The 144179-nt window shown below is 41.6% G+C and overlaps 2 protein-coding genes across 16 annotated transcripts; both read right to left on the bottom strand.

The window, feature by feature from the left end:
- Nucleotides 1-40531: 40531 nt before the first annotated feature.
- Nucleotides 40532-48119, bottom strand: KCNJ8 (potassium inwardly rectifying channel subfamily J member 8). Of its 3 annotated transcripts, none has more exons than XM_084205357.1 (3): nucleotides 48004-48119; nucleotides 46806-47252; nucleotides 40532-43307 (listed from the first exon to the last, which is right to left on the bottom strand). In XM_084205357.1, exons 2-3 carry the CDS (start codon nucleotides 47168-47170, stop codon nucleotides 42407-42409), a joined length of 1266 nt encoding a protein of 421 aa, XP_084061483.1. In that variant the 5' UTR covers nucleotides 47171-47252; nucleotides 48004-48119; the 3' UTR covers nucleotides 40532-42406. The 3 variants fall into 3 exon arrangements, with proteins under 3 accessions (XP_084061483.1, XP_084061481.1, XP_084061482.1); XM_084205355.1 differs by lacking the exon at nucleotides 48004-48119 and adding an exon at nucleotides 47491-47981; XM_084205356.1 differs by lacking the exon at nucleotides 48004-48119 and adding an exon at nucleotides 47596-47981.
- Nucleotides 48120-56061: 7942 nt separating this feature from the next.
- ABCC9 (ATP binding cassette subfamily C member 9) lies at nucleotides 56062-127090 on the bottom strand. 13 transcript variants are annotated; one of them, XM_084206804.1, is made up of 43 exons: nucleotides 126964-127067; nucleotides 125573-125616; nucleotides 120257-120324; nucleotides 118586-118751; nucleotides 115654-115795; nucleotides 115172-115293; nucleotides 114114-114280; nucleotides 113206-113448; nucleotides 108942-109136; nucleotides 106293-106457; nucleotides 104633-104788; nucleotides 102679-102813; nucleotides 101206-101368; nucleotides 100531-100571; nucleotides 99373-99515; nucleotides 95729-95837; nucleotides 94516-94626; nucleotides 93916-93988; nucleotides 91940-92045; nucleotides 90341-90379; nucleotides 86923-86961; nucleotides 85032-85133; nucleotides 83567-83651; nucleotides 83007-83087; nucleotides 81951-82088; nucleotides 80864-80989; nucleotides 80145-80241; nucleotides 78971-79218; nucleotides 77926-78074; nucleotides 77076-77145; nucleotides 76068-76225; nucleotides 73894-73986; nucleotides 71166-71268; nucleotides 68829-68930; nucleotides 65980-66100; nucleotides 64972-65102; nucleotides 64311-64389; nucleotides 61845-61953; nucleotides 61523-61626; nucleotides 60663-60796; nucleotides 60334-60396; nucleotides 58533-58712; nucleotides 57614-57753 (listed from the first exon to the last, which is right to left on the bottom strand). In XM_084206804.1, the coding sequence occupies exons 4-42, from the start codon at nucleotides 118728-118730 to the stop codon at nucleotides 58575-58577; spliced, it is 4725 nt and encodes a 1574-aa protein (XP_084062930.1). In that variant the 5' UTR covers nucleotides 118731-118751; nucleotides 120257-120324; nucleotides 125573-125616; nucleotides 126964-127067; the 3' UTR covers nucleotides 57614-57753; nucleotides 58533-58574. The 13 variants fall into 13 exon arrangements, with proteins under 13 accessions (XP_084062933.1, XP_084062924.1, XP_084062926.1 ...); XM_084206802.1 differs by having other exon boundaries at nucleotides 120257-120360; nucleotides 126964-127066; XM_084206803.1 differs by lacking the exon at nucleotides 125573-125616 and having other exon boundaries at nucleotides 126964-127090.
- Nucleotides 127091-144179: the final 17089 nt, after the last annotated feature.

The raw sequence follows: 144179 nt of genomic DNA, 5'->3' as shown, positions 1-144179 counted from the left end.
AGGCATATAAACCAACAGCAAATAAATGGCTCCAGATAGGCTTGGCCATCTGTGAGACAGCAGGACCAAGGATCAATATAAAAGGGGCTGTAAAGGTTGTGTCAAGGTTTAGGGGTTGATAATTTATATGTAATTGGATTTGCTGCCAAATGAGGAAGAAAGCAAGATTGTTTTCATGAAGCAAAAACCCCTCAGGACCTCTGAAGCATTTAATGCATAATTCTCATTGTGCATGACAGCCTCTGTTACTATTTATTTCAATGCATTTCATGGTCTAGCAAGAGCGATAAGTAAGAGAGATAAGTAAGAGAGGGGTGGTGATCATAGAATGAGAGCACAGATAAGCCTCCAGCAGTCAGTAGCTTAGGGATGGAGTTTGCTGCTAAATCTGTCATTTGCTGGAATTCACAGGGCTGAATTCCTAAAGATTCTCTGACAAGGAGTCCCCAAAGCAGCACCAGCTGTAGGATGGGACAGTGGTTAAACCTTGGGAAGATCTGACTACAGTTGTTTCAGAAGGAGCTCCAGATCTAAGCCAGACACATTTGGGTCACTTCAGTTCTGGCATCCCAGCATGGAAAGTGCCTGGAACATTCAATTAATCTTACTCCTCAGAAGGAAAATCTCATCTCAGGTCCACGTCTGATTTGTAGTAATTTTACATTACAGGTAAAGAGAGGTGTATCAAACAACTTGTTTTAAATTTTCTTGACAAGGCATCTCCACTAACACACCTTTGGAAGTAACCATTAGGCAAACCCAAAAGTCCTGCTGTAGTACAGTAACTGAAGGGATGTGATCACCACAGGCATTTGGAACTGCTCACTGACACAAACAAGCAATTCCAGTGCCTGCATAGCTTCCAGCCCTTCTGGAAGGTAAATCCGTGTTCCTTGGTTCACATGACCCCTCACAAAGACAAAGATCCCGTTTCTGCAACCTTCTTTACTCAGGGGCTTGTAAACTTCTTTACCTTGGGTGGCACTTATCCTTATTTAGGTCATTTACTTCAGTGGGGATCCTTACTGTAGTCTTTGCCTGCAATAAATACAAGAAATTCCTTTAGCAGATGAAAAGCATTTCATAGCTAGTCACTCTTGTATTTACTTCCTTAAAGCAGTTATAGTGCTGTTTAGACAAATATCTGCTAGTTTTCACAATTAAAGTAACTTGGCCCCTAATGTGTCAGGTGTTTACATTTTGCCAGGAGCTATTCATTTAGATATTCTGCCCATCAGGTAGAAATATGCTCCAAGGAATTTAAACCAGGAAATTCAAGAGGAAAAAGTAACTGCAGAAAGCAGTGCACTTCCTCTTCAGAGCCAGGATTTGATGAATCCAGAAAAGGATTTCAAAGCAGTATCTCAAAAAGGAATAGAAATTATCAACAGTGCTTAGAAGACAGCACTGTCTATCCATGTATTTTGTTAGTAAAATAGAGTATCCAAAAGTATTAGTAATCCAGAAATATGTAAATCTAATTATTAAGTGCTTACAACTGACTTCTCCTTTCAATAGGTGGTTCCACATGGGAACTGTGAGTAGATTCAGTCTTTTGCCACTGAATCTTCTACAGGGCAGAATGAGAGCCCAAAGTACACATGAAATACAGCAGAGAAAATAAAATAAAATGGCATGTCATCATATTTTAATTTCTCCAGTCACTCAAGTCATCCCCCTGGTGTTGACCTGGTGGAGTTGGATCTGTTTCTTCCCATGTAGAAAGTGAAACTTGGGTAAAAAAAAAAAAAGTATTTTATATAAATTTTAAAATATATAAATTTTATATATATGTATTTTAAATTTTCTCCTTGAGATTTCTTCACATAGATATACATAGGGTTTTCTATGAAAGCAAAGATCTGGAGAAAGGTTAGGTTAACATTTTCCCAGGAGCCTTATCTCAGCACATAAACTCTGAAGAGCCTTTGTGTTTCCAAAAGTCCACAGGGAGTTTGCTTAGCTACTCCTCTCTGTGAACAAGGGCTACCCAGAAATATCAGCATTCTTTTTACTGGAGATAACCTTCATCTCCCACACTTCAGAGGATGGCTGTAATTGCTCTGCTTGTTGGAGTCAACAGAAAACCAGCCTGAAGTTTGCTCCAAACCCTGTTTCCTCCAGCAAACAGAGCAGGATACCAACCTCCTCCTTCAGCACTCTGGACTAGAGCTGGGAGGGAAAAAAGCTCCAGTTCTTGTATCCCCCTCTCCAAGGGTGCTTGTTTTATTTCCTACCCTGCCTCCTAAAAGTTATCACAGCTCCAAATATGACCATTTTTACAGGTCCTGCCTGTGAGTGACTGTCACTCTGTTACCTCTGGAGAACTACCAGTAACTCCTGGGCAGTTCAGTGGCAGATGAGGGAAGAGCTGGGTTCTCAAAACGACTGACTGTTTACACACTCAGTGAAAAAGCACCAGAAGAGATGGGAATTTTTCATGTTTTCCTCCTGTGTGTAAAGTTATGAGTTTGCTTTCTTCATAGCTACCAAAGAGTCCATATGATGTAGATATTTCATAAAACAGACTCCATTCCTTCTTCAGCATTTCTCAGCATGCATGGTCCTCAGAGTAAGCTGGAATGAAAGAATAGGCAGAATTTGTCACTCCTGTCATCACAGGAGACATTGCAGGGATGGAGCAGGGAAGGTTTGGGCTGGCACACACATACACAGGCAGAAGCATGGGTATAAACTGAGTGTCTGGTAAGTACAAAGGAGGGAAAAAAACATAGGGAAAAAAAGTTTACTAGTCTGTTGATTAGTAAAAAAGCCAGACACAGCTTGTCTGTTTGTTCTTCAGCCGGGGCAGGGCTCTGTGACACAGGGACAGGCGGATGTGTAGTGTCAGGGAGGTGGGCTAGGGGTGAAACCCAGAGGATGAGAGCAGGAGGTGTGTGAGGATCTGTAGCCGATTAGCGCACCCCCAGCGGGGCACGGAGACCGAGGGAGCCCGAGAGAGGAGCAGAGCGCCCTGTGCCGAGTGAGGCCCGAAGAGCCGGGCACAGGGGCTGTGCTCTGCTGCTGGCACACGTGCCAGGACAGCCCATGTGCCAGGACAGCCCACTGCTCCCTGGCATTGGTCCCCGCTGAACTCAGCGCCCCCTCCAAGGCACATTCCTCTGGGCTGCTCCCTCTGCCAGCACACGCTCCCCATGGGTTGGATCAGCACCTCTCTTTTTCAGACCAAGCCAAATCTTTAGTTTCTGCCTACCAAACCCATTCCAGTTTTTTCCCTCATGTACTGGGTATGATGAACCCACTCAAGGACAGCCTGGCAAAGCTAAAAAAGCTTCTAAGGATGGCAGAATGGTTGTCTGTGAAGCAGCTCTGCAGTCTGATGGTTTTGTATGCCAGAGGTTCACCCACCAAGGAGCACAGGCAGCTGAAGAGATGAATGACTCCAGCTAAGAGGGAACATGGGGTGATGGTAACTTAATGTGCTTGGGTCGTGTTGGGATCACATTGAGGGATTTCTGTTTGCATCATTTCTGCTCTCATTAAGATTTGATAGACTTTTTCTTCCCCTGTGCATTTAAATTTTTCTCCTCACATGTATTTCAAGAGAGCAGTGATGAAAAAAGTGGAAAATGCTGTGCAGTGGAAAACACGGGGGATGAGTTAACTCGCGGTTTCTCGGGACCAGTTTAGAATAGGTTTTGCTACCAGTTACTCTCCTGCTGCCTTAACAAAATTATCACCCCGAGGGGGGTTTTTACTCTTCCTGAGAAAGAAAATTTCCTCTCTGCATTTCAATGAAAGGCATTCAGCCCTTTCTCCACCCTCAGGCTGTTTCCTGTACAAACCCCCAGAATTTCATTTTCTTTTTGAACCAGCTACATTTGCATTTCACTGAGCCTCTGAGGCACCTTTTTTGTCAGGGTGTGAGAGAGGGCTGAGCCGAAGATGTGCTGGGGTGCACATCTGGAGCTGTCTGACGGAGCCAGGACCAAGTCCCTTGCAGCACAAGCACGGTGACACCAGCAACGTCAGCCTTTCTCCCAGCCCGTGGCTCCTGTGGCAGCTGTTTTTTCCATGCAGGCCATTTAGTTTTTTCCAGGCAGATGTTTTTTCCATGAAGGCCATTTTCCATTTAGTGCATGTGCAGGTATGGATGCAGAAGTGATCACACAGGGCTGTTACCCTGGGCACAGGTATGGAGAACTCAAGCTTGCAGTAGCCTGCAGTTTCTGCATGGACAAGAAAACACTTGGAGCACTCTAATGTTGAAAACCCCCAATCCTGTTTAGGAGGTCAGGATGCCAGAGCAACTAGAATGCCTGATGGACCTGAGCCTGAGTGTCATGGCTCCAGCATGAGCACGTATTTAGCAAGGTGAATTCTGACCAGCATCCTTGACTCAGGTTTTCACTCTGCTGTGCCATCTGTCTGTGTGCACTGGATAAGCAGATTTTCTATCCCTCATGCAGCTCTAAGATAGATTGGCTTTCAGAAGTAAATTGAAAAAAAATAGCTGCCTTTGGGCATGGAGGTGAAATCATATCCATGATTGCCGGTGGTGGAGGAAATCCCTAAGTGGCATAGGGGAGGAAGGAACTGAAGCAACCTGAGCTTTTTCTTTAATATGTCTGGCTGGCACATGCTGGCATTGCGAAAAGCTTGTTAGTAATTTATATTTGCCTCTAGAGGCTTTATCTTTACTCCATTAGATTTTGATGTTGCTGTGCCAGTTGCAGGTGGATGGTGAGGCCTGCCAAGTGTACAAAAATAATTGGGAGGATCAGCGCCATAGCAACCTGGTTTGCATCACAGCAGCCACAGGTGTGCATTCCATTTAACACCATCAGGAATCATCCTGCCACGAGGGGAGGTGATTTTAGACGCTGACCTGGAAGCAGCACCTGTGCCAGGGGAATGAGGGAGAGCCTGTTTCAGAGGCAGATGTGGGCTGAGATAAGTGGCAAAACTGCAGGTTCAGATGTGGCAGTGCCAAGTGAGGAGCTGGGATTCCAGCTGTAGGATTCTGGTGTGGCCACCCAGAGGCAGATTTGGTCTGTGGACTGAGGACACATGTGAGGTATGGGTCATGCTGATGTCCTCCCTCAGTTCCCTCTCCACAGCCTCTGAAGCTGGCTGTCCCTGATAACTGGGCTTGTTCTGGTAGCAGGTGCTGTGTAAGGCAGGGCTCTACACCTGACAGAGTCTGGGCTGAATGGAGATGAACTCAGCAAAGCCCTTGTGCCCACGTGGCTCTGCAAACCTCCTGAGCTGCCCCGGGCACAGCCACACCTCTGCTCTGACCCACATGCACAGCAGCTCACGAGCCAGGGCCAGAAAACTTCCCAGGAGGAAAAATCCTGGCATCATCTGTGTGAAACCCACCTTTAACACAGGAGGAGTATTGGGTTGGGAGCCAGCTTGTCCAAAGAAGGGGATCCTAAACAAGATGATGCAAGACAAGCCCCAGAGATGCAACTGTACCTGGGGATGGATGAAAAGTTCCCTAATCAGGGGGTGATTATTGATAACCTGTTGCTGTGGCTTGAATGTACCTTTGTATTGTCTGTGAGGTCTCCCCTTCTTCGCAGCATCTCTGTTTCCACGTGGGCTCCATGTGCTCATGCAAAAGTGCAGGAATCCTCCTTCTCTTCTGCAGAAGGATATGACTTTAAATGGTGTTATTCCAGCCGGGCTCTTGTCCAGCCTCCCATAGCAGAAAATGTTTGATATTAGAAAGTGGGATAAAAAAAATCAGGAAAGAAACCACCCAGTATTACTGAGGCCAGACATTTTGGAGAGGAATATTTTTTTCTAGTCCCTGGCAGGCAGTGGATTGGCCTGAAGTCACAGCTGGGCTGGGAACAGCGTGGGGTTGGAATGCCAGATGGAGCAATGCAAGTATTGCCCAAACCTCGTTTGCATTTGGCCACTAAGCCTGACTTAGCTCTTTTCAAAACATTTGTTAGACACACTGCAAGTAATGTCCTTTGATTTCACATCAGGCATGAAGGATTTCATATTCACTCATTTTAACTCAACCAAACTTAAAACTCCAGCTTCTCCAGCATCACTGGTGAGGAGCTGCCTGAGCTGAGCAGTGTGAAACTCAGGATGCAAGGCTCCTTATCCCTGCAGAGGTGGCTGCTTTCTCTTGCAGATGCTAATAGCAGCTTCTCCTCTTACAGAGATCCTCTCCCAGGAGGGAATTAGGGTTTCCACAGCATGCAAAACAAAGCCAAACTACTTAATAGTCTCATTGTCCTGTCCAATTTGGCCCAAGGACTACTCCAGCCAAGCAAAGCTGGGGTAGAAATACCAGAGGAAAGGTTAACCTTTGGCAGCTTCCCCTTCAGCTTTATTGCTGCATGAGGCATGGTTATTTCGAACTACAGAGCTAACTCCAGGCCCAGCCTTGGGAAATGAACCTCAAATTTTAATTCTGCTTTGCAGGGATGTGCAATGGCACAGCAGAAGCTGGGATGACAGCAGCTCCACGAGTTCTATTCGTGGCTTTGAAAAAAATGTTCCACTGAACAGCCATGGACGCTCATTCCACCACCTGTTTTTGTGCTCTGATGCTGTGCAAAGAGCAGCACTATGGTAGGATGTCTGAGGGTTTATTTTCTCACCTGCTGGTATCAAGTATCTTAGCTAAAAAGATGTGCTGTTATTCGGGAGCAAAAGAGGCTGAGAGGCAAAAGCAGTGCTTGTGTTTTGCAAACTTTGTCAAGAAATGTAACATTTCCATACCAAGACACACATCAGGTGAGTAAACTGAATAAAAACCCCAGTCATCTTTTGTGATTGAAGTGTGTAATTTTCACAATTGAGATCTATGATATTTAGAAATCTGTAACTTTTCAGAGGGAACTTTTTCCAACTTTTCCAGTTGGAAAGCACCCATGTGAGTTTCCTGTGCAATTATTATATGCTTTTTCCTGTCAATAACCTGAATTGTTATTGCACATGTAATTAACAGAGTGAAAGTCCTATTCTACAAATAATTGTGATGGATATGGTTAATAGGAGAAGAGTCTTGTTTCAGCTAGTATGCTTCTTTTTTCTCTCTCTGGACAGAATTAGTTTAGCACTTCCATTGCCTATTCATGCAAGAAAAAGGATGGAATCATAGATGTACTAAAAGGAAGTAAACAGTTAAGGCAGTCCTTGCCTACAGCACAAACATGTCTGGGCTGCCTCTTGATGAGGTTTCCTAGAGATCATTTCTGTTCCTAGGGTTTTATTTTTGTTCCTATTGCTGCAGCTCTCTAATTTCTATCATCAAGAAATAGTTTTTAATACATCTCAGAAAATCATCCTGAAGATTCTCCTTGTGACTGTAATTATTTGACAGAGGCTGCAGCTTGCTTTGATCACAGACTACACAGAAACCTTTGTTCCAGTGCAGGCAAGGAAATGTGGACCAAGTCATTGTTCTGGTGGCTTTAGTACTTGACATTTGTTGGGTGGTAGTTAAAGAAACTCTGAGTTGGGAGAAAATCCATGGGACATCCTGATCTCTAAGAACTGTGTGGATAAAGAACTCCAGGAGTTCTTTACTCTCTTGGACAATGTTTTATGTTTTGTTTCTAGTTTAAGAAGGGTTTTGTATGTTACTTATAAACTGGAATTTAAATCTTATCTTATGCACATATGAAATAATGTGGATTTTAAAGAAAATAGAATTCTATCTCATATTAACTGTCTGATGCCACACAAACAAAGCAGTTCAGTGTTGGTCATGGCCTGCATTAATGGCTGTAACCCCAGGTCTTTTGTGAAACACTGATAGGGAAGCTCCCTTTCCTGCCTTTGGAATCTGAAAGGGGATTAGCAAAGCAACAGGGAGCACATGAGGGAATGAAGCCTTGGCAAAACCATCCTGTTTTCCTAGCAATGCCCCAAACACAGTCCTGCCATCACTCTGCATGTCCTCCTGTGAAGGTTAGAGGAAAGGGGAATGGGCTGTTTATCAAAGCCTCTCCTATCTGCTTGTGGTAGATTGCTTTGCCCTTCAGAAACTGATAATTAAGGCACTGCTAACCTGGGGGCTGTTTAGTGCCCTGGACCAGCCAAGTGGTGGGTGTGGGAGGCATTTTGTTAAGGAAGATGCACAAATGCACCCATCTCACAATCCTAAAGCAGCTTTACAGGTAAGAGAGGCCTTGGAAAGACAGACACTTGCTAATGATTCTCTCAGCAAATAAAAACCTCCCAGTCGCATGGCTTTGTTTGTGCAGCTGTTGAATATTATCTAAATTACAGATAGGAGAGGGTGACTGGCTAGAGCAGCAATCTTTTGTCCAAATTCTTGTCTCCCTTGAGCCCTCCCTCTGCCCCAGGCAGTCAGGAAAATCCTGGCGACAATTTCACCCACCATCACTTTGAGTAGTATCAGGGGAGGAAACCACGTCTGAGGTTTGAGGTTTGTCACCTGCAGCCGCTCCAAAGTGGGAAGTCTGCTGGGGACACACGGGGAAAGGGGACACCTGGTACATTCAGGGGCCTGTTCATGCAGAGCAAAGTGACTGCATTTGACAGCACGTGTTGTAAGACTTCAGATCCCAGGGTCAGCAGTATGGCACGGGGTGCAGAACAGTTGTCTCTTGCCTCACCAGGTTTATTTTCCATTTACATGTAGGGTTGTGCCTTACCTTGCCTCTTCCTTTACCTCCAGTTTCTTAGTAGAGGACATAGCAATCAATCAATCAATCAATCAATCAATCAATTTAATTTTAATTATGTGAAGGAGGGGTAGAAGTAGAGGACTGAACACTCCAGATCACAGAGAACATTTTTTCCTCAAATTACTATTTGTTGGTAATTACTAACCCTTTACATTGAAGGGCTTTCCACTCACCTGAATGATTTGCATTCATTAAAACAGTGTAACATTTCCATTCTCCATGAGTGGGTGCCTTTCTGCTATTTTCTGCACTAATATGAACAATCTCTGAAGTATTCCAGGTGACCTAAGGGGGAAAAAAAAACCACCAAAAATCTGAGAAACCATGAAAAGTCTTCTTCTGATTTCCTCATATGCCTTAAATTGCACTGCTGCCATGTCACTGGGAGCTGAGTTAGAAACAAAGGAGTCAGAGGGGCTCACTAGGGACACACAGCTGGTCCCTTTAACTTCAAAGGCATTTGCACCAGCATTTGACCTCCTCCTGAGGGCAAGGGAGGACAGAGGTGCCCCTTTCACAGCCTCTTGGCTCTGCTGCTTTTATTTACTGCAGATTTACTGCTGCTGGGTGGCTTATTTCAGTTGTGTTCACAGCTGTGCACACACAAATCACTCTCAACTTTCACTTCACACTGCTCAGAGTGTTTGGGGCTCTGAAATGGATGGGGTAGAGCAGAAAACCTTCATTCAGAGCCCCTCAAGTCTCTCCAGAGGCCTGGGATCTCCTGCTGAGCTGTGGAGCCATAAAAGTGACTGGTTCTCACTGCAGCCTGTCACTTCCCCTGCCTGAAATGAGCACCACGGGAGTCATTCATCTAAGATTTCCCTTCTTGCAGATTTTTCTTTCTCATTGATGCTGGACTCAGAGGTGTGATCAGTTCTACCCAGGCTCCTGTTTCACTTGTGGTTAAACTTGTAATTTGCCTCTAATTTTCTGGAAACTTTGTTCCATATCATCTCCACTTTATATTCCAGTAGTTGCTGTCTTTTAATCATCATAATTTTTTTTTTCCCAGCAGTGTCCTAATGACACTTATAAAATACAATTGATCAGAATAATTATGCTATTGGGACTGAAGGGAATGTTGCTCTTATTTCTGCCTTTGCTACTGGCAGATATGGTGACCTTGTCCTTGGAAGCTTCTCTGTGCATTTCCTCCTCTGTGATGTGTTGGTCTTGATAAGATAAATTGCAAAGAAGTAATTCCAGTGGCCTGTCACAGTTAGCCCAGCCCAGGCTTCCTGCCAGGGTGTTGTGTATTTCCTTATGTCGTGTTTTAACCCCAGATGGCAGCTCAGCAACATGCAGCAGCTCCCTCATTCCTCCCCAACACTAGATGAGGAGGAGAATTGGGGAAAAAAAGAAGTAAAATGTGTTGATGTAAGAGCAGTTTAGTAATGGAAATAAATTAAAATGTAATAATAATATTAATAGTAATGAAAAGAGAGGTAGTAAAAAGAGAGGGAGGGATCAAAGGTAAGAAAAACAAGGGATGCTCAATGCAGTTGCTCAACCTGCTCCTGAGCAGGGACTGGCAGCTCCCCCCAGTTTTATACTGAGCATGATGTTCCATGGTATGGAATACCCCTTTGGCCAGCTTTGGTCAGCTGTTCTGGCTGTTTTCCCCCCCAGCTTTTTGTCCACCTGATGGCTGACAGAGCCTGGGAAACTGAAATTCCTTGATTTGCAGTAAGCACTGCTCAGCAGCAACTAAAACATCAGAATGTTATCAGCACTATTCTCATCCTAAATCCAAAACACAGCACTGTACCTGCTGCTAACAAGAAAATTAATTCCTGCCCAGACAAAACTAGGCCTCCTTGTCAGTGCTTTCCAAGCAGATTCAGGAGGTGTGTTAGCTGTGGGCTGCCCCTGGCTGCTGGGAGAATTCCTCCCTCTCTTCCTGACAGCTGCTGGAGCAGGGGAGGTGCAAGCTTGGCCTTTCTGGCTCAGTGAGAACAATTTTGGATGTGACCATCAGTTCTGCAGGAGTTTTAACAGCACTCAGCCAAGCACCTTTCCTTCCAGAAGGTGCTTTAGCTCCAGACATGAAATCAGCTCCTGCTATGAAATCAGCTCCAGAAGAGATTTGCGTCAGGAGTCATCATCAAAATATCAGCACAGTGTTACCCACACCAGCAAAAGTAAAATGGGACAAGTGGAAAGAACTATAAAGGTTGAAAAGAGGAGCAGTTATTTTAACCAGTCAGTTAACACTACTTTTGTCTCCCTCTATCACCATCTAATACATCAGACATTGCTCTGGCAGAATTTCCTTATGGAGACACACCCTTCCAAATAACTCTAAATGGAGAGCTGAGGCTGCTGAGTAGCTGTCTGTAAAGTGCATGGAAGGCTGAATACAGGTGTGACTCTATACAGGTGTGACTGCAAGGACTTTACCTGAGTTCATCCCATCTGAGTTGTCATTTGTTCCATAGATGAGCTTCTCTCTCCTTTGCCTGTGCTCCTAATTCACGTCTTAGTTATGTGGGCACAGCTCTTTTTGCCCTCAATAACTACCTGTCTTCTATCTTTGATGTGCCTTGATACTCTGCCACCAACAAGGAACTTTTTGATTCTCCTAAGGCAACAGTATTCACTTCTAGCTCTTAATCAAGTGGTTTTCTGGGTAACTCTCATAGGCTTTTCTCTATAGCTGTTTTGTGATTCATGTAGGCTATAGCTATGTCATTTGTTATCACAGGCTCTGTTCTGATGCTCCTAATGGCATTTGTGATGGAAAATGCATACTGCTATCCCAAGGATGATGAGATCTGACAGCTGGTATCCAGATATAACCAGAGCAGAGGTCTCCAGACTTTCCAATTCTTTTTCCCATGGCATAGACTGTATTTAAGCTGTTGGTGAACTGATTGTAAGAGGCAAGATCTCATTTGTGAACAAACTCTGCCCTGAAAATGAAAATAAAGGACATGCTGAACTCTGTGAAGCTGTAGTTATTCAGTTCTGTGACTAACAAAGGAGGAATTGTGTTTGGAGTGAAATGAAAGATGAAACCCATAAAGTTTTGTTCTCACATGAAAAGTAGTCCAGGTTCTCTAAATGGCAATGATGCCAGCACAATTTTCAGGATATACACAGAGATAGATAGATAGATAGATAGATAGATAGATAGATAGATAGATAGATGATAGAATTTTTATTAAAGCCCATGGCATCTCAGATTGTGTGACTGTATGGGAAAATAATCTCCCTTAAAGTTTAGGGAAAGCAAATGTTCCTACTGTGCTCTAAAAAAGACAAGGTAGAAGGCAGACAAGGGCTCAGCAGTTAAAACTAAGAGACAGACTTACGGATTTTTTTTCATGTCAGAGAATGGAGAAACCCACCTGGGTCACAGTGCTGGGAATGGCTGCTGTTCCTGTAAGGAGTCATTGATTTTGGTATTGCTATTTGCTGTAGCCCTGGGTACATCCCAGGCTGGCATCTTGCACCTTGCAGTGGTTCTTTCCTACTTGTTGAGCTGGGACCTGCATTCTCCTCATGTGCAGAGAAGACAGAAGAAATGTTTCAGAAATTTGTTCTTGGTCCTCAAGGAGTTCAGTGTACATAGGAGGTGATTTCCAGCAGTGCCCCCAGGCATTATGAATATCTTCAGTCTGTGGAGTGGATTCAGCTCTGCCTGGTTCTTTTCCCTCTCTCCTCCCTCTTTTCCTCTGAAATACTGGGGGACACAGCAGGACACAAATTTTATTTAAAGTTGTGTAATGTAACACATGTACTCACTACTTTAACTATTTTGGCAAATATGTAGCTGGCATTTTCACCAAACATAAAGCAGAGCTTAGATATTTTCCTTTCTGAGGCATGGGAAGCTTCAAATTAAACTGGAATGTTGATTTACTTACATACTGTCTGTGGCAGAATAGTTCAGACCTTCCAAGTCACAAAGTTTTCATGGTAATTAGTCAATTTATGAAGCAGAATTATGGTGTTTTGTCTTCTTAATTGGCATGTTCTAACCCACCACAGATGAACTGGTCTGTTACAAAACCCACCCAACTCAAAAAGACTACTTTGGGACATGGCAAATTTGCTTCCCCATCCACCCATACATAGATATATATGTATATATGTGTGTCTGTGTGAAGTGTTTGCACACATACAACAAGTTTAAAGAGCACAGAAACAGTGGATGCACAGAAATGCAGCACATTGTCTCCTATCTGTTGTGTTTTAGTCTGATGCAGAATCTCAGTCCCACCGGGTTTTATCATATGAAGAAAGACTGATTCTGATCTATATGCAGCAAGGCCAGGGGCAGTGAGTTTGGTTTCTTGGAGGAGTCTTGATGTCAGTTTGGATGGGCTTTGCTCCTGTTCAGATATCTCCTTTGTGGAGGGGAAAAAATCAGAAGGAGGAAGCACAAAGTGGTGGGATAAACTGAAGAGCTCTTTCTGAAGAGTTATTCTGGCACAAGATGTGTGGTACTTTTCAAAAGATGCTGCTGCTCTCAGGGGTTGTGCTCAGCAGGACACGAAGATACGACACATGCTGGGCAGAGAGGGGAACCCTGAGAAGTAATAAATGACTCCTGGCATATCATCATGCAGAAACTACTTCTACCAGAGCCAGGCTGCTGGGGAGATCCTAACCCTGCTGGTAGCCAGGTGTGACACTTTCCTACCTGCTTTCAGTCCAAGTGCCTTGGAGTACTTTACAAACACACATTATTTGTGCCTCACAGCACCTCCTGAGCCACTTCATATCACCTATTGCAAGATAAGCAGTGCCACAAACAGGAAGGAAAATAAATAGGTGTTGCTGTCAGCAGAATTACCTTCCCAACACAGAGCAGGAGAAGCCTGGTTTTCAGTGCTGTGCTGCATTTGTTTGGGTTGGACATCTGCTGTGTCCCCAGACAGAGGCACCACAAATGAGCAGCTGTATCTGCAAGAGCTGGGGTTCTTGCCTCACTACCTGAAGTCAAATACCTGCCAAAAAAAAAAAAAAGCCCCAAACACTTGCTCAGCTCCCAGCCTCCACAAAGCCTCTGAAGTGGGCCTGGATGTGATGTTCACATAGCTCCATGTGCGTGCTGAGACATCTGTTACAATTTATTTTTGTGGCAACAAAGCTTGGGCAATCTTCAGCAAACAAGAAAAAGGGGGAAAAAACCCAACCAAACAAAAAAAAAGCATCTCTTTGTAAAGCTTTTAAGATGACTGTCAAAAGAGAGCAAGATGCATATAATTTACATTCTTTTACAGGATTTCTTTTGTTAAGGTTTCAGGTGACAGCAACAGATAAGGAAGGGCTTAGATGATAAAGGCTGAAAGCTCATCTGGAAATTGGAATGGACAATGGACTGAGTGAATACCAGATATTTCTATAGTTACATGAAAAATTATGGCTAAAGTAAAGCTGGACAACCTTCCTCTCATACTTAGAGCAGGATCTGATGTTTCCATCGGCCTGGACTCCAGGAAGGCCATTTTACCTTGATGCCATTTCATGTTTGGGTTGGCATCTGGATGAGCCTTGTTTAGAGCAGATTTTGTGGGCTGGGATGGAGCAGGACAACTTTCCCAAGGAAGGGAACCTCACCTGTGGTCATGCCAGAGGCTCCTGTCCTTTCAGCATCCTCCTTTCCCTGTGGGAGATTGGAGTGTGGAGAGCTGTATTGGATTAGCACAACTCCAGCTGTTGGCAACACAATCTCCTTTGTAGGGAAATCTTCTCTAGAGCCAGCAGTGGGCACTGGCTGCTACTGACTCTGACTTCAGAGGAGGGAGTTTTGGAAAGTGGCATAAGGCTCTGCAAGACAATACTCAGATGAGAATCTGGCAAAGTTTCATTTTCCTCCCTTTTACAATCTAGCCATCCCCAGATGGCAAGATAAACCTACTAAGAAAAGAGAAAACCTGCAGATTTATTTTCTTGCTGCTTGTTGTTTTTTACTTTTTATTTTCTTTTTTTTTTTTCTTTTTTGGTGGCAAAAACAAAGCAAAGCAAAACAATGCCACAGAAGAAACATAATATTTCTAAACTGCTTTCAATTGGCCTCTGCTCAGACCATCAGTCCTTCACACAACCTGATACTGGTTCCTGTGAACATGGGGCTGGCTCTGCTTGGTGGGAACACCATAACTACAAATGGAGTGGGGAACACACAGAAAATTTAGCTGCTCAGGCCTAAGGAGTGCACATGTTATATCACAATTCAGTTTTCCATGTGCAGAAAGAAAAAATTCTTATCCACATGGCTGATTGCCCAGCATAAATAGAAAAGGGCAAATACTGTAAAGACATAAAAATTCTGAAATATATAGACCATTGATATGGTAATATCAGCATATAAATGCTTACCAAGTTGGTTAGCTGACAGAGTTAAAGATAAAAGATTTTTATTAATTGCTCTGTAATTAGCTGCAGCAGGCAAATGTATCATTATCATCAAGATAAAGCACTGCAAGAGTCAAATAATTTTGGGGAAAAATAAAAGCTGTACCTTTCAACTTGATGGATCTATTGTACCTAGAAGCAATGGTCCTGATTCCTTATGGATCTTCTGTTTGTCACTGTACAATTGATCTGGAACATCTGCAAAAGATACTCAAGAGAGGTAGAAAATATATAGTAATAGAATTAGTGCTACAATAACCTGTGAGGACTAAGCAGGAATAGAAACCCACAAAGAATCACAGACTCCCAGAAAGTTTGGGTTGGAAAGGACCTTTAAAATAATCTCCTTCCACTCCCTTCCATGGGCAGGGACACTTTCCACTAGCCCAGGTTGCTCTGAGCCCCATCCAACCTGGCCTTGGACCAGGGATGGGGCAGCCACAGCTTCTCTGGGCAACCTGTGCCAGGGGCTCACCACCCTCACAGTAAAAGCCTGACATGAGAGTCAGTTTGCTGTCCTGGAGTTATAAAATTACAGAGAGGGAAGAGAAAAGGGAAATCTGCTCCAGATGGAGCCATTCCCAGTCCAGTTAAGGATTTTTACAAAACATCCCCCTGCCTGCATTTTTTTTTTAATTAACCAACTACATAAGACAGCCACAGCTTTATTTTGAAGAGGTAGTTTCTAGCCTCAGAGTCCCTCCCTCCTTCAAGGGAAAGGAATCAAAACAGCTAAATGCCCAGATAATTTTTATCAATTGTCAAACTAAGGGCAACAACTGAAAACAGTCTTAATAAAATTGCACTATTTCTAGAGCTGTGGACTGCTTAATGACTTGAAACACCAGGAGCTGATGATCAAGATTGAAAATAAAAAGTCCTGCTGGGATGTTTTACCCTGACTTATAGCATCTTCCATGCTCAGATACCACTTGTTCTATAACCCTACTGGAAGCACTCCACATCCCCATTTTCCCTAAAAACCATCCCTTCTTTTTATATGGTCTTGGAGTGATTTATTATGATAGTGTCATATCCCAAGCCTGAGCATTCTCCAGGGTGATTTATCTGGCTGCAGTTCTGCTCCTGTGTAAATGTAGCTGCCACAAGAAGAAATCCTGTTAAAAAGGAAAAATTCGTACTAAACAATGAGTTAGGAAAAAAGGCAAGGGTATAAAACTCTGACTCATAAGACCTTATTGGTCTGTGCTATAGTTAGAAAGGAGGTTTTAGAGAGGCTGGTTTTAAAAATAGGCAGGAGAGTGGGCTGAACACTGACAGCACAGCTCTGCGGAGAGCTTGCAGCAGGAGCCTTCCAAATTCACTTCCTTATTCCTCAGCCCTGTATACTCCTCTCTCAGTTTAACAGGTTTGTCCTCCAGGAAGAATTCCCAAGGTGTTCTCAAATTAAGTGCACAAATGAAAAAGGACACAAATGAAAACTCACAGTGAGTTCTCCTGTTGGGCCTGTGCTCAGTCAGCCTGTGAAGTGCTGCTTTTTGTTACTACAATGTCTAAAAACAAGGCCAGGATGCAAGAGAGGGCTGAAAAAAAGAAAAAGACTTGGAATACCTGACTAATATCTACATTTACTCTAACTGATAAAGACATATGAGAAATATATATTCTTATTTGTAAGAATGAGTCATTTTCTAATTGCCTCAGATTAGTAAGAAACACATAAGGATATGTGTCATCAAAGTGACCTTTTTTTTCTTTTTTTTTAATACTTCTGAAATGTTTGGCAACCACTGCCTTCAGAAAAAGCCTTCAGGAAAATCTGTTTTCAAACTGGGGTCTCTGGCACTACAACTGGATGTGCAAATACGTATGTGGGTGTACCAAGAACTAAGAAAAGCGAGCATGGGAAGGTTGTTTTGTTGTCTAATTCATGGAAAATTCAATACTTTCACTGATTCTTTATGCTGGTTTGCATATTGAAAAAAGTTTGGAAGTTATAAGGGCTCTAAGCCAATGTGAGCTTCTTTTAGTGTTCCCAGGTGGGCCAGGATTTTAGAAAAAATAATTGGCAAGGCAAATAATTTGTGGAATGGTCCCCAAGGGATAAATCCAGGGCAGCATTAGCTAATGGAGATGTACACAGACAGCTGCCTGTCCTGTGTGGTTTCATGTTCTGCCTGTCAGAGGTTCAGTGCTGAACTCCAGGGCTTTAAAGTACCTTTTGTCCCAAGCCAGGCATCCCAGACCTGCACAGTGTAAAACCATAATCATGTTTTCCCTCTGATGCCAATTTCTCCAATAGTCCCAATCCATAAGCACACTCACTTCCTCTGAGGGGAACTCAGACTGTTGAGGAATTTTGGGAAGAGAGTAAAGCATGCATAAAAGATGAAACACAAAACAAGTATGGCATTTACACAGCAAGTTTGCATCAATGTTTTGTTTTTGGTTAGAGTATTGAGAGTTTGGAAGTATTCAGTGCAAAGGAATCACTAGTGATGCCCTCCATATCATGGAAAGCCTGGTGTATATTTTAATGCTGATACCAGAAATACTCTGGGAGGCACCACTTTGCACACTAGACTCGCAGGGAGTGCTGCTCTCTTACTAAGTTACTTGGGGAAAAAAATAGGAAATTTTCAGGCCTCAGGGTTTCAATAACAGTTGCTGGGTTAAATGAATGTTAGGAACACTCTCCTTGGGGTTTGTGTTCCTTAGATAATTAAAAGACAGAGTTACCTGAAATACAGGCAGCCAAGGCAGTCATGCAGTAAAGATGTAAACCAATTCCTAAAGCGAATGCATCAATGATCATGATAAAAAACTCACTTAGAATTGACTGAGATGAGGGGTAGCTGGTATTGGCAGGAGCATTTTCCCTCTTCAGCTTAGCCTCTTTGCCCAAGGGGCTATGAGGAACAAAAGCGGGTGAGAAATAATAAGCAAGCAATTCTAAATCCCCCTCATTTATTCACCTGTACTCGTATGTGAATCTTGGTGGGTTTAGGAAAAAAAGCGGTCATCCCCCAAATATTTGTGAAAGGAATGCAAATAGGGCCCAGGTCTGGATCATTTAGAGCAGGTATGTGAAGTTTTGTAGTCAGGAGAGAATTAAAGTGCCTGCAAATGTTTCAAGTGCCCTCATTGAGGTGTTACAGGTGCTGGACTCAGCTGGACACATTCAGACAGCCCTGCTAAACCTGTATGGCCGCAGCAGAGCATTCACAGGATCTAAACTGCTTTTAATCCATGTCTCTGCTGTGAACATTGCATGAGGAAATGGTGGTTAGAGGTGGAGGATTCATGTACCCAACTAAGCTTGGGATGGGACCTAGAACTGAATTTTAGGTCAAAGATAGTTTAAATAGTGATTGTCTGACAAACTTCCTATGCATTGACCAAATCAGAAAACCCCAACAGCCTCTAGTGTAGCCGCATTTCTCTTCACAGAGAGAAGCAAGGCACAACTTCCCAAGGATATTTCTGGCATTCACATTCTCTGAACCTCAGAGAAAGAAAAAACAATTCTTAGCTCATTTACTGTTCCTGTGTTTTGGAACAAGCAGAATGCATTGAGAAAGATGATTTACTTGAAGAAATTTGCTTGATTAGATTCTGGTGTGAGTGTTTTGATTCATTGACCAATTGACGTGTGTGTGTCGTGGCTGTTAACTGACAGTCAGGAGATTCTGTGCAGTTGAGTTGAGTTGGGTGCTTGTGCAGATTCAGTTTAGATGTTGTGTAATAGAGTATAATAAAGTAATTAGTTAGCCTTTTGATATCAATGGAGTCAGATGCATCATTTTCTTCCCCTGCTCGGGGTTGCCTTGATATACTATACTCTAGTAATTCCCTTTTCGATCTACATGCATTAATATTTTATTCCTAATACACAAGATGCCCTTTATTGTCTTCATTACTGGAAACCTTTTGACCAGTCTTGAAGCTGGCTCCCTCCCAAGCACCGAAGGAACATCAAGTCTTGATTAGCCCAAGACTTTCTGGGCTGGCATACTGGTTTTTGGAAAGACTAGCAGCTCTTTGTAGCAATTCAGCAAGCTGTGAAGCTGTGGAGGTTCTGGAGGCTTAAAAAGCCACATTGAATTTATTCTTGAATGAGATGTTCAGTTTTGCCTGTCTGGATTTACTATGCTGCAAAATAAACCACACTATTAATAAACTCTACTCTAAACTGGGCTGAAATGTAATGAGTCAGTCCTTAATTTGTTTTCAATAGAGAAGGATTTAGGATTAGTGCATCAATTTAAACATTCTATACTTTTTAACTGTGTACCTGTGTAGAGGGCACTAGTCTGGAAAGGGAAGGTGAGAATGCATGTTTTCCTCAAAGAATGAATGAAAGTTTTCCAAAAATCAGACTGAAATTATATATGTCGGTCCTGAATCTATCACTACCCAATTGTGCTGTTTCATCGTATGTAGCACACAGGAATCTCCAAAATTTCTCAAGAACATTTTCCCTCTACAATACATTCATTCTCTCCCCTTTTCCACTAGCTGCGTCTTGACACCAAGGTGAAAAAAAGAGTGCTGCCTTTTTTTCTGAGGCATTCTGGTTTCAGGACCTGTCCGTGTGCGGTTTTCTGGGTGTAGCACTGACATCTACTGACCGAGCTAAAAACCACAGCCTTAGTACGTGGGAAGCGCTTCAGCTCCGCCTCTATTTTAATGGTCTTAGCAAAATTTGGAGCTTCCTCTTGTTCAGCGACCCCGAATCCAGACCCATAGTGTGACATTAGGGCAGTTTTCCCAAGAAAGCCAAGCAGGAACTCCACTGGCAGCATCATTCAGGCATTACTGCCCAGTTCACTGTGCTCATCCCTGTACATCTGGACTTTATTATCCAGACCTTTGGGACTGTAGATCACTTTAGATGAGCTGTGCTCTCAGCAGGGGTTATTTCATGTCAAGCACAACATGGAAATCCACATTTTATGAAATTCTGTCCCGAGGTTGCACTGGAAAACCTGGCATAAGCAAAATTAACCTGAGCTGATACCAGCAGATTAAGGATCTGATTCAATTTTAGCAAATATTTGTCTCATTGTTGTGCTTGCAAATAAATATGTGGAAGGAAATAAACGAAGGAAGTGGGGAATGCAGATAGCAGAACTCTGTCAGGTTTTCTGGTTAAAGATTCATAAGAAGAATTAAGAGAACATGTGGTGAAAATGGGGACCTGTAATGTGTCTGTCAGTTATGAGTCTCACCTGTTCCAAAGCACAGATGTAGAACTTTTTTACATTCAAAGCCCCTCTGGAAGTTGTGAATGTTCTAACAGGTGTCTCATATCTTGTTTAATTATCTACTGAGCCCATAATAATTAAACAAGATATGAGACACCTGTAGGCACATTTTAAAAAAATAAAGTGCCTTTTCACTTTATTGCTTTATAAGAAATAAGAAAAATGAGCACCCAACCCACCTTTGCTATATTCTATTACTTTGTACAGCCTGAATCTATTTTGAAATGAGCAAGGAACATACCAGTTACTCCTATGATACTTTGTTTTGACTCCTTTTAATATTTAGAGAGATCACCAGACCAAAAATATCTGAAAAGATGAGGAAAAGGTTTATGAAACTATTTATGACAGTGGTCATATTTAAAAAACTATTCCAATCCTCACTCAGTATAATTTAGTTTGCATTTGACAGCTTTTAGTGCCCAGTGCTTTGAGGTTGGGTTGGGATTTTCTCGGGAAAGAGAACATTTGGGCAGTGCTCATGGGGTGGGATTCCTGGGTGTCCTGCACAGGGCCAGGAGTTGGACTTGATGATCTGGATATGTCCCCAAGTGCTCCCTGAAAGCCTACTAAGGCCACCAGTAGATGGTGGTAACAACACAGTTTCTTGGTTGATTGGGTTTTTGTCGTTTTTGTTTGGTTGTTTGTTGTTTATTTGGTGTTTTTCTTTTGGGGGCTGTGGGGTAGGTTTTTGGTTTGTTTTGGTTTTTGTTGTTGTTTTTGCGATTTTTTGCGGGGCTTTGGGTTTTTTTTTGGGGTTTATTTTTGCTGTCGTTGAGGAAAGGATTGACAATTTTGTGTGCTCCCCAACAGGCTCCAGATGTGATAGAGCCACGGTTTCATTGCCCAGCAGTGGGAAAGAACACGGCTCCACCTGAAGCAGGCACAAAGCGCTGGTTTACAAACCCTGTAGATGTAGTTCTAATTCCAGAGCAGCTAGCTGCAAAGGAAAGGGGCTGTTTTCCTTGCTTGCTACAGATTTTCTTTGTTTTTCTTCTGTATTTAAAGGCTGGAGGGTTTAGATTAGTGGTCCAATTCCCACTTTAGCAGTAGTGCCCACGTATTGCAAGGGTGATGCTGCAGCAGCTTTGGTTGCTATAAGTTTTAAAACCTGAAGGCCCAACCAAATTCCTTTTTGAAATGAAATGAAATTTTAGAATATAATATAGAGGACAAGGTAAAGATCTTTATTCTTTCTTTCTTCTGTTGCTCAAGCATTTCTTTGTCTGCAGCATTGGATTGGTTCCAGTGGAACAAAATTTAAGCTAATGAATGTTTAAATGTATTTTGACACTTCCCTCTTCTTGCATACCCCAAACAATCATTTCAAACAGAAAACTCACCAAACCAAATAACTGAACCTGTGTCTATTGGACCAATGTCCAAACATTGTTATGCATATGTATTTTCTTCACCTTTGCAGCCAATTCCTTGTGCAGGCAGCACACTACCAATCAAGGTTTACCCCCCCCACCCCCACCCCAAAATCATACTGGAATGTAAAGTTTGAATTCCCTCTGTGTCTAAATTAGCATATATATTTGCTGGTAAAAGCATTTCAGCTACTTGAGGTGTTAATTCCACTTAATAATAAATTTGATGGTTTTGTAGCTAAAAATGTAAGAATATGAAGGAAGTGACACTGATGTATGATTATTTGCAATCTGAGATGAAGACTTACTGGATTATTGCACTCACTTTGATTAAAGAACTATATTCTACAATATTCACTACTAGTTTGAACATTTATGAAGCCTTCTGAGATTCAGCTGGTAAAGCAAGTGCGTTTCTTCCAGAACATAAAATGTTCCGGGAGAATATTTATATGAAATATTAAATTCTATCTTATGACATACAGTTGTGAAAAGTAGAAGGCTTTTACTCCTAGTTTGAGTCAAATTGTTCAGTGCATTTCATATTTTTGGAATTGCAGGATGCGCTACATTAGCATTCAGTTGTTTTATTATCATGAATCTTACACCACTCTGTGTGCAATGATTGGGCAATGTTGTGATTTATTGGAGCCAGGTGGCCTGCCACCACAACTAATTACCACCTAGGGAGAAGTTATACACTAGGAAAACAGCTCTCTTCTCAGGTGTTCCCTTCGTGCCCTTTTCCTCCTTTTTGCCCAGCCTGATTCCAGAGCTTCCAAAAAATGAGCATAAATCAGGGCTGAGTTTAAGACCCAGAAAACCCGAGCTACTGGACAAGAACTGAGTTGAGAGAGCAATGAGTCAGGCCCCTTTTTGTGTGCTTCACAGCACAGCCTGAGCAGCCTCACTGCTCAGAAACATGACTGAGAGCAGCTGTGCACATTGGTCACTGCGCTGTGCTGAGGCTCCAGGATATTCCCTTTAATCCTCCCCATTAGTAAAAAAATCCAGCCAGAAGAGGTCAAGAAGCTGTAAAAGACGCAAAGCCTCTTGTCTCCAATGCATTCTTTGTGGTCTATTTTTACAGAAATCTCTCTTGGTTCAAGCTGTCCCAACATTAATGGTTCAGGGAGGGTTAGTCAGCCTTCCCGGCCATGGAAAAGTAATCACGCCGCTCAGGCAGCACAACAAATTGCTGGGGTGCTGTGGGAAGTGCTCTTTTATATTCTGGCAGCCTGGGCCCCCAGCCTGTGTCAAGTGCGCTCAGAAGATGCCACAGCCACTCGGCCTAGTGTAAATATCTGCCACAAAACCTCTCCCAATAACGTCAAAGCAAACTCACTCGAGGGAAATGAGCCCTTCCTGTAAATAGCTGTGAAAGAGGCGCTTTGTTGGCTGATGGGGGTATTAAACACTGTCTTCCTGGAACATTTACACCATGGCTAATAACAAATAAGCCAGAGTACACTGAAGCTTTATCATTTGTCATTGCGTTTGGCAGGTAAATTAGGATTTTGCTCAACAACAGCAGCTCTACAAGGTGAGAGAGACTTTGCAGGTTCAACAACCAGCGAGGACCATCTTGATGCTGCAAGTCCGTGGGAGATGAGGCTGTGGGGGGACAGCCCCTGGGTATGACCCTTTAGCAGAGTCCCTGCACTCCTTTGGGGGTGAAGTCAGGTGTCACAGCTGGGCTGGTGCCTGATTGCTGGCACTCACCCTGCTCTGCAGTGCTTATCCCAGAGCTGCTCAGGGTTACAAACTGGGTGATAAACCTCTCCTGTTCTTTTAGAGAAAGTCCTCTTTCTCTTTTAGCTCACCTGGCTGTTGGAGGAGCTGATGCAAAAGCAATTTATTCAGCTCAAACCACCGTGTGGCAGTTTGCCCTGACTCCAAGTAGGATGGCAAGTGGAAATCGTGGGTTTTATTACCTTGTTCCTTTGATTTTATTCAATCAGATCCAGGATTTAACTCTTTGAGTACCTAAGGATGCTGGTTGGCAAGTAGTGATGGTTTGAAAACCTCTAAATCTGTCTTGCTGCTTTACAAGGGAACCAGAACCTGAACTCATGGTTACAAACTCTGTCAGGCCTGGTGCTGTGATCCCTTCCCTGGGGAGGCTGTTCTGGTGCCCAGCCATGCTGTGGGTGAACAACTTCTTCCTGATGTCCAGGGTAAACCTTCCCTGACACAGCTTCATACCATTCCCTCAGGTCCTGTCACTGGTCATCAGGGAGAAGAATGGCCCAGTTGAAGCATACCACAAAAACTCTTTGTGTCAAGTTGAGTGATCGATTTTTGCATGAGTCTCTCTCCTACCCTGTGCTGCTCCACAGCAGACTGCTCACCAATATCTGCTCAGGAAGGTTTTAATCTGGTGGTTTATGCCCTCCAAACCCTGTTTTGCTGGTGTTACATACAAGAACTGGACCCTCAGAGGTGGTGAGGACAGCTCCAGAGAGCCCCATACCTCGGCCTTATCCATCACACTGAGCCCATTTATAGAGGGAGTCCTCTGGTGTGGTACATCCTTGGAAGAAAGTATTTGTGTGGATATTATGAATTAGTTACAATTGGCACAGAAATTGCTTTTGGAATATTAGCTCTGATTATCTTTGATTTTAAGATTTCCTTCCTTCCTTCCTTCCTTCCTTCCTGCCTTCCTGCCTTCCTGCCTTCCTTCCTCCCTCCCTCCCTCTCCTTGTTTGGAAATAATTCTGCCTCCATCCTCAAAAGATGTAAAGCCATAGTTTATGTTTTCCCTGTGTCCACTGCTCTTTGAACAATCTTAAGCCAAGTGATCATGCTAGTGAAGTGTTTGATATCAAGAGCCTTTCATTCCTTTGTCAAGCACTGGAAAGGGCTGCCCAGGAAGGCAGTGGAGTCCCCATCCCTGGAAATGTTCAGGAAATGACTGGATGTGGCACTCAGTGCCCTGGGCTGGTGACAAGGTGGTCAAAGGTTGTACTCTGTGATCTTGGAGGTCCTTTCCATCCTAAAGGATTCTGTAATTTTTTTCACACACTGTTGCCTATTTCTTGGGCAACCTGTGAGAAATCTGCTTCTTTTATTTCTTTTGATTGAGCCTCTATTACCAACTGACTTCACACCTCCAGTACCAGGAATATGAGTAGCCAGAAAAAATAACACAGATTTTTCTGGTTAGTTTTAGTGTAGGTATTTAAGCAGCTATGAAGCTGCTTAATTTTCAGACATATTTTTCCCTTTTCTATCTATTTTTTTAATGTTCACTGGTTTCCATCTAGAAACAAATGACCATCAGATCTGGTTAGCCAGACAAGTCATCCAAAAAATAGACTTTAGCTATGATGCAATTAATCTGCCCCTATTAAGGCAAAGCTCTGCATTATTTCCAAAAGGAGGATGAAAATAAACCGAATGTTTATTTGATTGATGTTTTGATAACAGTGGCTTTAGAGTGCAGACAATAATTTTCATTCACAGATCAAAAAAACCCATGAAGCTTTAGCAGTGCAACAGAAAGGGAGATGTGGCAAGAAGCTGAAGTTATAGGGTTCATCTCTAAATATTCTTAAATATAGGGAGGCTCTATTGTTGTGGAATTTCTGTACCTTGATTTAAAAGCCTCAGTCTGACCATGAACTAACATGAGTATGAGCTTTGGGACTCAGACCCAAAATTATAAGTGGCTGCTTGTGATCAATGGCTCCAGCTGTAATTTTCTGAACCAAGGACAACTGGGGCCTTTATCTCTGTTTCCTTGCCCTTCCTCTTCCCATTTCCTTCTGCTTCCTCTTCCCATTTCCTTTTGCTTTTTACCTTTCCTTTTTTTCTCCTATCCATCCCATTCTCCTCCTGTCTCCTTTGCTTTCTGCTTTCTCCTTTTTCTCTTTCTTCTCGAGGCAAATTTTATATTATTATTTTTTAAAAAACAGATTAACACATTTGGATTGGAAGGGATTTTACAAATCAGCTTATTCCAACCCCCTGACATGGGCAGGGACACCTTCCACTGTCCCAGGTTGCTTGGAGCTCCATCCAGCCTGGCCTTGAACACTCCCAGGGATGTCAAATCCACAACTTTTCTGTACAGATACACTTGGTGTTGTCATGGTGTGCTTTGTGAAATTTTTGCAAATGAACTTACCTCTCCACACTATGAAAAAAACAAGCTTCAGCACCTGTTGTGATTTATGGTTTTTCTTTCTCCCAGTCCTATTTTCCTGCTGATGGGTTAGCCTACTCCTAAACAAGTTTTAAAACTCTCAGGGATGCAGCTGTTGAAATGCATGTTAGCTTAATCAAAAAACAAATAAACAGCCAAGATGTGTGGGAAAGGAACCGACCATACTCACTGTGAACACAGCAGTGTGCAGGATGGACGTCTTTTCCCTTTAGTTCCTCTTGTGATTCAAAGTTGGGGTTTTTTTCACCCGTGAACCAGAGAGTAACATTTGATCTCAGTTTGACTTCTGAAATAGGTCACTGCGGTTGGGGAGCAGAGATACGCAGAGATGATGTGTCTGCTTGGAGATCAGTTTCTTGTGGCTAAGGCAGAGCAGATAGGAAAGCATAAATCAAAATAAATATCTTTGTCCCTACTGTGGTTGAAATGGGCTCCTGTGGTATCCAGGGACAGCAGAGGATTTGGAAAGAAAGGTTGCAGTGTGATAGTATTTTTCCCTTTGTGGTTTACTCAGAGTCTTGCATGGGAAGACGAGGAACGGCTCTGAGCACAGATAATTGGGATGAATCAGTGTTTCTAATTCCACCCAGGATAGCCTCTGTGAGAACTGGAGAGGTTAGCCCCAAAACACAGCACTAGTTTGGAAACACTGCTGCTTGTTTCAAGGGGAGCCAGAGTAAATAATGCGCACAAACGGGCTTCTGGACTCTCATTACAGAGAACAAAATTAAAATTATTTAATCTCCTTTTTGTTTTATAAACTAGATTACCTTGAGGGATGAATCAGATGGTAAGGACTGCAGTGTGGGAGAAGTCTCTAACTTCTGACTCTGTTAAGGGGATGGTGCATGGACTTAAAATTCACAGACTGTGAGATGACAAGTTCAGTACCACTGTATCCAGAACTATAGAAATGAGTCCAAAAATTATTAAAACAAATGAGTAAATGTCAAAACAAACAAACTGGACGTATACAGCCCATAGGTCCTGATGGCTTGCTCCCACAAGGATTGACTAATGTCATTGTGAGGCCACTCTCAATTATTTTTGAAAAGTTGCGACAATCAGCAAATTCCTGCTGATTGGAAGAAGCAAATGTCACCTTTATCTTCAAGAAGGGCAAGAAGGCCCTTCTGGTGAACTACAGACTAGCCAGCCTCACCTTAATCTCTGAGAAGGTGATGGAGCAACTGATCCTGAAAATTATTTCCAAACATATAAAGGACAAGAAGGTGACTAGGAATAGTCAGGCACAGATGAACAAATCATGCCTGACCAAGCTCATGACCTCACAGACAAACTGGCAAAGTGGAGTTTAGCTAGGTGGGCAGTGAGGTGACCTGAAAACTGGCTGACCTGCAGCATCAAACACTTGTCATCTATGACATGAAGTCCACTCACCAGTGGTATGCACCAGAAATTCATACTGGGGCCAACACTGCTTAAAATTCTGTTAATGATGTATAAAAATGATGCTGGTTTGATTTCTTTCTCTTATTGCAAAGAAAAATGATCATGGATCCTGTTTTACTTCCAGTTGCAAAAGTCCCCACGAAGTTTCACTGGATCATAGACTGAACTGAAGATATCCAACTAAATCCATATTGCAGTAATTATCACACTCCAGATGAAAATTTTCACCTCAGCATTGAAAAGTAGTGGGAAATTTTTGCATTTTCATAATCCAGAGAGGATTATGTGTGCTTCAACTGTTTTGTTCCTTCTTACTACTGCAAAAAACACACCCCTAGGAAAGTTGAAACAAAACAAATGTAAGGAAAATTACTCTGTAAAACAACACAGTGAGATTTTTTTTTCTCTCAGTGTAAACTATACCAAGCTCACAGGAAAAGAAAAAAAAATCTTCAGTAATTGTAAACATAGCCTGCAGTAATCAGACTGACATATTATATCTATCCTACCATGGGAAACAATACTATATAATGTTGAATTGCAGTATGGTTTGTTTGGGGTTTTAGCAGTAATTTAAAATGTTTATTAGGTGCTCCAATTCTGGGGTACTCATAGTCCCCTGCTCCTCCAGCCTCACCAGCTGCAGGGTGACTGCCCCAGCTCAGGAATTCCACTTGCTGGAAAGGTCCAAGCTGGTGAGTCCTGGGAGTATAGGACTACATCAGCCAGGACCCAGAGGATATTCTGCCTTCTCCATGCCTGGAAGAAAGCTGGGTAGCTCTGGAATAGAGTGAGCTGAAAGGTCATCTGTGAAATCAGGGGCTTAAGGAAGAATAGAAAGTGAGGCAAACCGAGAGCGGAGGTGAAGCCATATTTTTGTGCTTGTGTGAATGTCTGCCTGGCCTTCTGTCCTGGTTCAGGGCAATTTTGCGAGAAAAACAGGTCAGGAACAGTTGGACACCTGCTTCAGCACCCTCAGGGTTTACAAGAACTTAGACTTCACTGATGGTGGTCAGTCAGTCCCTCACACACCTGTGGTGCTCTGGCAGCTGTAGCATTTTCATTGGGAAACTCTGAAAGGAAAGGGATCTCATCCCCAGGCAGTGTTCTGTGGCCTCACTCCTCTTCCTAAGCCATTAAGGAGACTTCTTTCAGGAAGAAGAAGAAGAATCAGGGATTTTTTTTTCCTAGTTCCTGCTGTGTCGGTGAGTGTCCTGGCATACCTGTACATGAGACATCCATTTAAAGGGTTGGAAGAATCAGTACTCCCTGCTGGATGTCTCTCAGAAGGCTCTGAGGGAAGGCATCCCCCTGGCAGATGGAGGGACCCAAGGAGCTGGTGCATGACAGGAAAGCTCCTGGCCATGAAGATGGCTGAGGGGATGCTGCTGTGATGCTCCATCCGTGTCTGCTGGAGGGAGCAGCAGCTGAGGTGCAGGCAGAGGCTGTGAGCCAGGCTGCAGGTGCTCAGTGAGCCACAGCTGTGCAAACATCACCCATGCTCCCACAGCTCCCACAGAGAGAGCAGGTACACAAAGCCTTGGATTCAAGGCTTCAGGCCAGCCAGGATGGGGAACTGTTTGCATTTGGCTGGGGGCACAGTCAGAGCTGCTGAGAGCAGAGAGGATCCAGGGGCTTAGACAGCCCAGCTGTTAAGTTAGCTCAGCTGGTCAGAACCTGGTGCTCATAACACCAAAGAGGGTTGATCCCAGATGTATGCACCATGCACTGAAGAGTTGGACTCAATGATCCCTGTGGGTCTCTTCCAACTCTGAATAGTCTTCAGTTCTGTAATCTGAAATAAAAACTGAATCTGGTCTTGTGATGCTTCTTTGTAATTTTTCTGGCTTTCCATCTCAAAATAGGCTACAAATTCTGTGCTAAGAAGGTCTATGATTTAGGTTATACAGCTGAAACTGTATACAAGTCCTTACAAGTTCATCTGATAGGGACAGAGATTTTTACATACCTGCATCAGAAAGTGGACTGTACTTTTGAAGTACAGTCCTTCCCTGAGCCTTTCCTGGCACTAATTGCATGAATCCCATTGCCACAGGATTGTTTGCCTGCGTGACAGATCAGCCATCTGCTCAGCTCTGGTGGTGCAAATCCAGAATTTTCGGTAAGTTCAGCAGAGCTGCTCAGAAGAGACACACGCAGCCGAGGTCAGGATCTGTTCCGCTTAATTAAATAAATAAAGGTTAAGTATCCTGGAAGATCCATTTTCCAGTGTCCTTAACCTTCTCTTTGCTGGTGACCTCCTTATTTATTTATTTACTTATTTTCCAACTGAGCTTTTCATGGCCATTTCATGGACATAAATTTTCCAGCTTTTTTAATACAGAACATCTGTGGTCCCTATGCAGTGTCCTCTATAGGTCATGGGAAAGCTTTATCTTACTAATAAGCTCCATTCCTCTATATATTCAAGCCCAATTGATGGGGCCAAGTGTGTTTATAAATAAATATTGTCTTGTAATGACTGTTTCCATACGTCCCAGAGGAATAGAGATCTTGTCCTTTTGAGCTGGCCAGCTGCCTCTTTTGTTACAGTGAGAACAGTTTTTCCCTGTCTGGTTAACATTTGATTTATGTGGAAATGAACTCCCCAAGGTGACAGGCCAGTGATACTGAAGAATGCAATGCTCCCAACTACGCTTTAACAGTCAGGGAATGCTGTTCCTCCACCCACCCTTCATTTTTCTCTTCATCAAACTAAATTATGGTTGTATTTATTGAATCTCTCTATTTGTCCCTGACCAGCTCTGTCTGCCTCAGCCAAACAGGGACAAAAGCATGAGGAAGGCAAGCAAGTTCCACTGGAGCTCTGTCACATATCTGTCACTAAGAAAAATGACCACTGACATAGGACATGGTTAAATTATGGAAGAATGTATTTGCTGGGAAATGCAGAGCATGGATTGCCAAAATATATGGTGAATCATTGGCTCTTCTTTACTGATGAGAGCAGCAAGAAATATGCTGCCATATGGCTTCTCCTCTGCACAAAGTGTGATCCAATAGCTGCTTATCACTGAAGGATGATACTGTACCCAGGGCTTATCACTTAACACTGTCCCACCAGAGAGAATATGTGCTTCTTACACAAGCCTTGATCTGCTCTGCATCCTCTTCCAGCTAGGCAGCAGTGCAGAAGAGGTCAGGATCCATCTTTTAAAGGCTTTCAGAAGAAATCCATTGGAGACTTCAGAAGAACAACACACTAGACTTATGTAGGATATCTGTTAATCTTCGCTTCTGAAATTGTTCCTTGAGCTACATATACATGTGTTAATGTGGAGATATACACACACAGTAAAGAATGTTTGCTCTGATTTTCCACTCTCTCAAAAGATTGTACTGTGTGGAAGGGAATGAATGCCTGGGGATTTCTAGGCTTTGGTTTCTGGTAACGCCATTCTGATAAATTGTCTGATCAAGCTCCAGACTTGATCAATAATGAGAATAGATTCCTACAGCTGTAATTTCATCCTACCCTGTAGGCTATCAGAAAGGTAATGAGGAAAGAAAGGTAATTTTTAAAAACTTCATTTTATTATGCAGAAAAATAATCCAAGTATTATCCTTCTCCCTTAGCATGCTGGGGTTTAGCACTTAGTAAAGAAAGGTTATGTCAAAGTAGGGCATGTATTTTGGGCATTTAGGTACTTCTTCATTTTTGTGAGAAATCCAGTTTTGACTGATGCATGAGGGACTAGACAGAGCCTCTCTTTCCTGTACTCTGGGACATGTTCCATGGGAGAATTCAGCAGAAAACCAATCCCTGTAAATTAAGTTATGACATCCTTATCATGTTTTCCAACTCCTCTCATATAGCACAGCAATGTACGTCAGAAGGGGATGTGTGCACTGTGGTCTGGTTTTGATACCAGTGAGATTTTGTATTGCAGTCCTGGCTCTTCTGTTTCAAATGGCAAAGGAAAGCTTATAAATATATAAAGATATAAAATACTGTTTGTGGATATTTAATTTCAGGTTTATGAAGTAGGAAAAAACAATCCAAACAATCACACGCCAAACCAGCACAATTGATCTGTTACTGCTGGGATCTGTTCTTTTTTTGTTGTTGTTATGTAAACTGCATGACGGCCTGGCTTTCCAACGGTGGGAAAATCTCCTGAGAAGAAACGTGTCCCTCGCTTCCTCTGGGAATGCTCAGTACCCTGGAGATTCTTCTTGCTTGACATTTGTTTCTCAAGTGACTACTGGACCTTTGCTCAGATGAGATAAGTCATTTTTCTTTCCCTGGCTACAAGAAGTACATGTAATTATGTAGTTGTAAGGCTTAAGGCTAAACTGGTTTATGACGGTGGACGTGCAGAGGGTTGTCCTCCCAGACTTTTCTGAGCCAGACTGAGCTGGACTGTGCTACTTTGGCCATGTTTTGGTGGCAGGTAGCACAGCAAGCTCAGGAAATCCCTGTTCAGTGGTGGGCCATTGCCCCTCCCTGCTCTCATACATTTTCCCACAGCAAATTTGGGGACCAACATACTTGAATACAAACTAGGGTGTACTTCTTATGTTTTTGAGCCAAAAACAAACCCTGTTTATAAAATTAAAACAGACATTTGTTCTATATTCTGGAAATTCAGCAGAGTTAGTGTGAATAAAGGTTATAAAATATGATGAGGTTGCATGTGGAAAACTTGAAATCCTCCACAAAACACCAGATTCAGATTATGCTGAGATTTTGTCAAACAAATTGTAGCTAACCTGAAAATCTTTGCACCTGATAGTTTTCAGATAGGAGCTGCTCACATTCACAGCATTTGGAAGGCACTTTGCAGGCTCATGGGCAGGACAGATCTAATAAATGAACACAAGTAATCCAAACAGTCTACTTAAATTTATTTTAATTGTACAGTTCGGATCTGGCATTTCAAACAGCACCAGTCTATCCTGCAGTGTCTGGAGGTCTGTCTCCAAAAGGAGACAATTCTCTCAAAACCAGTACTGAACTGTGAGATATTATGTTAGGGAACACCAAATCTTGTTTTCTTATCCAATTACTGATGAATCTTTTTTCCTTTATTGAGGTTCCATTGCTACATAATCTTCTTTTCTTTTTAACAGAAAATCTATGGAACAAAAGCAGCCTGCTGCCATATGGAAAGGGCAACTAGGACCTTACTGCTGTTTCCTTTTCCATCAGAGGTTGCACTGAAATGTCTAAACAAAGATATTTGTGTTTGTATGGAAGTTTGGGATTAAAGCTCTCCCTGGGGCTGGAAGGCACACACCCACACTGCCTGGGAAGAGCTGCTTCAGGATTAGGAAAACTCCCCTGCTAGACAGATTTATGCTCTGCAGATCCTGCCACTTTTCCCTTTGAATGCTCTTCCTGCCTGGACTCTTTAAGTAGATATTTAACTGTAGGATCCTTAAGAATTCTCCTGATTTGGAGGGGGCTTCTCACAAGTGTATAGGGATTGCTGAACTGTTTAGGATTTCAGAGCTGCTCAGGTGTTTTACAGAATCACAGAATGCTTTGGGTTAGAAGGGACCTCAAAGCTCATCCAGTTCCATCCCTGTGCCATGGGCAGGGACACCTTCCACTAGACCAGGTTGCTGAGATTCCCATCCAGCCTGGCCTTGGACACTTTTTATGTCAGTAGGCAACAGCATCCCCAGAGTTTTAATTTTGTTCTATTTATTCATATTAGCAGGCAGAACTCTACAATTCACAATTTATTAGGTACCTATGTCTTAGCAAGTGATTCCCAAAACAACACCTGGAATCCAGCACTTGAAGATCTCCCCTTCAGAAGCCTTTGATCTGAAATAAACCAAAACTACATTTACCTCACCAGAAAGAACAGCACATCTACTAAGAAATGTTTTTAAAACTGTAACCAGCTGACATTCACTTCTCCTTTCCTTAAAAACTGTCCATCCCTTGGCTTCTTCAGAGCATTCCCACATTAGCCTGTTTCCCTAGAGGAGCTGTCTTCTCCTCCCTTGGACGACAAATTTCTTCGAGCCTGCTGTCTCTGTTATCTCTGTTTTCCATCTTGCCTGGTCACTGTCTCTTATAATACTCCATGTGTGCTGGAGATGGCTTGTCCTACCGTTCCTGGGTTTTATTCTTCCTTTTGCCAAGCAGCCCTTTGTTGAGCTGGTTTACTGGAGTGGCCCAGCCAAACTGTTTCAGCACTCATGCTCCTCTGTTTACCACAGAGAATCCATGTTGTCAGTACTCAGAGAGTAAGCAAGACCCTCACATGCCATAATCAGTGGCTTAGTAGGAGGAAAAGCAAAAGCCAAGGAATGGAAGCAGGAATCTGGTTTGCCTCTGACAGCCCCTTGAACTGTGCTCTGGCAGCTCCCAGCGAGCCTTCCCTGGGGGCACATCAGGCACATGTGCTTTGGAGAGCAACAGGATCCAGGGCTGCTCCTTGCTGCTGCTGCTGGGAGTTCGTGTGGTCACAGCTGTGACCCAGCTGGGAGCGAGTCCCTGCCTGGCTGAAGGGGCTGCACGTAGCTCTGTGCTGGCTGCTGATTTCCATGACCAAATTTCATATCCTGCACGGCATGTGCAGCTCCCCCGCAGCATGATCTATGGCTGGGGAGCTCCCCAGGGACACAAATGGGCACTGAGAGTAAGTGCTGCCCTTTAAAAGCTCACATCTCTGAGGGAAACCATTTGGCAATCTCTCTGTGTCTTTGCTAATGAACATTTCACCCCTTGAAAGGTATTTTTGCCCTCTTCCGTGTGCATGGTGCCGATGGGTCGGTATTTGCGGCAATTTCACCAAGCTGAAATGTCACAGCCTCTTGATGATTTCAGGTACCAAATTATTGTGGGCAGGTTTTTCAAAGGGAGGTCTGGAATCTGTTGCTACTAAGCAAACCTCTCCCCTTTTCACAGCAGGAACAAAACATCAACAAACTTTGGATGTGTATTTGCACACACATTTGTACATGCACACGTTTTTCCTCTGCAGTTTATTTCCCCAGGGTCATATCCCAAATGTCATTCCTAAAGTGCCCATATGAAATTCTTGGAGATCCTAATAGAGGTAAGAGCTGCCAGCCTTTCTCCACCGCTGCATGCAAATGTAAGTCAAGTTGAAAATTGCCAAGAGGAAAGTGACCATGAGAAACTCACTGAGACACTTGACAGAAATCTAAACCAACACATTGGAAAGAGTTACAAACAAAAACCGGTCTCAAAACCAGCGCTCCTCCTGTGACATCATGTCACATTAATCACTGCTAGGTTGACCTAATAAGGATGAAAATTCCCACTTCAGAGCCTGCTCTCCCAAACAAAAAAAATGCATTTTCTGCTGTGTTGGACCTTCCTTAATGTCTGCCAGATGAGATGGAGCTGGAAGTTTTGCTCAGATGTCAGTGTAGTTAGCTGAGGCCCAGAGTGGGAGAGAAGTCCATCTTTGTGAGGGTCTTTTCTCTCTAAAGCACAATGGAGTCTCTGAGAATGAGGATTCATTCTATATATAGAGAGAGAGAATGGAATCTTTTGGTTGGAAAACCAAAGTAAAAATAACTTGGAGAATCCCTACTGTCAAATCTGGCAGTGCTTCTTTAAATATATAAATGTGTGTGTGTGTAAATATATATATACATCTATCTCAAGGTAAACAAGCTTTTCTCCTTTGATTTGATAATGTGCCCAAGAAGAACTTAAGTTGAAGGATTTTACTGGTGAATTAATAGTTCTGTGCTTGAAGTGGAATAGGAAAGAATGTGTTGATATACACAGATGCATGGTTTTGGAAAGACTAAGGAGTTATCTCCACTTGCTGGCAGTAGATTGCAAACACTGTGCAAGGTGTGACTACCTACTTAAAATGATATTTCTGTTTTGTAGGCACCACTAAGAGCCTCTCAGTGAGCGAGTGCTCAGATGTTGGCATCTGAAATGACAAAGATATGATTGATTGCATGTTTCCATACTAAATTATTGTGCTTGTATGTGTCTTGTGCATGATTTCAGATTAAACATTGCCACCTGTAAAGTCTCTGGCATCTCTGCTTTGAAGACTGTTCCACCTACCATTCAGTACGTGATCAAGAAATTTTTATTTCAGTTTTCTGAACTTCTTATTTCTCTGGTTTTGTGCCCTTCCTCTCTTAATTGATATGGCTGAATTAGGACTCATTGCCTGCTGCTTTTTATCTTTAACCAGAGTATTGAATTAATATTTGAACAGATTATTGTCCCTTAAGGAAAACACCCATGACTGGTAACACCATACTTGCTGCTAATATAAACTGAAGGATATTCACATCTTTAAAAATCAGTTAAATTTAATATTTTATGGAGCACATTCAATCTTGTAATCCATTTTTCATGTGGATGTTGACAGCATAAAGGAGCTGACTATAAGGAAAGCTTCACTCCAGAAATTTTATTACTCTCTTAATTTAACACAAAATATTTAAAGAATGCAGTGAGATTTTGTATATGGAAAAAATAGCACATGCCAAACAATTTAATCTGATCAGCCAAGAATAGTATCTGTTTATAACATGATTTAAAACACCAGCTAAGGCCGAGCAGGCAACATTTATTAGTACTTGATATATTTTTGAAAAGCTGTGAGACAAAAAGCTGACCACCCAAGGGGGAAACAATTGTCACTTGCTCTTGCTCAGACTCAGCAGAGTTTCCTTCAGTGTGTGTCACAACCCTTCAGTTTTGCTTCTTGTCCTGCCCTTGACTGAATTTGGAAACCGTCACAGTCAGCAGAAGCAGCCCCTTTCTGACAGACCAACCCAGATGACCCAGAATGAAAGACCTAACATCAAAAAATACACCCTGAAGGATAACAAGGCTGGGCCATGGGAGGATGCAATCAATTTTCATGGCTATTGTGGTTACAAAAGAAAAAAAAAGCACTTGAGGAAAGCAGTGATGTTCCCTGGATGAGGAAGATGCTGAGCCCCAAACCACAATACCCTTTTGCAGTCACTCTAGTGCCATTCCTCAGTTTTATGGTCTTTGTAATAGACCTCAGACCATAAAATCAAGCAATATAATTTCACTTTGGCCCACACAGAAGCTGGCTTTCTCATCCTTGCTACTAAGCCAAAATTTATCAACAACAGGAATCCAAGTAAACTCCTGTAAGAATGAGATACCCTAATTTTTAAAATTGTCCGCAGGGACATTTGTCAATGCTGTTTGAAGAATCCATAATTAGTACTGAAATGGATTTGTCAAATTAAATCAACCATTTGGGGATGCCTAACTCTGCTGGGGTTTCTGTTCCCCCATGTTTGTTTGTTTCCTCTGTGGGAGATTAATTTAAGACTCAGAGGAAAGCTTTCTCTTGACCAAAATTCATTAAACTCTCCCTATCCATAAATTTGGAGTGCAGCAGGGACCATTAGATCATCCCATCTGACATACTGAGCAATACAGGCCATGACATCATGCACAGCTACTCCTGCATTGGGCCCATAAAAGTGTGTAGAGATAAACAAGTATCCATGTTTGTGCTGGGAGTGATGTCTTCAGATAGATAACTCTTCCTCAGGGTACAAAAAAAAGGTGTTGAACTTTTGTTAAAGGTGAAGAGGGAATCCAACATGGGTTTTTTGCCTCTTTGAATTTTTAATACCCTAAATGTTAAAATAATTGGTGGCAATAACTAAAGTATGGACTATATTTTCCTTGAATGGACGTTTTTTATCTTCCTCGCATCGAAGTGTGTCTTGATGATCCTAGAACATTCCTTTCACTGCTAGCTAATAGCTCATCAGTGTTCTGAGAGTCCTTAGCCAGAAACCCCCAAATACTTACTATTTTTAAATATTTCTTTTAATCCATGTCCTTGGTAGTGTGTCCTGACTGTGAGTGCCTCAATCCCAGTGGCTGTTTCTCTTGGACAGCACTGATCTTGTCTCTGCAGGCTAAATTTTTCTTCAGCATCCAATAAGGGAATATGGGAACATATTTTATCTTTACTGTCCAGTTATCACATGAGAAATCTCTTTTTTTTTTTTTTAATGTTCAAAGAATTCTTAAGGGAAAATAGAAAACACAATTCAGGGAGATAGGGCCGAGATACATTATTAATATGCTAAGGGTATTAGAAAATTCCAGTCTATCATATTAGATTAGTCTAGATGTCATGTAAACACAAATATAGGGAAAAATATTTTAATATAAGCATGTGGGGGAGAAAAAGTTAACTCTCACCTGGCTATTCAAGGAACCCTCCCCAGTGTTTTGAAAACACCAGGCCCAGCAGAGATTATATTTTGTGAAAATAATGAAAGCTTTGTTCCTTTTATCATATAATATCTAATGGTTTTTCTCCTGTCAAAGCTCCTTTCTGGTCTTGGACTAACTACTTTTGCAGCTTGCTTTTGCAAAAAACATTTGCTAATAATAACCACTGGAGTGCTTGGAAACTGGTTTCACAAAATGTCCTCGATGTCTAGTTTGTGATGAAAAAAAGGATGTGGAGAGTTAACCATCTTTTTTATTTTCAATCAGAAAAAATAGTGTGCCCATGCTGTTATCCAGATTGCAAAGTAAAAGCATGATTCCTGAACTGTATAAAGTGTAGATAAAGGCTCAGAGTTCTATGAAATTCATTGACAATGGCTGTGAGGGAAAACCTTTGAAATAACCCTTTGGCCTGAAGTGACACATGGCTTTAGGGCAAAGGGCTATGGCACACATGAGATGTTAACTAAGTCTGAATGTTCCTCTGGCTCTCACTTTGCAGTGTCCTGAGTACCCCAGAAAGCCCAGAAGGAAGGGTAGCCCTTCTGTGGAAAGAGCCAGGCAGTTGTACAGGCCAGGGCAGATCGCTATGGCACAACATGCTCATGAAGACATGCTCAAGGGGCAGAACTGTTTTACAAAGCCAGAATTGTTTTACAAGGCCAGAGGGATGCCAGGGGTGGCAGAGAGGTTCGAGGTGTGCCTTGCAGCAGGGCCTTGCCAGTGCCGAGCTCCAGCTTCTATCCCTGCCTCGCGCCAGATTTTGCAAAGGAGAGAGCAAGAAGTCCTGAAGGTGACAGCCATAGAATCAGCTGCCAACAGGGAAAGTTTCCTCCAAATCCTATTACTCAGATCTTGGCCTCAACCCTGGAGCATTAATCTTTATATCCCCTGTAAGCACTGTCTGTGTTTGTTTTCTCTGTGTCCCCACCACGGTAACTCTGAATCTTCTGGGTGTCCCAAACAAGGACAAAGGCTCTCACTGCCATTTTTCTGTTTAAAACAGAGAAGCTCTTTAGGTGAAAGCTGGGAAGAAAAAGTAAAATGTAATCCTAGACATTATGCCTGTCCTGGAAGGACTTTATAATTACTTTTCTAAGCTTAGAAAACAGTTTTGCTCTTCTGAGAGGCTGCACAAAGAGCCAAAGCATATTAGATCCACAGAATAAGTGATGTCAAGTATGCAGTTCTAGTCACACCATGTTGCAGAGGGATGGGAATGGTAGGGACAAAAATAAGAGTGAAGGGATGATGTTGATACCTTATTGAACCTAATTTACTAAGTTATTATGAATGAGATGGATGGTTAACTGCTAACATGAACTGTCAGCACTGTTTGGTAGAAATCTCACCATCATCCTTAATTTGTCAGGCTGTATTACAAACAGAAGGCTTCAAATTTAAAATAAAACCCCTTTCTGATAAAGTTGCAAGGAAGAATAAATAATTAAACGTGTTGAGCTGTGGCGCTGCCAGCTGATCCCTTCTCAGCAGGCAAAGCTGGGTCTGAAATCTGTCCTTTCAGTCAGGGAGGCAGATCCTAGGCCAAAGACCTCTCTCCTGCTCTCCACCACTGGCTGCCTCTGTCCCTGACCTCTTCCAGGACTACAAATCTTGCTCAAGAAAGGGGCTTTGAGCAAAAGGATTTTCTGCACAGAGCAGGAGCACAGCACATATGAACATAATATTCATGGCACAAAGCTCTGCCTTCTGTATCTCTTCAGCATCCTGGCATATGACTGGGGTGTCTTAGTGTTACCTCAAAATACCAATATCCCTACAGGAGTGTTCCAAGAAACAGAGTGTATTAGGTGTGAAGCAGAGAGAGCCATGAAGATGAAATAAAATTTGGAAGGAGAAAATGGTTGGGGGCAAAAAAAAAAAAAGCTCATTTGAAATACTGAGAGAATAATGAGGTAATACAATAAAATTATTATTCAAAAGGACCATGGAAAAGGCTGGGATACAGGAAGGACCAAGAGTATAGAAGAATGAATGAAGAATACAAAGAGACAAGAAGGAAATGAATAGGGAAAAATCAGACACGGAAGAAATGTTTATTTGTTGGGGATTAGGATTTTTCCTTTTCTTTCTCTCATGGAATTTTATCCCATCTGTGGCTGAGATAATAATGACCAGTACTTAAGAGAGGCAAAAAAGGTGGGGGAAGCATGCAGCTGGCGACTCTCTTACCTGGGAGGTTTTCTCTTTGGAAGGGCAAAGATACCATGAGACTTTGGCTGGGTGGTGAGGGGCTGGGCTGGGCTCCTCTCGCTCTTGGCATCGGAGTAGGCAGAGCCGGCCTGCAGACGCTGCCCAGAGGATTCGCTGCCACGATGGAGCTTTTGTCCTTCCACTGCGTCTCCTGCCGTGGGTGAGCCTTTGCTCGTGAGAGCATTTGTTGGACTGGGACATTATTAACACCCAATCTGACTGGAAGGGACCCTTACCATCTATTTGGGTGCCTCAGGGGAGAAACCCAGGCCCTCAGCCCTCTTCCCTTTCCCGGCTGCATGCAGCCGCTGTGACGGGAGAAGCCTGGCTGCCGCTGCCCAGTCCCACTGCTTTCTCCACTACACTCTAACCCAGCACCCTCTGCCTGCCATGACACCTGCTACAGCTGTGGCGTTTCTGATACATTTCCTTGGCTGCTCTGGTGTCTGCTCACCCCTGCTGTCCCAGCCGCTGCCCCGCGGTTCAGCTGCGGCCCATTTTCAGCACGCAGCCCGCCCGCCATTGTCGCCTGAGGGAGACGCGGCCGAGCTCGCGCCACAGCGCCCCCTGCAGGAATCCCTGCCCTGCCCCGCCCGGCCGGGAGCCAGCAGCGCCCCTGCTGGCCGCGACAGGAACTGCGCGGCAGGGGAGAGCCGCCCGCGGGTGCGCTCCTGGCTCTGCTCGCGCTGCTGTGGGTGTTGTTTGCCTTGCCATACAGACTAGCAAAGAACTGTCACTCCTTTTCACATATCTTTGCCTGAAAGCCCCTTAATTTCAAAGTTGTAATAATTCAGAGGGATGGGGGTCATATTTTTTTCTGTTCCAAGGGAGGTTCCCACCTTCCATGGCAGACACCTGTCTTTCAAACCAAGACATTATTGTAACTTTTTTATTATTATTTTGTATAAAACCTGCTTTTGCACAGCATCTGACTTAACCATGTATCCAACAGAGAGCCTTGGAGAAGTTCACAGTTCTGGAAATGGAGGACAGAGACAAATTGTATGTGCTTCACTCTGACTCTTCTTGGAAGCTGCAGCTGATCATTGTTTGGACACTCAAGGGACAGATTAATTTCTCCAGATGTTCACCATCCACCATTCCAGAAAATTAATGGGCAGGCCAGGGAATGAATGCTTTCAGCAGAAGCTTCAATTTCCTCTGCTGCTTCAGATGAAGTATTTTGTCAGAGTTTTTGTTCTGAAGAGCATCTGTTCCAAATGCAGAGAGTCCACACCTCAGAGCAATGCCCCTCCATGCCACCATCCAACACCTCGTGAAGCCTGAAACCATCCATCCAACAAGTGTTGATGAGGTCCTTCAAGAGAATGAGAATCCAGCTTTGACTGTTTCACCACAGAGGAAAAAGCAAACATTTAAATGCTTGAGTGGCTTGGAGGGTCATAACAAGGACACTACTTCTCTCGACCCACAGACATAAGAGAATTTCTGCAAGACATTTGAACAGGAACTTGTCCAGAGTTATGCTTACTTACACGTGTATCAATTTAGGCTACCAAATGTGACAGAATTAGTTGTCTTACTTTTACGTATTCCTGTAGAAAAACTTGTGATGACATTTTTGGGAAGGCTCCAGGTAACAAATGCCCATTTTGATTTGAAGAAAGAGGAAAGATTCTTCCCACCAATTCTCAATGCCAGATTGTAAAAAAACACAGGTCAGGCACCGCAAAAAAACCCAGGAATTCAGCAGCAGCATCCAAATCCTCCTGAAAAGCATTCAGGTAGTTTTGAAAATACTATCTCTAATATTATTGGCAGGCTTCCCTCTCATTCTCCTTCATGAGTTCCCACTGGCAAAAAATAACCTTCTTCTGGAGGATGCAGACTTAATCCTATGAAAAGTAAGTGAAATAAATACACGTGTGTCCTTCTATGTATGAATCTATCAGAGAGAGCAAAACAGGATTTGGTCATCTGTCATGATGAGAATGATAAAGAGGCATCTGCTTTTTCCAGCTTGAATAATTTCAGTGAAACAGATGCCCAGGTGGCAGCCAGGAGGACTGGAATTTCTCAGCTTGGCCTGCAGCTAATCTAAGATGTGTGTTGTCCTGCAGCCACGTATTTCACCCTGAGAAGAAGAGCAGCACTCTGTCATTTTGCTGGTTTTCCTGCCTGGAGTGACACCAGTTTTCCCGTGGGATGGACAGTTCATTCCACCTGACCTGAATTTGCTCTCAAAACTCCCTTGCCACAAACCAACAAAAAAGAAAAAGCCTGGGAAACCAAAGGTGAAATGGTCATTCTTCTCCAGTGAAATCCTTGAGGAATTTAGTTACTCCCTTTAAGAGAACAAGGAATTCACGCAAAAAGATTAATACCCAAATGTCATGCACAAAATCCGTGGGAGCTGTTGAATACAGAAGTTTTGTGAAGCACTCACTTGCATAGGAAAGCCCCACATTTTGTGACAGCCAGCAGAAGATAGGAAAGAGACCCTTGATAGGAAAAATACGATTTAAAAAATCAGCATGCCATTAAAACAAGTATAAATACACATTATATTACATGAGTGAAGTGTGTTTTCTTTAGTGTACGTGCCATTTTTTATTAATTCATACACTAAGTGCTAAGGTGTTTTCTAAAGCCATAAGGTGGTGCTTTCAGTAAGTAATGGAATAAATAGTTCTTGCACGGTTCTCTTCTGCATTGTGCTCTTGTTTTCTTAAGTAAAAGGAAATTGAAGCAAACACCACAGGTGCCTCCTCCTTCTGAAGCCCAGTGCCCTAGCACAAAGCTGTGCATCACGTTTCTGAGGCACTCTGGCTCCCCTCGGGTGTGATAAACTGCACTTTGGGCACGATGAGCGAGGAGTTGGTTCTCCGCATGGAGTTGCTCCTCCGAATGGAGTTGTTTCTCCTCATGGAGTTGCGCTTCCTCAGGGAGTTTTGGTGGGACAGCTCGCTCTTCTGCAGGGTCTGGATGAGGATGGAGGGCTTCTCATCGAGCTCCCGGGCGCTGCAGCGCGGCGCAGCCACTTTGACGGTGTTGCCGAACTTGGAGTAGTCGACAGCGTACACGCCTTCCTCCTCGGTGACGATGGGCACGAAGCGGTGACCCCACAGGATCTCCTCTGCCACGTAGGAGGTTCTCGCCTGTGTTGTGATGCCCGTGGTTTCTACGACCCCTTCCAGTATCACAATGAGCTCCAGATCCTGGAGCGCCAGGTCGGAAGCAGAGATATCATAAAGAGGACTCCGCTTGTCAATGACATGACAAATGATCAAGGGAGCCACCAGGAAAATGTTGTTGCTTTCTATGGGGTTATCCACAGGGATATCCACCTGGTGAATGGGTATGACTTCTCCTTCAGGGGTCATGGTCTTCCTCACGACCTGGATTCTCACTGAGGCGCTGATGATCATGCTCTTCCTCAGGTCCCCCACGCGGAACATGAAGCAGAGCTTGCCATTGCGGACGGCGATGACCGCCTGCCGGCTGAAGATGAGCGTCTCGGCCCGCCGGTGAGCCTGAGCCGTCTTCATGAAGATGCAGCCCAGCATGACGGCGTTGATGATCAGCCCCACAATGTTCTGCAGGATCAGGACCGTGATGGCCAGGGGACACTCCTCGGTCATCATCCTGCCCCCAAAGCCAATGGTCACCTGGACTTCGATGGAGAAGAGGAAAGCGGAGGTGAAAGACCTGTAGGGGAAGATTGCACCCAGGTTAACTCTCAGGACACGGAGCACACACCGAGAAGCTGTTAGCATGTACTTCCAGAAACAAACTTAAGGACCTGTTTGTATGGCTCCAGTACACATAAGCCTTCTGTTAACACCAGCCAAAGCATTGCATGCTTGGTGGCTCAGATTTGTGTGGTTTGTGTAGTGTCTAATGGTTTCAGGGAAGGCCTCAGAGCCTGAGCTCCTCAAAGACCATCTTGGTGACCCTGAGCAGCTCAGGGAATCTCTGTCCAGGAGCACAGGCTGCCCACTGGCTTAGTGAACAGATCTGGAACAGCTGAGCTTTCCACCTTCTCCATCCCATGAAGCCCTTGGTAGTTTTGGCAAGCATGGGCAATCAGCTGGCACACTGAGATCCTTCCACCAGCCTGTGCAGGGAAAGGAAAGAGGGAAAACTGCAGCACTTCACTCATGCTACCTGAATCATGACCCAGAATTTCGTGGTGGGGGAAAAGGGGCTTTCCCAGATTTGTGACACTTCCCAAACCCTTGCTAGCCTTGTGAGTGAGCTGCAGAGCGAGGCCAGTGGCCCCTGGGTGCCCCCTGCACACCCTGGCAGCAGGACAGTGCTGAGACCCAGGGCTTGGCTTCAGCTCACTGCCAGGGCAAGACCAGCTGGAAAATTTCAACACAGAAGTGGGATGTAGAAGTGTGGGTTAAGTTAAATACCCTAAAATGCTATGGTGCTGGACATCAGCAAATGCTGTCCACACACTTCCCAAAATACAATATTTATAGTAGCCACAAAGTCATATCCCCTGTATATATCAGGGTTCTTAACTTCCTTTTATATTTATTCCTTTATTCCTTCCAGATACATCCTTCCAGTGCAATCCAATAAATCTGAAGCATCCCAATGCTTAACAGGGCCATACCAGTGGAAAATATATCCCACCCATGAAGATGGGTCTAAATAATTCATTGGCTTTGCTTTGCTTTTCAATGAATCTGCTTTAAATTTTTTTTCTTTTCTAGCCATATTTTCACTGGGGTATCGAAAACACATTTAAATAGCATAGGCAATATCAAGGATAATTTTCTGTGCAATGAGAAAGTCCATCTTTGAGAAAACTAGTCAGTCTCTGCACAGGTATCTTTAAAATAACTTTCTTATTTTGCCTTTTCTACTCTTAATCATTAACAAATTCCTTTGTTTTGAGGGGATTTCTTTTGTATTTCACTCTGAAGAAATCAGGGATGAAGCAGTTACTTAATAGAATCCAAGGAATGATTTCTTATAATCATGAATATTCAGTTATATGCAGAATGCAGCTTCTGGATTCAATTTCAGTCAGCTTAATTCAACTTAAAACCCTGTTCAGTAAGTAGTCTGACTTTCCTTAGCAACACCTTTCTTTAAAAAAAACCTTTTTAACAGTGGAAATAAGTGAAAGAGCAAGTTTGGAAAGCATTTTAACCACATGAAATGGGAGAGAGAAAGTGCAAATTGCACTGTTCCCAGGTCCTTCCCCACAGAGCTGTCTAGCAGCTTTCCTTTTTGGATAATGTTTGTTTTCTGTGGCAAAGAGATGTGAGGCTTAGAAATTTCTGCAGTACTTCATAAAATGAAAGGGCTGCACAAGCTCTAGGCACTGGTTAAAATTTCCAAAGCCAGGTTTTCCTGTAAATAGGTAATGGTACCCACCCAAGAAGCTCTCCTGAAATATCTGTGGGCCTAAACCTCAGGGAAGTAAGCTAAAATTTTTTTGTCATGATTTTGGCATTCCAATACTCAAAGTATTTTACACCCAAAACCTTGTCATTCTTAAAGATGTCAGCAATCACATCATTGCTTCATGACTTTGACCAAAGTGGTTGCCAGATTTCCCTAGGAAAAGAAAAGATTTCTCATGGCTTGGGCATGGGCACTGGAGCAGCTGTTGCCTGGACTCCCCATGAGGGAGGGGTGAATGTCCTTTGGCATGTGCTGAACCTGAAATTATATTGATTCATTCATTTTGCTTCCTAGCAGACATCCTGGAAGAGCCACAGGCAGCTAAGGGGAGGGAACAGGGGCAGAGTCCTGGCTGTGGATGTGCCTGGCCCCAGTGGCATGAAGCCCTTGGTCCCCAGCTCAGGGTCTGCGGGGTGACACATCAGCCACGCCGAGGGAGCCACCAGCCACGTGCAGGGATGTCCCCTCAGCTGACCCTGGAGAGCTGCAGAGTTGTAGCTGTTCACTAATTCCGGTTGGACAGATCCCACAAATCCCAGAAATGCCGGGGGTAACGCTCCTGCGGGTGCAAGCTGGGTCATGACATCTCATTTCAGAGGACACTGCTTGTGGCCAGACATCAGAAAATAAACAAGACAGCAACCCCTGCTCCAATTCCCCCTAACCTGGTGAAGGGTAGCTTGGGAAAATCCCCTCTTCTTTTACCTTGGAAAATCCCCATTTAGCAAAAAAACTGTCAAAACAAAGGGAGGATTAATTCTCTGCTATTTCATGAGCCAGATACAAAGGCCCTTCAGACTTGGTGAGGTACTTCAAAACTTTGTGGGAGAAAGGAGAAAAGGGAAGTGGATTCACTGATATCTCAGAGCACCCTGCAGCACCCAGACCCTCACAGCACTGCAATGTGTAGAGGCAGATGATCTGGGGCAGCCTGGTGCTACAGAACCAGGACTTTTCTATCTAAAAAACAAGTGCTATAAAAGCATTTAATTGATGAGATTAAATTTATGAGATCCTTAAGTTATTTTATGGCTTACCCCACCTCTAATTCACAGTCTTCTCTTCCATGTATGTTTGTGTCAGCTTATCAGTGCCCTGACAATTGTCATGGCTTTGGGGACAGAGAGTAAAATTCTTCAACAGGTGATATTTAATCCAGTCATCCCTTAAGCTTTCACTGTCTGACACAAAGGCACAGTGTGGAAAGTGTTCCTCTGTCCAACTGCTGGCCTATGGCTTCACCAAGGTGTTTTGAAGCCCTGCCTATTTAACACTCAGGAGAGACATCACAAAACACACTTAGTTTTGTCCTAAGTGACACATTTCCTGGCACCTGTGACTGGTGCCCTGCCTGACACCCAGGGCTGGTTCCCTGCCTCTCAGGCACTGCTCTGGAGGGAGCGCCTCTGGCCGACGTGGCGCTGGGGATGCTCCCGCTGCCGTAGACAACGTTACAATACATATAACACATACCCACTCTTGCAGCAGGCTCTTATCTCGACAGGCAATCGAGTTACCCACAGAGTGTGGAGACACATGAAAAGCAGCAGGTCTCCCTCTCTTTCAGATCCTGTAAGGAATCAAAGACATCTACAGTACAGTATTTTCCAAGCCCGGGAGGCTTGCTGAATTTACGCAATCTAGAGGAAAAACACTGCACTTTTCAACTGTCTCAACCAAACCCAACGGTTCACGTAAACCAAAAGCTGCACTTCAGACAACGCCAGGACAGCTGGCAGCTCTGTCCCCGCCCTTCCTTCATCCCACCAAACTCCACTTTACCTGACACACGTCACGCACGGCGTCCACTTCGTGCTGTTCAAAGGGTTTTCTGTGCTCGGGTCCATGTCGCCATGGGCAAAGGCCACCAGCCACCACATCATGGCAAAGAGCAGCCAGCTGCACAGGAAGGACATGGTAAAGATGACCAGCGTGTGACGCCACTTCAGGTCCACCAGGGTGGTGAAGATGTCCTGCAGGAATCGCCCCTGCTCGCGGATGTTCTTGTGGGCCAGGTTGCAGGCGCCGTTCTTGGCGATGAAGCGGGCTTTGCGCGGGCGGTCCCGGATGCGCGGCTTGCGCAGGTTCTCGGCAGCGATCCGTGCCAGCACATACTCTTCAGGGATGATACTCTTGCGTGCCAACATCTTCCTGCCACCATAGTCCACTCAGCAAGATGCAAAATGGGGGGTGGTCCGTCCAGCAAGTATCTGCAGGGCTTGCTTTACCCTGCAAAAAAAGAGTGAACCTGGTAAGAGTTGTCACCTGTGCAAGAAACCCTGATTAGGTACCCTCTGCCAAACCCCACTACATTAAATGCTGGTTCTGCAGTGCCCTCTCTCTCTCAGACCATCATTTTTATATGAGCAGTCGGTATCAGCTCGTAGCAGAAATGAAAGATGCTATTTGGAGACTCCTTGCAGGAAGGGAGGCTGCACAGCAGTCTCACAAAGTCGGTGTAAAGTACCGTGACAGACACCAGCTCCGTTCCTCAGGCTGTTTCTCCGGGAGACAGCAGTGCTCAGATGGGGACCGGAACACGAAACACTAAGTTATTCGCATCCTTCAGGACCTGAAGAATCAGACGTCTGTGGTTTGAGCCGAAGTTAGTCTGCGGAGACGCGAGGAGATTCCCTCCTTACGGCTGCAGCCCCGCAGCTCATGCAGCAGCCTGTGGGGAGCCCCTGCCTCGTCCACTTAGAGCATCACAAGAAGGAGCTGAGCTGGATGTGCGGCAGGCAGGGAACGGGACTCCTCGGAGCAAGCGGTCTCATTTTCCCTCGCAGCTCTCCTTCCCTTCCGGGATCAGGCGGGGAAACCCTCCCTTTATTCCCAAACTTTGTCCCCAAACGGGTGACAGAACAAACCCACGGAAAGCCCGGCTCCCCGGTGGCTGGCCCGTCCCACCGGGGGAGGGCAGGGCTGCCTGACCCCCCAGCGCCTCGCAGGGTCCCCCCTCCCCGGGGCCACCGCCACTCACCGCAGAACGGGGCGGGACGCGGCCGGGCCGGGCGGAGCGGGCCGGGCGGAGCCGAGGGGCCGGGCGGAGCGGGCTCGGGCTGGGGGCGATGCGCGGAGGGGCCGGGCGGGGCTCGGGCCGGGGATGCGGGGATCGGGCTGGGGATGGGGCCGGGGCGGAGCTCGGGCTGGGGATGTGGGGCCGGGGCTCGGAGCGGCGGTCGGGATGCGGAGCACGGGCGCACACACTCCCTGCGCTGCGCAGTGCCTGTGGACGATGGGTTGAGAGGGTTTTAGGCAGGTTCCAGCCCATTTAACAGCGGGACGAGGTGCTAACGTTGCTGGTCTGTGCTAGCTACACAAAGCTGCGCGCCCTCCTGCTTCCCGTGGCAAGCCAAGAGTTGTGCCTTCCTAACTTTATCTTCCCCCGAATCTGGCTGAGACAGAGGAAGCGAGGCTTGTGCGTAAGTGCTTGGGGGACCAAAGCCAGGATCTCATGACCTTTGCAGCTTTGGATAAACTTAATTACCTGTCTCTGCAAGAAAGGAAGGAAAGACATTTCTTTTTGCGGGTCACAGCTCTTGCTGAGCAGCGTCAGGCCCGTTGTAGTGTTCTAGTGTTCAGCTGAGAAATGGGCACTGGCAGATGAGGATTTATGTTTGGGATGGGTGTAGGAAGAATTATGTACAATGACAACCTCCCCTCCACCTCCCCAGTGCAATCCGTGAAGTTCTTTCTCTTTCCCACTGGTTGAGGTTAAATTGGCCCTTTCGTTTAATGGAAACTTGCATTCTTGGAAATAGCAGCTTTTTTTTTTTTTTTTTTTTTTTTTTGTCCTGAAGTGTTAGGGTTTGTGATGGGGAGAATAAACAGTGTATCAACTTTATGAAAATATCTGAAGTCAGATTTTAATGAAGAAAAGTGCAGAGATTTTGTCAGATTAACTTCCTTGTATTCAAGAGATGTAAGAGAGAGTGTGTGCATGTGTGTGTGTGTGTGGTAGGGAGGTTCCAAACTTTTCTGTGTATCACTCCAGTGAATCACCTCTAGGGTGTAAAATTTCTACACAACAAAATACCTCACTCCTCTCTGTAAACTAGGGAAAAGCTTGACAGGCCTGGTGCAATCAGGAAAGTTTTAAGCATACTCAGGCTTGGAAAAACTGAGAAGGCACATTTGACAGGCAGTATAATCCTCAGCTTGAAGATATCCACCCTGCTGAACACATGCACGTGCTCAGCTTTAAATAGATGAGTGGTTCCTGGAAACTTCTCCAGCACTGGCCTTTGCTAATACCACATACCCGGTAGCCAGAGGAGAGACAGACACAAAGCCCCAGTCATATTAGGCAATTAGCTAAATATTTATGTGTGAAATTAACTTTAGGCAGATGGGAAGCTGAAAAATCAGGGTCTAAGCCAAATGCCTTTAGATTTTAACCAGACTCTGAGTACAAACACATAAAATCACTTGGGTGGGTATCTGCAGGGTCAGCATTATTGGTGTGTGGCACTTCATGGGCTGGGCTTGGAGAATTTGGGAGATTATCCTTCTACAAATGAGGTGGCAGAGACAGCTTTGGAGGGGCTGACTCATTTGTTTCATGCAGCCCCAAAAGTGCATCTCACTTGGATGTAACTATTGGAAATAACTGGTTTAGTACAAGTTCCCTTTCCCTATTTCCCTTTCCCCCTTTTCCTTATTCTCTTCCTCTGCCCTTCTCCCATTTAGCTCCTGTGAAGTATTTGTTCTTTTCTAGGGCTAGAAACAAGACAGGTGTTCCCCAGGACAGCTGCTAGGTGCAACTCAAAAAAAACCCAACAAAACAACTGTCTGGGAACTGCATGGAACACTTCCTACCCCTCACTTCTTCATGAGATCCTTGAATTGTATGACTTTGCTTCAGACACAAATTAGCTCATGCCACATGCCCATTTGTACAGTTTCCTCTGAAGTTCTTGAAATCCACAGCTTTATAATCGGGGACACAGAAACAGCAAGAAATGTTGTTTTATTTACTTGCCATTTCAGAGCATAAACCCACGTGTGTGGCTGTTTTCAGCCTCATCCCTTCTCACCCAGCCCCTCAAGCTGCTGCTGTGCTCTCCACCCCATCTCTGCTGGTAGTGAGTGCAACGTAGTGAGTGTGTGATTAGCAGCTTTTTTGGAAAAATGGATTAAGCCCATCTTTGAGGGCAGGTGGGAGCAACAAGAGACATTCCTTGAGCTATTCAAGTGAGACAGAAACTGCTGCCACTGGCACTGTCAGGAGTTCCCTGTGAGCTCTCAGGCCCACGTGTTCCCCATTAACCTGCTGGAGGTTTCCTCCCCCTCTGCATGGGCACCATGCAGAGGCTGAAATTCTTGTAGCTGAGATAGGAAAGGATCCATCAAACACACACAAATAGTTCTGGCGCAGCCTCAGTGGGGCTGAACAAAAGTTACTGATCCTTTCACCCATCATCACACATTGCAGGAAAAGCACTCACAAAATTCCATCTTTTCCTCTCTGGCTGTTCAATACTGGAAGAGATGCCTCCCTCCTCACTTCTACTGGAGATGAGTTTTGAGGAAGCCTTCTGGGCCCTGACCTCAGGGATGTGAGGGTCAGGAGCTCCAGCCATGATTATGAGCACAGCATCCATTTCTCCAAGTTCCAGTCTATGAATGTGCTCTGGAGAGTGACAGCTACTAAAACCCTTCCCCTCTGACCTTTTAAATACTTGCTCGGTTGCAACATATACACTTCAGTCTGAGATTTAAGTAATAGCTGGGAAAATCTCCTAAAACATCTCCTAACCCATTTGGTAAGGAACAGAGTGTCTGAGTGTTGTGAACACAGCCTTTTCAGGGAAAAAAATGATCAGAATTGATGGCAGTTTTAGGTCCAGTTTTCTTATGGCCCTTCATGTGTCTCCTTCTTGCTGTTTCATTCCCCTCCACCCACAAGCATTACTGATATTATGGTATCACTTCACAATTATGCCTATCTAAAAATCAGGATTAAATAATGCACTTAGACATGAATCTGAAATTTCCACATTATAGCCTGGTCCAGCCCTTTCAGAAAATCCTGCTTTGTAATAAGTTTTGTTTGAAATTCTAATCTTAGCTTAGAGATAGGATGACTTTGCAGGCGTCCAAGATGTCATGCACTTAGAGCAAGGCTTCCACAGAGACACAAAGCTGATAAGCCATATTCGGACAGCATGGGTGAACTCTTCCCTACATGAGCTGGCAGGACATCCATCAAACATGAAAGAGCAGAAACTGCAAACTAAGGGCATCTGTTACCCTGAACTAGCTCTTTCTCCCCCCGTTTCAGGCAGAGGAGCAGGACAAAAATCGTTTTTGTCATCAGAATACGTGTAACTAGTGCCCCTTGCCCAGTGTAAGTTGCACGGTGAAGTTTGTTGTTCATTACATGTCTTTTCCTGGAGTTTATCCTAAGGCTCTAGGAAGAGCAACCCCAGTTTGGGACTGTTTCCTTGCCTCCCCATGTCATAATTTATGGGAAGGCTGTAAATCAGTTTCTAAGTGGGTTGAACATGGTTACAGTGCGTCTCTAGCTGTGTTCCTAGAGTGTGGTGTCCCTTAGGTGCTTCCCCTCCCTGGCTCACTGGCTTTTCCAGGGTTAAATTAAGATTATGCCAGTGACAGAAGAGAGATGCCGTGTCTCACCGTCAGATCTTATCACACAATATCTTACAACTCAAAGCCCTTAAATCTCAGATACTCTGGTGGGACCTGAAGAAATAGATGGCCCCAAATCTGAATGATTCAGCCATGAAAAGCTGCAGTACTCAGAGATTCTTAGGCTCCCACCTTCCTGCCTCTGATGGAGAAGTCATATTGCTGAAAGAGTAAGGGTCTAATGTGGCTGGTAGAATAATAACACATATAACCATGAAATATGGAAGAATATGCTGCCTTGGGGCGTCTGTAGCTGTGCTCTTGAACAGTAGAGGTTCTGGACCATGTCATTTACACGAAGCTGCATTAGTTCCTTAGTTACATGGTTAAATATTTTACTGCACATTGAAGTGATATTTATGGATCTAGCCCGAAAATCCTGAAATAAATTAAAGGGAGAGTTAAGAAATGTCATGGTAATAGCTATGAGGAACTCTTCTGGGCAGTCCTAGCTGGGACTGTTCATTACTTACTTATACCTTTAATCCAAAGGTTGTATAACCATGTAATGTATTTATGTATAAAGCAGACTAATATACATACATGGGAATGAATTGCAGTGGCCACTGAAATGTGCAGTGTGCTGGATGCTCTATTATTATATAACAGATCATGGGATGAAAATCCCCGTGTTCCATGAAAAGGAGGCATCTTGCCCGTGATGAATGACAATTACACCTAATAGAAACCAATTAAAATTGTATTTTAAATAACTGCTTGTTTATAGTGTTCAGATTGTGGTATATTATATTAGAGAAATGAGCAGCGCCTGCCAGGAGTGTCTGTTCTCTTTCCATGGGTAATATCTAGCAGCAGACAAATGCTATCAATAGTGAATAATTAATAGTAACTGTAGTAAATAGATTTTCTATAAATCTCTCTTCTCTTGACAGATTACACTTGGAAGTTTCTTGGCTTCATTCAAGCCAATACTTCTAAGCTGTGCTGCCAAAACAAAAGAGCATCAGCAAGTTGCTACTTTGTACGAGTCAGCCAACTTCTGCCTCACAACAATTTTTTCATCATTTGAATACCTGATAGTCTTTCCCTACAGTTCTGCACAGAAGTCAATTCTAGTGGAGAAAAAACAGAGCAGTAAAAAACCAATGTGGAAATGACTGGGTTGTTTGCATGGCAACAAATAATTTGATTTACAGTTTTGTTTTCAGACTTTTCTTACTAGTCTCTTAGTTTTGCCTCTGAACGGATTTAGTTTCCAAAGAAACTGAGGAGTTCTTCACATGCCACAATGGAATTCATATCAGAGAATTTACATAACATATTTTGATTTTAAATAAGGCTTTCAAAAGATGCTACTTGAGGATGGAAATATGCAGAGTTAATTGTTGCTTTTGATCACACTTAGTGTGAGAATATTTGCTCCAGAAAGGTTTTTGCAAGTGGCACTGTGGTTTCAGTGGATATTTTAGAGTTAATTTTGACTGGCAGTATCACACTGAGGACACGGGGTTATAGTGCTTCCAAGGGGAACATACTCCAAGTTCTGACACTGGATAATGGAAACATGATAATGAAGGATAATGAAGACATGGCCCCTGTCAACAGCTTTTTTTTTTATAAAGGTAGCTGTTGACTCAAGTGTGTTATATCTCCATTTATTTTTTTGATAAAATATCTACAAGCATTTGTGTAAAATGCTCATGTGAGATTTCCTTCAGCTTTTCATGATGCGTTAACAAAATTGCCTGTGAATGTATTGACATCTTTACACAATAAAGCACAGCAGTCCATTGCTTTGGGAAGCAAAAAGAACACACTCAATTAAATGAAACAACTTATTGTACAAGGAGTTTTTACTACTTGACCACATTTGAAATTGTATTTCTATTTTAAGAAAACACAATTCAATATTATTGCTCTTTGCAGAGGTTTTATATATAATGAGATGCAAACTTCTTTGGGCTATGTTCCTGTTGGTACTAATTGAGTTTCATGGAGGTGTAGGAATTTATAGCAGAGGTGTTCTGCTATAACAAACCTAAGAGGGGCTTGTCCAAGTACTTGAGAAGTGTTGGAGAATATATTTTTTCAGCTAAATGATACAGTTGGGAAAAGCAGGCACACTCCTGAAAATAAAGAACTTTTTCAGGTCTTCAGTGAGACTGGAACTTATAAACACTTGAGATACTTCTTGTATGCATCACTTGGCCTAACAAAGCAGAGATCTCTCCCTGCAGACATTGCCTGGCTTATGCCCCTGGCTTAACAGAGTTATCCCAAATTGCTCAGGGGAAGTTCTAGTGTTTCCTAGCATGATTTAGTTTGTGCTCAGTAGAGGTTGTATGGGATATTTCTAGTTTGGGAGAAGCATGAGCTGTCATGAGCTGTGATGAGTTTGATGAAAGGCCACATACAGGAAGGGAGCAGTTTGATCCATGCCAGCCCTTAGACCTGGCTCAAGGAGTGCGAAAGATACCCATGGGTTGTAGGCCAAAGGTTAAGAAACGTTGTTGCTCCACAAACAGTTGCACAACCAATTTCTGTACTTAAAGGGGACCTGCAGGAAAGATGGGAAGGAACTCAGGGAGTGCAGTGGTAGGAGGAGAGGGACTGGCTTCAAATTGGAAGAGTGTGGGTTTAGATTGGATATTGGAAAGAAATCCTTCCCTGTGAGGATGGTGAGGCCCTGGCGCAGGTTGCCCAGATAAGCTGGGGCTGCCTCATCCCTGGCAGTGTCCAAGGCCAGGCTGGATGGGGCTCAGAGCAACTTGGGATAGTGGAAGGTGTCCCTGCCCATGGCAGGGGGTGGAACAAGAGAAGCTTTAAGGCCATGGTAGGGGGTGGAACAAGAGAAGCTTTAAGGTCCTCCCAATCCAAACCATTCTGTGATTCTGTGATCAGCAACAACTTTTCTGTTTCTTTCCCAGGAGCAGTTTACAGAAAAATAATGCGGACGGAATGAGAAATAGTATTTAGAATCTATCACAGAGATGTCTTTCCTCTGTCCATAGTTAAATTTACACATAGCCAGTGTTCACATTCAAAGCTCCTTTGGAGAAGGAAGAACTTCATAGCTCTGAAGCACAGTATCACAATAAAGAAAGCTTGCTTGGTTTAATGCTTAGAAAGACATACCAACCCCAAAACATGACGTCACTAGAGTAAGTGTCCTCCTGAAGAGCAGGGGTGTTATGAAAGAAAGACAGGAAAGGGGAAAGGAGTGTGAGTGCAGAGCTGTGTGAAAGAAGAAATGGGGCAAAGGGCATGGAGCTCACCTGGGAAGGACTGGGAGGGCATGGGCAGAATAAGGAGTGTCCAGAGATACAAGCAGGAGCCTCAAAGGTCTATGACACAAGGAGATGGTGAAGAAAAAAGAGCAAGGAGGCTGTGGAAGAGAAGAAAGGCCTACCAGCAGAAGAGGCAGTGTGACAAGAATCAAAGAAACAGCCTCCAGGCTGATATTTCCTTTACTGTGCACGTGACAGCCTTAGGAAACTGCTCCCAAACAGGACACACTTCAGACCTTTACGTGAAATCAAAAGAAATTTGTTTCAAAGATTTCGTCCCTTCTGCACCCTTTCAGTAACAAAACAGCTGTGCAACCATTGGCAACACAGTGCTCCTTTAGAGGAAAACACAAAAAATGTTCAGCCTAAGCCCTTGGGGAGTCTGTACCATCATGTGGACAGCAGCTGTAACAGGAGGAGATCTCCTGTGTCTGCAGCAGGTGGTTTATGTTTGTTATCTTGTAAGATTTGTGTATGTTGAATAGGATTAATGCTTTAGAAATGGGATTGTGCTTTAAAACCTGCTGGGCAGCAGTGGGACACGCTGCAGCAGTCACCCAATGCTTCAGCCATGGTGAATCTAACACAGGCCAATATTCCTGCAGTCCTCCCTCCAAACAAATGGAGCATGATGAGGTTCTCTCACCCCATCACACGTTCCTTTCCTCACATATCTATTTTCTTTTCCACCTATTTAATAAGCAGAGTTCACTTCTAAAGCCGGGGGTGAGCAAAGAAGGTGCTTCTCACACCTGTAATGGCTCTGGGACAAAGCTAAGAGAAAAGAGGTGCTAATATTGGCCCCTCTTAAGTATTACAAGACACTGTCCCAGGCCCATGGCAACCTTTTAATGCAGTGGGAACAGGGATCTCATTGATCTGGCTGGCACCACTTAAAATAAATCAGGATTACATTGTTATCAAAGACACACAGATCAACCAAACTTTTTGTTCTTCATCTTTATATCCAGTCTGACACCAGGGAATCCAATTATCTTTTCACTGAAGACAATTAAATTAAATCAAGAATAATTTTGGCCTTTTGGCCATGAAATTTGGATAACAATATGTGCTTCTGCTGCAGGCATCTGCTTTTTTAAAATGTATTTTATTTGAATGACAAAGGTCAGCATGGGGAATTAATCCATAAAAGAACAAAAATGCTTTCACAGCGGTAGACAGGGAAATCACAGAAGTACTTCCCCTCATAAAATGTTCAAGACTGAACTCTTTTGTTTAGTTGTGTCACACAGCTTTTATTTTCAATAATTCAGAGAAAATAAAAACTTCCAAAAATCAATTTAAAAAGATAAACCACTGTATCATTTTTTACACTGTGAGACTAAATGGAAGCCCAATTTCAAGTCCTACAACCTCTCCAAAATTGCTGTGCTTTTTTTTTGCGAGGGGGCAAATGCTGCACCTTATGTTATTTTAACGCACTATAAAGAGGCTTAAGTGCACTTAGTGGTCCTCCTGAATGTTGTAGCAGCAGGTGAATAAGAATCACCTTGAATATTACCAGTGAAGCTGATCTCTCAAGCGTACCTTTGAAACTATGCCTGTGAAACTCCTTCTGGGTGTTTACTGCCCATGGGTCAGGATCAAACTATGTATGAAAGTCAGGTGCAGACAACCTTTGCAAAGCTGCCTGATGTAAATATGTGTCTAACTTCATCTATATTCTTGGGGATATAGCAATTATTTGAAAATCACACCTCCTTGCACTAGATCTGATTTAGAGGTAGGCCACAAATACATAAAGGAAAATAAAAGTTGTCCCCAACATGAAGGACTAAAGACCTATAAAATAATTAGTGGTTGGCTAATTACATGCCATTTTAAGCAGAATATTTTAGTAGAGGATTAAAGGATGGGCTAATATCAAGTTTATAAATTCAGATCAATTTTAATACAAAGTCTTGAGATACTGTACAAAATTCCTCTATAAGCCTATCAAAGCATGCATAATCACAGGATGATTTGAATCTTTAGTGAAAGTTGGAAGAATTAATATGGATTTAGGAACTGACTGTACGAATAAACCATTGTTGCACTGAAAATAGTTCTGTCACGACTGAAGTGTGCTTACCAAAGCGAAGGACAGGAAGAATGTCCTTATTCCTGATGAAATTCTTTTCCCTCATTCACTGCCCCTCTGCTTCAACTTGGAGAGCAAAGTTTATGCCTTTGGAATGCAGCAGATTGCCCCAAGTGTTATGGGCTTGGATGTTTTTCCTAATTTTTCCCTCTGGGGACAGAATGCATCTGGGGAACCTCTTGCTTCCTTGACAAACTGCACGATTTGATTGCTGGTTCCAGCATAACATATGCAGTTTATAAGATCAGTGCATTCTTTTTTTCTCTTTAAGCAAAAATAAAGTTAATAAAAAGTCTAAGGAAAATGCCAAATTCTCAGGAAGTAAAAACTTCTCCCTCCATGTGTGCAAGTATGTGTGTGTGTGTGTGCACGTGTGTGTGAAGTTTAATAGCTTTGAATAAAGTGACATTTTTATTGCTTCAAGGCATACATATATACATAGGCTTTATTATTTTGGAAGATGGAAGTGTGAAGAAAGAAGCTCTAAAAAACAAAACAAAACAGAAAAGGTAAAAGTGATGTTACACTGAGTAGAAAATATTTGCATTTCATCTGTTTAAAAATAAGCTGTTAAAATGCATTGTGTGGCTGTTCACATATCAGCCCGGACAAAGGAAGCGAAGATGCCATCTTCCTGGGAAAGCAGGTTCTCAGGAGTATCATATTCCAGAATGTTCCCTCGCTTCATGACGATGACCAGGTCTGCAGTGAGGATGGTGTGAACCCGGTGCTGCCATGAAGGAAAGCAAACAGGTTTTCATTTGGATAATTTTCTCTAATGGGCCTCATGCAAGGCAAACCCACCAGGGAAAGGCTCTCCTTGTTTACAGTGATATTTGGAATAGATCCTTTTACTTTAACCTAAAGAGACCTTCAATTACATTACAGCCTCTGCCACCAAGCCTGAAAATACTTAAACATGAACTTCACTTTTTGCTATTATGGACAACACAGCTGTTGGAGTAAATCCTATGGCACCACTGAAATACATCTTCCCCTGTGGGAAATAGGGATGAGAAGCATCCTGCATTGTCAGGTGGCTTAGCATACTGCTCTGCTCCCTGTTCTCTGCACCCCAGCAGTCTGCTCTCCATCTACCTCAGGGCATTCCTGGGCTATTGCCTTCTGTAAATCCCTCTAAGATTTAATTTGAGTGTACTCCAGGCAACAGTTTAATACCATAGGCTATAGGTTTGAAACCAATTTGAGCTTAATTTCAATGCCATATGAATACAGCCAGTCAGGTATAGATTGGATGAACTCTTAAAAGTGTGAAATTTCACTAAAAAGGCTGAAAGTCAGAAATCACTTCATGGGTTGGATTCCCTTGACATGGTAGTTTCAGTGTCAGCTGCATGTCTAAGATTTACATATGATCCACATAAATAATCATGAAATTAAACAAACCCAGGAACCACACAAGAAACACCTTTTTGCACTGTCCTCTCAGAAGCTGTGCAGTAGAAAGGAAGCAGCGTGAAAGGAAACTAAAGAGGTAAAAATAACTACCAAAGAGCCAGAAGTCCTGTGGACAGTGTGGACTGAGAGAGTCTACTTGTGAGTCTTCACCAAAGTGGTGAACAGGCCGTCCTCTTTGAGGAGTAAGTTTGAGGCAGTGTCACATTCAACTAGAAAGCCCTCAGAAAGGACTAGGACAATATTGGCGTCCAAGATGTGGGACACGCGATGCTGGAAAAAAGAACAGAAAAACAGGTGGGTGAAGGAAGGATCAGCTGTGAATGAGGAAAGGAAGGAATGAAGCCAGCTCCATGAGGAAAGCTAAATATTAATGAGTGCTGTTTCACTTGAGACACTGACTTTGGAAAGGCAAAGCCAAAGAAAAGTGAGATTCCAGCCAGAAGGACAACAAGCATGGAACTGAAGGACAACAATCTCACCACCAGAATCTTCAGCATTTACACAGCCAAGAACCTTGGAGCACATTGTAAATGAGCTGGGTTAAGTGGCTTGCCTGACACAAACTACTCGATGACAGGCTTGAAATCAGAGTCCAGGAAGCCTGACTGTAATCTTTAACCACAGGACTCCAGATTCCAGACAAGGATTCCAGACAAGGCAAATGAAACAGCTGTTGAAACATGTATTTATCTCGTGTAAAAAACCTCTGTTTGTTGACTAATGCTGCTGTCACAGGTGGAAATATTCTTAATGGTGTCCACCACATGTCTATGCATGTGTATGTATGAACATGTATGGATATAGGGAACTTTTGGGCACTAGAAATGGCAGGAAAATGGGAAAGAACATCACAAACCCCTAGCTGAAAAGGTATTATTCTGGGGGTTAATTCCCATTGATTCTGTAGCCTTAAGTTTTAGCTTTCATATATTCCAGATTCTATACTGCCTTGGTGTGTAACTCTGAACTTCATATAAAGTGTTAGCAAGTTCTCTTCACAGTTTAGTCAGATGAAACAATCCATTTCCAGCCTGAAAAGTGAGGATGAGGACACCGTTGCAGCTTCAGGCCCCAAAAGTACAAACAGCGGCGAATTGAGGAGAGCAATCTGGGAGGATGGACTGCATAACCTGAAGCCGTTACTGGACAATTAACCCAAATATGTAAATAGACCGAAACTTATAAAAGTGTGAAAACTCGTGACATGATGTCCATCTTGGGTGGAGCCATGGCCAGGCTCTTGTACTGCTCAAAGTGTATCCTTTGAAGGCCTTTTTAATAAATATCTGTCTTATTCTTTAACAGGCTTTTTTAATAAATATCTGTCTTATTCTTTAACACTGTCTAGCCTCTGGTAGCCTCTTTAGGCATCAATTCCAGTTTTTAAAACTTTTATTGTAATCCCCGCTTTTTATTCCAAAAGGGAGAAAAGATAACCCAGCTTGAGAAACCACATCAAGAATATTATGAAATCTCAACTCATAAATTTGTGCTGTGTTTGTAGGCACTACACACATAGCCTTCAGAGGCAAAATTCAAACTAGATTTTGATGCAACTTTCAATAATGGTTCAAACCATGCATTTGCTTTCAATTTTTTAGTGAGAATGACTTCAGATTTTATTGGAGACAGTGCAGATGCTGAAGTTCCCTGTAAAGTCTTTGTTCAGATCCAAGTGTTTTAGTTTGATAGCAAGACAGCATTTACTGCAAAATTTCAGGTTGGTAGTAGGTGTCTGGCTTGTTCTGGTATCATGGGAATATTCTGGCCTCAGAGTTTAGTTCTATTTTGTGATGCTTTTAGTTTTATACAGTGGTGTTTGACTGGTGAAGGGCAAGGTTGACAGCCTGAGGAATGAGAACAAAAGAGCTTTTTCTGGCTTAATACTTACCGCTATTGTTACAACAGTGCGGTCGGCAAAGGCAGTCATCACAACCTTCTGCAAGATGTTTTCCTGTCAGAGGAAAAGGCTCACTCCAGTTACTTCATCCTGTTACATTCTAATTCACATGTTTTTAAGCATATTCCACACTATCTCTTTCCCAGCAGGAGAATGTCACTCCTGTGAAAGCAGGGTTCCTCTAAAGCATTTCATTTTATCCTGAGAAACAAAAACACTGCCAGCTTTTTCTGCTACAGAGATCTCACACTTCATGGCTGACACTTGGGGAAGATGCCTTTCTCCTGGTAGATCCTTAATTAGCTAATTGCTGTACTCACTGTGGCCATGTCAATAGATGCTGTGGCTTCATCCATGATGAGGATGCTGCTCTTGCGGACAAAGGCTCGGGCCAGACAGAAGAGCTGCCTTTGCCCCACACTGAAGTTTTCCCCTCCTTCTGTGACCATGGCATCTGTAACAAAACCAGTTCCTGTGAACATTGCACCTCTGAAATGCTGCCCCTGAGAGCTCTGCTTGTGCGCTATTCCAGGGCCAAGCAAAATCCCCATAAAAGCCAATAACCATAACCTTGACTGACCAGTGGGATGGAGGGATACCAAGAAAAATGAGCACAGCCTCTTGGGAAAGGAGAAATATATCACTAAACAAACAGTTGGCACAAATTGTTAGAAAATATGGTAGGCTGCAGGGTAATATCTTAGTAATATGAAATATACTTAATATGGAAATAAATATGTGAATTTCCTTCATCAAATGGATCTGAAATGGTAAGAAAAATGCTCTGCTAGAGTTTACAATACTGCTTGTAGAGCCAGGTTCTGCTAAAGGAGGTAAAATTGTTCTTTTTTCTCCTTACAAATTATCACACCATGATTATAGAATCATAGAATATCCTAAGCTGGAAGGAGCCCACAAGATCACCAAAATCCAACTCCTGGCCCTACCCAGGACAGCCCCAAGAATCACACCATGATGCTGAGGCATTGTGAGATTTTTCCACAGTGCATGGGAAACCAAACTATTCTTCAGCTTTTCAATAAAAATATTCTCTCTACTATGAAGAGTGTCTGGCACTTCTATAAGATGATCCAGAGTGTCAGATGGGATGGATCAGTTTATCTGTGTGCATGCATGATTCCATTATTGGCACATGATCCAGAGATTGGTTCAGACATACCAAGGCCTCCTGGCAATGACTTGACCATATTCTTCAACTGAGCAATCTCCAGAGCTTCCCAGAGTCTGTCATCAGTGCACTTGCATTCGGGATCCAAATTAAAGCTGAAAAGAAAACCATAACAGGAGTCTCGTTACTGCAATTACTTGCAGGTTTTCTGCAAATTAATACCCTGGCATTGTGTGTCGCTTGGCAGGCTGTGCAGATGGATTGGACTGAGCTAGAAAGGTTCCTTGGCTGTTCCATCTTCTCCTGTCCCCCAGCTCCCATGACAGGCAGGCTGTGCAATGCTGCCTGCCACCCCCTGATGGCATACACCTACCGGATGGAGCCACTGAACAGGATTGGGTCCTGGAGGATGATGGAGAGCCGGGACCGGAGCGTGTGCAGAGGCAGTTTGCTGATGTCTATCCCATCAATCACTATCCTCCCTGTGTCAAAGAACACACAGAACACCTGAGGGAATTGCACAAAGCACGTGATCCGCAGGTAGCAGGTGGAAGGGTGGAACAGCCCCTCTGGGCTGGTCTCTAGATCATGGGACACTGTGAGCTCTCAGCACAGTCAGACACACGGGGAAGGTGAATGTATCTAATTACACAAGCCAGGATGTCCCAGTTTATTAGTGACACTGCCACCTTGCTCTTTTTCTTCCCTCCACCCTCCTGTAAAGGAAATTACATGTCTTCCCTTCTGTGTGACTAATGATAGCATCAGAAGGATAATTTATTATGGGTCAATTACAGCCAAACAGAGCAAGAACAAGAGCAACTTTGTTGCTGTGCCTTTCTTTGTTCCCCTTGAATTCAACAGTTGCTGAAGATATTTCCTTTGAGAAGGAGCACAATTTCTTTTGCATAATACATGCATGTATACTGGGGGTTGGAGATGACAGGGAAGGGATGGGCCAAGGCAAACTGGATAAGGATATGGTAAAGGCTATTTCCATCAGGCACTTCTGCAGTTTTCATGTGGATTGCTTCACTGGGCAGCTGCACTCCTTACTGGGATGTAACATTCATTTCATCAGTTCTCTCTCCCAGCAGTGAGAACTTAACCGTGAAGTAGCAGGCACATGGATATTCAGAGCTTTGTACATGTGTCCCTTCTGTCATTCCCATTGTCACGATACTGCATTTTGTAGGTTGTTCTCTGGGACCCTGTTCCAGTGGAAGATTTCATTGCCCCCCTAGCTGGACTACTTCTATTATTGTGGTTTTATGCTTTTACTATATGGCCAGAAGTATCAAGATTTTATCTGTAAGGTGCAAAGTCCATTTATTTTCACTCTTCAAGAAAATCCAAATCAGGTTATAGGACTTCTGCTTAAGACACTGGTGGTTGCAAAAACTTAAGCAATTCCTTTCCTTCACAAACAAGAATATTAGAGTGGGTTAGCAGAAGATGAGGTAGAATAAGGAGGGAAAAATTAATATGGCATGCCTGGGGAATAGGGAAGTGCATATTTGATAGAAGCCAGGGTGCTCAAGGAAAAGAGAAGATGAGAGAACCTAAGGGAAAAATTAAATTTGAGGGGAGTTGGGAAACTGGGAAAGGATTGAGGGGTGGTCAAGCAAGACACAAGAGAAATGAGAGGTTGTTTGAACATCGGGCAAGAGAAGGGAAACACTTAAGAACAAAGCAAAAGTAGGAAAATAAAATAGAACAGATAAAAATTTAGGAGGATAATGAAAACCTAAGGAACAGCATGAATGAAATTTTGCTGAATGAATGAAATTCTAGTAAAGTTATTAGAAATCTTATTATGTAACTTTTATTAGAGTCAGGACCCCACCCAGAAGTGGATCAGCATGGAGGCCAAATATGGGTCCAGCTGGGACAGGGATGTGCACAAAGGATAAACAGAGCTTGATTAGAAAAGGCTTAGATGTTCCCATTGGGAAAAATCAGGGATATGGGAGAAGCAGACAAAGAAAATATACAGAAAGAAGACTTAAGTAGAAGGAAACTTCAAGCTGGCCATAAGCATGCTTATTATTTCTTTGCAATATTTATATATCTAGGAATCATGGTCATGAATCAGAAGCCCGTGACCATAGACACGTATAGGCACAGAACCACAACAAAAGCAAGTATTAGCTGCATCAGATTCACTTATCCTCCCACATCCTACTGGACTTTCCCTGGCAAACATTCCGTGCACAATGGCTAAGTTAGAAACATGGAAATCTTTGAAACAAAAAAATGTCTTTCTAGTGGTTTTCTATATTCCCTCAAAAGCACACATGTATCTGTGTTATAAATGCTGAAAAGCAGTCCATGCCAATTAACTGGGACAGGTAAATGCTGCAGGAGTGAAAACATAGTGATATATTTGCACCCCTTGAGTCAGATTCTGCTGCAGATGTGGGAAAGCACAATAAAATAAAAAAAAATCAAGGGAATGGACTTGTTGAGTTCTAGTTTCTACTCTGCTAATATTTTGACAGCTATAATGAGTTAATGTAGTTATTCTTTAGGAAACATTAAGACACTCCAGAGAGTTACATATTTTTTGCCCTGTCTCAAAAATTGCATATTGTTTTCTCAGATCATATGCATTTTTTAAAATTAGAAATATAATCTGTGTACAACATTTCCTGGAAGAACCAAGTGCTATTCACAATAGGGCACTTTGTACTTTGAAGGATCAGGCATAACACTTCTAATCAAATATCTTCTGAGCCAGAGAACCAGGTTATAAACTACCAAAAAGGCTTCTTGCTTCTTCTGAGGAAATAAGGGGGGAGCAGTTGAGGAATGACAACATATTCCAGGGAAAACTGACCATCAAAAATATCCACCATTCTGAAGAACGCCAAGGACAGGGAGGACTTGCCGCTACCAGTGCGACCACAGATCCCAACCTGCAAAAAATGGAGGATGTCACTTACTCACAGAGTACTTACTCACTTACTCCTTGCTCATTACTTACACCTGCAGTTCTTTTGGGAAAGCTGCACTGGATTCTGCTACTGGTGAGAAGAAAGGTCCTTCCCAAAGGCAGGTGGCACACCAGGGAAAACACAAAACAGCACAGTGAGCATACTCCCCTCTTCTGCCCCTCATCACAAGGACTTGTCCTGGGAGCATTTCAGCATTTTGACATGGATGTCAATGACACTCTATGCTGAAATGTGAGATACTCTTGTGTTTTTACACAGTTCAGTCTGATGTCCTTTTAATTTATCTGCCATTTAGACTTATTTTTATGCAAGGAAAATGGACTTGGAAAGACATGGGATAGCCAGAAGAAAAATTGCTCCCAGCCAAGAATAAGCTTTTATCAGTGAAAGTTTTTTATCTGTGCCCAGGGACCTCAGAGAGGACTGTATATATCTGACAATGCAAGTTGTTAATCTTGTTCTTCTGGAACTTCAGAAAGGAAAGCTCAGTAATGAAGGATCTGCACCAGAATGAGTATGATGGGCAATTGCTGGACATAGTACCTTTTGTCCTGGTTTGATATAGGCCTTCACATGCTTCAGAACAGGCTTCAGGTTGTTTTCATAGCGAACACACAAATTTTCAATCTTGATTTCCCCCTCCTGGGGCCAGTCTTTGGGGACTTGAGAGGGATCTGAAATAGTTACAGAAAAACAAACTGAAATGACTGCTGCCAGAGGGTCACCCTTTACAACAGTCACCTTTCCCCCTCTCTCCTGCCTGGGCACCTTCCTTTAAGCCACTGGAGATATAGAGTTCCAGTTCCCTGCCAAGGGGAGGCTGAGCTGGGAATTGCCTGGCAGGCATTTGCCTTCCAGATCTCCACATGCAGGGAGAGAGGGCAGATCCTGAAGTGTCTCTTGGCACTGCAAGAGGGAGAAGCCAAAGGAGCGGAGAACACAGTGTCAGGGCAGTGTTAGCGTGGCCTTGGGACAGTGACCGGCACAGGAAGGGCAGCCTGAGGAAGGAAGTTGTTACGGCCACACAGCGTGAGCTGTTGACATTATCACAGCTCTTGTTTCATCCTGATTTGTGAATACACAGCAGGTTTTGTCTCTGGACTAAGGAGCTTGGCTTTCCAGGGAAGTTTCTTGACCTATGAGCCATTTCTTGCCCTTCAACCACTTCTGAAATAGCAATCAAGGCCAATTTGAAGTGTGTGGAGCACAAATTTCAATGTGCAGCTCAGAGAAGAGTTGCTGAGGTCTGCTTGCCAACGTGGCCCTATCTTTAGTCCCCATCTGCTAGAAAGATCAGAGATTTTGAAGCATGTGACGTTTCACTTTTTTATCCTTGTTTTTGTTTTCTAAATACCTTACATGGATGTTTTGCTCATCTCATTTATAAACATGGTATTATTGATTGTACTACAGAGTTCTGCTCTGTCTCCCTGGCATTTGATAGGATTTTTTTTCATGTTGACTGCGAGAACAGATTTTAGCCAGAGAGGTATGTACATTTTGCATAACTGAGTCTACCATGTAAAGCCCCAAAAAGATTAAGAGCAATACCCAGGTAGCCTTCGTAGTTCTCCGACTCCATGTTCAGGAAGCTGTGTACTTTTTTCACTGCACCCATCTGCACTTCCAGATCAGCCAGATTCCTCACTACCCAGTTCAGGTAGTTGGTTATCTGCATCACAAAATGAAAACAAGGAGAGGGTTCAGCCTTCTTTCTGTTCATCTACCCATCTGGAAATAAAGGTTGGATTTGTGAAACTCCTTGTCCTGACTCAACACAGTGGGTCTCTTTAACATGACAGCAGTTCAAGACTTAGTGCAACAGCATCAAATCCATAAGAAGCCAGTCATACTCCAACACAATTAGCCCTAAAACAGCATATTCATGCTTGGTATTCTCATCCTTGTTTTTTGAAGAAGTATGGAAAAGTTGTACCTAAACTTTGACTGATTGAGGGAATCTCTTGTTTTCAAGATCTAATAATCAGCACTGAAATGTGTCTTCTTTAAGCACACAAACACAGAAAAAAAATCAAAATTGAAAGTGCTGTTTTGAAATATTTTCTATTATGTATATTCTAATCTTTCAAAAACTGCAACTAAAGATTAAGAAAGTTCACTATTTGCAAATATATTGAAAAGATTTTATTATAATTTAATTTCTATATATTTAGATAATCCATTTCTCTCTGTGGAAAATATGAGAAGTTTTTAGCATAGAAATATATGAGAGGAAAAAAGTGTTATCTGTTCATCAATATTTCCTTCCTGGTTTTTATTCTCATTTGTAATGAAAAAGATTTTATCAATAGTTAAATCAGTACTAAAGGTATTACTTTTAGTAGATAATAGTTGATTATTAGTTCTCTAACAATACTCAGTGGCTTAGAAAAACGCTTTTCTAGGCAGGATTTACTGTTTAAGGCTGAAAATTGTAAATCTGTTTCCTAAGTCTGTATTTAGGTGCTTCTGTAAAAAAGAAGAACTGATCTTATTAGGGAGAGTTGACTGCCAAGAATCTTTAAAACTTGAGATATTTTATGTACGTGAATGAAGTTTTAGAAACTTACAAATAAAACCCCCCTATACGCAAACATATTCAGAGAAAGGCTTTGCCTTTTTTTCTGGTGAATGCCAAACAACGACTTTATTAAGAATAAATCCCCCAGTCTCACTTCTTTACCACTAACCTAATATTGATGCAGTAATCAAACAGTAAATAATTTTCAATGAGGTTCAGCAAAAATTGTGGTTAATTTAGAGGACTTGGCTGCTTGCTTTATCCTTAAGCTGGAGTTCTTGATGGGGTATTCTCTCCTTTATGTTCGATACCTGCTTATTTGGTGTCCAGCTTTTAAGTTAGGAAGTTACAGAAATGGGAAAATTTGCAGATAAGCAAAACACTGTTGCTTGCAATGGCGGGCTGCTATCCTAGATCTGGCAGATTTGATAACACAACCTGGCACCCAAAACTCTGCCCATTACCTCAGGCTTCATCACAGTTGTGCAAAGGAGTTGTAAGTGTTTATAAAAGAGGAGAGAATAAATTCAGGATGTCCACTGTAAACACAACCTCAGTACAAACAGTTTGCTCTCATCTAGGTCCAAATATCAGCTCTCTCTCAGCTGCAAAGAGTAATTATTAAAAAAAAACAAACTATGCCAGCTGCCTTCAAAAGTTCATCAGGGTTATTGTGGTGCCTGAAGCTGTTCTTCACCTCTTGTGCCAGACTTCAGCACATGCCTATTTCACACCAATGAACTGTGTGCAAACACAGGCTAAAAACAAAGCCGAGGATGATGCAGACATCCTGGCGCTTCCAGATCCCTGCTAACGAAGCAGCATTACCAGGAATGTTTTCAGAGTGAAGCTGAAGCCCTGGGACTGATTTTCAGTTGTTGACAGATTCTCACACTGTTGCAACAGCAGCACAGAGGGGATCTAAGGTCTCCCTAAGGCAGCTGCTGAGCACTTTCTGTTGTAGCCATGGGCTCACCAGCATTTACGTGCAAAGCCAGATCTCAGGGTTAGACCCACACCTTTATCCCTTCCTCACAGCAGTGCTTCAAAGCAGACAGATTTTTGCTATGCCAAAAGGTCAAAGTTCTTCCTGCCATTATCATCATCCTGCCTTTGTCCCCACTCTCATGGTTCATTCATGGTAATATTTTGTCCCAACTCTCATGCTTAATTCATGAACACTTTACTCTCTGTGGTGATTGTCATTCACTCTGTGGTCATGATGAACACTCAGCCTCTCTTGCAGCCAGGTGCACCAAAATACTGTTCCTTCTCCTCACTGCCAATGGCAGTGGCAGATTGAACCAGCTACTGGACCACTGCAACCTTGTCATCCCTAAGTCCATCTCCTTTGCATGCCTGCTGCTACCTGGCATGATGAACCATGCCCACAAATGTCCCAATTCCCAAATCCATTCATAATTGCATGGACAATCTTGGGCATCTCAGTAATTTCCCTCCAAGGGCAAAACCGATAATTCTGTTTCTTCAGCAATTGTTTTACTTGGTCTTTGGTTAAAGATTACCCAGATGATGACAATCTGTATTTCCTGGCAGGTTTTGCCATGTAGAGGTGGAAACAGCACTGTGTTGTACAAAACAGAGTGCACAGCAGGTCCTCTTACGCATTTTTAATTTTCCTGCTCCACTTGGGAGCACACAGGGCCTGGGAATGGTTGTGTTTTTTTAATTGGCTCATAAAACCTGAAGCAAGTCCAAGTTGCCCTGAACTCTCTCAACTTTGGCTTGAGTCCATTATTTGCAGGATTCTTTTTTTTTTTCAAGATTAAGAAGGCTGGGAGATGACAGTGTACACATAAAAATATTATAAAATTAATGTGTTGGTCTGGAAATTCTTACACTTGGCCTTGGCACGTACCGTCAGAGCATACAGGAGACCCAGCCCCACGAACCCCGAGTGTGGCCCTTCGGTGATGGAAGTGACAGCAGCAGTCAGGACAATACAAGCCCCCAGATAATCCTGGAAGGAGAGACAGGGGGACAAAAAGGAAAAAATGCAGCAACCAGAACACTTCTTTACCTGTGGAGCAGTTCTGCTTTACCAAGAATTATTTATATAATGACACCTAGCCCTTAATTATGGTTTCTTTTTTTCCCTGGAAGAGGTCATGGTTGTGATGCCCAAACTGAAATACTCAAAGCAACTTGCTTTGAACACTAATGAAATAGGCCAGTAATTGCTGCAAATTCATTTGGGCTAAGGCATCCCATGGTGCCAACCCCAAAAAGAGCAGGGATCAAAAATTCTAATAAGCATATTAAAAAAAAAATCATGAGAAGGACATAATAGTGTCACCCCTAATTCCCACAACTAAAACAAATCAATTCCACTCTCTCCACTCTCCTTCAGGTCTTCTCAACTATGGGTCTGCCTCCTCAAAAAAGGAAGTATCACTGATTCACAAAGTCCAGGAAGGCTTTTGGTAGAATCTATACAGGTCATGCAAATGTTTTATTGGCAGAAGCTTTGCAGGAGCTGGAACCCATTTTCTTGATGTTTGCCTCAGGTTTGAAGTATATGCCATATGTCATCTTGTGGAGTCAAGGTGTTGATTAATGGGATATAGTTGGTATTCCCATTCTCTCACTGCTGCATGCATTACATTTACTTTGGATCCCATTTTCCATTCATTTTTCTCCTCCTGTCTGATAATACCATATCAGGAATCTTTCTGTCTGAGATTTGAAATGAGGACTGCCTAGTTCATCTGTCTAAAAAATGATGAGCAGAATACAGACTCAAATTTTAGGGAAGAATGGATTCAAACTGACTGAGGGGGGAGTTAGATTTTCTGAGGAAGAAATTCTTCCCTGTGATGGTGGTGAGGGCCTGGCACAGGTTGACCAGAGAGGCTGTGGCTGCCTCATCTCTAGAAGGCCAGGCTGGACAAGGAACTGAATAACCTGGGATAGTGGAAGTGTCCCTGCCCATAGCAGGGGTTGGAACTGCATGGGCTTTAGGGTCCCTCCCAGCCCAAATCATTCTGTGATTCTGGGGTTCTCTGACTCACACCTATGGAGCATAATGGTCTTGAGTCTCCATCATCTGCTAGGACAGGACTTAACATCTGCTATTAAATCCCACAAACTTTTTGGTGGTCGTAGTACCACTGTGCCATTAGGCAGAGCTAGATGAACTATTCCTTGGCAAGACCACATTATTTCTAATGCTCTGATGAGGCAAAGTGTATTCTTGGACCAAATTCATTCTTCATGTACGCAAGTCTAAAACTGTGAGACATTAACAGGCTTCTTCCAGGATTGGCTGTTGCTCTGTTATTTATCTGTCTTAGATTTGGAAGCAATTTCAGCTGATCTTGGATGCTGTAAGGAGCTGAAAGCTTTGAGCACAACAGAAAACTTTGCCACCATAAAAAATGGAGAATAACTTCATTGCTCCAACAGGAAAAGAAGGTGAGTATACAGCCTTTGATGTGAGGGTTAACCATGCCTGTTGCTATTTATGTCCAGCAGAATCAGGCCACTGCTCTGTTTATTCACTGCTCTTTCTGTTTCAGATGAATAAGGGAATCACAGTTACTTTGCTTGCCTTTTATTGCCTTGTAGATCAGCAAAGTCCCTCACAGAGAGCCCCCACAAAACCCAGGAGCCTATGTCACTGTCACTGGCTGCATTGTGCCCTGCTGTAATTTTCTTTCTGGAGTCTAGTTAGGCTATCTTTCATGATATCAAACCACAATAAAACCACAAACAGTATGGCCCTGCAAGGGTTTAGCTTACAGCTGTGGGATTAACCAAGCTGCTGGAGAGATACTTCAAGACCTGGGAGATCAGTGTGCCTAAAACACCCCTGGCAGAAGGATGGCACAGTTCATAAAGCCACTGAAAAGCCACATTCTGCCTTGAAAGCATTTCCTGCTGTGGCAGGTCTGTGGATGCTGCACAGTAGTAGAGAAAGTCTTGTTTGAAGTTATGTAAATGTTTGTTCTTGCACTCCCTTCAGACGCTAGACAGCACAGCAGCAGAAGATGAGGCAGACTTGTATTTTCTTACTCCTGGCCAAGAAAGCTGAAAAAACCTCCGGGTTTAACATAACAATCCTGATCTATTTTAAGGAACTGTGTGTATAATCTCCTCGCGAGATTAATACTCGTTATTATCTTCTCTGCATCAGGCAAAGTCTCTGTTTGCTTCCAAGGTTTCAAAACCATGGCTGGGACAAAACTGAACGTACCGTCCTGACCTCCAGCCATCTGTTGGCAGCTGACAGAAATAAGTAGGCAATGTTGTTCGTGTCCGTCAGCTCCAGCATACGTTGTTTAAATCTGGCTTCGTGCCTGCCGAGACCAAAGTTGTTACATTACAACACATTACGCACTCACACGCAAAAGGGTGAAACATTAATGCTGCTCTGCCTTCCCTCCCCCCAGCCCAAAACTTTTTGCCCATCTGTTTTTGCTGAAGTTTGGGTTAAAAGCTCTTCCCTAAGAACACACATCTGCTGCCACAGCTCCCCATAGCCAGAGTGACACGTGGAGTTGGGATTTGTTTGACAAGCAATTCTGTTGGGCTAGGGTTTGGACCAGAGACTGTCCAGTCAAAGAAATTGCAATGCCAGGGTGCTGGGACAGGTTTTGTTTCCCAGAGCTGATCCACCTTTCATAGCTGTGGATCGTAGTCTGTTCCTCTCACAGGTGAGTGCTGCTGTGGTTCCTCAGCTCCTCCTCACAGGCCACTAGCAAGGGCAGGGGGCCTCACCTGTCAGCTTAAGTCTGATTTCAGAAGTCACTTGGCCAGCTGCAGGGCTCTTCGACAGGGGTGACATCCCTAAAGTTTCAGCTAATATGGACATATAGTCTGATCTGTAAATCAAACCTTTCAGCTACTCTGCTCAGCTGTTGTCTTAGCCAGTCACACTTTGCCTGAACAACTGGGAAAGTACAATAAGGAAAGCTATAGATCACCTCTAAATTAGAAAAATGAGTGGTGTTACCTCCACTGCCACTTGTTCCTCTCTCCCCCACACAATGCCCATCACATTTAAAAACCAGTGCAAGGATGCCAGAGCACTGAAGAGCTGAGGTACATTTGGGAGGGCAGGGGGAAACTCTATTGGTGCTAGTGTATTAAATTCATGGTGCCTTGCACAGTCAGATGGAAACCATTTTGTCTGAAATCATAGTCCATTGTCTGGTGAATATCCTCACTTGATTAAACCAGCTGAACTTCAGTCAGCAGCTCAGTGTCTGTTTTATCTTCCATTTCAAAGTCTCGGGGCTCTGCTATGAAAATATCTCTAATATCTGTTCTTCCAGAAGTTTTCTTTTTTTCCCCTGCTATTTCCTGCTGATATTTTATTTCCCTCTGCACAGCTTGTAAACATGACAAGCAACCTCCCCAGAACAACTGGTAACAGTAATGCTGCAATGTGGGGAGGAATAAGGATGCACTGACTACCCTGCTCATCTGCTTTCCTGGCAGCAAATCTCCTGCTCTCCTAATGGAAAATCTGACACACTCAATCTGTGTTTTCATCCATGTTCAGCTCATCTTCTGGGCACTTTCAGACTTTTATCCTGTCAGATGATGAACAGCAAAGGTCACTGAGATTGCTCTCTGATCCAACTGTACTGCTTTGCGGTAAGTTATGTGAGGAGCTGCTCAGTTTTATCCTGGAACATACTGAACCCAAACTGCAGAGAATGACTAACAGCACCAGCAGTAAATAGAAACTTGCAGACAATAAATGCAGGAGACTTCAGGTTTGGTGGGCAGTGGAGCACAGGCAGAGAAATCAAATGGCTTAGATTAGCACCAGAAATCCTGAAAAACTCAATTGTTGTGGTGCCCTCGAGTGCCTTCTGCTCTCTTCCATCCAAGCCCACATTACCTTTTTGTGAAGCAAAAAAGAGTTGAACCACTCAGAAAATGCTAAGCTCCTTCATCTTCCTCAGGAGATAACCTCATGTTCATAATGTTCCTCAGGTGATGAAAAGCCACTCTGAACCTCTTGAGAAGTACTCAGCATGCATCAGCATCAGGCCCTAATGGTGACTTCTGTTTCAACACATCATTCTCTTGATAAAGCTAGTTAAAGCATTTCCTATTGACCACTGGCTCACCCCTACAACACAACAGTGTTTTTGCTTGTTCTTCCACAGGCCTTATTGCAACACAGCTGTCCTACCTTGATGTGAGGAAACAGCCTTAAGCTGATCAAATAGGTGTGGAAATGTCATTTTAGTGGGATCTGCTCTTTTTTGGAATTCTGCATAGTGGAGAATGGGTGCAAGGTGCACTTACTGGGAAAAACCCTCAAGCTGGCACTTTGACAATCATCACCATAATGGAGTGAACATAGGAGAGTTTGGCCTATACTTCAGGTAGTAAAGAGAAAATGTATGTATGGAAAGCGGACAAAAATCTTTGGATCTTACAGAATTGATTTCTCAGTTTTGATTAACAAAGGGAGGTTTTACAACATTAAAATCAAGTTCTGTTCTGCTGCAGTTTTCTTGGAAACTCTCTCAAGTTGCACACAGCCTTTCACTTGGAGAGTGCCATAATGATGTCTCCTTGCTTGGGTAGTGGGTTAAACACAGAACTGATTCAGGGACACTTGGATATAGCAGGGGGTTTGAAGGGACAGTGCCTCTGCTGTTCAAGGAACAGCTCCCTGCTGTTCAAGTTAAAGGCATGGTTAAAATAGACTCATTAAAAATTTAAATATCATATCCTAAAAATGTAATCATCTCTAATTCAGTGGAACACCAATACATGTGTTACTGAAAAGATGCAAAATGTTTAAGAGGCAAAGCAATAGGAAAAAATATCTATTCCCTTTTTTCTAAATAGCTTAATAAAGTTCTTCAACAGTTTGTCCTCAGACATGCTTCAAGGAAGCTGAACAGGCTGGCCTGACCCTCAAGCCTTCCTCTAATAATTTGTTTTACAAATTTTACCCGAATGCTCTGATGGTGGTAAGGCCTTCAGCTGTCTCAGAGAAGTGACACAGCAGAGGGAGCTGGGTGCTGTCATCAAGTTCCTGGAGGTCCCTGAGAGTACAAAAAACAACAGATGCCCATTACAATGCAAACATTTCTGTCTGTAGAAATTTTGCTGCTCAGCAGACAAGAACAGACATTTTATGTACTGCACATATTCTTTTCAGGATCACACAAAATTTCCATAGTACAGAAAGACACTGGCATGGGAATATAACATTCCTTTTTTTTGCCACAGAAGCCTTTCAATCATATCCCTGCTGCCCTCTCCATCTGCTTTTGGTCACTTTAAGCTTCTATTTGCCCCCAGGGATAATGACATTATCATGTCTCTCCTGGATAAAAACCTGCTATCCATTTTAGACAGATCCTCATTCTGTTTTATTCTCACAGATTCTGATATATTAATAAAATTAAATTAAATTCAAACCCATAAATTTTAAACTTTATAGCATGTTATTTGTTACTCTTAGGTCAGGTATATAATAGGGTCTGTGTATCAGGAAGTTTAGATATTTTATGACAACAGCTGGCCTAATAAAAAAAAGCCGTATTCCACATAAACTTGGTCTCATTTTCCATATCTGCAAGTACCACAGCATGCTGAAAGTAAAATATTTCAAATGATAGCAGATCTTCCTTTTGTGCTGTAAACATTAGTTGTAGCAGAGACAGCACTGACAGAGAAATAATATGAGTGACAAATTTCCCTAATTACTCAGCAATGGCACTTCCAAGATCCGCATGGAGCAACAATATTTAAGTCCAAAAAGTTCCAGTCTTTTAAAAGAGAAACATTTTCCAAACCATAGAAAAAAAATAATGTCTTTTTCTAACACTCTGCCATTGGCATAGCAGCCAGTTGTACAAACAGAAGAAAGTCCAGCTCATTACAGATTAAAACTTGCTATCAAAATCCTATAAATTTTGCTCACTGTATTAGATAGGTTAAGAGAAACAACTGCTCGATGTTGCTGAATGCTGCAGTGTGCAGAACTGAATTTGCTGCTGATGTTTTGATGATAAATATCTTTCAAATTTATGATGGAAAATATACAGAAGTTTTTGAAAGATGTAATGGAAAATACAACAAAGAGTCTAAGTGCTGCAAGAAATACTGTAAATATTTGCATTTCTAAAAATTAGTGAGGCTTATATGCCTGCAAAGGACTGCATGCAAGTGAGTTACAAATACTGTTCCTTCATCCTACATTTCCAAAGACTAATTTTTAGGGAAATAAATTGGATGTTTTCATTTCTATTGTCCATCAAAAGAATACAAGTCACATTTCAAGTGATTTAAAAGAGTTTAATTTAACAGAATAATTTGAGAGTGAAAACCAGGTCTCCTGATTTGTCAGCCACCTTGAGATCTGGTGTACTGCCACACACAGCTTCATTTTGGAGATTTGGTGGGGCAAGAACAAGGTTTCTGAAAAATCTCAGAGAAGATAAGCAACTTATTTCAGATAAGCAAATTATTTCAGATTTAAACACTTCTGCTTTGTGAATTCTGATTACAGACTTTTCTTCTACATAAATCTTGGAAGATTCTGGTTGATAACAAAAGACTAAGGGATTGAATTTGAGAAAAAACTTCAAATGACTTCCTGAAGATGTTTTATGAAATTATAGAATAAATTTAGCACCAGAAGCATGACTGTCATTTTGCTGAAAAAACTGTACTCTTTACACCCAGCCAAGCCACCCTGAATAAGGAACACTCTACAGTGGAAACGACTTTCTATGGAGCTTTTTTCCCCAATATGAAGGAAAAGCCATGATTGTTGTTTATCCAGGGAATTATATTCTGTTCTCTACTAATGCTCAAATATCAAGGAGGAGTTTTGACCAGATGCAAGCCTCAGCTGATTAACAAACTTCATGTTCATCTCACTCTAGAGCAGCCAAAAAAATGCATTCGGTTGGTGTTACTTCCCCAAATACCCCATTTATAGCCAGGTCCGTTGGAAACATTCCCCAGTGCATGTCTCAAACTCATGCCTCAGGATCAAAAGCAGGATGCCATGGCCATTTCCCCCTTTTTTAGCTCCTACAACCTCACATTCCACCACAGTTCTTATGTACAATTTTCATGGAGGAAACTTTCAGGATGGTTGGTTAATACGTACTTGGAAGCAACCCTGAAGTATTTCTGGATGAAATAAAATGCTATGCCCAGGGGCACAAGGGCCACAAGGAACCATGGAGTGGCATAGGAGATCATGCCAATGGCTGACAGGCACAGCAAGGTGGATCTGGTCAGAGACTCCAGTGTGGGAGGGATGTGCTAGAGGGAAATGAAAAACATCCATGAAGAAAAAATTCCTGGTAGCACCACTATACACCCTTTCCTATCAGAAAAGTGAAATAATACCCCTAGGTACTAACTGATATTCTCCTAGTATCAGGAGTCTTTCTGTTTCTGTGGGTCTCATAGAGAAATGTACAGGAGTTAAAAAATTAGTCAGTAGGTTTTTGTTTTCTAAATCTGGATCAGAGTTTCAAAGATCAGAGGGGAAAGGTCAGAGTTTCAAAGATCATGGGGAAATAGGAGCCATTTCCACCTTCTTTATATATCAGGCAAGGAAGAGAAAATTGTTCTTGAAATGCCAGATATTTAGAGAAGTAGAATATGCTCTCTCTGAGTCTCATAATTTTTTATTCCATATTCCCATCAGCCTTACATTCAGGATTATCGTTCATCCAAAAATTTCAATGCACAGTCATAGTGAAAGCTCTTCTTCTCCCTGAATGCTCTAAATCCACAAGTTCTGCCAGCTATGGTGGAACATTTATTTGTCACACCTACTCCCATATATTCAAAGTTGTTATAATCTACTGTGTTTCCTGTTTCAAGTCCAAAATCTGATGTTTTCTTAATCCAGATCTTCTAACAGAATCAAGCACTCTGCATATGAAGAAATTAAGAGCCACCACCTCCCACTATGTTTATTTTAAAGGTTACTTGCCCTCATTACTACAAATGTGTATACTTTTTGAGGGTCCCTATTATCATTCCCAGAGCCTGATTTTGCTATGCCTTTCTCTACTGAATATTTTAGTATATCATCTTATTCAGATCTACATGAAAATTTACAGAGTCAAGATAATAGAACAGAATATATTGCTCCATCTACCTGATCAATGATATTTGTATCAGCAGAGAAGCGATTCAGAATTAGCCCCAGCGGAGTCATATCGAAGAACCTGTTGGACAAATTAAAATCAAAAAGTAACCTGTAGAGGAGTTGCAGGTTTGCATTTAAAGTCCAGTCAGACAGAACACAGAGCCATTGTCTAAAACCAAGCCATTGTCTAAAACCAAGCATTAAATGTGAATAACATACCAGATCATCTTATCTGCATCTTGACTGTCTAAATGCTTCTTTTGGCACTTTCCCCTGAAAAAAAATTTGTCTCCTCTTCCACAAACCTGCTGTCTTATGTCCTGATCTTTCCTTCTTGCTCCATCAAGATTTAAGATCCCTTCCAAAGATCACAGCCTGTTCTTGGCTGCTGCTCGACCTCCTTCTAACGGGCACTAACCCCAGATGTTTCATGAAAACACTGTGATAAATTTATTTGTTATTCAGGCATCCTTTGGCCATTCTGCTGCCTGTGAAACCCTGGGTATTGTGCACAGAAGAAGCCTTGGTGCCCACATGGTTTGATACCATGGTCATTGCTCAGGGCTGGAGCTGGGTGCCCTGGAGCCAGAACTGCCCTCAGAGATGTCCTTGAGCCCCCAGGCCTGAAGGGGTGCCAGCTTTCTGAAACATTTCAGCCAGATAAAAAACAGGGGCAAAATTTGACATGTTCTCTCATGGAACGTTTTCTCCCCATGGTTATCTCACTATTTATTTTCCCTTTTTGAGGCCTTGAAGGAAACAGGTCAAATTCAAGAGCTTTCCCTGGGAGTACCCTTGCAGCTACAAAGAGGACATGTTTTGACCACGTAGCTTTCCAGGGACATCATTTTTGCTGTACCTGATTGGTCCAAGGATGATCTTGTTGAGGAGATTGTGGTGCAGGTTCTTGGCTGCTGTGAGGCCCATCCACTCCACAGTCAGGGATGTGATGAGGCAAAGGACAATCCCAGCTCCGGAGAGGATACTGAAGACAGCTACATGATAAGTCTAACAGAATGACAAATACATCAATCCTAGAAATAAACACCCATTTTTCTTTTCTGCTAGGGAGTTCCCAAGGTACTATATAATATCTCTTGTATTACATAATTATATATCATCTTTGGGAAATACAAGAAATATGATGGAACTGCAGTGATGAAACTGCAATTCATTAAGTCCACATAATTAGAAGTTCTGGCAGGTCTAAGATCCCTCACTCTATTCTACCCCTCAAGACCCTGAAATGGTAGCTCTTAGAATTGTGAAGACTGATTATGTGGACAAAAAGAAAGGATTGTCAGCCAAGAAACTTAGGGAAACTGAGTAGAACCACTCGAGAATTAAGGCATTTGAGAGATTTTGGAAAGTTCCCCTTTAGTAAGTTCAAGCATTTTGAAATTCACAGAGCAAATCCTAAACTGACCTGCCAGGGTTATAGCACATTTAAGCTTGCTGAAAGTCTAGTAAGTGGATTCCAAGAAATATTGTACTTGGGTCAAATTTACAGCTATAAGCAGATTGTAGTTAAGCAGAACAATTGAAGACTTCCATTATTTTTTTTGCTGGCAGGACACTACTTGACAGCCAGTACTTAGGAAAGTGGGGTCAATGACTTAGAAGACCAGTTGTAAAATCCAGATGGAAAAGTTTAGTATAAGGCTCCTTACTTGGAAAGGTCAATTATTTTTCTACCCTCAAATATTCTTCTGTTTCAGTTCTGAATGGTCAAAAATATTGAAAAAATTTGAATTGCCTTATTTTAACATTACTAATCCATTCATCCTGTATAATAATCTACCTCTCATTTCAATCCAGCTGGCTTCTAGATGAACAGCAAAAAATTACTTTAGAACATGGTTTTATTCATTTTTTTCCCTGTCAGGCTCCAATATCTGGCTCACCTTCTTTGTGCTCTTGTCCTCATCAGCACTCCTGGCTTCGTTTGTATTGTCCATGGATGTCCACGTAGCAAGCCAGTAATCTATGGCCACAATAACTGAGTGTTTCAACAGCTTGGAGAAAATCATCAGAAAGAGCAAGAAAAATCCTCCAGAGGTTAGATATCTCCAACAGGTTTTCCATGGCATCTTTGTCCTGAGCCTCAAGACAGTTGACATGTTATCATCTTCATCTTCTTCCTCTTCCTCCTCTGTGACTCAGACATTTGATCAAGTTAGCATCGATTCAATAATAACTATACCTTGTTTTACTGGATTTGTTGGGCTTTTTTTTCTTCTGCTTTGAATTTAAATTTTAAAGTCAAAATTCAGTTTGTCATTTAAGAACAGCAAACACTTCAGACATATTTTCATAAGACTTCCTAAAGTGCTCTTTAGGTATTCTATAGTTTGCCAGTCTTTGACTTGTCACAGTTTTGTTAAGAAAAAGTTTTTATAAACCAAGTCTTCAGTACTTATTATTTAGAGCAGAGACCAGGCCTTTCCCAATGTGTTCATCAGCTTTTATTATACAGTCAGAAGAGCAATTGGAAAGATTTTAGAAAACCCTCCAAACCTTTCCATCCAGACTCTTCATCATCTGCTTGCATGAAAAAGTTCAATTTTCCCTAAAATGATAATTGATCACGTGCTATTGAAACACAAATGGTGGAAGACTTCCGCTATGGAAAACGTATATTTCAGAGATGTATAAATATGAAATTTAATTTGTTTAATCCCAGATAATAAGAATATATATCTCACAGCCCTACAGGAGGGAAATTTCCCCAAGGAAAGGAAATGTTTACATGGTCTTGACAGCTCCCTCATTTTTTTTTCTTTAAAATTTTGAATGGTGCGGTACCATTCTATCTCATCCCTCAATAACTCCACACACTGTGAGTAAGCAAAGACATTGACTTGTTTTGATACATCCTTATCTCTGCATGATGCTTAGGGAAATATATGGAGAATCCCTTGAACAAGTCCTATTGTAAACAGGTCAAAATGTTGGACTTTCCACTATTATTGCCAAGTGTCATCAAGAGAGTTACACTTTGTTGCTAAGAATTGCCAGCTATTAAAGTGGAAAGGCGATGAAAAATGTTGTTAAATAAAGTGAAATTGTAAAGCAAACCTTCATCTTCATCTTCCAGTTGTGACTTGGATTCTCTGGGGTACATGGCCCTTCTAAGGGTTTTTCTCTCAAGAGTTGTCTGGTCAGCTTCCATATCCTGAAATAATTAGGTTATTATCATTATTATTATTATTTATTAATAATAGATTTTATTCATTTGAGAGATAATTTATTAATTTGAAAGCTTAGCTGTCCAACAATTGTAGTAATACTTGCAGTAATCTCAAAGAGACTTTATATGGATCATTTAACTTAGAGAATGGGAAAACACAGTATTTTTCCATTTAAGTTTCACAGAATTCAGCTTTGCCCACTTCTTTCCCTCTCTCTGCCATTCTTTCATTCCCTCTCTTCTGGAATGGTAAAAACTTCAAAAATAGTCTTTAGAGAATCCTAAATGTTCATGGCAATAACAGAATAAAAGGATAAGAGATACCATAGGAAGTTTCTGGGTCCAACCCTCGCCCCACCAAAGGATCAGTTATGCACCACATTTCCAAGGGTTTCTTGGCTAAGACATGCTTACCAACCATCCATGATGGATATAACATACACTTCCTGGACAATCTATTCCAGCCCCTAAAACTCCTTACAGGTCATGTGGTTTTGCCCTAAAGGCAAGTTGAAAACGTGCTTCAGACGTGGTTTGGGTTTCTTTGAAATTGAATGACAAATATTTCTTTGCAGAAAAGTCATCCTTGCCTAAATGCTCTATTTACCTTTTCCAACTCTTGATCTTGGCGATTCATCAGAGTTTTCCAGTGTTCATATAGCTCAACATCCTTGTTTTGGATATCCTTTAGTGTACCTTCTCTAAGCACCATTCCATCCTTCATTGCTATGATCTAGGGGAGAAAGCACACAGCACTCAACAACACAGATACCATAATCACTGACCTGGATCCTACAAGATATGTCTCACCGTTAGTGAAAATACCATTATGCAAATTTCTGCCTTCATTTTATCGAATATTTTATTAATAACTGTCACCGACATGGTTTATTAAAAATCCTTTCCTTGGGATTTTTCCTCCTGAGACACTGAGAGGCCTCAGGAACAAAATGTAAACTATGATTATCCGCTGCTGTGGAATGCAACAGGTGGATCTGTGATTGGTCTAATGTCTTGTTTCTAATTAATGGCCAATCACAGTCCAGCTGTCCGGACTGTCTCGGTCAGAGACAAACCTTTGTTATTCATTCCTTTTCTATTCTTAGCGAAGCCTTCTGATGAAATCCTTTCTCTCTTCTTTTAGTATAGTTTTTAACATAATATATATGATAAAATAATAAACCAAGCCTTCTGAACATGGAGTCAACTTTCTCGTCTCTTCCCTCATCCTAAGACCCCTGCGAACATAGTCACAAATAACTTCTTAAGTTTGCTGGCACAGCTCATAAACTGAAACTTGCATAAGTCCTGCTCTCCCGCACATGTAAAAAGCATTGAAAAGAAGGGATAGACAGTTGCAATTAAAAAAAAATTCTCCAGGTCTTTTAATGAAAAGAAAAACCTGTACTTCTAGCTCTTCTGCTATAAAATCTGTGTTAGTTAAAGTGGCAGTTAGCCACATGGCATATGGAATTAAGGAGGGACTGTATTGCAGAGAAAAGCAATAATCCCTTTAAATGTTATGGTGTTAACTTCAGGAATTGCCAAGACTGCCTGGAGTAGCAAGCCTCTGAATAAAACTTCAACTCTTCTGGGAATTTTTCAATTTTTCAATAACTGATCAATTTTTCATCCTGATGGCTGCTTCTGGCAATCATCCTTAGCAAATTTTCCCCTGGTAACTCTTCTCTTACCCAGTCAGCATGTGGCAGATATTGTAATTTATGTGTCACCAGAACAAGAGTCCTCTTGTCTTCTTGCAGAAACTTCAAAATCCCTTCCTGCATTAAGTGATCACTTAAGTGAATGTCCAGTGCAGAGAATGGGTCATCCTGCAATCATATAAAATTGAAAAATAATAGAACAGGATACAAAAGTGAGGTTTATTCCTAAAATAGTATTTTTAAAATAGGAAGCACCTGTCTTTACTGATGTTTCATCTCTCTCTAGTGACTAGGATCCAGCCAGAGGGCTGTGCTCCAGGGAGCTGTAATCCACTGCTCTTCAGTTCACAGCAATGGACTCAGATTCTTTTCTTGTGTCTGGCTGTGTGTAGTGCTGGTGCCTCACTGACAGAGTGCAGGAACACCAGAACTGAAACTTCCCATCCAAATTTGAAAATGCCAGGACCCAAAGCCAAACTTGGGCCAAATTTTGATGTGAAACTGGCACAGAAAAAATTAAAGCAGAGTTAGCAACTCTTCTCATTTCCTCCAAACTAAACTACAGATGTGTTTGGTCTTTACTGTGAGTGTGGCTGGAAATAAGGCAACATTCAGATAAAGATATCAATATGTAAACACTTTTTCTTCAAGAAGTCTCTCCTTAATTTTGAAAAGGCTCAAACAGCCCCTTCATGAACCTCCTGAAATTCCTAATATGCCTTGAAAGTAATCAGAGAAGGAAAAGGCTGTCCAGCTCCACAGCACTCTGCAGGAGAGTGCTGAGCCCTCAGACTGTTCATTATGGCCCCTTATCAGAAATCCTGCTGATTTCTGTAGGACTGTGCAGATAGTAGGTCACCACTGAGAGCAAGAAGTTAAGACAATCTGTTCCTCTCTTCCAGTGTAAATCTGTGCAGGAATTCTCACCTTCATCAGTCTCCCAGGATGTTTTGATGCTGCCTCTCTATAATTTGGTTTTGGAGTTGAATACAAGTCCCCATAGGTCTTCTAAATATAAACTAAATATATGGAATTACAGTTTTACTACTAACTTTGCATGCTCCATGTGAAAAAGAAAAATCTTACCAAGAAGACAATGTTGGTGTTCTGGTAGAGTGCTCGAGCTACACAGATTCTCTGTCGTTGGCCTCCACTTAAATTAATCCCCTAATGATTCAAATGGATCAGAAATAGGCATCTTTGAATAAACACTATGACAGGCCTTTGGAAATGTGATTTTTTTTACAATTATAGGGTTTATAGTAAATAAAAAACTTCATTGAAATGCTAATTCTATTGATAAGCATAGTCCTCATATAATATCAGAAGAAAAGTTATTACTCATGGGTAAGCGTAAATTATGAAGAGCTGCTCTGAGCACAGTAGGCTTTTTAGCTTGAAAATGTAACCAATACCAGCATCAAATTCTGCAAGCAAAATATGGGAGACTTTGGTCAAGAAATCCCATTTGAAAAATAGCTGAAGAAGCAGAAGAGATTACAACTTTTTTGGGTAGTAACCCTTGGTGAATCACAATTATTTACCAGTCTGGCAGCCCAATACAGACTAGAACTGTCTGAGTGACATAAGGGAGGGTCTTCTTTATACAAAGGCCAAGCAGAGATTAAAGCATTCACATTATTTACCCTTTCTCCAATTTCTGTCTGGTCACCAAATGGCAGTAAGTCAATATCAGGCTGCAGAGAACAGGCATCTGTAACAGCCTTGTACCTGGAAAAACATCATGGTCATTGCAATTGTTTACCCAGCCATTCACTCTGCTAACACAAAAACCTCCAGGTAGACATCACCACAAATTTTTTAATGCTCTGTGATGGCTGGATAATTGTAAAAATAAGTAGGGCAAAATGATTATTGAGAAAGAATCCTAGAGCATCCTAGAGTAAATGAAGCATTGTAAAAAAAATACATCTTTATTTGAAGCCTTTATTGGCAAGACTTCTTTTTAAACGTGAAAATTATTGAGAACATTCCTCCCTATCATGGAGTTGTTTTGTTGGACTCCAGAGTGTTTGAAGACATTTTCTATTGAGTTTTTATTCTTCCACCTTTAAGTGCCTCTTCATTTTCTTTGGAGTGATGTTACAGGACAAAGGATCATTACAGTGCTTCTGGTCTTTACCAGAACCAGCACACTTGCAAAATTTTGAAATTTTTTTGGTGAGATTTCTGGGTCTGTAGCAGGTGATTTGCTGGGATCACCTGGGATCAGACTATATGAGTGATGAAATTCAGCCTTGCACCTTTGAAGCTAGTGAAACAAGCTGATGGATGCAGTGGCTGAAGAATCTGGTCCCTGAAATTTTGGTGGTTTTCTGGATTTCAAGGCATTTGGTCATGGTTAGGTTTTATCAAGCCAGAATGGAGTCATACATCTTAACACAGCAAAAACTGAGAGGAACTGGTGTATTTTCTGTAAAACAGAGAGAGTGTTGCCTTTGAAAACATCAGCAATTTGTTTTCCTAAAGTCCAGTCACTTTTTCCACATTTGTTAAATGACCTTTTAGAAGTATGGAAGAAGCAGGTGCTGGGTAGGCACAATAGAAGCTATGCACCTCAGCTTTCACACTTCCTTCTCCTGTATTTCTAAAGGAAGAATTAAGGCCATTCCCTGGAGGCATCCCATCTTCATAAATGCTGGTTTTGGAAAGTGGCTGCTCCAGTAACTTGATCACAGCAGGATTAGCACATAAAGTCAGTGGAAACTTGCCTAGAATCCCCGTTTCCAGTGCCCTTTGGCAACCTTGGGCTCCATTAAACAAAAGAAAATTACATAAGTAGTCTCCTGAGATGGGATTCATCTCACCTTGGAAATGACACATACGGCTTCTGCTGTACTCTATGGAGAGCCACTGTCACTGTGGGATTTCTCACAAACATCTTAGACACATACTCTGGTTAGAGGAGCATCCTGCCTTAAACCAGAAACCTTCCTTTGAGGTGAACACAGTCAGGTCACCTAAACCCACCACAGGTTTAGTATGCACTGATTGATATTTTCCAGAATCTACAAATGTCCTCCAGAAGATGCCAAAAAATCCTCTTTAAAAGGAGCTGCCAGGTGTTTTTGTAAGGAAGTGGATATTTACCTCTGCTTATTAAAGGGGCTGCCAAAGATGATGTTCTCCTCCACAGTGGCATTGAGCAGCCACGGCTTCTGAGCTGCATAAGCCACGGAGTACCTGTTCCTACTGCAGACAGACAGAGAGTTTTAGTAAGAAACAAAGCCCTCACACTATAAAATGTCTGATAATCAGGTTTTTTAAAGTTAATTTCATGAATGTGCATTCAGAAAAACACAGGGAAACACATAAGCAAAACAAAAAGAAGGGAAGAGTTTTAAATTCAATGCTTTTGTTAGAAGAGCACCCACTCTCTCCCCTGATGGCAAAATCTACACTCTGGTTTGCATTCTATTCTACTATAAAAGGCTGGTACCTACCTCAATCTAGTAATTGCAATTCAAGTCCAAAAGCAAATTATAAATTATAATAGAAATATTAAATTCTTACAGGAATAGTTATTTGGCACTATTTTCTCTAACATGAAAACACAAAGAGAAAAGGCACTGTTCAAATGGCATTGGCACACTTGACATGCTGCTTTCTGAAGTGTGAGATTATTATATGTGGCCACACATATAAAATACTTTTTTCTCAGTGAATACTTTTTTTCCTTTCAATTTATTAGATCCTCAATGATATTGGAAAAGAGGGCAGTTTAATATAGATTGGGAAGAAATCATGGCAGCCTCCCAAGGGTTTATTAGACATACTTAAATGTGTCTAAATGCCTAATGACATTTGTCAATAGGGGGATGAATGTTCTTTACTTCTGTCTGTTTTGCCAAGGTACAGCAGTAAAAATGGTCATGTAATTTCAGAAATTTTTCTGAGATGCCCAAGGTGATGTCAGGAAGGAGGTGTGAACCAGCTCATGGATCTGAACACTTATAGAATCATGGAAAGGTCTGCATTGGAAGGGACCTTAAAGATCATCTTGTTCCAACCCCTTCCATGGGCAGGGACACCTTCCACTAGCCCAGATTGCTCAGAGTCCCATCCAACCTGGCCTTGAACACTTCCAGGGATGGGGCAGCCACAGCTTCTGAGCGGTCTGTGCCAGGGCCTCACTACACATACAAGAAAGATTTTTTTTCTAATATCTAATCTAAGCCTGCTCTCTGTCAGTGTGAAGCCATTCCCCTTTTCTTTAGGCTCCATGCTGATTCTGGAAGGCCACAATGAGGTTCCTTTGCTTTGTCTCTTTGATGGTATTGCTTCCACCAAAACATTTGCTTAGCTTCATTTGTAAGCATGTAGGATTTACTACTGAGAGAGGGGTGCTAAGGCAGGAGAAACAGCTGGTTAGAAGCTGTCAGCAATATCCCAAAACTTCCAGGAGTTTTAACCATTCATATGCACTCGTATGAAATACGTCCTCAAGATTATGGGGCAGCAAACCCCAACCACAGCTCTGTGTGCCACTACCTCTCTGTCATTTATAACATACTTTTAGTGGAGCTTGTCCTTCTTTTAAACCTAGAGCCAGGGGTGGAGTTCCTGCTTGGCTTCAGCTGGAGCTGAGCTGGCTCCCTCTGTGTCCTGCTCCATCCCATGCCAGGTTAGGCACCATGGGGAACCCAGTGCTGGGCCGGAAACTCAAAAACCCATGGGAGAGACACCTAATGATGCCTCATACCTAGAGAGTCTGCCTTGCATAGCAAGGAGCACAGTGAACTCCCACTGAGGTCAGAAGGGAGCTGAGCATCTTTCAGACAAGAGACAGAGGTAGTGGTTCACTGGCTGGAGAAGTGTAGGATTCGCTGGATTTGCACAGTCTATCAATTAATCCCACAGTAAACAATTATCAACATGGTAAGGAAACACCGAGATGGCTTAAGAGCACAAAGATGAGGATTTGGGGAAATTCTGAAGAAATTAATGACTGTTTTATGATACACTAGAAAAGAAATAATACCTTCTGGATGCTTCAAAAGAAGGTTCAGTTTCATTTACACTGTAAGTTATGGTAAATGACATTTAGTAAGCAGGAAATATAAAGAATAACATTTTGTGCTAGTTTTACACACAGTGAACCTGGAGTTAATTACATACTTTAAGAACTCAACACAAGTTTGGGTTTTTATATTCATGAAGGGAAAACAAACAAGGTCTAAGCAAAACTGTAATACTTCTTGACATGTGATAGTTTCATATCTACAAGGCATAGTGGCTAAACAGGCAAATTATATTGTTAGAAAATGTATTTAAAATGAGAATTGTATCATAAAACCTATTAAAAATTAAATTATTAATATTGCCTGGCAAGCAATAAGTTAGCTTCTCCATAAAGTTCTGCCAGTGGCCTGCAGAAGTTGATAACTAATGTTAAATTTCCCCTGGAGTAAAGATGAGCTTTGCAGCTACACTGTAGGGGCAGAACAGATTTTTAATCTCTTTGTAGCACTAAGGCTGAATAAGGCTGTGCACAGCCCTACAACATGTAGGTTTTCCTTGTCATCCTCCACTTCTTAAGGCTCATATTCTTAAGAAATACATTCTGAACAGCATCCAAATACTAGCAATGACATGAATGATTTTGCAGCTCCCTCTGTTTGTTAATTGACTTTTTAAGAGTGCCAAGAGCCTGAAATGGCAGGGAAAGCAGTTTTGGACCAGCAATGATGCTCATTCCAGGCATGGGGATACACCACCGCAAAGTGCAAAACCTAAAAGAGATTATACCAAATAAATAGAAAGAGGCATTGGAAGGGGTTAGAAAACTCATGCTAAAACATCATTTTCCAGACTTTAAAAAAAAAGCCATGAACAAACAAATCCTCTTCTCTCAGGCCTATGAACACTCCAGATGAAACACTTTTATGTTGAGACAGAAATGAGTGCTTGACTGCTGGGATACCAGTAAATGCAGCTGCAATCATTAGAAGGCTATCCATGCTCTAGAAAGAGCATAAAAATTCTAATAGCAAGCAGAGTCCTTGGAATGCCAGACTCATGGATTAGGCATCTTCCCAAAATGCCAGAACTGAGACATGTTTTCTGTGCTGCACATCAGCTCTCTGAGGACTTGGATAATTCAGGCCTCCTAAAATGCATGGTCTGTTTTCTTCATACACCAATTGCCAGAGAAGGTGCTGCATCAGAGGGGAATAAGTCTCAGAAGTGTCAGAGAGCCACACACTGAGGCTCAAAACAGACAGCCCCTCACTAAAATTTGGTCTCTCATTCAGCAGAAGCTTCCAGTCTTCTCTACAATGGAAAAAAGTCACAAAAAAGCAAAAGATTAAATCTAAGAAGAGATTGAAAAGGGACTGGGAATTAAGTGAAGGCAAACAGGAAGAAGAAACCCTGAACTTGCCCTATTCAAGACCTCCAAACTTTTATTAGGAGACCACTGAAGTGATAAAGAGAAAATGCTTTCAGGTATAAGTTTGGGACCACCTTCTGAACTACAAGTCAACAGAAATTGGGCACAAGTCTTGCAAAACTCCTTGCAATTCCATGCCAGATAAAATCTGCTTGCCTTGATAACCAAACAGACTTTCTCAATGGGCAAGGACCAATTTTACGAGCTCTGTTTCTTAAACCCTTTTTCCTTGGTTAGAAATTTCATTCCTGGCTTAGCTTGACAAATAGACTTTGATTCTCCCAAATTTTGAATGAGATTTCTGTGAGAACCCACATTCACCAATAATCCCATGCATAAACAGAGAGAAGACCTTTAGTGAGCTGGGACCTTCACAAACAAGGGGATTAAGTATTTGGTTTTATACTTCATTACCCTGCTGAATCTGTGAGAGGGATGTGATTGCAGGGCATGGGAGTGTGCTGAAATTGAAGCTCCTGAGATTTCTAAAAAGGGTATTTTATTTGCCTGAGGGGATTAGCATTTATTTCCTCCAGTTCATTTATTTATTGAAATGTGGCTATTTATACTGATTTTTAGCTGTACTATAAAATATACATATTGCCCATAATGGGGTGTGGTAAGTTCAAGTCTGAAATGGTAGGAAGGGCCAAACAAATCAGTTCTTTTTTTAGGATTTTGAATGTATAAGATGAAAAAATTAACAAAAAAATAAGAAATCGAGGTTTTAAGGAAAAGTAAAAAAGACCTCTTGTTGAAGTTTAGACACTTTTATTTTAACTCATAATATTTTAAAATAGACTAAAGCACGTCTGAGCAGGCCCTGATTCCCTCATTCTACAAAGTAATGCGGGAAGAGAAGAAAGGTGCATAAACCATGCATGAACCATTTCCTCTGCTAATATAAGGAGGAAATTGAGGCAAGATGAGGACCAAGCATCTACACAAATTTCATACAGAAGTTTGGAGGAATTTAGGACTGTCCCTGCAACCAGAACTGGTAGCTCTGCTGGTTTTGGCCACTGACATTTGTAGGGATGATTTTTTTATCCCTCCAGTGCTCATTATGCTCTTCAGTGCTTTCTGTGAGCTCCTGTGGTTGTAATCTTTGGGTGAATATTGCACTTGGCAATCTTTCTGAGGGGAGCATTGACTTTTCCTAATATTTGTCACATCCTTCTGGATAATTGAGGACAAAACAGGCCATTTTGGAGTATCTATTTAACAGTTCTTGTGTTTCCTGAGCTTTTCATTTATTATACAACATGCTGCACAGACACCATTTCAATGTAGAAAAAAACATGTAGCAAGTGAAAGTTTCCACTTAGCCCCTCTTGGCTTGGCAGTGAGAAGACTGAGAAGACAGTTCTGATTGTTTGATTTGATGTGCATGAAGGGAATACATGTCTCCGCAGGATTCCCACAAATTATTAAGAAATAACTTAATAATAAATAACTCTCATCTGAAACAGGCTTGGCTGAATGACTGCACCCAGACAGCCCCATGCACCTGTGTCTAACAAGCCTCTCAAGCTGATTGCTCACTGGAAAATGAAAACCCAGCTCCATGTCTAGGGATGTCATATTTCTGGGCTATGTCTCATATAAGTGTGAAAAACTGAGCCCCAGCCCATAAGATTTGCCCTGGCCAAGATCTTTTACAGAAAGATACATGGTCATGCTTTATTTCCCTGAGATGCCAAAGCAGTGACAACCCTGGCAGTAGGACACACAGCTCTCACAGCAGTCAGCCTCCACAGCCACAGGGCATTTGAATACCAGTGATGCTTTGCAGGATTGTCCCAATACAACTGGGGCTGCAATCTTACTGCTTACAATTACTGTTTGTTTCAGCTGAATTTGTAAAGGAATTCACCTAGCCTGCATTTCATCCCTGGATCAGTAGCTGCGTTAGTCATGCATGGAGAATCACATGGAAAGGGACTTAAAGAGTAAATAGGACCTTTATTATGGTTTTACAAAATACAAGAGCCACTTAGTTAAATACCTGAAGTCTCCTTCTGTATTCATCTGTCTGCCAGGCAGTCTGAAATTACCAGCAAAATATAACCATGTTTGCATCAGCTATATCACAATTATAGTGTGTAATGAAAAAAATCAGAGGTGCTGGCTAAAACCTGAGTTTCTTGGGGTTGTGGTGATGTACAGACTGCTAATCAACTGACAGCATGATTCTATCTCTTGAGCAATATTAAACTTGTTTTTTTTTTCACAATTTATAATTACAAAACATTTCATATGCTGTATCTACTATGTTTCTAAGATTTCTCATTTTTCTAATCTTTCCAAGGTTCTGTATCTTTATCTAGGAAAAATATGAGTCTTTCTTAAATACTTCTTTCAAAATAATTGTGAGAATAATTTCAAGGTACATTCAACTTCCTTTTTTTTTTTTTGACTACTGAGAAAAACAATGCCTGATTATGGTATTAATACCTTCATTGCATGTCTCAAAGAAATTAACTGTGGTAGGTCACATCTTCTTCTTTCTTCAAAGCCTAAATTTATATATAATTAAACTAAATTTAGTGTAGCCTTGGCTTCAAATGTACCTGCTACTCCAGTGAGATCATATGTTTAGAATAGCAGAAGGTGAAGAATAGCTAGAGAGCAAAAATGCCATAGATACTATCACAGGAAAAGCAAAAAACATTCAGTTTACAACATTGCTGTAAGAAAAATACGACAAAGGAGGTTACAAGTCAAGGGATGGGGCAACAAAATATTTGTCTCTGTGACAAAATTCCCTCTTTTCTCAGCAAAAAGATAATTGAGAGGAGTTTGGCTTGATAGTTTTAAAGAAACAGAACTGATCTTTAAAACCAAAGAACAAGTCTTGGGGTTACAGCACATCACTTCCACTGTCTCTGTCCTGCCTAGACTCAGAGTGCTTGCTGCCCCACTTTATTTCTGTGGGAATTTCTCATTCACTGATTCTGAATCCAAGGCCTGACCTCATGGGCAGTTCTCCTTTCAGAAACAACTTTTGCCCAGCCTTTATTTTTAAGGTGTTTGGTGTCCTCAGGCTGTTTTTTGAGCGTATTACTGTGAAGAGTGACACTGTTCCATAGGTGAGGCTTGGGTGGGTACCAGGGAAGGAGAAGAGCATTGCTCACATGTAATTCTTTTTTTTTTTTTTTTCTGCCAGCATAAGCAGCAGCTCTGAGTGGAAATACATCCTTTCTGTTAGGCTGGCAGCCCATAGATCCCACTGGGCTGTGGAATCTCTGCACTTTCACTGGTGGGTACAGGAACAACGTGACAATGCTACCTTCAATTATATTGAGTACTGAAGCCTATTTGATAAAAGGAATAGCCTAGGCTTTCTATCTAGGTCATTTGCTAGGCCAATATATAAAATATGAATCACCAGACCAGCCTCTTTCCCTTCCTGGGGCACCCTGCTCTGCACATGATAAAACAGTGGAAAATCACTCCTGAGTTTGCAGGTGATGCATTCCAGAGAGGATCTGGGTGATGGTAATCACTCAACATGCAGTTCTGAGGCATGAAGTTTACATTTCTCACAGCGAATCTCAGCCTCCTCCTTAAATGAATACAGCAATTAATAGCTATATAAACATACTTGCTCCAGTGAACTTTTCCCTCCAGGGTCTGCATCTCTCCCAATATAGCAAGGAGAAGTGAAGACTTGCCACAGCCAACTTGGCCCACAATCATTGTCATCTGACCTATGATAATAGTAAAAACAACAAAACACTTTTTAAAAAGAAAAAAAACCCCAGTTATACTCTAATTCACAAGGCCCAGCTAGATTCAGCTCTAGAGCACTTGAAGCAATTAAATAATTTTTTTAGCATCCACTCCTTAATGGGCACTATTGCATGTATTCATCTATGGAAACATTAATGGATTGCAGTAACACACTGATCTCCAAAGGAATGAGACTTTTGCTCTTACCTATATTAATATTTGTTTTATGGAACTTAAGAAAGTTATTTAGGGCCAAACGATATATGGTGGAGAGTGATTATTCAGCCTGGAGTTCCATGAAAATTTGGACCAATCTAATAAATGAACTGTAATGAATTTGGGCCAATCTAATAAATAAACTGAAAGAAGACCCATTGCTATTCTCTGCTTTGCTGTACTTCCCCTTCCCCCCACACAGACACTTTCCTACCTCCAGTCCTATTCTGCAGTGACGACGGTGCTTCTCAGATCTTCCGTGAACTGACTGAACTCACTAATTGTGCTGGCCAGTGCATTTCATAGACTCACAGATTGTTTGTGTTGGAAGGCACCTTACAGATCACCTCATGACATCTCCCTGCCATGGGCAGGGACACCTTCCACTAGCCCAGCTTGCTCAGAGCCCTGTTCAGCCTGACCTTAGACACTTCCAGGGATGGAGCGGCCACAGCCTTTCTGGGCACCCTGTGCCAGGGCTTCAGCACCCTCATAGGGAACAATTCCTTCCTCATATCCAATCTAAACTTTTCTCTGGCAGTGTGAAGCCATTGCCCCTTGTCATGTCACTCCAGGCCCTTGTCAATAGTCTCTCTCCATCTTACTTGTAGCCCCCCTTTAGGTACTGGAAATTTTCCAGTTAGGCTTCTCTCCAGCTGGGAGCCAAGGGTCTTATTCCTTTCAAAGGAGGCAAACTCTGGCTCACCCAGCCTGTGAACCCATGACCTCAGACTGTAAACTCCTGGAGCACAGACATTCTGCTGGTGACACTTAATGCTACATGGAAACAAATCATACAGGCTTGGGGATTACTAAATCACCATGTGACAGCAACCTATAGTAATACTCTATTTTAAAACAAAGCCCTTGATAGGAGATCAAAATAGAGCATAAGACTATTTAATAACATGAAATGCCAGAAGACGATGTTATGAATATTACAGCATTATCAACAGCAACAAAAAATTATTGTTGTTATTATTAATAATAATAAAAAATAATAGTTGCAACTTTTCACACTTGCTATGCAAGTATTCCAAAACAAACGAGCATTTTGTAAACCTGTGGAATCCCTAGCCAAAGACATTGAGGATGCAAGGAATTACAGGAACTCAGCTTGATAAAGAGGAATTCATTAAGAAACAAAATAATTAAGGATTCCTTGACAGAAAAACTCCATGTTCTGAATGAAAATAGTTGTGAACTGAAGACTGTAATGTTGATAAATGGCAGGAAAAGTATAATACATGAGTGTTGCTGAAAATAACATACTGAGTTAGATGGACCCTTGGTTTGAATGAGTCTGGAGTTTTCCCTCTTTCTTTTTTTTCAATTTCTGTATTAAAAATAATAATGATATTTTTTCAACCATTTTTTTGTCTGTTGTAACTCTTGACTTAGTTTGTGCTATTATAAAACTATATAAACTCTATAGATACATAAAAGCCACATAATTTATCTCATGAGATTATATGAACAATACAGCTCATGACCTTGTATACACTTTTAAACTCTATTTTTTTCTTATAAAATTCTAAATGTGTATCTTTGTGCACTTCAAAACATCAAGAAGTGGAACTAATAACAATTTGACATTACATATTTCACGTTTAAGGTGTGCTTTCATCCTACCTGTTGGGATTCTAATGTTTATGTTGGACAGTGTAGCTAAACCACTTCCCCATGAAAAGTATCCATTGGTCACCTACAAAACAGTTACCACAAATCAGATATTTAAACACAGGATGGAAAAAATTAGAATTATTAATTTAGATTTAAAATACCTTCATAAAATAAATCTGTGATTAATGAACACGGTGTGGTATGGTTGTACACACAGAGATAAAAGCAAGCAAGTAAAGATTGCCAAACCCCAAGAAATTGTAAGAAAAGATAAATACACAAATGTATATAATGTACATAAGGCAAGAAAGGGATCATCTTGAGCTGAGCTCTATTTCCCAAATACTTTCATTCTGTCAAATATGAGACTAAAGACTTGGACATCAGATTCATGATACCTCTTGGTTTCTTGAGAAGACACCAAATAACTGTAAAAACTGGTCTGAAGCTCACTCTTTTCACTGTAAATTTGGCTAGAGTGCTAACTTATTTAAGGGCTTGCTCTTGCCATGGAAAATTTGAAATAACAGCAGCATTTGGGCACCATCAGGTACTGTTGCAAGAGGACCTGCTCCCTATTTTCATGAGGGAAAACATTTTCCAAACCACCTTAATGGCCACATCATCGATCTCCACGGGCCGTGTCTGCTTTCTTGCTGGCTGCTCGTAGCTTTCGAGCTGATACCTCAGGGGCTGCCTCCTGTTGATGGCCTTGGTGTGCTACACAGAGAGAAGTGAAAACAGGAGAGAAGTTAGAATCCTCATGAGAAGACAGCATTTGGTGCCCTGTAAAGCAAAAAATCCATTCCCTTTCCCATCACCATTCCAGCTCAGGAGAAGCAGCCAGTGCTTTTCAGTATGTGATAATACAGATACAACTCTGTCATGCACACATTTTAATGTTTTAAACACCCTTAGCTGAAGCACACAAAATATTGGGATTTTTTGCTTCCCATGCATAACCATCCCAAATTTTCTCTCTACCATCCCTCTCAAACCCTCTCCCCATCATCTACAATCTCTGTAGGACTAAATAAAAGGTGGACAGGACAAAAAAATAAAAGCTGAAACAATCTCATTTTTGTTTCTTTTATTATCATTGTTAGCCCAGAAAAACAAGAAAGATGTTGTTTCAGGTTGGCAAGCTAAAATAAAATTTATTTTGTGCCAATAATTTCTGTTTCTGTCTTCAAGTTTCAGTCACATTTCAAATTGTACAGTCAGTTTGAATCTATTGAAATATATAGCTTTAGAAAAATGTCAAAATGAAAAAAACACCTTTTCCCAAATCATCGTCATTGCAGTTTTTTGTCTTCAAATTTTATTCAAATCAACTCTATGTTTAGTACTCCAGAAACAGCATTTTGGAATTAATTCCTATTTAACAAAGTTTGGTGTTGTTTTTTTCCACCTTTAATTCTGAATTTCCCAAAGCAGGAATTGTTCCTCCCTAAGGATGCCCAGTAGAAGGTGGATTGTATGGAAACACACAGTACAAACCCCATAACCACAAGATATCCACCTGGGCCTTCTATAAAAACAAAGAAAGTTGAATTTTAGTCATATTTAAATATGTTGGTGTATTATGGTTGGTTTAGGATGCTTTTTTTTACTATTGATACTTTAGCAATGCGTAAGTGTGTTTGAGGACCCCTCATATCACAAAAACACAGAGATTAGGACATAAAAGAGGCAAAACTGGTCAATATTAGAGCCAGGCTAGCAATAATACCTCCCAGGCTCTGTCAGCTTGGCCACTGGCCTTGTATGGGGCTATATGGCCTCTCTGCTTTGAAATTCAGTGTCATAAAACTGAACTTACAAGTCCTGTGTGCTTCCTACAGGATTCATAAGGTACAGAGCTGTCCCCCCCTCTCCAGCTGTCATCTCCAATCTCATCACTCAGGAGAAACTCATTCAGCTTCTGTACACTTGAAAGAAAACAGAGGACAGTGAGTTACATAAACCCAGGTTTCCACGAATACATTTCCTTTTTTGTGCAGTCACGCCAGCAGGAATTATCAGAAATGTTCCATAAGAAGTTCATGGGATACTTTCATCTGCCACCCTGATGGCAAATGAAGATTTATGTGTATGGAACGACAGATGAAAATAATTAAGCATTGTACTGGTAGCTGGGAATGAAGAGCAGAGCAAGTCGTGAGGGTGCCAAGGGAGCTCCGTGGGAATGGTTTCCCTCTTGGCAGGCTTATCTGTTCTGTGCCTGTCTCAGGCCACTGCAGGCAGGGTGCAGAAATAAGTCATTCACCCACCTCCATCCTCTGGAAATGCCAGGGCAGTGGGTGGATCCTGACACAGCTTTTGCATCATATAAAAAAAGACACTAAAACTATTAGAGACTCTCAAAAGCAGGTTGTGAGGATGGTGAAGGGTCTGGAGGGAAAATGACATGAGAAACAGTTGAGGTCATCTGGCTTGTTCAGCCTGAAGAAGAGGAGACTGAGGAGAGACCTCACAGCAGTTCTGCAGCTTTCTCACAGGAGAAGTGAAGGGGAAAGGTCTGCAACTTCTTCAGGATGGGAAGTGAAGGGGCAACTACCAATCTCTGCTGTCTGTGATCAGTGACAGGACTCAAGGAAACAGCATGAAGCTGTGTCAGGGAGGTTTAGGCTGGATATCAGGAAAAAGTTCTTCACCCAGAGGGTGGTCAGGCACTGGAATAGGCTCCCCAAGGAAGTGGTCACAGCTGCAAGGCTGACAGAGTGCAAGAAGCATTTGAACACTGCTCTGAGGCACAGGATGGGATTCCTGGGGTGTTCTCTGCAGGGTCAGGAGCTGGACTCAATGATCCTGGTGTGTCCCTTCCATCTCAGCATATTCTGGGATTCCATGGTTCTATGCAGAGCATGCACACAAGCACTGGGTACGAGACACCTCAGCACAGCCACAGCCAGCCCTGGAGACACACAGCAACTCTTTGCTTAGCTCTTAAAATTGTCTACTGGGAAACACAGCACACAAGTTCAATTAATTCTTCATCACAGGGGGATTTGATCCTCTCTTTCTGTCCCCTTTCCTTTCAGAGTGCTGTAAGCACCTGGGTCTTTATCATTCCAGGGAAGGGATGAACAAAATCACACACCAGTCATGGTGAAGTTATTACCTTGCAAAAACTAAAATCAAGGTGCATTGGGCCAGAGACTGGGAAAGCAGAAGGACATATGCCTTCAGATCAGAGATTTGAACACTAATCTGCAAATGAGAAAGTAGTCCATTTCAAAGCCTGTCTGTGTATTTTGTATTAAATTATCAGTACACCTTCAAGTCACAGAGAGACAAGTTAGCAAGAAAGCACTGCTATTGTCATTATTTCCTCCTGCCAGCATGCCTGTTCCTGTCTCCTCTCTTGAACAGAAAATTTATGTGCCCCATAAAGTCTGATTTCTTCCCTTATCAGAATTTCAGTCTTACATAAGGAGGTAAGCAAGAATTTATTTTCTTGTAGAAGATACAAGACCTTGTTTTGATCATGCACCTAAAATGACATCAACCCTTATTTTGCATTTGAATGTGGTACCCACAGAAGTTTTAGAGGCACTAGCACTACTCCTGAACAGAAAATTGAGATTCTGACCAAAGCATAAGTTCTTAATCACAAAAATAATAAGCACATATTCATGTATGTATTTGACTGAGGATGGAGTTGGCCATGGAGTGGTCAAACCCACATTCTTTATCCTTCACTTGGGGGACATGATGTGCATGGGAGAAAGATGTTAGGAAATGAGTTTGACAAAGGATGCAGTTTGTTTTGGCAAATCTGGTCTTTAAATATTGCCTTGGGGGTGGCCAGCAGTGTTAAGGAAAATGTACACACCATTCTGATATTAGGGTTATGCTAAACATAGTACAGAGATGTAGAGGCTTGGATGATTTATAGAGGAGCCCGGAGATTTTCCACTGCTCAGAAATCATTTTCAACCTAGGGAAAACATCTCATGTGGCTCTGCTCCTGCTGCTGCTTTGATAAAAATAAACTCTGTTAATTTTTTTTTTTTGTTTTTTAAAGTCAGTGTGGCACTGGCAAAGGACAGCTGTGGAGCCTGAAGTCCCTTTGACTGCTGTTTGATATTACCATTACCCACTAAAACAGACAGTGACAGCAGCAATGCCATATATTGCCACTGTGCCTCAGCCTTGGCATGAAGGAATGATGTTTCTGCGTGGGAAGGTTAGCTCTGTCTTCACATCCTGCTAGCGCTTGACACTTTACTGCCAGCCAGGTGTCATTTTGCACCTCTTGGGACATCTTGGTGGTGTGTAGGTCTGCAAAACCACACCATGACTGTGACTCTGTCCATACAGGCCATAGCCACAACACCCAAAAGCCTGAAATTCAACTGATACCAATCTGCTCCTTCAAGACTAAAATGCCCTATAGTCCAGCATAAAGGAAGATGCTCTATTGGGCTGTTTTACAGAAATAAATACCTGGAACATCATAAATTCTCACTTATAGCCCAATGTACTTTATATGGAGTAGTGTTGAGCCAGTTACTCTTCCTTGCTTCAGCAGGGCTGGTCTTGCTAGAGAGCTTCACACGAGGCTCTCTCACCCCCTCAGTGCTGACAAGAGCCCAGAGAGTGTTACAGAAGAGTGGTGGTGGGTGATCAGAGTATGAGAGGAGGAGCATCTCCCAAGGAAGGACAGTACAGCTCTGAATCCCAACTGCCAAAGTTAGTGAAATTGTAAAAAGAATGGAACATCAGGAATCATAGAATCACAGAATGGCCTAGGTTGGAAGGAATCTTACAGATCACCTCATTCTAACCTCCCTGACACGGGTAGGGACACCTTCCACTAGCCCAGCTTGCTCAGAGCCCTGTCTAGCCTGGCCTGGAACACTTCCAGGTTTGGGGCATGTGGTATTCACATGCCTCTGAACAGAGAGAAGCTGTGAGACAAGCAGAGAAGAAGGAAAACACAAGTCTTTTCTCACTTGCTGTGCCTATGTTGTGCTAAAGTGCAATATGGAGATTGTTTACCCAAAGTGAGGATGTTTTGTTCCCTTGGCCTATCAGGGCCAAGAAGTGTGTGTGTGTGGGACTGCCACGGGACAGTCACGAGAGAATCAGACATGAGTGCAGCTCTGTGCAGTTGTGAGCAAGAGTGAGGGCATGGCAGATTCAGTTTAGATGAAATGTACATAGTATAGTATAATAAAGTAATTCATTGGCCTTCTGATGATGGAATCAGATGCATCATTCTCTCTCCCCTTCCTTGGAGTCATCTTTGATTTACAATAGGGGCAGACACAGCTTTTCTGGGTAACCTGTGCCAGGGCCTCAGCACCCTCACAGGGAACAATTTCTTCCTCATATCCAATCTAAACCTGCTCTCTGGCAGTGTGAAGCCATTTCCCCTTGTCCTGTCACTGCAGGCCCTTGTTTTCTGGTGCTGAATGTGAGTGTTCAGGAGTTGGAGGAAGGAGAAGAACCACTTACCTCACGATGGCCTTGACTGCAAAACGAACCACGGTGGAGAGCAGGAACAGAGGTGTGACCAGGATGTGGAACAGTGACAGGGATGCAAATGCTTGGGCGGGCTGCAGTGGCTTGTCACTGGTGTATGCGTAAGTCACAAAGGTCTGTCACATCAGGGAAAGAGTGTCAGGACAAGGAATCTTGAACAAGACGGACAAGGACAGCAAGCAAAATATTTTGCTCAGCTAAGGCTTGTAACTACCTAAGTTCACTGGGAATCAGGATAAACAGAAGAGAAAGGTGTATTCTGTTAAAGTGAATTAGATTTTAAAATCTTGCCAGTGATTTCAAGAGGTTTACATGTTGAAGAATGAAAATTTTCAATGTTGACAATTTTTCAATTTTTACAATTTTCATTGTAAAATCTAGCATTTGATCACAGCTTTGTAATTGACTTTAGGGTTTACAGGAAACACACAACCCAGAAAAAAACCCATTAAGAATCTAACAAATCTTAGAGGTTTTTTTCACAGATGAAGAATTATGGTCATAAATGTTCCAATTCTTGTACACACTCAGCATACTCTGCCCCCAAAATTTGGTCTGTGAGAGCTCCTTACTGACCAGCATGGCATAGTTCCTCTAGTGCATGAGGCTGAGACTTAAACCTGGAGGACAAGCAAAATTTATTCCTCTTTAAACTGCAGAGTACCCTTTCTTGAAAACTTTAATGGTGCCTCATAATGCATTTTGAAACAGGAATGAATTTTGCTGCTAAAGAAAAAGAAAAGACACTCAAAACCCCTTTCAAAAAGAGCTTTTCAAAATGGGTCTTATTTCAAGTTGCAATGGTCTGACTTTTTCTTTCTCTTTCTTTCTTTCTTTCTTTCTTTCTTTCTTTCTTTCTTTCTTTCTTTCTTTCAAAAATTCACGATGTAATGATTTTTCTTTCTTATAGTAAAAAATTATTTTTCTCTTTGGTTTTACCAATCCACCTTCTGGGAATTAAAACTTCCTGTGTCATGTTCTCCTACAGTTAGCAGAGGCACCTTAATTCACCTGCTGGTTTTATGAAGAATAGGTCCTACAATAACAGGTGCTCTTTCTTCCTTTTTACACCCCCTCCCCCCACTTTCCTCTCCCTTTTTAATAAGGAAAACTTAAAAAATCATATCTTACTGCAAGAACAGCTGCTATTGGTATTGCTGCATTCATAAAAACTGCGAATGAGAAATAAAATAAGCATCAGATTATAAGAAATAAGAAAAAACAATTTTACAGTAACTGTATGACACTAAAATAATCCAGTTATTTCCAATTCAAGTAATTAAAACTCCCAAAGGAAAATCAGTCTGCAGGAAGAAATTTCCTTCCCTGATAGTCAGAGATCTCAAACACACCAACACATAAGCCATGGAGTTCTCTCATTTGTCTACTCTACTAAGCTGGGATAAAAATCATTATGTGCACAATCAATATGAAACACAACTAAAACATTACTCAACCCTTCTACATTGCAGAAAACATAATGTATATACACAGAAAATATAATTTATCTTTGCTGCTGTCAAAGCTGCCAATATTAGCTGGAGCCTCCTTACCTATAAAGCAACTCCTAACTGTAATGTCACAATGATGGTAACAGAAAACTTACTGCAAAAAAACCCCAACAATATGTATTTTATCCTTTCAAATTTCTGTGTTATGTATTTATCATGCCTTTTTATTTTAATGACATTACACACAGACAAAAGCGTCACAGGCACAGCTGTATCTCTCTTTAGCTGAAGTTGGGAGGAATGTTGACATGAAAAACAGGATAATTTTCCAAGCACTAAAAACACAGTTACTTACTGGAAAGAGATGTATGAAGTGCAAAAGTTTTGAGACTGGTGAGCTCTTTCATCCTTGTTTCTTCCACACTTTTACAAAATATGTGCTCCCAGGCATAAAGCTTTAATAGCTTAATGCCTTTAAGTATCTCATTGGTTTTCTTTAATCTCTCAGTAGAATAGTCCTTCATTTCAAGAGAAAACCAGGGAAAAAATTTATAACTGTTTGCAGTCTTAATGACAACCCTCTTTTCCCTTCACTTCTGTTGTTAGATTAATTGAAAAAATAATTTTGTTCGTTTGTGATTTTGTACAGGTGCCATACTAAGAGGAAGAATAGAAAGTTTCCCTTTCTTTGGAGGTATTAAAATATTTACAACCCCTAGGGGAAATTAAGTAACCCTTTTCTGCAAAGAAAAATATCTCAAAATATCCCAACCCTTCAAAGAGAGGGTGAAACTCAGGGAGGTGGGTTAGTAGGTCAATGGTGTCCATAACAATAGACAGAAACCTAAATGAGTGTATTTGCTGATGCAAGAATAATTCTGGGATCTAGTTGTGAAGTGAGATATTTATCAATGTATTTAGCTAAATTACCCTCATCAGAAAACACTAATCATAAGTTTTGGTAAAATCACGAGTTTTGGTAAAATCATAATCCAAAAGATGTTATGAGTCAGAGGAAATCAGAATAGAGCAGTAGAAAAGTGAGATTATTTCCAAAACTATGCAAAGATAAGACCTCTGTACAATTTTTACAGGTTACAAAAATGGGCACAACGCAACAGGATTGAAGTGTGATGGCAATTAAATCCATGCATCAATAATTTACTTACTGAATATTAAGATAAAAAGGATTTCTACATATTTGGCAATTCAAACATCAAAGGCTTATTTAAAAAGTTCAAGGGTCACAGCAATAAAGTTAAAAATTAGACAAAGGAACAGAAAACATTTCTAATTTGTGAACTAAATGAGACAGAAAAATAAACTTACGGCACTGAAGAATTTAGATATGAATATATAATAATCCAGCAGCGCCAATGGAATTTTAGAAAATACCAAAGCTTAGGCAGAGAGTAAAAAGTCCTTAGACTTTACAGAGGGAAGTTGTGCACATTCTTTAATACTTTCCTGCTATAATTTATCAGTCTTTTGCACTGTTTGCTAACATCCCATGAAATACAACATCTGCATGTGGGAATAACACCCTTTCCTGGAGTGGAATTCAGATAAAATTGTACTACTTGCATTAAAAATGCTCTTTGCAGAGTAGGCAGGCCAAGGCCTACATACTTTTTTGAGATTCTCTTCTGGCAAATTGTGAGGAAGGAAGAGACACTGAGCCACAAAAAAAAACAGTCAGGGAGGGACAGCGGAACTGAGGCATGGCCTGCCCAAATGCACAAAGTGGTTTTCACTAACTAGAAGAACAGAACCTAGAAACCCTGTTCTCATTTCTGGATCACAAATGTCACTGAAATAATTCACTTACAAGAGTGCTCTTCTGAGCCTCAGCCAGTTTGGTGGCTATGAAGTACTGGATGGGAGCTAAGAGCACGATGACAGCGGCCCCGACCAAGGCGCTCACTCCTAGTAGGTTATAGAGGAGGATCACACCCATTATTATCTGTGAAGAGAAAAGCAACACAGAAAAAAAAATTTAGATTTCAATATGCCAGAACCACACCAAGAGAAAAATGTTTGTTCTTCTAATAAACACTTAAATGGTTCATAGGAATCAGCTGAGCCCATACTTCAGGAGGTCACATTTGGAAAGTGTGGGAAATAAACCCAGAAGCCTTTCTTTTTGACATTAACTAAATAGTTTGTGTTAGTGCCTGGTAGTTCTAATTCCAGATTGGGTTTCCACAAAACTAATGGAGCACTAAAATGATGGTGCTTGCCCCGAGGCATTTTACAGAGCTCCTGGGCTCAAGTCCTGTTTACACTAGAGCTCCTTACCTCACTCTGGAAGTATTCAGAGGTCTTAGGGCTGTCATGGATCACAGTTGCATTGTGTTGTACTGTCCCTGTGCAACTGCAGGCAGAGGGACATCACTGACAGGCACTGAAGCATGAAGCAGCTGTGCTGGGACTGACACAAACAGAGCTTGGGCATCAATACCATGCAGCTCTGGAAGAAAACGCTGCCTTAGCCCTGAAAAGGGTTTGGGAACACTTCCTACAGAAGGTTACCTGGGAATGGCTGTGGTGTGACTGATGTGATTCTGGTTCCCAAGTTAATTCAAGCTCTGCTATATAAATATTTCTATTAAAGCTCCACTTTGTGATAGAGTGATGTCCTCAGTGATAAGAGGGCATACAGAATTAGCTGCGTATCTCATACTTTTATCTCCTAAACAAGTCTGTCTTTAAATCTCCCTTCTTATTATACAACATCAGAAGAAAGAATCAATGGTGTTTAAGATTTTTAAAGCAATATTAAGCTTTTCAGGCTCCTGTACTCCAAATTACCATATCTAGACACAGCAATCAGATCACCTGTTCATTTAAATAACTTTCAAAGTATTGATAGAAACACTTCCATCCACTTTACAGGATGTGAAACAGTGAAATGAAACCCTATATATTATTTCTAATTTCTGTTTCCATGTAGCCTTTTTTGCCTTTTTTCATAAACTATTTCATGACACTCTAAACCCTACCCAACCCATTAGTAGTAGTAATTACCGACTAATAAAATAGATTACTGATGCAGTTTCAGGAAATTCAGCAAAACAGTTCTGCTATTAGAGCTGGTTCTACTCCTTAAAAAAATTCCTTAATGTCAGTGAGATCACTGACAGGAAAGGATCATGCCAAACACACCCTGAGCTAAAATTCTGAAGAGGCAACAGGAGTCCAAGCTTCAGGGAAAATCAGCACGTCTCAGGTCATTAAGTCATTGGCATTTCTGAAAACTTCTTTTGAGCTAAATAATCTCTACCTTTCCTTCCTACAGATCTGCCTCCATTTCTTTCCCAGCCTTGCTAAGAAGTAGGTATGTTCAGTGACTAAGTTGCTTAGCTAAGGGCTCCTCTGAGCATTGTCAGTGTTCATGTCAGTCATGGAGCAGGATTCAATTGCTGTTTGCTCTGCCACAAAACCCAGTTACCAGTGGACACTGCAGAAGCAATGCTTAGGACTGATTCCAGGTGGCAAAATAAGAGCCATGGATTTGTGTCAGCAGAGGAAGAAATATGAGCAGGAAAAAGGATTGCAGGTCTTCATTCTTCAAGTCACCGACATGGAAATCCTGCTTAAAAAACCTGTCTTCACCGGCCCTTGGAAAGACACCTTTCCTGCCCTTGGGGCACCTTTCTGCTTGATAATCTTAGTGGGAAGTGCAGATTCCCTCCCGGATTTTGTAGCAGTGTCCCAGACAAGCACTCTCCTCAGCCAGGCTGGAGGATCTCTGAAATCAGGCCCTAACTTGGGTGCTCTACCTGAACAGGCATTGCCCACAGATTGGGGCACAGGAACAGGAACCACATTAATTGGTTGGTTTCTATGGCAACCAAGTTATTGATTTGTCCCAGTGTCATCTCTCCCATAGACAAGTTGGATGTAGAAAGCCTCAGGATCTTATTATATATCATTGCCTGTAAGAAAGGGGGAAAAAAAGGAAGTTACTAAAATGATGGAATTATGAAAGAACAGTAGCAGTGGGATGTTTTAAACTGCATCATCAGCCTTTACCTAGGACAGCCCTTCTCCCAGTCTCTCACCTGAGACAAAGAGAGATGGAGACAGAGTGAGAGAAAGCACAAGAGAGAGAACTGACTTTAAAAAACTCCAATTCCTCTTAAAAGGTTTGTTGCTTAATGCAGACCTAAAATAGAACAAAAAATGACAACAAAATATCAAAATTTAAGAAATTGGCCAGAGAACCTTTTTAACAAGCATTTGGTGAGCCTGCTTTCCTGTGACACTGTCTGTCAAAGAGATCCTTGTTTCTGATAAGACAGGTAAATTCATGCTGTGAAGTTTGATCAGAGTGGGTATGTATTCCTTTGTGTTCCTCTCCATTACCTGGCCATTCTTTTCCATAAAAGTTGTAGGAGTTTAACAAGGTTTAAAATTAAACAGGGCTTACATCTACTGAATTTTAAAGACAAATATTGTGAGCCCATTTTGCAGTTCTGATCAAACATCAAATGCTGCAGCTCTAAGGAAGTTTTAAAAATAATTTGTCTTTTTTGACCCATTTTCTTATTGAATAAAGTATATCCTGTAGAATTAATAAGAAATGCCTGGTGAATTATATCAGCTGCATATGCTCCTGAGAGTCCCAATTTTGGAAAGTGGGAGTCACAGAAAGGAAATAACCAGGAGCTCTTTCATCCCCAAGTCTGTGCCATCTATCCTGGGAGAAGGCAGAAAATGTTTGAAGCAGCTCTATCAATCAGAGCAAGTACAAAAAAAAAGAAGCTTCCATGCTGAGATAATATTCCCATGGTTAGTTACATCTGGCAAAACATCAGTTCCGGCTTCTGGATTGCTACTGCTGCCTGTGGAGTTTGGTCTGTGCAGAGCCCTGCTACACCCCCCCACGTGCTGGGCCCTGCTGGCTCCAGTCCATAAACAAGGCTCTCACAGAGGGTTAAGGGATGCTGGGGTTACAGACACAGCCCTGAGATGAATCACTCCCATCCCACAGGGCTCTGTGCTAAAGGGCATACATATCCAGAGTCACCACTCCCAACGCATGCACAGCGGTCCCATAAAACAAGGACACTCTGCAGATGGCTCTGTCCACAGTCAGCAGAAGCAAACTCATAAGCAAATGAACAAAGCAGATGCAGAGCCAAAATGACACTGCTGATCATCTATCTCTCATTGTCTGCAAAGATGTATTTTCATATGCATGGGTTTTTATGGGTGTTAAACTTCCAACAGGTTAGAATGATAGGATTAGTTTTTAGCAAAAGGAATTGGGGCCAGCAGTTTGCCAACATTACATTGTCCAGTTTTCTGTATAAAAATACAGCACATGTTTTTTCTGAAACCATCATTTCAAGCTCAGTCTTCAGATGAAGAATGAGACAAATGAGAGGACAAAGCTGGAGCTGTTACTAGTGAATCTCCTGGCAGATCTTTGCTCACCAGTAAGGCACCCCGGAGGTTGATGCCAGTCTCTGTAGTCACATAGTAGGAGGCCTGCAGGAATGTCCTCTGCAGGATAAGAGCCAGGAAGAGAAGGACTGCCAAGACATAAACGTTCCTGAGGAATTCCTCCGATGAAAGGTAGGAGTTTGATGGATCCTTCACCTGAAAAGAAAGAAAAAAATCATGCAAGTGCCTTAGGAGGGATGGTATATTCTCGAGAAGCTGTAAACAAGGAAATTTAATCATTGCATTAGAAAAAAACACATTACTGGTATTATGGGAAAGTTATAGAAATCAGATTTCTCACTGGCCCCTATATCAAAATCATTTGGATACAAATTTAAACTCCAGTCCTGTTCCAAAGACAGGACTGAGACGTTTTAGCAGTTCTAAATTGATTTCATTTTAGCAGGAAAGGAACAATAAGATCATCATGTCTGCCTTGTCTTTAGTTTCCCCATCAAATTGTGGTGATTTGTAGGACAGAAATGCTACTCAGTAGAAAATAAAGCTCATTCCACCTGCCAATATTTTTTATTATATGGGATTAGTTATTTATGTTGCATTTGCATATTATGGAAACAATTCCTTCCACAAGTATAGTCTATGATAGCCATAAATTCTGAATAACATTAGACTATACATGCCAGTATTCCACACAAAATTAAATTTAAATGCCTCAACATGGAAGAGAAAAAAAAGTTTTGTTTAAAGCCCTTTGTTTTCATTTTCTAGTTTTTGTGTTCACTGTTCTGCTCTGTTTCAGGCAGAAAAGGAAACAAATGTACCAAAATACTCCAAGGAAGATTGTTCCTTTGGTATTTCCGACCCAGCTGGAAGCAGGATGTACTGGAATTCTTACAAGGAAAAAAAAAAAAAGAAAAAGAAAAAAGAGAAGGAAAAAGCCTGTTCTACTGAAATATCCAGCCTGATTCTGAGATGAAAGGTATGGGCAATATAAGAAAGAAAGCAATCTGCCCAAGACTCCTTGAAAAAAGTTGCTTAAGTGCATGAATAGTGAGATAAATATATTTCAAAGCTTCCCTTTTAATATTCTGCTGCATCTAACTTCCCCTTGTTTTCATAGTGGGGATATCATTAAGTAAATAACATTTGTAAATAGCTTTTTTGAATGTATTTAGAGTTCTCAGTAATTAAGGCAGAATAAGCATAAAATTAAATGTATTCACATTAATTGGAACTAGAGAGAATTTAAAGGAGAAATGTTTAATAGCAAGAACAACCAAGAGAAAGTTTATCAGAATCCATAAATTAAAGGTACATGCATTCTGAAATGTATCCAAGAGAAACAGTCACTGTCACCAAGCCAAGTGCTTTCAGGATTTCCAACGATTTCAATCTTCCCTTTAGCCAATGCTCATTAAAACTTTAAAAAGCCACAACTGAAGCCACTAGACTGAAGAGGAAAAAAGATAAAGGAAGCAGACAAGGTACAGATTCCTAAATCTGAGATCCATAAATTATTTTCAAGCTTAAATACTTTGTTTGTTCACCATGCAAAAAACCCCAACATTTTTGAAGGCACAAAAATATGCACTTTGCCTTGTAACTCTGTGGCTCAAATCCTGGATATGCAGGTTCAAGGATGATAAAAAGCTTTATTTAATAAGCTGTACAATTAAATTCTCCCTCAGTGCCAGAAAGTCTCAAGCCAAATTGAGACCATCAGTCAAGAAAATTAATGTCAGGAGTGAGCAGCCAAGAAAAAAATGTATGGATAGTGATGATAGTCAAATACTTTATCTGGAGCGGAAAATGCTATTCCATTACATTCCTATTTGCTCATTCAGAGATAAAACACTCCAAAAACTGTATGGAGATGTTTCTGTGTCACAAGACAAATGCAGGAAAATGTCTTTTGTCATTTCTTCTCTGCTCTCTGGAAAATAATTTTACCTGTATCTTTTCATTAGTTACTCATAAATTCTTTTTCTTGTGATAGAAAATGTTCTGTATCAGAGGCTCACTCAGCATTTAGATGTGATCCCTGAAAGTTCAGTCTCAGTGAAACTTGAAATGAGTACTGATCTGGCATCTCTTGTGCATCTCCAGTATCAGGAACACCATTGAGTAAAGTGGATACTTTTCAATTTCTCAATATGTGCCAACACAATTAATCACAGCAGCAATCAATACAATTAGCCACAAACAAGGACTGGCTACTGTCAGCTTCCCAGTATAAAAAACAGATTTGAGAGAAGTCAAAACTGTCAGTGAAGTATAAACTGACAAATGGACAGGAATTAAGCAAAATTCCCAGGCTGGATGCATCACTGAGATACCACCAGTGTGTGTCCTGCCTGAAACAAACAGGCACAGTTGAAGAGGAGCATAAAAAATTGTTCCTTCTTCCCAGAACTGCTGGGATGACTCCATCAAGACAGACAGCTGAGGAGCTGGGGGGAGCCTCCACGACCTATGTTCCATTCCTACCCAAGTCTCTCATTGCTCAGGTTTACAACTTGACTGTCTCTCAGAAGACAAATATTCAATTTGCTTGAGAGAAACAAGGAAATAACACAGCGATGACCACAGGCCTATCAAAGCATGCAGCCATCTGTCTTAAATACCTGATATGACTCTAAAACTACTACCAGAGTCTTTCAATCCACATTGTCAGGTTACCTTTTCTGTGGTGTTTGTATTATTGGTTGTATTCTGGAAGCCCTGGACAATGCCAGAAATGCAGAGTGGCCCAGCAAAGCCCAGCAGGTCAGCCAGGTAGCGGAAGGTGCTGCTGAGCAGGATTGGCCGTCCAAAAGCGCTGTACATGGCCAACCAAATGGAGGGACTCCGGTTGGGATGGTCCTCCACCTTTTTCTGGAAAACAGAAACAGGTACCCAGTGAAATAAGAGAAACCTCCCAGGCTTTATATGGCATCATTCCTGTCTGGATGCCCAAAAGATTCCTGAAAGGTGGTTTAGACCAGGTGAGGCAGCAAATTTGCTGTAATTATCGACAGATTTCTGACATTCTTCACAGCAAATTCCAATTTTGCCTACCCTTGGTAACTGTGGTTTCTCACCTCTATATCCCACCACTTTCCTCAACCTGTGAACACAGGAATGCAAGCAAAGATTATCATCCTGGCAGGCAGCCATTGTCCCTTGTCACATGTGAGCTCAGGGAAAGGTCTGACATTTCAGCCCTTTGTTCACGTGGGTAATCCTGGTTTCACAAGCTGTAAAGGCTTCTGATTGCAGGAATAATGCATGACAATTACAAGAATATAATTTAATTTAATTTAATTTATCTGGAATTTTTTCTATCTCTTGGATGCATTCCAGGATGACACACTTAAACCAATCAATGATAACTGTGCTCAAAAAATGAAGGCAGCAGACCAGGATGGGAGGTAAGATTAAATCAACCAAGGGTCCTTTCTAGCCTTCAGATCTGTGAATTTACACAGTATCACAGCTATTGGCTAAAGCACCAATCAGCAGACATGGCTTTGTGTAATCAGTATGCTCTGATATCCCTGAGGTCCTTTCAGTTTAACAAAGGAAGAGTTTTACTGACCAGAGCCGTGCTCTGCAGCATGCTTCCTTGCACTTCAGGCAGCAGCTTTTGACACTTTAAACAAGCATCTGTCATTTCTCAAGTAGCACAGATGCCTGCAAGCTGCAAGCCAAGCTAAGCTCTCTTGAGCATTCACAGAGACATTTTAAGCACAGCCAAGCAACAGCCACCCCCTGCCCCAACAAGTTCACCAAAGAAAAAGCAAACGTGCCTGTAACCTGCCTGGCTGCTTCTTCCTTCACCCCCTCCCCCTCTTTTCTCAGTTTTTCCCTTTTATGCCATTTCCACAGTAAGATGGATTATATGCATGGTGCCAAAAATGTGCAGATGGATCAGGTGACTGCTAGAGACTGGGCCAGGCCAGTGCCAAGGAGCTTAGGAAGGAGAAATAAGCACCTTGGGGTCAAATTAGAGCTACCATTTCAAAAGGGGTGAGAAGGAAACTGCTTCCTCTGAGGAGGGAAAGAGCACAAGGGCCTTACATGAGTTGCCCAGACAAAAGGCTCTGAATCTGTGGCCTAATGGGTTTTGAGCTTGAGTGCCCTAAAAGGATTAATCACAATCCTCAAATAAATGATTAATAACTTTAATAGCTTGAGAGGAGCTAAGCTAATTTATTAGGTAAATTGCTGCCATCTTTTGGGAAAAAAAATGTTATATTGTTCTGGGCATTCAATTACTAGTAAATTTGATAAATAGCAATGATTAATCCTTATTTCTCTAACCATTTAATAGCCATTTTCACTGTTAATGCAATTCACACATCGGCCAACACTATATGAAATCTGTTTCCTTTTCATTGGAAAAAAATGTTATTAAATTATCTAATTTATTGCTAAACACTGTTTTTTCTTCTTTTTTTTTAATCAGGACTTCATCTTAGCTGAAGCATGTAACAGAAAGAAGGGAGAAAGACCTTTTTCTAGTAATAATTTCTTTTCCAGAATGGTCATTGAGTGTTACGGGCTTGCATAGAATGTTGCAGTATTAATTAACCAGTCCGGGCTGCTGTTCTCAGCTGTGCCACTCGATTTGGTTTTCCTTGTCTTTGTCAACTTCCTTTCAAATTCCTGTAATTTTCTCTACCTTGGGTACTCCACAGTTGGAATAAAGGGCACTGAGAGAGTGCTTTGTGATAAATCAAGTCACCTGTAAGGTTTGCCTCAGTAAATACGGAAATTTGACTGTTCCTATTGTTTTGTAGCTGGCAGTATAAGCCTGGCACTGAAGGGCAATGCCCTGTCCCTGTGATTGATAGTTTACACAATTTCATTCCTCCTTTTCTTGGCCCTAATAGCTAAGAATCATAGTGGCACATGAATAGCAGGCATAGGAAACTAATGGTCCTTGACTTTAAAAATTGATTTTTCTATTAAGTGCCCAAAATAAAAGGTTTCTCTTGACCATCAGGACAAATTATACAGGATTCAGGCTAGTGGGGTAAACCAAATGTAATATCAGTATGCTAAATCTATTTTTGGATATGTGATATACGATGCACTGATATGTTGTGTGAAACATCTAGTCTGCTTCAACAGAAAGTGAAACAAACTCCAAGAAACAACAGAAGGAGGATCATTGGGGTTTTTTTTGGGGGGGGCAAGGGATGTAAATGGAATCATGTGAGAATTGATACTATTATTACCATTTTCATAGCATGCAGAAGAGATAGCAAGACAATGTCATGTGAGCTATCTCAAAGGCATTTCACAATACAGAGTATTCAAGGTCATGTTCAGCATCTTTCATTAAGGTGTGAGAAGAAAGGTTTGGGAAGGAACGGGAGTCTTCTCTCTGCAGGGCCATGGAGCAGAGCTGAGAACAGCTATCTGCAGGCACAGGCTGGGGTAACCCCGCTTAATCCAGAGGAGGCTGTGGGGCTCCCCTCACCAGCAGGAGATTAGCGTAAAATACACACTTGGCAGCAGAGACAGTGGTATATCACCTCCTCCAGACTGCAGACCACACTCCAGTCTGAAGAATTTTCCTAATTCTGTGACTGTTTTCTGGCCCACCCAGGCACAAGCCAATGCATTTCTCCACAGGAATGAACTGCAGTGAGACCCGCTGCCTGGCTCCTTGGATTTGCTTTGGCCATTTCGTTTACTTTAACTTTATCTACAAAATACCAGTTTACTTCAGGGTTTCAGCCTGTTTTTTAATAGTAGTACAAATGTGCTAGAGGCTGTGGTAATCTCAAGGCTTTAAACAACTACAGACCACAAAATACCTGGTGTAAGGCAGTATCAGAAATGTAGGTGAGTGTAACTGCATACGGAAGATTTATGCAAGTGTCTATATGTGCATAATATGCACTGAGGGAAGCTACACACTGAAAGTTTGTGCTCATGCACATGAGAAATGCACATTTACTTTGTCTTTTGGCATCTGAACTGCATTTTTGTGCAGGCACAGACAGTACCTGTAGATGTGAACAAGCTACAGACAAATGCTGGCACCCAGCTGTCATGCTCGTCAAGAATGGCACGGACTCAGGTCCTTGAGCCACAGAGGTGCATATCTCTCTTTTGCGTCTTCAAGGGTTTAGGCATCTTAAGAACCTGGTCTAAGGGATGCACCTCTCCTAGGTTGCTGTGTAAAGCTCAGTTCCAAAAACTCAGTAGCTTTCTGCCTAAAGCAGCAGGATATTGATCTCTGTTTTCTGTAATCCTCAACTGCAGAAGGAAAGAGAAGCAACCTATATCTATTAAGATATAAACAATTGTACTGATAATTGTTTCATCTCAGAAGGCACAGAAAGGAGCCTGCAGCTCCATTAGCTGCTGGGAGCAAAGAGCTGCCTAAATGCATCCAGAAGTTTCCTGGAAAATCCTGCCCTACCTAGTGAGTTTTCCCAACCATGCTTTCTGTACTAGGTCTGGCTGGGATGGAGTTAATTTTCTTCATTGCAGCCTGTATAGTTCTGTGTTTGGGTTTGGTGACTAAATCACTGCTAAGACACCAGTGTTTGGCTATTCTTGATATGTGGTTTTGGCTATTTTTCTGTCTGGAGAAAAAAGAGGTGAAAATGAGTGTTTCCAGCTGAAACTATGGACAGAATGTCTCCCAGTTTCAAAAGTAGCTAAGATTTAAACAAATCTTTCACTGTTAAAATCTAGCAAGTGATCAGTCTGTTGTGGTTTTAGTTTCCAGTTGCACTCAGTTTGGCAACTCTGTCCTGCTATAAATTCACTTAAAACCAAACAGTAACTATTGGATTGGAACTTCCTACGGCAATGTTTCACCTTGGAACAAACAGTCCTAAGTTAAAAATTCCTAAAACGAGGATTTCATGAAAGCTGAAGAAATTCAAAGTGACACTTTGGTTTTCTAAGGCCAAACCATGACATGGACACCTGTTATTACCTTTTGTTCCTCATAGGCTTCTTTGAGACAGACATAATTTGTCAGTGCTCTCATTGCAATTGGGAGCTTCCCAATGGCCTTCAGGTCCACAGGTTTCTTGTGAGCAGAGATAATGAGAGTGTTCATCCACCAATAAGTTGCCTTTGAGAGCAAATTGACAAATGGCTGCAGGAACCTCACCCCAAGATCCTGCAGATCTTCTGGAGGCTTTACTTTCTGAGGGTTCATGAAAAACACGTACCTCTGCAGAGGAGAAAACAGACAAACATGGGCTCAGAAATTATCTTGTTGAGAGTAATTTTTTAGTAAAAGCTATGTGTAAGACAACCACAGTCTCAAATTTGCTTTTAAAGGTAATTATATGTGAAATTTGTGTGTAAATAGGAGCATTTCCATTTTGACAAATAACTGGCAAACAATTGAGCAACATGGGATGTGGATACTGTTCTGAACCCTATCAGTACCACCTATCTCAAGCTGAACAACAGTAACAATGAATTATTGGGAAATAATTTTATTTTAAATTATCATGGGTAAGAACATATGCTAACTTAAAGATTCACTACATAAATAGTTCATTAGCACTAACACAGCACATATTTTACACATTGCATCCACCTATATCCTCCTCATGTGCACAAATATGCATCTATCCACAAATATGTGTGCACTTTGTGTGGCTAGATGCACACAGGCACTCACACACACCAAGCCCAGGGGATACATCAAGGACATACATTTTAAAGAGATTTAAATCACTGATATCCACAGAATTAACCAAACCTTTATAGCTAAGCTAAACTCGGGCCTAAACCTGACACAAGCCAGAGTTCCTGGGAATAAGGAGCCATCTTCACCCCCATGACGACACTGATATTTTTCTAGATCCTGAGGAAGAAGGCACATACCCTGACTCGGATGACATTGATCTCCACAGCCATCAGCAGCCCATAGAGGATGACCATGATTCCAGTGATGCAGAAACGCAGCTGAGAAAAAGGCACCCCATCCTGGCAGTATCTGACAAGCTTGATGGTTTTTGTGACAAAGGCCATTATCCAATAAAGGAACAGGGCTGTAGAACAGGTGCATGTACATAATTTAAAAATAAATTAATAAATAAGTGTAACTACAGCATTTTAGTTTCCATGGCTTGATACGGTGCAGGCACAGTGATCCTCTCTGTCACCAGCCACGGTCTTCTTTCCTGGGCCACAACCCTTCAAAGAGATCCCATGGCAGATCTTCACACAGGCACAAAAGTCCACTGAAGAGGACTTAATCTGAAGGGGAACTTTGTTCTTATAGTGAAGGAAAAGGCACACAACTTGACAGAAGTCATATTGCCTCTTAGAAAAAGCAGGGTCCATCCCAAGTGAGAATATGGAAATTTGCTCATTTGGAAAAAGAGCTTATGGAATTTAGTGCTAGCCTGCATCCTGGCTGGTATCTGTCAGGGCCTTGTTCAGGTGGTTGAGTTACAGGCAATTTGGAAAATATACTTGTATGGAACATTATTCTGCCACATCTGGTCTGACCATCTCCTAACTGTGAGAGAAGATGGGATAATCTTGGAATCAGCTGCAAAAGATGTTGAGAAAGAACAGCATCTGCACAGGAGTTTGTGGTCAGATCATTATTCAAAGAGGCCTTTTGAAACAGCCCTTTTGAATGCAGACAAGTTTTTCCTCAAAATTACCACCAGTGTTAAAAAATACCTAAAAGCTCATGATAGAAATTACACAGGCATGCAAGGCTTTCTCTTTTGTAATAATTTTAAAAGTAGTTTCCAATGTCTACCTTATGAAAGATGTAATAACTCTTATGATACTACCAGTTGCAAGAGCAGAGAGTTATTCCTCTCTGTTTTAATATTCTCACACATTCCACCACCCTCCTCAACCTACACAAGGTGAGTTTGGCTAAAATACTGGGATTTGTAAGAACACGTAAATATCCGACTTACCCAGCAGTAACTTTGGAAAGTTGGATGTTTCAATATTATGGTAATAGACTATGGATACAGTGGCAGCCACAAATCCCATTATAGCTGGTAGAAAGAGGTGCAGGTGGCGAGATTTCATTTGTCTGAAAATAAATATGGTATAAATAGTGAATTTGGTGTCTTTTTTTCACCATTGTGTGAAACCATGGGTGTTCTGCTAATCTATTGAAGAGGGCAAACATGAATTTCCTAGAGACAGAAAGATTTTTGTCCTCATGACTGCTGCTTAACTTTGATCAATATTTGCTTGCCATTATAGCTTGAGAGAAGAATAAATGCTAACAACAGCTTCACCTTCATCCCATTTAAAACCTGGACAGTTCATGAAAGGATTTCATGAACTTTTTGGGGGAAAACCTCCTTACTAGCTAGCCCATCAGACATTAACTCTCTTCATTAAAAAATGCAATTAGCATGGTTATCCACCAAACTCTGCCACTTACGTGTCGGAAACAATCCCCTCTGCTATTTCACACACGTGCACGAACAGCAGGGTGAACGTCAGGATCCACCGCAGGTTGTGCCCGGGGAAGTGCAGCCAGGTATTGTGGTGAATCTGCACTTTGGAGCTCTGGCTTCCCCAGCCTGGGAAATGATAGCAAGGAAAGAGAAAGGTTATCTCACAGCAAGTCAGCGACTGATCTGCTTATCAGTTCTCTGGGCCACGCTTACTTGCAAGCAATACAAACCCCCTACAGGCTACAGGGCTGTTGTTACTAAAAAGATGACCCAGGAGTGCCTCAGTTGCCCCATAATTTAAATAAAACCCTGAAGAAAATGAGACAACACTTTTTCCATGTTACAATCAAAGAAAAGCCCTTCCTGGCCAAGAAAAATGATAAGAAAACAACAACAAAAGAAACCACCCCAAGTGACACCCTCAGACAACAGGGGCTGAGAGAGCTGAAGTGATGGCGTCCTCATGTCTTTCAGAGTCACAGAAAGAGCGGGAAAAATTTCCAACTGATATAGAAGTTGCATCCTCAAATGTGGCCTCAAAGAGATTCATTTACTTGAAAAAAGTAATATGTACTATCTGTCTCAGGCCTGGTTGGGAGCACAGTCTGAGTGGAGACTGAGCAGTGATTTCACAGCTTCTCTCCCTCAGGGGCAGCCCAGCCACCCAGGCCTCTCCATTGCTGGCCCCTCAGAGCTCCCAACAGCGCCAGGACTCAAATTCATCAACAGATTCAACTTGAAGCCCATTTCCCTGCCACCACCTCAGACGTCGCCTGCCCTTCCCAGGCAAGATCCTCTCTGAGGCCAGCAGCCCAGCAAGAGGTGGGACACGGAGGCTCTGCGGGAGGTGTCGGGGCTGGGCAAGCCGAGGCCTGGCCGCAGGCCGGCCTCCCGTGCGGCGAGCCTCGGCCATGGCTCCTCCCGCACAGGGACAGCGCTGTTCGGAGGCAGCGGGCTCAAAAGCCCCTCTCTCTGTAAAGCACCTCCTGGAATCCCCTGACAGGCTTCCCAAAGCCTGTAAAGAATCCCAACAACAGCACATTCTGGGGAAGTAAAGAAACCAAACAAAAGGAAACAACAGTAACTCAGTTTAAAACCCAGGATGTGCTTTTGCTACACAAGGGTGCAGCGCGAGGCTCATCAGGTGACTCAGGAACACATAAACCAAAACTTGAGTGTATTCATTCTTGGAAACTCTAAGCATTTCACCATTTCATCCTTGGTTAAGACACAAAAGTCTGCAACAAATTATTCTCTCTTCTCCATAGCTGTCTCAAGCATTTTCTATAATTCTCTGAGACTTTCCTAATCTGATGCGGTTTTCTTTGGCCTTGCTCCTGTCTTTGTCTCTCTCAAGATGCTTTTTATTTTTTCTTTGCCCACACATCTGCACAAACACAGCTTATCACCAAATTTCTGGTTTGGAGTCAGTCTATACCAAGGACTCCAGTTGGCTTTTAATGCTCTGTTCTACAACTATTTGTCCTGATAATTAGCATTCAAAATAGAAAACAAAGAATTACATACTTACATAAATAGCATACCATTTAAAATACTATATTTTTTCCTAATGATGTTATGAAATAGAGGGAATTTTCAGTGGCTGCAATACTATTTCAAAATTAATTGTCTAATACCTCTAAAAAAATTGAAGCAGCACTTAATGTTAGAGTGTTCTAAAGTATTATCTTTGCCCCAGACCTTGCACTGTACTTCCATCAAACATCTCTGCGCAAAGCCCTGTGCTTCAAGGATGACATGCATCTCACCTCAAAGGAGGAGCCAGCACTGAGGTAAAAATCCAGCACTTAGGAAAGAGTTTCCATAACCCTGGGGTTTCTTTCTAGTCTCCATAATTTGTTAAAATTTTTTCTTATTCTCTTCCTTAATTATTTGATTAGTTTTAGTCACTGGGTCATGTCACAATTAGGTACAGAGTGTCTTAGCCCACAGGTTCCTGTAGCATTTTATTCAACTGCTTTGGAGTCTTTTTGCATGATGAAAGCCCTTAAATCTCATGTCCAAATACAGTCCCAAATTCAAATCTTCCTTGTGGAAGAAATACATTGCCATCTGCACATCCAACACCAGAAAAGTAACATGGAAGAACTGACATTGCATTTCTCATGCAGTTGTCAGGAGAATATTTCTTTTCACTAATACTTTTGATGATTATTCAAGTCTCGTAATCTCCCACAAACAGTTAGAATGCCACTGTTTGACCTCTCTGGAAAAGTATTAAATTGTATTTATTTCACCACTGCAAATTAACTGGGAAAAAAAGACAACTGTAGAAAAAAAATATCATTAGAGTACTAGCTTAGATGGGGTTTTTTACAAGACTATGTGAGTTAGAGCCCCTCCACTGTCCTACATTCCTCAAGAGGGATTTATCGTTTCTTATTTTTTATTTCTGTTGGGAAAAAAAATCTCTATTGCTCTACTTTTGTTTACAAATGTTGGCAAAAGAAGCAATTGTTCTATATTAAATATTTCCTACACCTGTCCTAGTCTTAGATCCAATGTGAACATTTTGGATATTCTCTGTAATTTGTGTAACTTCAAGGAAATTCAGACTCACTGCCCTAAGTCTTCTAATATTTAATAATAACAAAGGTTGCCAATTTCAAATCTGAGGAAAACTTCTGCAGAGAGAAGCTTCACAGCAAATTTGGATCTGATCTCTCTGGTTCTCATACATCTCTTCATGCCGATTAGTTCAGATTTATATCTAAAATTCCCACATTTCAGCGGGTTGGCCTCACATCCTCTGGGTGAAGCCATTCTTCCTCTTCTTTTTTCAGAATTCATAAATACAAATCATCCAATGGTTCCACTGAGCCCCTGCAAACATGACTGAGTATTAACACACGCTCCAGTGTTTGTGGGATGGCAGAGCTCCATGGAATAACTCACCAATGAACAAAATTGGGAAGGTGATAAACAGCAGGAAGACATGAGGGACCAAGTTGAGGGCATCCACAAAGCAGACATTCCTGAGGACACCAGCACTGATGTTGTAGGCTGAGGCATTGTCGTTACCACAAAACGCGAGTCTCATCTCTTCCAGAGGGTCTGGCTACTACAGAAATGAGAGAAATGTTGACTACCAAGAGTGCCAGCACTCCCTTTGGTTAAAGACAAATTAAATATAACAAAGAGAAAGGGAAGGAGCACACTAAAGAATCCACAAAGAATAATACAATTGTGTTTTAAAAATGATTTTGGGCAATGTCAAATACAAGTACATTAGAATGCTGTGTTTATATGACATTAGTATTTTTTATATTTTGATAATATTGTTTATATTTAGCTCCATTCATTATTTAAGTGCTATTTTTATATACATTATGCTATAACTTCTAGTGCTCAGTATAGGCACAAACACTATGCTGCAATAGCTCTGTGAGAATATAAAGAATGAAAGTAGAAGATTTGAAAAATAAGTATTTCCATTTCTCATAACAAAATCCAAATGGACATAAGTTGACCTGTGTGTTGCTGTTTATTTGGTGAGCCAAGACTGTGCAATATCTCCAACAATCTGTTGCACTGCATTCCCAATGCAAGGTCTGAACCTTTGGTATTTGTGATCTGGCAGCTTTGCACTCACTAATATTTTGTATTTCTTTGTTGTCACATAGAACAATGGACACACAGAGGAGACATTACAGAAAAATGACAAACTCTTAACCAAAGTAGGTGGTACTGAAGATTGCCTAGGCAGTAAATCAACATTTATGTTTGATCCTGAAAACCCTTAAACACATGCTTAGACTCATCCCAGCAGTCTCTGACTTCCACGGCTTCTTGAGAGATTATCTTTGTACACCATGATAAACTCCTGTGTTCGTGCTTGCAGAGCATGGGCCATAGAGTGACCCAGAGTTATGGCCAGGTTCTGGCTTAAATCAACCTGTGCATCATTTATTTTTTCACTCTTCTTTACAAGAAGATGAAACAGATTGCAAACAAAGTCTTTCCTTGCTCATTTCTTTGCCTGAGACTTACACAGAGCAACATAGTACTGTAGAGTAAGTTGTGGAAACTCATTTATCCACACCCTTTCTCAAATTTTACATGCTAAAATCGAAGGAATGTATTTAATTTAGCAAAGCATCTGTCTGCAAGAACGTTGGTATTAATAGGTTTTGCAGAATCAGAACAAGATTGGGATGCATAAAATGTATAAATGCAGTTTAAAACAAAAAAAAAAAGGTTTGTTGAATAGGGAGAAAAAGATTTCCTTCTTTCCTCATATAGTTATTAGTTTTGTAAGTTGTTTAAACAAGGTAATCATAACAAGGTAAGCATAAACTACACGGATAGTCCCTTAGAAACAGAACAAACATGCAGATCTTCACAAAAATATGGAATTCAAATAAGCATTTTGAACCTCTGCTAAACCCCCCGTTAGCTTTTAAGTTTCAGTTTGGATCTGAAAATCACCACCCATATCAAAACAGATCAGAGAAGAGGACTTTCTTTGAAAGCAGTGTGATAAATGTGCTCCCTTTCCCAAATATATCCACAGCTTATGGCTGAGATTTACCAGAAGTTAAGCATAATTCGCATTCAGGTACTCACTGTGAGGCAAAAGCTGAAGGTCAACTGACTCAAACTTCAGTAACCACCATCTGCTAACAGTCCATGTGCTGTAATACAATTTGATGGAGATTTTGGCCCATTCTCTATAACAAATAGAGTGATATGACCACTATCATTCTATAATTTTATTTTATAGCAAAATACACTCATAAATGCATAAGGCTAGTAACAAAAAATAAACATTCTGTTAATGCGGGATCTGTCTGAATATATCAAGGAGTTATTAGCAAAACAAATAAGGAACTTTAAAAAAAAACTACACAGAGGTTGTTTGGGTTTAATTTGTGAAAGCTTGGCATGTCTTCTTTAAAGGAAACATAATGATAATGGTTATCTCGTGAAAATCAGAAGTGCTGTTTCCTCATTTTTATCGAAGGTCAGAAGTCCAAGGGAGTTCTGCTGGGAATTTTCCTCCCTTTCCCACAAGGATGACTCTCTTCTGAGGCAGCATAAGATGCTGTTGTGGTCTAGTGGTTGGAGTGGTACTGAAAGGCAGGAGAATCCTGGGTTCAGAGCACTGAATCATTGACTCCCTGTGTAGCTTTTGGCTTCTAGTCAAAAACCAATCTGGGAGAAAGGATGAAAACCACATCCAAGGGAAGCTAAGGGAACTGTTGTTTTTTTCCCATTTTTCTGGAAAGGAAATAGAATAGAGGCAGCAAATGTTCAAGTGAAGGACTATGAACTGCAGGAAGAGTGTTTTCTCCTAACTGGAGACCACCATCAGTTTGCAAAGGTTTCCTCTCACACCTCAAGCCACATTCACTAAAAGCCCTCGTGCAAGATGCATCTTTGAAGAATCACATCTGAATCTTCACAAGAATCTGTGCTGGGCTAGTTTTGTGATGGAGTATCACAAACAGTATAGTATGGAGTATCCAGTAACACTCTTAAAACCAATTGTCTTCTGTACATTGCCAGGGCTGAGAAAAGAACCTGGTCCTATTAACTAATACTGATATCTAGAGACAGTGCCCAAGATGGTGATCTTTTTCAAGAGAAGGTAAGGGCAGTCTCTTCACAATACTTTTGTCCATTTCAAAAAAAAAAAAAAAAGAGAAGTAGAATTTAATTGCCTTCTCTTAAAAAGAGAGAGAAAATCAAGACTAGGTTGGTTAGTTTGTAAAAATTCCCAGAAAATAAAAAAGATTACATGACAAATGAACTGAGATAGGGTAATTGACACTAAATTCCTGAGATTTGTTATTAGAAAACCTCATCATGAAACAGTTTACCCAGTGACCATGTTCATTAAACATCCACAGGCTTAAAACCTATAAAAATATTCTGATCAGTGTTGTGATGCTATGCTGCCCCAATGCAGCTTTGGCCTTATAAAATGCCAAATCATAAAATGCACAACTTCTCTGTTTAGCAGCACTCAGCTCAGGACACACATCCAGTACAGTCTGGCACTGATAGGGAATAGAGGAGATAAGAACTGTGGAAGCATTAATAGTCCAGTGATCCTTCCTTCCTCCCTTCCCTCCTTTCTTCCACCCATTGTTCCATTTCCACTTTGCTGGGAACAAGCTGTGGCTGGAAGTGGAGGACTCATATTCTGCAGCTGTTGACATGTCCCAGATTTCATAACACCTGCCGCTGGCAGTTCTCTGGATCTTTAAGAATGGTGTATGAAAACACCCTGCACTACCTTAGAGCTCTGAGAAATAATGTCATCTCCAGTGTGCCTTGTGGGGAGACAGGAACCACTCCATCCTTCCTTCCCATCCATTTCTGGTTCAGAAGGCAGATCCCACACACCCTCCACAGTTTTGTGACTCAAACTGCTGGACCCTGCTCTGTTTTTTTTGGAATACTTAGATAGAGAGGAGACTCTGGGTGTGGAGACATGCACAGAACCATCACCCCCTGGAATAAAGCATCTAATGTAGTTCCTGCCTCTTGGCTCAAGTTTCCTAGATAAGGGAAATATACTGGATCAAGTTTTGCTGATATCAAAGGGAGGATGCTTTGCATTTACAGTCAATGCCCTTTGGTTTGAAGCTGAAATTAGCCATTGCTTTCTGCAGCATCAGGGCATGCCTCCAGAAGCTCATTTCCATTAGCCTCAAAGTTTAACAAGCTGTGTTCTTCTCCAAAGAAGGACAGAAAGAAAACCCCTAAGGCAGAAGAACAAATCCTTGATTTCTCTAGACAGTACAGGTATTTTTTAACAATGCTTTTGCAGCTCCACTAAAAATAACAGGAGTTGGACCATGACAAGTTTTCAGATGCAATCTCTCATCCAAGAAGACAGTGCAGCCTTCAGTATTTTTCAAATAAAAATTTGATAATAAAATGGCAAAATTTCTTGTGCCCACACTCAGATCCCTTGCTTGGAAAGTTCAGTGTAACTACGGAAGGACACATTTTTAGGGCTGCAAACAGAGTAAGCTTCAGACTAATTAAAGAGTCAAAGTGGCACTTTTAAACAGCATTTCAGTATTGCAAGTTAAAGAGATCTTTAATAATTCTAAGAATTTTAAAGAGTTTTAAAAGACCTCAGCTACACTGACTTTTAATGAGTCCTGGTTTTGAAAGCTTTCACTCAAAAAACTGAGCCTGGAAATTAAGACAGTTTGAAGATCTTGATTGCAGTTACCCAGTGAAAGAGTGAAAAGGAACCATTCCCTTCTTTCTGTACAACCATAAGATTTCATGAAATGAAATGGAAATGTGAAAATTAAGAACAATAAATTAAAAACAAACAAACAAAAAAAACCACCAAAAACAAACAAAAAACCCAATAAAAAACAAAACCACAAAATAAAGCCAAAACATGAAGAATTGGAGAGTTGCAGTTGTGCTTACTGTTGTAACTTATTGAAAACTGCAGCATGAAAGGAATATGGAACACTTCTATGACTGACCGCTGATCAAATTTGGTTCCCTGAATAAAAATTCAACTATTAAACTATTCTTCCCTTGGCTTTTACTCAATAGTAAGCAAATGCTGGGCTTCAGTCAGAACTACATCTGTAGAGAGCAAAAAAGAGATATCTTGCCCATGTGAGGAAGTGCTGTTTGTTTCTCTCTATGCTGAGCTTTATGCAAGTACATAACTAAATACACTGCGTACTTATTCTGTATTTCCCACCAAAAACCCCCAGAATGTTAACCACACAAAACAGCAAAATCTGTAATGCTGAAGGTCTTTGAATTAGACCTAAGGAAATCACAATACAGAGCTCACTCAAGTTTTCCTGCCCTGTGGTCAAAGGTGATTTTCTCCTTCCCAAAGATGAGGAGGCAGACTTTTTAGGCCGCAGTAAGTATGTGGGGAGAGATCAAAGAGGTAAAACTGGGCTGCAGAGCCACAGGAGAAATTTGAAGAGATTTCTGTTGTAACAGGGATGGAAGAGATTAAAGACTTTAATGCTCCAACTCAATGCATTCCAGAGCAGCAGCTGCCCTCCTACACCTGCCAGGACCCTTCCTTGGAAACACTGGAAGCAGCACTGCCTGGAAGGGTACATAGGTGAATTAAGCAGCAAAGCCAGATGGGTTTATCACCCTCTGCAGTCTGCCTGCCTTGCTGTGGGCTCACAGTCCAGCAGAGAGCCACACTGTTAATTGTGAGACTGAACTATTAACAGTCCTAATTACTGTGCTGTTGTTCCCAAGACAAGAAGCCCTGTTCACATCAAGCTCAACATCAGAGCTGACCTGCTGCAGTTGCCCTACTTCAATTCCCAAGCTGGCTCATGCAGGACTGTCTCAAGGACATAACACTGGAGAAATGTCCGCCAGCCTCTTAGCAAAACTTTATCTGTGGGTTCCAAAGGAAGGGAGAGGCACTGGAAAACAAAGGCCTCTTCTTCTCATATGCATTGACCTTTTCTCTAAGCTTATGCTTAGGTTGGAACCTTTGAAGCTGAAAGCTTCTCTACAGGAAGATGGCTTTGACTGGCCAACAGCAATGTCTGAAGAAAATGGGAGCAGTCTAACTGCCACACTGAAAACACAAATTGTGTAACCTAAAAGTGAATATTCTGGAGAAAACAGATGAAGGGATAGAAAGTTATTTTGAAATTTGTTGGTCATCTGCAGTTATGAACCTCTACTTCTCATCAGGTAGTGGCAGCCATTCAGAATAACTGTTGAGGGGCTCATAAACTAATTTTAAAAGACAATGTTATTTATAGTCATTGCAAAAAATGGCTTTCCCAGAGAAAGTTTTACTTGCTGTTGAATACAGTAGGCCAACAAGTTATGCTGGGGTAACTGCAGCAATGTGGGTACATCACAATTTGCCTCACTACTAATTATAACAGGAATGTTACACTTTATAATAATGTTGCCAAGCATGCTAGGTTTAGTCTATCATTTCAGACATGGAAATGTAGTAATGGGACAAAGATCATCTGATAACAAGCATGTGCCATCTGAGGACACTAGCTACATTCAGCAAACCAGCAGGAGTGCCAAGTGCCAGGTAATTTTTTGTTTTAACACTTGTAGGCTGGAAGGCCTTCGTCTTTCTAAGTTACTGTCAAATTACTCACTTTAACTTCTGTCTTTATGAACTCTACAATCATCAGAGATTCTCAGAGGTGGTTTTTCCTTCTCCCTTTGAGAATGGCCTATGATGAATAGTCAGTATGAGCTAAAGCCATCAGCCAAACTTCACAGAGGAGGGGAATGGAAAGAACAATCAGGAGGATGGGCCCATGTTGGTACCAGTGGAAGGCAAGTTTCAGCTCTCCTTTACATCATTTGGGAATCGGATTCCCTGTTGGTTTACTTTAATGAGGATGTGAACTATCTGAACAGCAGTTCACGCTTCAATGAAATAGCTAAAAAAACCCTCATGTCCTTTAAGCATTTAATTTTTTATGCTAGGGTCCCCATTACTGGCAAATTAAGACTTACTGGTTTTAGGCTAAGGTGGACAGACACAGTCATAAGAGAATAAACAGAAAACAGAACAAAGGTGATTCATGAACAAATATTCACTGTGAAGAGGAGAGAAGTTTTGGGAAGAAAGAAAATAGGTCAAAGTCGTAAACATGGAAATGACAAAACATTGAACCTAAACACTCACAAATCTCATTTTAACAAGCATAAATGGGGATTCTCAGGGCACTAAGCCAGTTCATGAGATATATTTTCCATAAGCAATTCTGAAGAAGACAATGGAAAAATGGTAGATAATTTAAATTTCCATTAAAATTATGAGAACATCCTCACCAAGTACAAAACTATAAGAATCCTAATTAAAGACATTTTAACTACCTTAAGGGTCTTTTAAAGTGGACTTAAAAATCTTCATATTCAAGAGTTTCATCTTACCTGAATTATCACTCTGATCGTCATGCTCTGCAAGGTACTTATGACTACAAAAAAAAGAGTATAAGTACACTCCTCAGGTGGAGCTTGTTTGGGGGAATAAGAATATTTTGAAAACATTTATTGCAGTAGTTCTGTTGTCCGTACTTAAAAAAAAATTATATAAATTGATAGTTGCACTTCCTAATTAAAATATATCTGTTTACAGAGCATAATTGTGTCTCAGTTTAGATCAAATTTCATTTTGGTCTTAGATAAAATGTGCATTATATGCCCATATATACATATAAACATGTATGTATATACATATGTGTATGCATATAGGTGCAGGGTGAAGAAAATACTCCAAATTTTACAAAATCACTTAGTTCTTATCTTCTGGATAAATCACAAAAGTAAAATTTGACTTTCCTTCTGGAATTTCCCACAGTAAATTTTAACTAAGGACAAATGATTAATTTATAGCTTTGAATGGAAGGCCTAACTCTGAGGTTTTCCACAGATTTTAGGTTAGTGCTCTGAATCTTTTTCCTTTCTAGGTTGAATCCTTCTAGTTTGCTCTTCTTACCTTCCTAAAAGCCCTCTAACCCAACCCATGTGATCTATCGTCTTGCAAAGAGTGCTGCTGAGCTAACGGCAGAAAGCACTGTCCCTTTAAAATCTATTTGATCAAAAATGACCCGATACAAAATACAATTTTCTTTTTATTCCTTATTTAAGCTGTGACCACCTATGCTCCACAGACCCCTCTTCCTTGCTAACTGTCCCAGCTCCCCTGGGCCTCAGGATGATGAATTACCTCTGGTGCTTGTCAGCATTCGCAGCGCTAACTGCCGTGTGCCACAGCCTGATCCAAACGGTGCTGAAGTCAATGCAAAGAATCTCATTGACTTCGGGAGCCTTCTGGATCAGGCTCCAAACACAGGGAAAATCACAACGGCAGTGGTGCTAAACAGGCTACTGGCACTGCAAAGCATTTCACACAAACATCTGCAGTGGTCTCACACATCTAAATGCATCGCTTTTTTTTTTTCTTTCTTTTTTGGAAAGCTTCTCCACACAGTGCGATCCCCAACACCAGCGTGCTACGCTGCCTGCTGTAAAACCTTCAACTTCACATTGCCAAGACAGGACAGTTTAAAAAAAGAAACATAACCCTGTGAACAGCAGCAAAGAAAACATCAGCAGGAGGGGACGGTAAAGGCTGAGAACGCCTGCAAATGGAAAAGGAAAAAGAGATTGGAGTTGTAATCCCAGGAAAGAACGAGGAGCAGCCCTGTCCCACAGATATAAAGGGAAGGAGGAGGAGGAGGTGGTTAGTGGGAGATAATGGGGGGAGGGTCATCGCATGCCCCGTTTGGTTGCTGAATGTTAGATCAAACTCTGCAGCTTACCTTTGTAAACACAACCCCAAAATACCAACCCAAAGTGTCACTCGGTTGTGCTATGTGATCAATATCATCCCGATGGCAGGATTTTCCTCCACTTAGTGAAGCCGCTCCAAGCCCTGGAGTGGATTATTTTTAGGCTGGTGATGGGAAGATCAGCTGCTGCCTCCTATCGAGTTTCCAAAGTGCACAAACTCTTCTTGCCTTTCTCATACGCTGAAGGGGGCAGGAAACTGGGAAGAGACAGGCAAGCAAAAAGCACCAATTTTTCGCCTCCTGAAGCTACAGTCCCCTGGGATTTCTTCTGCTTGCTTTTATTTTCATTTTTCCATCTCTGGAGCAGTAAGATTCCAAGAAGCTGCATTGCAGCACATGGACTATTGGCAGATGGCTATTCTGAAGTAATTGATTTAGACAAGGTAGTCTAACTTTTGGCAGGCTTGCAGAGATTCAGCTTTTGATTTCTATGTAATTAATCTTGAATAATTTGAATTTGACAACATAATTTTGCATGTCTTCCACCACATTAAGCAGAAAAGTCTACTCAGATATTTTACTTCACTCCTTTACCTAAGTCCCTCCAGCTCTTCTGCTTAAAATACAGACCAAATCTCACTTTTTGATCACACAGGTCTGCTTCTTGTGAAATGTCTTTTTAAATACTTGAAATAAAATTCCAAACTTATTCAATGCTCATACAAGGAATATAGTTTTCAACACAATAGCCCTTGTTTACGTGGAATAGCATTTTTTAGTTGCAAAATCCATTATATATGTTTACTTAGAGGTGAAGAAGTCCCAAGAGAGCCCACATGTGGTCGCTGGGTTTGTTTGCTCATTTTCTCACAGCGCCATCAAACAAAGATGAACCAAGATTTGGATTTTTCCATTGTGACAGTTTCACTTCAGCCTTACAACTTGAGGCCATAAATTGCAAAGATCTGGGACTTGTGGTGCACACCAGACATGTGGCAATGCAGGGTGGGTTTGAGTACAGCTGTTGGAATCACAGAACAGCCTGAACTGGAAGGGAGACACAAGGATCACCCAGACCAATTCCTCTTCAATGATTCAGTACTGAAGTTGGAAGCCCTTGGGACAGAATTCTGCTTAGACCTCGCAGAACCCAGGGATTGCATTTGGATCACTAGAGAGCAAATGGTTTCTAAGGAATTGAGGTCAAAGATGCTTCCATGTTTCCATGAATGGGGTTACAGAGAATAGGGAGCTGAGAATGGACTTGGATGGCTGAGGCCAAACATTGCAGGATTTATCAAAACCCTGGCAAACCCAGACTGCTCCTTTTTCTCTGATGTTCCAAACCTGACTGTTGTAGGGATAAGAAATCAGAAACCTCAGAGCTAATTAGTACCTTTTGTTAGCTCTCATTGTTTTGAAATACCAACACAGCTTTACAGTCAAACAGACCTCAACAGTCTTCCAAGACACTTTAAAATCTTTGACTTGTGTTCACGGGGGTTTTTTTCCCTTTTATTTCTTCCCTTTTCATGCATGAAATGCTTTAGAAAAAAGATTATGGATTGAAAGTCTCTGAGTCTGCTTTGTTAAAGAATATTTTTTAAAAAATAAAAAAGTTTGAAACCATCTAATCATCTGAAATAGCATTGTCATGTAATATTTTTGAAAATACATTTAATTTCTGACAGAAGTGAATAACAGTACGGTCACAATTTTCTTCACCAAAACAGGAATATTTAGTTCACTGTTATTCATTTCTGTCTTTTCTACAAAATTGTTTAAACAGGAAGGAAAAAAATAAGGCAAAATGAACATGGAATCAGCCAGCATGTTTCATTTTGCTGTTTCTAAATGGGGCGCTTTCATTTCTCTACATGACAAGCTAAAGTGTTTTGAAATGCGTTTTAAAAGGATTAAGAAAAATGAAAAGCTCTGAAATGTCAGAACAGTCGGGCCTAATCTGGCATTTTGTATCAGGGCTTTTCAATTTGTCAGGGGGAAGGAGGGGGGACAGAGAGGGGAAAAAATGGCAATTAAAGGAATTCAAAGCGTTTCAGGGAATGTTTGGATGTTTAAATGAATGGAAACAACCACAGGCCGAACCTCAGGTACCCCTACGTCCAGCACGTCACCGGCTTTCCCAGTCAGCCTCCAGAAGACGAGATCTGGTACCGACATCTCCCCAAGCCGAGGCTGATTCAGCTGCAGAGGTGCCAGCGGTGCGGGACCGAACCGGGCACGGCACGGCCAGCGCCGGGACTGCTGCCCTGGCAGCGGATGCGGTGGAGGAGGGAGACATTGCGGGGAGGGATGTAGGGAGGATGAGGGGAAGGCGGGAAGGGATGCGGGGAAGGATGCAGGGAGGGATGCGGGGAAGGATGCAGGGAGGGATGCAAAGAAGGATGCGCCACCCCCTCGGGCTCCCGCAGCCGCCGCTACCGCGGCACTCACCGGCGGCGGGGTCCCTCCGCAGGGTGGTGGCCCCGCGGCCCCGGAGCGAGGGGAGCGCCTGACCATGGCGGATGGGCAGCTTAAAGGCAGAAGCTGCTTCACCTGATGGCTTCGGGGAAAGAGAAGCAGAATGTAAAATAGTCTAAGCGGATCTTAACAAAACCGCTGAGTTTTGGCTCCTTCGTTCTGTGAAATCCACGGTCCAGCTGGCACTGATTTCCACACCCTGGTGGGCTTCCATCAGCTTGACCAGCTGAACCCAAAAGAACCAAAATGGTAGAGGAATAACATGGGTGGGAAAAGGTTTTCATAAATTAAGACTCACCAATGTGAGGAAAATGACCCGACAGGCGCTGCAGTGTGGATTTATTTGCCACAGGTCCTGGCTGAGCACTCTCCACCTGAATTGTCTTGGTTTATTTAACTCACTAACCAGGAAAGGAAGGTGGCTGCACTCTGGACCCTGCTCACACAACAAGCTGTTCTGGTTTCAGCTGCCAGCAGCTCTCTCTGCCGTTTCCAATGTTGTGGGCCAATCCATAGGTGCCCTTCTACAGCATTTATGGCAATCAAAGCACTGGACCATAATGAGTTTCCACTTATTAGCCAAACTCAGGGAGATATCTGCAGGCTCCTTGTCTTTTCCATTTCTTAGGTGAACAGCTGAGATCACCATCATTTCATCCACTAAAGTAGCTGTTTTGGAGAAAACCTCTCATTGTGCTGAATTGGATAAATTCCTTGCCTGATTTTCAACCAATTTACATAATTTATACCAGGGCTTTATGCTAATAAAAAATCCAGAGTCGATTATATAAGTTATGGACTATCAAGTCTTTATTTTGCTTCTAAATTTGTCACAGTGACAGAATCCCCACAGTGGTGTGTCAGAACTCGTGCCACCATATAAAAAGATCAGACTGACACAGCTTTCAAGATTAATTTTATTTACAATTACAACCCTACTTAAAAAAAAAGTTTGCTATTTTCTTATTTTTTTCTCTTAATTACACATTGCTCATTTTGTCTAAAGAAAAATTAATGGATCTAACAAGACAATTGTAATGAAGTAGCAAAGATTAATTTTTTATTTAAATTTTTTAAATCTCATAGAAAATTCAGCCTGTTCTTTGGATAAATTCTCTGTCTGTTTAAAATATTTATTGTTATTAAGGGGGGAGGGGGGAAGCAGTAGAAGCTTAGTATTATTTGAAATATTTTCCACAGCTTTTTTAAAAAGTTATCATGCCTGGTTTCTATGGGGAAAAGTGTTGTGGAAAATATATACAGCAAAATTTCAACAGAGCAATCTAAGTAGTGAACAACTCTATATGGAGAAGGATGAGAAAATCCCAGACCTCAGAGTTCATCTCTATAAAAGGTGTAGAAAGCCATAGGCCTTGAACAGGGATTTACAAAGCTTCTGACCTTTGAAAGACAACGGCGCCCTGGTGGAGTCAGAGGCACCAAATACGATGCCACCATTTGCCTTGGTAGCTCTTGATCCTGGCAAAAGTTAGACCCTGCATACAACACAAATTTTCAGATCTCCAGGTTTATCTGTTCTGTTGGACAAAGGCTGTTTTACTAAGGAAAAAAAAAAAACAACAACAAACCAAAACAAAACAACACAACCCCACAACAAACCACCAACACAGGCAACTAAACACATCTGGTTTGCTTTACACTATTTTTTGTCCTTCAAAAACCCACAAAGTCTGAGAGCTATTCCTTTCATATTGAAGGGCTTTTCAAGGCTGTCAAGGACAATGCAAGATCTCCACATCCTCTGAGAATAGAGGAGTTGCATCATAAATATCATAAAGTAAACTTTATGTACTACAATTTAGATTCTACCAAACCCATAGACCCACTTGTACTATAAATTACAATGATATTGTAGATTTTACAAGTATGTTTGTGCGTGAGGAACTGGGGAAAAGCACATTCTTTTTGTTTTTAAATAATCACAGAATCATTAAGGTTGGAAAAGACTTCCAGGGACATCAGGTCCAATCTGTGACCAATTCTTACCTTGTCACCCAGCCCAGAGCACTGAGTGCCAGCCACATCCAGCTGTTCCTTGGATACCTCCAGGGATGGGAACTCCCTCCTCTGGGCTATATTGGATTTGAGTCCTCTAGGCTGACACTGGACAATTCAGACCATTCTTTAGCATTGCCCAGAAAATCTTCATTATTTCTAACCCAGAAAACCCACCAGTCTTTAAACCCTCTGCAATCAAGTCAGAACTAATGTGGGGTCAGGTTCATTTTCTCCCATTAAACTCAACAAGGCACCTACATTGTTCAGTCCCATTTACAAATGGTGGCTTTTAGACATGTAGGAGTCAGAAATAATTTTAGGTGTTTAATTTCAGAGCAAATGCCTGAAAGGGGCATTAGATACTAAACACAGAACTCGCCCCACGGAGGATTAAATGGCAGATGCTTGATTGCTTATGTGTCTGCCTGCTACTAGACTCCCTATATAGCATTTAGAGAGAAAAATACATTTTCAGATGATTATTCTTTTCATTATAAACCAGATATAGAAGACAGTGGGAACTAATTCCACCCTGGATATGACTATTTCATCCCCTGGAGAATGACAGTGTCTATATGGTTAAAGTTTTGAAAACATTATCTGTGTCTTTCTCTTTTTTTGTTCTTTTGAGGTATAGAAATAAAATTTCAGCCTGATCTATTTTTGCTCGTATATTTTAAAAGGGCAATAACCATGACAAGTGTCTGATAGAGGCCATCCCCACCATTTTTACTACTCCTGGTAGAACACACACAGAATGTATCCCACATGCCTTTCCATCTCTCATTGTAATTCCAGAAGTTTTCCTACTTGAGACCTGCCACTTTCTATGCTGGGGAAAAATGTATAGCATAAGGAAAAACAAATCATCAAAGCTATTAGAAATCTCTTTGATAGGAAAAGATTAAATTCATTTGCCTATACTAACCCTGAAATCTGATATGTGTTGCATACAAAATATAGTTTGCTTTTTTTTCTGTTATTTGTTCCATACAGAATACCTTCTTTAAAAATCCACTACCTTAAGAGGGATGTATTTAATCCTCAAGAAGATTCATATCTTTTTTTTGCAGGCAAGATATGCAGTGCAGTGCCTTGCTTTCAGAGAAACATTCAACCATAAAGGGTCCCACATCTGCTTTTTATCTAAATCCTCATTCTCTAGTCTCTGAAGCTGCATATCTGTAAGCTGGAAGCTTCTTAACATATCTCTGTTCAGACTTCTGGGAACAGAAAAGAACTTCTGTTCAGATTCATTTCCATAAAAAGAAGAAACCCCAAATACATTTAAAATCACTGTGATCACACTTTATGTTGTATTTCAGTTAATGATTGGTCATCCAGGTAATACAACTGCTGCAGATTAAGTTGAGGATTAAGCTGAGGATTTAATACACTCTGCCCTGTCCTTTCTATTATTTGCTACCCCTGTATTTAGACCAAAATACTGATGTCCTGGATCTCAGATCTTTTCTCGTTTTCTTCTACCTGATGTCATCTGCTACCCTTGCTGGAAAACAGGGAATGGTAATGTAAATCTAAAGTCCATTTTATAGTGCACAGAACTTTATTAAATCTCACTTCATATGGATTAAAATTGGCAATAAAAATGAATCAAAATATTGAGATTAAGTTAAAATTACTTTACTCCTTTACAGTAGGATGTGTCAATGGCCCCGCAATGGAAGACAGTGTCTTAGCAGAAAACAAATTTGAAAACAAATATCCAGCAATCAGCACACTGCAGAAACTTTATGTGACGAGGAATGTTGCAGCCACAGATTCACCCAAAACACTTTATATCTAAGGTACTTGTGTAACACTTCATCACAGGCCTGTGACACCAATCTGACAGCATGGTCAAAGGGTTCATATAAGTAAAGAAAAAACGGGATAAATTCTTACAGCGCAATTGGTTCAGGTCCAAGACAACCACCAATACCATATGGTACCGAAATTATAGAACATTATACTGCCTTTGTGGAGAAAACAGCAATTCCTGGGGAACAGTTGCAGCAAAACCCCTCCCTGAACTGCATAGTGATTCCAGGCAGAATCTTTGCAGAGAGCATAAGATTTATTAATGTGACTTCAGGGACATTTACATCAAATTTGCTGTAATAAAGCAAAAGGTCTGAGAAAGCTAGAAGGGAATGAAACAGACTTTCATAATTTTTCACTCTCTGTTTTACATCTTGTCCCTGTAGCAGTGAGGAGCAGCACCACCATCTCATTTCATGTGACCCAATGGGTCCTTTTGCATTTTTCCATAAGAAATGCTGGCACACTGAGGCAGTTTGGACACCATCAAAATAATATGACCAAAACCACCCTAGCCAAATCTTCAGTTTGTGAATTGGTATGTAAATGGACTGCACTCAGCTATTCTGATGAAGTGATTCTTCCCTGCTCCCAGTTATCTCAGGAAGACCCTGCTGGTCTATGTGCAATGCTGTGTGCAATGTGTTAAGCATTCTCACTCTAGATGCAATTAAAAATGAACCCCAATCCAGACCCAAATCTGGTCTGTAGATGCATCATCATCCAGCTGTTGCTTCAAATTACAGGGTTTTATCTACAATGAGACTGATTTTGTGAGCCAACTTGCAGCAACTGACTGCAAGATGGGGCTGAGAGATGTCTGAGAGAAGTTGAACACATCTGGGTTTAAATTTGAACCATAAGGCAAGAGCCCCCAGTAGTAAGAATCATAGACATATGACATGCTGTGCCTGAACAGATTCAATTATATCTTCAGGAGGTCAAACTCCCATTTCCCTCTTCAGAAAATTCTAGATGGAAATAGGAGTTCATATGCCCAGTACTCATTTCATACCTTGTAGGGTGCCCTGAGCAGCTGATGTGCGTGTGAACTCTTTTACTTAGACTAAAACACCACAACAAACTCACTTGATCGGTTGCTATGGCAATACTATGTTGTTGGAAAAAAGTAGCTAATGCTATTGTGATTCATGTCATTCCACAGAACTGAGAAAGAAACTGTGAGAAAAAGTGAGGGGGAAAAAAAGGAGAGACACTTTAGAGGATGTCTCTGGGAATATTTGTGTCTTTCAAGGAAAATACAGCTGCACATCCTTCTTACCTTCGTTGAGCAGACCCTTTGTAGGTGGCTTCATCTGAACTGAATATTTGTCTAAATCACTACTCAGCCCAGGTAGCTGGTGTTTAATTAAACAGGTTCAATGCTAGTTGATAGGAAAACCACAACTAGCAGAATTGGTTGGAATTTTATTTTGAAAAGTTTTTGTTATTCTGTCTTACTCCTTAAAAAAAGAAATAAGAAGTATTTATGCTATGTATTTACTTTTTACTTACAAAAATACAATAATTTTTCTTATTTCTACTTTTTTCTCCCTCTTTTATTTCTTCCCTCCTTTTAGAAGCAAAACACAGGAAGAAACTGGAAAATCTTATTTTTCTGATGTTTTTAGGGTCCATAGCACCTTGTATTCATAGAGATGACAATTATGATAACATTGTGAAAACCCTTATGTGTGAAAAGTTTATCTTTCTTTTTTCTATGATATTTCTTCCAGCATTTTCAAAATGCAAAACCAGATGCACCACATTTTGAAAGTTTTAACTTGTCTTCTTAAGAAGCAGTGCTAGCAGTGTTCCTGCTGAAGCTGGGAGGAGATGCAGATTCCTGAACTCCTGAGGAAACTTCCAGAGCTAAAAAGAGAGATATTAACTGAAGTAATAGAAGATAGGGAATATATGGAGCGATGCAGTTATTCAATGTATTAAACATTTTATTATGTTTGGGGAACCCAATAAAGTGGGATCCTGATAAATAAGCTGAAATGCTGTTTTCTAGTGGATTGTTTACCACAGTGTGGGGACACAATTAGAAGAGAAAAAACCAAGATTCTTGTTTAGAAAGCTTTCTCCCCTACTAAAATGCATTTCAGCTTCCACCAAGAAAATTTACAAGGGTGTAATAGTTCGCTTATCAAACCATTCTGTGTTTTGATATCAGGTATCACCAGTAAAAGTGCCACTACAATTTGGAAACAACCTTCTTTTCACCCTCAGTTTGAAGCATTCAACTCTGAATGCTGAACAAGATGTACCAGTATCCAGGCATCTTCCATCTACATATGGAGCTGTGAGAAGAGTGACACAGGGCAGAAGTTCCTCCTCCCTACTAAAAACTCTTGTTTTCAGACCAACAGGTGTCATTCCCTCTGAGCTCTAAGAAACACATCAATAAAGACAGAAAGTTACTGGTTGGGAGCTGTGGAATACTTGAGATGGGGAAATGGGAACACACACGGGAGACAAATCAGCCTGAAATTCAACCAGAAGACAAAAATAATTGATGGAATCGTTGTGTGCTTGCGGTCAGTGTGGCTGTGGTCAGTGCCACAAGGAGCTCTGGCTCCCTTGAAGATACCTGCACTTTCTGCCTCAGTACAACTAAGCCAGCCTAAGAAAAATATTTCCATGTCAAAGATACATAGTTTAGGTAGTTTGCACAGGTGGTGATGGCTAAAGGAGATGTAATGCATTTCAAACACTCTAACGGGTAAGAGATATAATTGGCACCATTCACAGCACAGGTCTTTGCAAGTGCTGTGCTGTCAATAGTTACTAAAGTTTTCCAGGAGTCCTTTCCTTGGAGACAAGGCAGAGGTGTGATGTCTGATTGTGGTTTAGAGTATGATTTGAGGTTACATAGTAGTGCAAACTGAGATTTGAGTTCCCCATTTCCAAAATTTCCTGGACTGGTTTCATTTTGAAAAAAATGACCAAAAAAACTTGCAAAGGCAAGGATAAGGGTATCATAATAGGGAAGATGATAAAATGGCTACATAATGCCTGTCTCTAAAATGTAGAGCTTTCTCTGTCCCAGTCTTTTGCAAGACATAGCAAGGAGAATTCCAGGGTACGTGAGTTACTCAATGTCATCTTAGTCACTTCTTCGCCCAAATGGTCACCTCAGCCCCCTGCTCGGAAGTTCCCCTCGGGAGGCACTTCAATCAAAATTGCATGGCTGAAGCTGATCACCCCAAATTAGAGTGAAATCAATCAAAATTGCATGACTGAAACTGCTTAAAACCAAAGCCAACTATAAAATCATTTTATAGTGAATGTTCATTGTCTTCATTAAAATAGTAATCCAATTACTTACTCCACAATCAGCACAGTACTACTTTTGGGTAGGGTTAATTTAATGAAAAATAAGAATTCATCACAGATGCCCTATGGCCTGTACAAATACATATTCAATTACTTGCTTTCCCAGCAGCAATTGCGAGTGAAATGGGGTGCCAGGGTAGTCCAAAATGAGCATTTGCTGGCTGCTGAGTTGGACTGTGAGAAAACCATCTTCAACACTTTCTGTGGCAGCGACACAGGAAGACTCTACGTGCAGACCTGAGCTCTGCAATGCTGTCAGCAGCTGCCTTGAGGCAAGTAAGCCTAAGGAAATGTGACACAAAATATCAGAGAAGACAGCCAGGCCCAGGGGGCACACAGCTCCGGGAACTCTCTGGCTCTGCTGCCCATTGCGCAAGCCATGGGGAACGGGAAGTGCATTTCCCAACAGCCTGAATTACAAAGGTGGGATCCGGAGCCCCTGATCTCTGCCTGATCTTTTGTACAGCCTTCTGCAATTCTCATGGTCATAGAGAAATCATGAAGAGCATTATTTATATCCAGCCCTGCAAATTCCTGCTCGGCCTGCGCTCCTGATTCCATCCCGGGCCTGCTCTGTGGGTCCCAGCCAGCCATGAGCCGGGACAGGAGCTGCCCAAACAGCAACTCTTCACATCTTTGTTTCCCATCCAGCTTGAGCCCTAGGCACAGGGAGGGTGTTTGCTTTGAAAAGGAGTAATATGTGTGCACAAGGGCTGCATCTCACTTAAAGGGAAACCACCACTGCTCTAGACCTGTAAGAACAGGAATTCCGACACAACGCAGCCATAAAAGAAGCAAAGAATATAGTAATTAGAAACTGCAAGCTGTAATAGCATAATGGCAGAAGCCATTCCTTGTGCAACAGCCTTAGATAACTGCCTGGAAATCTGTCTCCAGTAAAAATAGTGATTTTGCTGAATTCTCCACGGACACATTTTGACATCACTGTTATAGTAAGAAGGGTAATTCATTGCACCTCTGATGAAGGTTCTCTCAGTTGAGTATTGCTTGTTGCTGTGCCACATGGTATTCATGCTGCTCTAATAATGGCAGTAGATAGTACTGGTCCCACCAGCTGCCAAAATGACATGTGAACACTCCTTTGGGTTGCTAATTTTGAGTTGCTCAGGGTTACACCAGGCTGTGCTACCGCAGCAGTTTCAGAAGGCATAGCAAACTATAAGCTGTGTGAATCTATGATTAAACCTACTGCTTTAGACAGACAGAGGTATAAATTGCTCTAGACTAGGCCAAAATAAAGCTCTGTTGTGATTAAGCCACAATTTCAAATTGTGGATCTCTCTCTTACTGAGAGGCAACACACAAAGCTTTGCACTTGGCAGACCAAAACCATTAGCAGCAGCCAGGGATGTTCAGTGTCAGGCAAAAAGAAGGCACTATACACACACACGTTCCTGTGCTTTGAGTGAAAGAATTTGTTAATATGTAAAATAAACATGCATTTCATGAATAGTTTTGACATATATTGTGGGCAAACTGCTGCAGCAGATTGAGGATGTTTATGCTCTCAGGCGGTTTAATGACCCAGTGCACAGATAAAATGAGTGAGCTGGCTGCTAAAATGGCAGAGATTTCTAAGAAATATATTAAGAGTGTTATGAACACAGGATGAATGGAAACACATGTATGTGACAGCAGCAGATGAGAAAGTAGAACAAGGGGTAAAAGAATAGCCTGTACTGGTAATGAAGAACACCATTCCCTTGACACTGTTCCCAGAACATTGTTCTCAGCAGTAAAATTGAGTCATGTGATATTTAGGGCAAGCCCAAAAGGTCTGCACTGAAGCCCACAGGACAAGATGACTTCACAGCACAAGATGCTCCAGCATCCTCACAACAGGATGGCAACAAGGCTGCAGCCTTTTGTTCCTCCATTTGCCTGTTGGAAAAACAGATAAATTTCAAGCAAGCAAGTTAAAATGGGCAAAATTGGCAACTTTTCAAAGGTTTATGGAGGCTGAAGTAAGCAAGAACCCTAAACAACAGACTGCCCTATAACAAACACTCTAAAGGTTTTCAAAGATCCATCAAAACCCCAATTGTTGTCAATCAAGAATAACACCAGAGAAATGATGAGCACATGACAGACAGTGTCCATTGCTATCTGTGTTACACACAAGTGATCCTGGCTGGGGAGACACACATGGGGGCTTGCAGCTGTGATATGGGACTGTGAGTGAGTGAAATATTTGAGGGAATGTTAGTGCACAACATCAACTTACACAGAGATTTTATAATTAGGTAAAAAGTTCTCTTTCTCTAAATCTAAGATTTTATTACATTGAATTTTCCTCTTTTTTTAATATTTCCATGTCCCTTGATGTCTTCACCTTTAATATTTCTAACAGCTGGCCTGAATATGCCATGATGTAACTCATGCTTGTAACTTGTCCAAAACAAACCATTGACACTACAAGGATTTTTTTTTTTGGTAGAAATCTTTTACTTGTGTGACAATAAATATCAGCTCCCCTCTCAGTTTCTGCTTAAAGAGCTCCATTTCCACTAGTTCTTCACAGTTTCTTTATAAGAAGGAAAACCAAGCAGGACTTTTGGTCTTTTGCTTTACTGGCTGCTAAAAAAAATCTTTACCACAATTTTTTGGAGTTGTTGATTGAGAATACCATAGGCTGGTTGATAGAGAAAAGATATAAGACCAACAGGCTGCAAAAAAATCATTTGTTCATGCTTGGAATAGAAACTTACTCAAAATAAATAAATAAATAAATGGAGAGAGAGAAAAGGAAAAAAAAAACCACTCACAAAATGCTGAACCATGAAATTCCCCAACACTGTAAGAAGATACATACAAGTTGGAAGAAAAAGAGTGAAAAGCCATGAACTACAGAAAGAAAACATCATTCCTGTATTAAGACCCTTAAGTAGGATGGAATTTTTGAGGATTTTAGGAAGGATCAAGATTAAATCACACTGCTAAAGAATATTTTTTTTTTTTTTTAGCAATCAAGGTAACAAAGATATTTGCAAGTCTGAATTCAGGGGAAAACTTTTTCTGCTTGTAGATGTGGCTAAAAGCTTAACCATGTCCATGTAATTAGGACAAACTACCTGGCATCTGAAAAAGCTGAGTATTTGGGGTTACCTGGCACTGTTAAAACTCACTTTCCAGCTGGGGAAAGCTGCTGATGTCCCCTCTCTAAAGGTAATTCAAAGTTAAGTTGCTTTCAAATGTTCTCTACAGGTACTTTTGGAAGGATATTTGAATTGTAAACTTTGACTGTACAAAGAACCTGAGGTATTCAGACTTCCAGGTCATTGCTCATTTGGACACCTGGATTTAAGCAGGATAAATCTAAGCCATAGTATCAAAAATGATGTGTACATGTAAACATCTGCAATATTGACTTGATTTGCCAAGGTGTTTGAATCCTTTTATAGTAAAAATAAATGTGTTGTTACTGCAAAAATTGGTAATTTTTGCAGTATTTTATATCCAGACAGGTAATGTCTACACTATCTGTCAAATAGTCTTGGTAATAATAATAATACTTCTGAAGTTTGGAATTACTCTTTAATATTCATATTTCAATTCTGATTTCTTCTGTGTCCATGAGATTGCCAAAAGGAACACAGTCCATCCAGCAGGCAATGAATTAAACACCGTGCATTTCAATCTTCTGCAGCAAAGTAGTTTGCTTCAATTAATTTCTGCAGAAAGTCGAAGAAATACACCAGCTCAAGCATAAACTCTGAGCAATCATATTCCTTCCTGCCTGCTTTTCAGAAATTTCAGACCCTTGAACAGTTTCTTGGCCTTTTTCACAAACATGGTAACATTCATTCACCTAACTCTCCGGTATGGACAAGCTGTGTCAGCCCAAGAACTGCACAAAGCTTCCAATAACAGGAACGGGTAATTTGATAGATTTTACCAGGCCCATTCCCCGTTTCCCTTACACTGGTTTGACTTCAGAACTGCTGGGATTTCATGGAGCTATCCATGGTTCGGGAAAGGAGATTTGGAATTATGAACTTTCTGTTGCTGCAGAGAGGCCGAGAAAGAGCAAATCCCAGTTCACCCAGAAAGTGGAACCCAGAACTTCCCACTACACACTTCCATTGAGCCTACCTTACCTGTTTCCATCGTCATTGAAGTCATTGAAACAGGTATGTCCTAGGAAAAGACACGACCCTGCAGCTGGGCCCACCTGCACTGCTACTTATGGAGCCTGAATTAGACTGCATGCACATCAAGTTAAACCCCAGACCCAGCTGGGCAAACAGCAGTTTGGCCATAGTTTTTTTAATGCATTTGGCTTTGACCCATACTCCACAAGGCTACAGTAAGCTTCAGAGAACCACTGTGACATGCTTTTCCTGTCTTTTCACAATACAAGGTGTGGGTGTCAGAAAGGGCAGAGCAGATCTCGAGACTGGCAATTTGGAAGGGCAGGGCTAACCCCATGCCAGGCAGTTCAGAGGGTGTTGGTGGGAAAGCAGACCCCAGCCATCATTACTGAGAGGTCTGTTGTCCAGCCATGCCAGATACACATAAATAGCAGCTCTAATTGCAGAAAATTTCCCTAATTAATCAGCTAAGTTCCATGACATGCTGATAGGTTACAACCTCAAAGCATGAACAGCTCAGCACATACCTACTGAACACCTCTGGGTTTGTCTTTTTGCTCTTACACATGGACACGAATGAATGGACTTCTCTGTTCAGAAAAACAATAATCTGATAGTTTATAGCAAGATTTTGCTATTCCCAGTGGAGTCATATGGCATGTAACATATTCTTTAAATAGCTTTATTCCTACTAATTTTACTTGTATACCAGCATTTCCTTGAAATGATCCAGTTTGGGTCTTTTTGTTCAGGGACAATTGGGAATAACAGGATGGGGATATTAATGAGGGGAAGGGAACATGTGCAGTTCCAAGACCTTGTCCACACCATGGGATATGGGAATGAGTGCGGCACTAGTTGGTGGTGATGGAGGAGCTGAAAACCCTTCCTCCACACTGGGAAACCTGTTCCTGCACACCACTTTCATGATGCTCTAAACCAGGGTACATGTCCCAAAGATGCAGAAAGCATTATATTTTTTTTCTGTTCTCCACTCGTCTATTATTAGAATAGCAAATGTTCTTATCTCCCTGAGTGCTGTGACCCACACAGTCCCTCCAGGAGCAAGATGTCAGTACAAACACAGAGAAAGGAGTTGGGATGCATTTAGCTGAGTAAAGTGTGCTCAGAGCTGAGTTTCATCCTTGGATGCTGGAGCAGGTGGCTGATGAACCCTTTGAACCAGGCAGAGTTACTGAGACCAGAAAGCATAAAATTCTCTCTGGGTTAAAACAGGGAGAAAGGAAGGGCCTGGGGACTATCCCCTCTGTCTGTTCTGGCAAATACTGCCACACAGCAACAGTTTAGGTAGCTGGAGACTCAATTCAGAAATGCACTCTTGATCTGAACTAAAATATTGATACAGATGCATTTGAACCATTAGTCAAACACTTGATCCTGGGGAAAAAAAAAGGTGGAATAAATAATCAAGAAATTTTGGGGAGCACATAAAATAAATTAATAGTCAATAAAAATTTACAGAGAATGAGTGAAACCAGTATAACTTCAACCTACAAACCCAGACCTGTGGCTAGGAGGAGATGGAGTAGATGTCCTCTGCCATAAGCTCGGTGAAACTCTCAATAGCTTTCACATAAATAAACTACAGGAGTGTTGTTTTCACAAAATGATTTAAATGTGGGGACAGGGCTGGTTGCTGTAGGAATGACTGCAGGAAACTTCCTTGGGGCACACACAGCCAGAGGCAAAGGCAGAGGGCTGGAAGTCTCTGGCTATGCCCCAGCTCCTGCAGAAACAAACCATAGGTCAAAGCAAGCCAGTGGCTGAATTATGTCAGTGTTGCACAAGGAAAGGTAAATGATAGAGGTGTATAAATGAGGAATGTGAAGCAGTAATCCTTCTGCTTCACTCCCTTGCAATATCCTGTTTAATTCTGAGCACTACATTCTAAGCAGCCCAGAGGAGAATAACAGTGATGATGGGAAGTCTGGAAGATCTGAACCAGAAGACTGAACCCATGGGTCTGATCCTGAAAAGGAAAAGTCCGAGCTGAGATGGGGCCTGTTTTCAAATGGGCACATGCCTGCTGAATCTAATCTCCAGATGTGTTTTGGATAAGACAGGAATGGATGGACTCATATTACAGAAAAGAAGATTTAGTAAAGATTAGGAAAATCTTTGCTATCATACAAATCTCTATATTGCCTGGACAGGTTATCCAGCTAACATCACTGATAGTCTTTAGGACTGGGTTACATACATGCCTATGAAAAAGGACAGAAGTACTTAAGATGCTTGTTTGAGGACTGTTTCAGCCCTTTGAGTGAAAGATTTGTTTTTGATACGAAGAGAAAAAAAATTTAATCAGTTTAAATTATTCACAAACCTGTAAAAATATTCTTACTAGCTGAACCACATCTAGTATGGCATCTATGATATGTGCCAGATGCCCTAATGTCATTTCTTTGTAAATAAAAGTTGAAGCCAGACTCAGCTCCCTGCTTGGGGTATTGCTAGACTGTGTGAAGAGAACTGAACTGTATTATGTAGCTGAAGTATTATTATTGATAAATCATAAAATTTTCACAATGTGGTGAAGCAAATTACAGGTAGTTTTAACTTCCTCACTGTGGTCAAGAATGGGCTGTCCAGCCAGGTGGCGGGGTCAAGAAACCACTGGATATGGTACTTAGTGCCATGGTCTCTTTGATGTGGTGGTGTTCAGGCAAAGTTTGGACTCAACAATCTTGGAGGTTTTTTCCAGCTTGGTTTGTTGTAGGCACAGAAAACTCTGACAGAAGCATAGAGCTAAATGTGTGGAAGTTTGCACATCGCAAAGGTTTAAAGTCCCAGAGTTAAAAAAAAAAAAAAATTAATTAAGAAGAAGTACATGGAATGTGATCTGCAGGAATCACACTCCTCAGAACCTTACAGCTATTAATTTTATCATATTAAAAAATAAAGAGGCCTGAAAGGTGCTGCCCTGATCTGCAAAGTAGAGGAGCAAGCTCTCTATCTCTGCTGGGCCTCTTGGAACACTGCAGAAAGAACAACCAACCCCCCAGTAGGAATATTCCTAAGTGCCTGCCTACTGATGAATGTGATCAGAATTTGGCAGTGATAGATAAGGTCCTTCTGCTCCACAACACATCTTGAACAACCAGAGGACATCAGTCACCCATTGTGGTACGTTTTCACCATGGACTGACACGGGACTGAGACCCTGAGTCCCCAGGAGTGACTTTGTGACTTCTTCAACAGCCTCTACTTTACACTTTCTCAACTACATTAAACCCCAAATTCCCCTGCAGCCTTATGTCAGCAGTGGATTACCTTATTTTGCCCATTCGGTTTCTATAAGACAGCTGGAATAGCAACACCGTGTGTTTTTATGCTTTAATACATTTTTAGGAACTGGAAAAGAGAAGCCAGGAGCACTTTCCAGCTCCCCTTCCCACCACGAGCTTCCGTGTGGCTGCTCTGCCCTCTGCCGGGGCTGCTCAACAGGGA

This window comes from Fringilla coelebs, assembly GCF_963513975.1.
Source record: "Fringilla coelebs genome assembly, chromosome: 5".
In the NCBI taxonomy this organism is placed as follows: Eukaryota; Metazoa; Chordata; class Aves; order Passeriformes; family Fringillidae; genus Fringilla; species Fringilla coelebs.
The sequence above is the reverse complement of the archived record's forward strand: the minus strand, read 5'-3'. Positions and strand labels throughout refer to the sequence as shown.

What these genes read in the sequence shown, in the direction of transcription:
- KCNJ8 (XM_084205357.1), bottom strand. Translation starts at nt 47,170, where the DNA reads ATGTTGGCACGCAAGAGTATCATCCCTGAAGAGTATGTGCTGGCACGG. An exon ending in CCGTGCGTGACGTGTGTCAG is followed by an intron (nt 43,308 to 46,805) that starts GTAAAGTGGAGT and finishes CTTCCCCTACAG; the next exon opens with GTCTTTCACCTCCGCTTTCC.
- ABCC9 (XM_084206803.1), bottom strand. Translation starts at nt 118,730, where the DNA reads ATGAGACTCGCGTTTTGTGGTAACGACAATGCCTCAGCCTACAACATC. An exon ending in CAATAGCAGCTGTTCTTGCA is followed by an intron (nt 99,516 to 100,530) that starts GTAAGATATGAT and finishes CTGATGTGACAG; the next exon opens with ACCTTTGTGACTTACGCATA. An exon ending in GGAAAAGTTCACTGGAGCAA is followed by an intron (nt 90,380 to 91,939) that starts GTATGTTTATAT and finishes TGGTAATTTCAG; the next exon opens with ACTGCCTGGCAGACAGATGA.